Source organism: Salvelinus alpinus, chromosome 15 (assembly GCF_045679555.1).
Source record: "Salvelinus alpinus chromosome 15, SLU_Salpinus.1, whole genome shotgun sequence".
Classification (NCBI taxonomy): Eukaryota; Metazoa; Chordata; class Actinopteri; order Salmoniformes; family Salmonidae; genus Salvelinus; species Salvelinus alpinus.
Window position 1 is genome coordinate 25,494,528 of NC_092100.1, and position 124,932 is coordinate 25,619,459.

At 44.1% G+C, this 124,932-nt stretch overlaps 4 protein-coding genes across 8 annotated transcripts; 3 read left to right on the forward strand and 1 right to left on the reverse strand.

Moving 5' to 3' along the window:
* Positions 1 to 7,678: 7,678 nt before the first annotated feature.
* On the forward strand, positions 7,679 to 54,893 carry LOC139539788 (sphingomyelin phosphodiesterase 3-like). The gene is made up of 8 exons (XM_071343079.1): positions 7,679 to 7,855; positions 38,110 to 39,800; positions 45,568 to 45,643; positions 46,767 to 46,925; positions 47,088 to 47,177; positions 50,486 to 50,549; positions 50,671 to 50,830; positions 51,290 to 54,893. The coding sequence occupies exons 2-8, from the start codon at positions 38,451 to 38,453 to the stop codon at positions 51,389 to 51,391; spliced, it is 2,001 nt and encodes a 666-aa protein (XP_071199180.1). The 5' UTR covers positions 7,679 to 7,855; positions 38,110 to 38,450; the 3' UTR covers positions 51,392 to 54,893.
* Positions 54,894 to 60,768: 5,875 nt separating this feature from the next.
* On the forward strand, positions 60,769 to 62,318 carry LOC139539789 (C-C motif chemokine 4-like). The gene is made up of 3 exons (XM_071343080.1): positions 60,769 to 60,935; positions 61,024 to 61,144; positions 61,717 to 62,318. The coding sequence occupies exons 1-3, from the start codon at positions 60,866 to 60,868 to the stop codon at positions 61,829 to 61,831; spliced, it is 306 nt and encodes a 101-aa protein (XP_071199181.1). The 5' UTR covers positions 60,769 to 60,865; the 3' UTR covers positions 61,832 to 62,318.
* A 2,260-nt stretch (positions 62,319 to 64,578) lies between these two features.
* Positions 64,579 to 99,151, forward strand: LOC139539790 (septin-7-like). Of its 5 annotated transcripts, none has more exons than XM_071343084.1 (14): positions 64,581 to 64,933; positions 71,317 to 71,498; positions 72,603 to 72,702; positions 87,132 to 87,238; positions 89,816 to 89,916; positions 90,074 to 90,208; positions 92,881 to 92,998; positions 93,115 to 93,207; positions 93,374 to 93,470; positions 96,248 to 96,299; positions 96,421 to 96,549; positions 96,832 to 96,967; positions 97,073 to 97,218; positions 97,344 to 99,151. In XM_071343084.1, exons 2-14 carry the CDS (start codon positions 71,475 to 71,477, stop codon positions 97,381 to 97,383), a joined length of 1,278 nt encoding a protein of 425 aa, XP_071199185.1. In that variant the 5' UTR covers positions 64,581 to 64,933; positions 71,317 to 71,474; the 3' UTR covers positions 97,384 to 99,151. The 5 variants fall into 5 exon arrangements, with proteins under 5 accessions (XP_071199183.1, XP_071199185.1, XP_071199186.1 ...); XM_071343085.1 differs by having other exon boundaries at positions 72,606 to 72,702; XM_071343082.1 differs by lacking the exon at positions 71,317 to 71,498 and having other exon boundaries at positions 64,579 to 64,933.
* On the reverse strand, positions 99,147 to 100,143 carry LOC139539792 (C-C motif chemokine 4-like). The gene is made up of 3 exons (XM_071343086.1): positions 100,011 to 100,143; positions 99,687 to 99,807; positions 99,147 to 99,501 (listed from the first exon to the last, which is right to left on the reverse strand). The coding sequence occupies exons 1-3, from the start codon at positions 100,072 to 100,074 to the stop codon at positions 99,369 to 99,371; spliced, it is 318 nt and encodes a 105-aa protein (XP_071199187.1). The 5' UTR covers positions 100,075 to 100,143; the 3' UTR covers positions 99,147 to 99,368.
* Positions 100,144 to 124,932: the final 24,789 nt, after the last annotated feature.

A 124,932-nucleotide genomic window follows, 5' to 3' on the forward strand; every position in this document is an offset into this window, starting at 1 on the left:
TGTTGCCTGAAAAGGATAATAGTGTGCGTTCCTGGCTGCGTACCGTGTCATGGACGTCTCGAGGGCCAACATCAGGGAGAGACACATCAAACAGAGCAACCACTGAACACAGGATATCCGTATTATCTACCTATAGAAAAAAACACACACATACACACACATAGAGTACTGTTACAAAACTTATTATAGTCATATTCAGAAACAGGAATGAAGAAATAGCCATTGCCATATCCTCCCCTTCCAAGACACTGATATTTTGCAGGATTTGAAAGCATAATCAATTAAGAATGAGAGTTCTGAGCCAAGTAAAGGCCAGAGGCAGGAGGAATATTACTGACGATGATATGACAAATATGCAAAAAAATTGCGGAAAAGACAAAGGGGAGAAAATATGTAATATCATCATGAAAATCGGGAAGTATTCAGACTCATTTTGTTACGTTACAGCCTTATTCTGAAATTGATGAAATAATTTTTTCCCTCATGAATCTACACACAATACCCCAAAATGACAAAGGGAAAACAGGTTTTTAGAAATGTTTGCAAATTAATAAAAAAATAAAAACTGAAATACCTTATTTTCATAAATACTCAGACCCTTTGCAATGAGACTCGAAATTGAGCTCAGGTGCATCCTGTTTCCATTGATCATCCTTGAGATGTTTCTACAACTTGATTGGTCCACCTGTGGTAAATTCCATTGATTGAACATGATTTGGAAAGGCACCTGTCTATATAAGGTCCCACAGTTGACAGTCCATGTCAGAGCAAAAAACAATCCATGAGGTCGAAGGAATTGTCCGTAGAGCTCCGAGACAGGGTTGTGTTGAGGCACAGATCTAGGGAAGTGTACCATCAAAAATTCTGCAGCATTGAAGGTCCCAAAGAACACAGTGGCCTCCATCATTCTTAAATGGAAGTAGTTTGGAACCACCAAGACTCTTCCTAGAGCTGACTGCCCGGTCAAACTGAGCAATCGGAGGAGAAGGGCCTTGGTCAGGGAGGTGACCAAGAACCCGATGGTCACTTTACAGAGCTCCAGAGTTCCTCTGTGGAGATGGGAGAACCTTCCAGAAGGACAACCATCTCTAAAGCACTCCACCAATCAGGACTTTATGGTAGAGTGACCAGACGGAAGCCACTCCTCAGTGAAAAGCACATGACAGCCCGCTTGGAGTTAGTCAAAAGGTACCTAAAGACTCTCAGACCATGAGAAACAAGATTCTCTGGTCTGAAGAAACCAAAATGTACCTATTTGGCCTTTATGCCAAGCGTCACGTCTGGAGGAAACCTGGCACTGGCACCATCCCTACGGTGAAGCATGGTGATGGCAGCATCTTGCTGTGTGGATGTTTTTCAACGGCAAGGATAGGGAGTCTATTCAGGATCGAGGGAAAGATGAACGGAGCAAAAGTACAGAGAGATCCTTGATGAAAACCTGCTCCAGAGCACTCAGGACCTTAGACTGTGTACCAAGCTTGTAGCACCATACCCAAGAAGACTCGAGGCTGTAAGCGCTGCCAAAGGTGCTTCACCAAAGTACTGAGTAAAGGGCCTGAATACTTATGTAAATTCTCCCTCTTAAATTGTTTTGTTTAATACATTTCGGGTCCAGATGGTGCACGTTCATTCTCCAAATTCTGTACCTAAGTGTATTTTATATTGGTGTAATTAAACATGATACCGGAGAATGATCCGATATCACTATTTCATGAATTCTTGAATCCAGTAAATTGTTGAGTGCATTTTTGGAAATAATTGTGCCTTTTTTATTACTGCATCTGTCAATCTTATTGAATGTATAATTTAGGTCACCTGCTAAAATCATAGTCCCTGTCTGGATTTGTTCTAAAATAGATTAAATTCTATCTGAACACATCAGAGTTGCCCCTGGTGGGATATACAAGGAAATCAATGTGGATTTTTCACCGTGTAAGGTACAATTCAACATTAGAAAAAGGCCTTGTTGGTCCATGTGCTGGGATATAAGGGAAAATGGGGTTTTGTTATTTATCAGGATGCCTACACCTCTGCTGCTTCTACATCAGGTGGCAGCAAAGGCCTCTCCAACCCAGCTCCTCTTTAAATGTTCAATTTCAATAAAATAAAAAATGTAACTCTTGCAAGAAAACCACATCTGCTGACAATCTCTTTAAGTGTTCAAGAACCATATACTTTTTCTCCCATCATGGAGCCAGTGCACATTCCATGTGATAAGTTGGATTTCTGTCTATCATTGAAGAACCAAGTAAAACATTTTAGCAGACATTACATGTTTGGGCGGTGGGCTTTCCATAAAATGGGAGGATCATAGTATTAATACATAGTTATTGTATACATTACATATATAGAGTGTGTGGGCATTTGAGCAGACATTTAACAAAATGTTTGTTTTACCTTATAAATTAAAGTATAGTGGCTGGTTGTCACGCCCTGACCTTAGAGATCCTTTTTATGTCTCTATTTTGGTTTGGTCAGGGCGTGAGTTGGGGTGGGCATTCTATGTTTTGTTCTACGTTGTCCTTTTCTATGTGTTTGGCCTGGTATGGTTCCCAATCAGAGACAGCTGTCAATCGTTGTCTCTGATTGAGAACCATACTTAGGTAGCCTGTTCCCACCTGTGTTTGTGGGTAGTTGTTTTCTGTGTTGTGTGTTTTCACCATACAGAACTGTTTCGTTTGTTCGTTCGTGCTCTTTGTTATTTTGTTCAGTGTTCAGTTGATTTATTTAAATACATTTATGGACACTTACCACGCTGCATGTTGGTCCGATGATTCCTATTCCTCATCATCAGACGAAGAGGAGAGTCGTTACAGAACTACCCACCAGCAAAGGACCAAGCAGCGTGGAATGGACTCCTGGACATGGGAGGAAATATTGGACAGCAAGGGACCCTGGGCACAGCCGGGAGAGTATCGCCATCCTAAAGAGGAGCTGGAGGCAGCTAGAGCGGAGCGGCGGCACTACGAGGAATTGGCTCGAGGTAACGTGCACGAGAGGCAGCCCCAGAATGTTTTTGGGGGGGAACACGGGGAGATTGGCGGAGTCAGGTAGGAGACCTGAGCCAACTCCCCGTGCTTACCGTGGCGAGAGAGTGACCAGGCAGGCACCGTGTTATGCGGTGAAGCGCACGGTGTCCCCAGTGCGCACGCATAGCCCGGTGCGCTACATCGCAGCTCCTCACATCGGCCGGGCTAGAGTGGGCATCGAGCCAGGAGGGATGATGCCGGCTCAGCGCATCCGGTCTCCAGTGCGTCTCCTCGGCCCGGGGTATACTGCACCAGCCCTACGCACGGTGTCCCCGGTTCGCCAGCACAGCCCAGTGCGGCCTGTTCCAACTCCCCGCACTTGCCGGGCTACAGGGGGTATCCAGCCAGGACGACTTGTGCAGGCTCGTTGCTCGAGACCTCCAGTGCGCCTCCACGGCCCAGTGCATCCGGTGCCTCGGCCAAGGCCTCCTGCATGTCTCCCCAGCCTGGTGAGTTCTGTGCCTGTGCTAAGCCCTAACCCTCCTGCATGTCTCCCCAGCCTGGTGAGTCCTGTGCCTTCTCCCAGAGCCAGGCCTCCTGTGCGTCTTTCCACTCCAGTGATAATCCATGGCAAGAAGCCTCCAGTGATGATCCATGGCACGAAGCCTCCAGAGATGATCCATGGCAAGAAACCTCCAGTGGTGATCCATGGCACGAAGCCTCCAGTGATGATCCATCGCAAGAAGCCTCCAGTGATGATCCATGGCACGAAGCCTCCAGTGATGATCCATGGCAAGAAGCCTCCAGTGATGATCCATGGCACGAAGCATCCAGTGGTGATCCATGGCACGAAGCCTCCAGTGATGATCCATGGCACGAAGCCTCCAGTGATGATCCATGGCACGAAAACTCCAGTGATGATCCATGGCAAGAAGCCTCCAGTGATGATCCATGGCACGAAGCCTCCAGTGATGATCCATGGAACGAAGCCTCCAGTGATGATCCATGACACGAAGCCTCCAGTGATGATCCATGGCACGAAGCCTCCAGTGATGATCCATGGCACGAAGCCTCCAGTGAGGATCCATGGCACGAAACCTCCAGTGAGGAGTTATGGCACGAGGCCTCCAACGAAGGCCGTCAGTCCGGAGCCTCCAGCAACGCCCTCCTCTCCGGAGCAGCCAGAGTCTCCCTCCTGTCCGGAGCAGCCAGAGTCTCCCTCCTGTCCGGAGCAGCCAGAGTCTCCCTCCTGTCCGGAGCAGCCAGAGTCGCCCTCCTGTCCGGAGCTGCCAGAGTCGCCCTCCTGTCCGGAGCTGCCAGAGTCGCCCTCCTGTCCGGAGCTGCCAGAGTCGCCCTCCTGTCCGGAGCTGCCAGAGTCGCCCTCCTGTCCGGAGCTGCCAGAGTCGCCCTCCTGTCCGGAGCTGCCAGAGTCGCCCTCCTGTCCGGGGCCCGCTGCGAGGGTCCCCAGTCCGGGGTCGGCGGCAAGGGTCTCCGCTACAGAGGCGCCACCTAAGTGGGCCAAGACTAATGTGGAGCGGGGTCCACGTCCCGCACCAGAGCCGCCACCGCGGATAGATTCCCACCCAGACCCTCCCCTATAGGTTTAGGTTTTGCGGCCGGAGTGGCTCCTCCGATAGACTGAAATGGGATGAGTGGAGGCCCCACGCACACCTCAGAGAAGTGTCTGATGCTCTCCCAGTCACCCCATCCCAATCCTCCGGACATAGACCCTCTCCATTCTCACCAATAACCACCATTAAAATACATATTTTCCAGATGTCGAAATCAGGTTAATTTTCGGTTCTGATTGGAAGTTGAAAATACGTATTTCCTGGACTTTGAAAATAATTATTTTTCCGGACGTTGAAAATACGTAATTTCTGGATGTTTAAATCAGGTTCATTTTCAGTTCTGAATGAAAGTTGAAAATACGTAATTTATAGACGTCTATGTTTGGACCAAATCAAAACTGGTCCAGACCGGACCAAATCTGAAGTAAACATAGACATCTATGACTGGTTCAGATTTGGTCCGGAATGGTCCAGAGAGGACCGAAAGAACTGGGGTGTAGCCTACAGTGTCGGCCGAAATGTAATTTTCTGAATGTCCATCTATGTGGTAGGCCTAACGTTTGTAAAACACCAACAGCAAAAAAAGACAGCCGAAAAGACATTGGCGTCGGTCCGTGCTGACTGGGGTATAGCTTACAGTGTCAGCCGCAATGGAATCTTATGAATGCTTTGTAAAACAGCCACTTGCATTGGCTTTTTTAGTCCTGATTCCTGTGATCAATTACTTGGATTACTTTTAATCTCTGAATATCAGCTACCCAACTTTACAGGAGTTATCCTGAGCCTATTTGCAATGAGAATCAATGTGTTTACACAGTGGGAAATGTAGAAGTATCTTATTTTTGGCTATGATCAGCTCGTTAAAAATGGATGGATACAAACTTCATACCACTGATCATTACATTTTAGCCCATGGGGTGAAACTCCAGGACAGCAGGACATCAGTAGCCTGATGCTCCATTCCATATTGTCCATTTTACTTTGACATGTCCTGTTTTTAGGATGTGTTTGTTAACATGTCAACACATTTTTTATTTGATTGGGCACCAGGTTAGGCTATTTGGTTGGAGAAATGTGCAGGATGTAAAAAGTGTCTGTCTCATTACATTGTCATACATTTAGGCCACAGAAAAGGCCACATACTCTTTTTACCATAGACATGTTTCACGTTAGATAATTCTTTTACGGAATGTTGGTGGATCGCCGCACCAAGGACAGGGGCACTGGGAATGGAAAAGCAAAATATTTTGTGCCCCTGCCTTTACAGCAGAAGATAGATTAAGTATGTCTATGAATAGGATGAGGGAAAACCAAAAACAGTAACACATGCACTCGACCCACACACATATGCATGAGAATGCAGACTTGGCTACACAACCATACAGTATCTTCTGATGTGAGAAGTGCAGGTTTTCTATATGTTGCATCTTGGTTGCTCAGCAACACTCCCTTTTTGACAGAGCCAGGCAATACTGTCCTATTTAGTTGTCCCAGAAGAGTAGATGCATTTGGACTATCAATCTATAATGCATCTGATTGCCTGTGACAGGAATTAATCATAGAGTCTGTGGGTATGATGAGACTTCTGTTGTTTCCAGCAGAAGAGGAGTGCTATGGCGGGGAGGGGATGGGTAGAGATACACACAATATCTTCAATGTGATTGAAGTATTGTCTAGAAGGTCGAAGGGTGCAGGGAGTGGATGGGGTTGCTAGTACCTGTGGAACGAGCTCAGGGGCATCACTGGTTCCCAGCAGCTCGTGGAAGTCAACTTTGATGGGTTGGGCAGTGAAGTCACTCCTGCTGCCATCTATTTTGGGCTTGAATTTCACTGTGTGGAGATGGACCACACAACCATCCATATTCACAGGCTCTTCATTTACCCTGCAGGAATACCTGCCATGTTATCATTCAAGTAGAAGCTTAGCTAACAGCTTACCTGGTCTCCCAGATCTGTTTGTGCTACCTTGCCACTTCTGCCAATGACCATGTGAATTAGCAACGCATCACAACACAGATCTGTGACCACTGGCTATCATTGTTTCCTACACTGTGTGCTACGAGCTATGTCACTTACCTGCCTGTTGCTGGTAGCCTACAAAAACGTCTCTGTTATGTTATGGTAACCATGGAAACACTGTATTGACCTGTGCTTTCTGGGAATAGAAGTCTTATACATTTTACACCGCAAAAAATATGGTAAAGAATCGAACTAGAATCTCACTGAGAAGTGTCATGCTAGGTTGAAGATGCGATTTTTGAACCTTACATTTTTTACTAGGTTGTGATGGGATCAGATAGCAATAATAGTGTAGTCATGCAACCTCACGTTTGCATTTTTTCTTAATTAAAATAGCACATGTATAAAAGTATAAATGCAATATATTGTAATGACACAGCAGGGAGCAGGTCTCGAACCCTCGACCTTCTAACCCGAGGTCCGGCGCGCTGTGCCGCAAAAGCATGCTCGTGCGGCAGAGTCGATTTCCGCGCATATAAACTCAGGGTCGTTACACTACGCCCACCTTTCAAAGAGCGCGTCCTGGCGCTAGCTTGCGACTCTACGTCTTACAGGAACGCGCTCACCGGCCAAGCACACGCACTGTCGTGGATGCAAGGTCAGGTCACTTCTGACACCAGTGTAATGAAACGGCAGGGAGCAGGTCTCGAACCCTCGACCTTCTAGCCCGAGGTCCGGCGCGCTATCGACTGTGCCGCAAATGCATGCTCGTGCGGCAGAGTCGATTTCCGCGCTTATAATCCCAGGGTCGTTACAATATATTGCCTCATTCAAAACAACTGGGAACTGGAAGCTCGGAAATCTCCGACTTCCGACATCAGTGCGTTCAAGTCAACTGGGAGAAAATGTTTTGGACGGTCATCCAACTCGGAATTCTATGTCGGAAACTCGGGGATCTTTCTAGAGCGCCGACTTTCCAACCAGAAGATCACTGACCTATTTTTGGGGAATTCCTAGTTTTCTTGAAAGCACCATATCATAAAACCAAATTTCTCCAACAAGCACCAAAGTGATCGTCATGAGAAGTAACAAGGGTTGTCTCTTTGCCTTGCGATTGGCTGTGGTCGTTATGAAAGGGAGTGGCATCGAGCCTGTGAGTGATGACGTCAATGGAGCTGTTCATGGAGTGGTGGTGCTGGAAGGAACCTCACGTAGTCCAACAGCTTCTGCGGGCAAGAAGTGGACTGTACCGTGGATTTCAGAGCATCAGAGGTTATTACCACGGTTCACATGGGAAGAATACCGAAGAGAAATAGGGTTCCACCTGTTTGAATAAATCTGCGGGATCTGAAAGAAGTGAGTAGCTATGCTAGATCGCATGGTTTGCAAGGGAGCATTAAAGGGTTGGGTTTAATGAAGATATTGCGTTTTTTTAACATCTTGAGAACGTTGCTCATGTGAATTATCAACCGTTCACAAACGGTCCTGATTGGTTAGGTTACCTCCAGCCTGTAATAGCTTTATGAGTGCTTTTTGTAGCATATTTATTATGCCGCGTCTTTCACCTCAATGCCTACAACGTGGGATGATTTGACTGGTATTTGCATGAGACCCAAAGATCGAATGTTCAAGGCAGATTGTGTGTGTGTGTGTGTGTTAGTGAGAGAGAGAGAGAGAGAGAGAGAGAGAGAGAGAGAGAGAGAGAGAGAGGTTGTTCTTTTACATAGGATAGTCTAGTAAATCAAACCCATGGAAACGAATCTTTTTTATGCGCGCACCGTTTTGTACAGCCTAGCTTACACCCACCTCTCTCTTCTACATGGTTGAGGGGAGGGCTGCCTCAACATGGCAAAATACGCTAGCAGACGCGTTTAGTTTCAGGCGGCTAGGAAAAGTCACTTGGTCCGAGTTTGAAAAATGTACCCTTTAATAAGACGTCATAATAACTGCTTGCTAGGAATTATTAGGCCTATATATCACCACTGTTTGCACAGAATTGCAGCCTATTGAAATAGGCTAGTTTTGTTGACTGGACATGACTACTGATTTAGCCCCTATGTTGCAGATTCAGTGGAAACACAATCTTTGATTTCGGGATGGTGATTTTATTCCAAGGATAGGCGTGGCACAGCTGCTGTGCACAGGCTGCTCTCTTGGTCAGGGCTGACCTGGTGAAAAAGCAACGTGGTCTCAGGGCAATTCGTATTATTCACTAAATGTTTTTACATTTACAATTTTAGTCATTTAGCAGACACTATTTTCTAGGAGCAAGTGCATACATTTTCATACTTTTTTTTGTCATACATAAAGCTGTGACACGCCATTTAGTGTGATATAGTACATTAGGTTACATTATGAATGAAAAAGCAGTCATACAATATCATACGAATTATAGCATGTATAGTATCATAGTATCAGCATGGTCGTACAATAGCGTACAAACTGGATGATGTACCTTATCAGAAATCTATATGTCTTTCTCCGAGATCAGGCTGCTTGTTGCACAAAACAACAAAGGGGAATTCTGTGGAGAATTTATGTAAAAGGTTAGAAGAACTAATGACAAAGGTTAGGATAATTTATGTAGTTAGGTGAAATGGGTTAATTTTAGAATAAGGGTTAGGGGAAGGGTTAGCTAAAATGCAACAGTTGTCCCCGACGCAACTTGAACACGCAACCTTTGGATTCCTAGACGCTACGGAACGTAACTAGACCATTAGTAGGTATCATACGTCTTGGAGATGTTCCGAAATACGTAAAGTATGTTTCGTATGGCTCTGAGGCCAGGTTGGAAAAAGAGTCAGGCAATAAAACTCTTGCTCTCTCGCTCTTTCTTTCTCTGCCTCCCTTCTTGAGGATAGACGCTCAAAGCTGAGTCAAAGCTGACAGGACAAGGGAGGGAGCATGATGATGCTGGTAGCTGACAAGTGTGTCCTGTTATTAAAAGACAACCTGCAACTCGTAAATGCTTGGCTACAAAGGAAGGGGTTGTGTGCTGACTGTCATAAGTGTGTGTTTAGCGTAGCCTATTCTCCTTGTGCAAGGTGAACGTGCCTCAGAAATAGGTTTACACAAGCACCTAACCCCAAAAAGGTAGTCAGACTGTACCCAGTCAACATGTGCTCTTAGCCACAAGGGCCCCAAGTTTAAAGCCAACATGGGTTAAAGAATGGTTTTAAGATGTGTGCCCCAGATAGGATAACCACTTAGGACCCACAACGTTTTGTCTTCAGTGTCCATGTTGGCCCACCAAGGGACCTCAGTGGGCAAATGTGTAATAACTAGGGATGCAAAGGTTCGGAAACTTTCCGGTAAATTTTCAGAATTTTCCCAGGAATTTTCCATGGGAAGTTAAGCTCTGGAATTTGGGGAATTTAACTTAAATTCATCAACAAAGTTAGCTTATAACAGTGAACCTTTTTGTGGGATACACATAAGGCAATTCTAGGTCTTGTGGCATATTTTGGTTAAACTATCCCCAATTCAATGGAATTGCAACCCTCTGCATGCACAGTGCATTCTTCCATGTACAGCTGATTCTCAAGATCTTGCACACTAATGAGATGCTATTGAGCCCACGTTACTACACTGTCTGAGCCAAGGACTACATGCTTTCTGGTAAGTTTTGATTACAATACCGGGTGCGGTGAATATATTTTATATGACATACATGATTTTTTGTTAACTAGTAAATAGTAGCCTACAGCAAAGTGTATTTTAATAATTTCTAACTTGTTAACAATTTCTGCTTGTTAGTTTTTGCTACCATGTGGGTTAGAGCTTGATTGAGCCTACTAACTGAGGAGTGTTAATTCACCTGTTTCCATACATGTTTCATTTTAAAACATTTATCTTACAAAGAAGTTGTTTAATCTAACTGTTTAACTATTTATCTATACATGGTATTGTATTTGCAGGTTTAAAAAAAAAGAATTCTAATCTTTAAAAGGAAAATGCCACGGGCACTATCTGGTGTGTGGAGACATTTCACTGCAGCTAATGTAGAAGGAAAAGCTGTGTACATTTGCAAATACTGTGCCAAATCATATGTGAAGAATGCAACAAAGAAGCAGAATCATCTGGCTAAGTGCATAAAGTTCCGTCAGCGCTCACAACAAGTAACCTCTGCCAAAATTCCCTCTACTTCTATTCGAGGTGAAAATTATGAATCAGACACCTTATCGATAGCAACAGGTCTCGTCCTCCTGGAATCAGAAGTTTTTTTGACTCAGTGGAGGAACGTCAGAGAAATGCTGATGAATGTCTTGCCGAGCTGTGTATGCAACTGGTTCACCACTGATGCTCACAGCCAATGTGTATTGCAAGAGATTTCTGAATGTTCTTCGCCCAGCATACACCCCCCCCCCCCCCCCCAACCATACATGATTTATCTACTCATTTGCTGGATGCAGAGTTCAACAGAGTTCAAGTGAAGGTCAAGCAAATCATAGAGAAAGCAGACTGTATTGCAATCATCTGATGGCTAGTCGAATGTTTGTGGGCAAGGAATAATTAACTACATCATCTCCACCCCTCAACCAGTATTCTACAAGAGCACAGACACAAGGGACAACAGACACACCGGTCTCTACATTGCAGATGAGCTGAAGGCAGTCATCAATGACCTTGGACCACAGAAGGTATTTGCGCTGGTGACAGACAATGCTGCGAACATGAAGGCTGCTTGTTCTAAAGTGGAGGAGTCCTACCCTCACATCACACCCATTGGCTGTGCTGCTCATGCATTGAATCTGCTCCTCAAGGACATCATGGAACTGAAAACAATGGATACACTCTACAAGAGAGCCAAGGAAATGGTTATAGCAGCAATCTACCTCACCAAGCAAAGTGAGAAAATAAGAGCACCACATTGAAGCTGCCCCGCAACACCCATTGGGATGGTGTTGTCATCATGTGTGACAGTCTCCTGGAGGAGAAGGAGTCTCTCCAAGAAATGGCCATATCACAGTCTGCTGATATGGACAGCCCCATCAAGAGGATCCTCCTGGATGATATATTTTGGGAGAGAGTGGTAAGCAGCCTGAAACTCCTGAAACCTATAGCAGTAGCCATTGCACAGATTGAGGGAGACAATGCCATCCTGTCTGATGTTCAGACTCTGATTGCAGATGTAAGAGAAGAAATCCATACTGCCCTGCACACTTCACTGTTGCTCCAAACTGCAGTTCTGAAATACATAAAAAAACATGAAGACTTCTTTCTGCCTGAAGCTCATACACGCCGCAGCGTACATTTTGGACCCCAAGTATGCTGGCAAGAGCATCCTGTCTGGTGCAGAGATCAACAAGGCCTGTGGTGTCATCACTACCGTGTCTCGCCACCTTGGCCTGGATGAGGGCAAGGTTCTTGGCAGTCTGGCGAAGTACACTTCCAAGCAAGAGCTTTGGGATGGAGATGCAATATGGCAGTCATGCCAACATATCTCATAAGCCACCTGGTGGAAGGGACTTTGTGGATCTGAGGCTCTTTCCCCTGTTGCCTCCATCATCCTCCAAATCCCACCAACATCAGCCGCCTCAGAGTGCAACTGGTCCTTGTTTGGGAACACACACACCAAAGCACGCAACAGGCTGACCAATACAAGGGTTGAAAAATTGGTGGCCATCCGGGCAAATTTGAGGATTTTTGAGCCTGACAACGAGCCATCCTCAACAAGGTTGTAAAGTGAGAGTGAAGATGAGGCCTCAGAGTCTGATTTTCAAGAGGTGGACATTGAGGAGGTCCAGGGAGAAGACATGGAAGCCTGAGAGGAAGACAACCAAAGATTTAGTTTCTAGACTATCGTTTTACAGATGCATGTTGAAAACGTTTTTTTGGAGATTCGATGGGGATCATTCAATATTCTCTTTCTTTTGTTGTTCAGTGAAATCATCCCATGTGAAGAGTCAACTCATTTAATTAAAGTTCAATTCGTAACTACATTTACATTTACATTTTACATTTACATTTAAGTCATTTAGCAGACGCTCTTATCCAGAGCGACTTACAAATTGGTGCATTCACCTTATGATATCCAGTGGAACAACCACTTTACAATAGTGCATCTAACTCTTTTAAGGGGGGGGGGGGGTTAGAAGGATTACTTTATCCTATCCTAGGTAAAACTAAATAGTTTTTTATTTAATCATTTGCAATTATGTCTATGATAAGGTAAAAGGTTTATGTTTCTGTCTCCATATGATATGGTAAATATATCCAATGCAAAAAACATCTATATTTAAATGGTATTAATATTAATTTGCATATATTTATGTTAGTTCCCATATATTCCTGTTAATTCCCATATATTTCTGTTAATTCCTACAGAAAGATTCCACCTCTGAATATTCTCCAAAATGTGCAACCCTAGTTATAACCCATATGGGCCCTAGGTTTTAGCCCAGGTGTGTTAAAGAATGATTAACTCTTGGCCCCACATGTAGGATAACCACAAGGTGCACGCACACAAGGTTTTGCCCTCAGCATTCGCATTTGCCCCACATGTTGTTTTCATGTTGGGCTTGATGTGGTTTAAGGTTGGGCTTCATACGTTGCCCTAATGGTTTACCTAAATGGGTTACATCTGGGTAAAGGATGGGTGTGTAGTGAGATCTATAAGGACAATAAGTGATTTTCAGTTGGGCTGACCACCTGAAACAAACCTGAGTTTGTTCTCAGTCTCCATGCAGGCCCTAGATGCTGCTGCCAAAGCAAGCTTTCTTAAGAGATTTAAGAGATGACAAAAACAGTTTTCTTTATACAATAAATACATGTTTATTTATAGCACATGGTCAGATCAAATGCAATGCAGGAACTCTGATTAAAGGGATAGTTCGCTCAAATTACAAATGCAGACATGGTTTCCACACACTGTAAACAATTTTTTTAAATGTGCATGCCAGCAGTGAAGTTCTCAAGATAGAGGACTTTCAGTACAGCAGTGTTCTCCAATCCTGGTCCCAAAGGGGTGCATATTTTTGTTTTTGCCCTAGCACTCACATACCTTATTCAATTCAAAGGATTGATGATGACTTGCTTAGTGGAATCAAGTGTGTGAGCATTAGGAAAAAACTAAACAAGTGGACCACTTTGAGTCCCCAGGACCATTATTGGGAAACACTGCAGTGCAGAGAAAAAATAGTGATGATGATGCAAATTATATGCAATGATCAGTTTGCTCATTTGCATATAATTTGCATCATCATCATCATCATCATCACACTTTTTGCTCTGTACTGAAAGTGCTCTATCTATCTTGAAAACTTGATTGCTAAAAAACACAATTTTGGGGATTGCATTAACAGTGGACTAATGAAGAACATACTACAATACTTTGTTTTTGTAAAACATCCCTTTCAGAGCACCTACCACTCCATTCAGGAAAGCTGTGTTGGGTTACTTTTACTCCATTGCCTCCACATCCTGGACAGTATTCATAGTGTAATCAGCCCCCTCAGGTAGTGTTGCTGTTGCCATGTTACCATTGTCAGGTCCTGACTCTTCTTCATCCATTTCTGAGTCCATCTGCAGATCAGAAATCTCCTCTGCCCTTTTAAGTTTGATTCGGGCCTGTTCATAGGTAGCTGTGAAAAGAAAACATCATTAAGCATTTAGGCTACTGATCTAGTGCAACATTTCGGTCTTTATCCAAGGACTCTAAATGTTAATCTTCACTTGTACCCAGTTGGATTATCCTTTTGGGCCAGACATGGACAAACCCATGTGATCTACAACATGGGTCCCTATGTCTGCATTTACACAGGCAACACAAGTCTGATTATTTTTTCCACTAATTGGTCTTTTGAAAAAGCCATATCTCAGACTAGGCCAATAAAAATAAAAGATTAAGACGGGCCAAAGAACACAGACACTGGACAGAGATATGGCTTTTTCTTTGTAACTCTGCCTAGAAGGCCAGCATCCCGGGGTCGCCTCTTCACTGTAGACGTTGAGACTGGTGTTTTGCGGGTACTATTTAATGAAGCTGCCAGTTGAGGACTTGTGAGGCGTCTGTTTCTCAAACTAGACACTCTAATGTACTTGTCCTCTTGCTCAGTTGTGCACCGGGGCCTACCCACTCTTCTTTCTATTCTCGTTAGAGCCAGTTTGCACTGCTCTGTGAAGGTAGTAGTACACAGTGTTGTACGAGATCTTCAGTTTCTTGGAAAAATTCTCGCATGGAATAGCCTTCATTTCTCAGAACAAGAATAGACTAACGAGTTTCAGAAGAAAGTGCTTTTTTTCTGGCCATTTTGAGGCTGTAATTGAACCCACAAATGCTGATGCTCCAGATACTCAACTAGTCTAAAGAAGGCCAGTTTTATTGCTTCTTTAATCAGGACACAGTTTTCAGCTGTGCTAACATAATTGCAAAGGGGTTTTCTAATGATCAATTAGCCTTTTAAAATGATAAACTTGGATTAGCTAACACAACTTCCCATTGGAACGCAGGAGTGATGGTTGCTGATAATGGGCCTCTGTACGCCTGTGAAGATATTCCATAAAAATTCAGCCGTTTCCAGCTACAATAGTCATTTACAACATTAACAATGTCTACACTGTATTTCTGATAAATTTTATGTTATTTTAATGGACAACAAATGTGCTTTTCTTTAAAAAACAAGGACATTTCTAAGTGACCACAAACTTTTGAACAGTAGTGTATTTTATTTCAGTTAGTGTAGGAGGCAACTTTTCTCATTTCAGTTTTGTTTTGTGTTAGTTTCAGCAAAGACAGTACATTATGAAGATAGGCATTATGAAGATACGCTAACCACTTTAGCGTCTATTGACGATATTATCTTCTGACCGGGGGAGTTTTGTTTAGAGCCCCGACGCATGCTCTAAAAATGACCTCTCATTGCTTGAGGTTCTGTTTTGGAAACATAAGGAACGTATCTTTCATACCAACGAGAAATAAAACAATTCAAAAACGTAAATTACTACACACATTTATATGGTTAGTGTTCCCACACGGCCATATCTCCATGTTACAGCACTTGTTTACAGAAAACAGACGGAAGACAAAAACAAGGTTGGAATGTTGTTATATAAATTCAACAAAATACAATTATTATTTAATTTGACCAACAACAAAGAAAATCTGTTTGCACTGTGGATGTATTTGAATTGAGAAATGCATTCGCAGGCATACCTATAAACACAGCAAAAAAAGAAACATCTCTTTTTCAGGACCCTGTCTTTCAAAGATATTTCGTAAAAATCCAAATAGCTTCACAGATCTTAATTGTAAAGGGTTTTAACACTGTTTCCCATGCTTGTTCAATGAACCATAAACAATTAATGAACATGCACGTGTGGAACGGTCGTTAAGACACTATCAGCTTACAGACGGTAGGCAATTCAGGTCACAGTTATGAAAACTTAGGACACTAAAGAGGCCTTTCTACTGACTCTGAAAAACACCAAAAGAAAGATGCCCAAGGTCCCTGCTCATCTGCGTGAACGTGCCTTAGGCATGCTGCAAAGAGGCATGAGGACTGCAGATGTGGCCAGGGCAATAAATTGCAATGTCTGTACTGTGAGACGCCTAAGACAGCGCTACAGGGAGACAGGACGGACAGCTGATCATCCTCGCAGTGGCAGACCACGGATAACAACAGCTGCACAGGATCGATACATCCGAACCTCACACCTGCGGGACAGATACAGGATGGAAACAACAACTGCCCTAGTTACACCAGGAATGCACAATTCCTCCATCCATGCTCAGACTGTCCGCAATAGGCTGAGGGAGGCTGGACTGAGGGCTTGTAGGCCTGTTGTAAGGCAGGTCCTCACCAGACATCACCGGCAACAACATCGCCTATGGGCACAACCCCACCGTCGCTGGACCATACAGGACTGGCAAAAAGTGCTCTTCGTTGACGAGTCGCGGTTTTGTCTCACCAAGGGTGATGGTCGGATTCGCGTTTATCGTCGAAGGAATGAGCCTGTACTCTGGAGCGGGATCAATTTGGAGGTGGAGGGTCCGTCATGGTCTGGGGGCGGTGTGTCACAGCATCATCGGACTGAGCTTGTTGTCATTGCAGGCAATCTCAACGCTGTGTGTTACAGGGAAGACATCCTCCTCCCTCATGTGGTACCCTTCCTGCAGGCTCATCCTGACATGACCCTCCAGCATGACAATGCCACCAGCCATACTGCTCATTCTGTGCGTGAGTTCCTGCAAGACAGGAATGTCAGTGTTCTGCCATGGCCAGCGAAGAGCCCGGATCTCAATCCCATTGAGCACGTCTGGGATCTGTTGGATCGGAGGGTGAGGGCTAGAGACATTCCCCCCCACCCCCCCAGAAATGTCAGGGAACTTGCAGGTGCCTTGGTGGAAGAGTGGGGTAACATCTCACAGCAAGAACTGGCAAATCTGGTGCAGTCCATGAGGAGAAGATGCACTGCAGTACTTAATGCAGCTGGTGGCCACACCAGATACTGACTGTTACTTTTGATTTTGACCCCCCCCCTCCCCCTTTGCTCAGGGACACATTATTCCATTTCTGTTAGTCACATGTCTGTGAAACTTGTTCAGTTTATGTCTCAGTTGTTGAATCTTGTTATGTTCATACAAATATTTACACATGTTAAGCTGAAAATAAACGCAGTTGACTGTGAGAGGACGTTTCTTTTTTTGCTGAGTTTATATGACACCCACACAACCACACAACACAACTATGTAGAGTTTTCTTATTGCAGGACTTTGTCAGTCTAGCTAGCTAGTTAACATTAGCTATAATGACTCTGCAGCCAGACAGCAACATAAAATACCAAAACCAATTAGCTAACAACACAAGCAAATATTAACTTTAGTCAGTACCACTTACTGGTCGAATCACTCTGTAGATTTCCAGCTCGATTTCCAGCTCCTGTTGTCTTGCCTGGACATACAATTCCTTCAGAAAGTATTCATATCCCTTGACTTATTCAATATTTTGTTGTGTTACAGCCTGAATTAAAAATGGATTAAATATATGTTTTTCTCATTCATCTACACACAATACCCCATAATGACAAAGTGAAAACATGTTTTTAGAAATATTTGCACATTTATTGAAAATGAAATACAGAAATATCTCATTTACTTAAGTATTCACACCCCTGATTCAATACTTTGTAGAAGCACCTTTAGCATCGATTACAACTGTGAGTCTTTCTGGGTACGTCTCTAAGAGCTTTCCACACCTGGATTGTGCAACATTTGCACATTATTCTTTTCAAAATTCTTTAAGCGCTGTCAAATTGGTTGTTGATCATAGCTTGACAACTATTTCAGGTGTTGCTATAGATTTTCAAGTAGATTTAAGTCAGAACTATAACTCAGCCACTCAGGAACATTCATGGTCTTCTTGGTAAGCAGCAGTGTAGATTTGTCTTTGTGTTTTAGGTTATTGTCCTGCTGAAAGGTGAATTCATCTCCCAGTGTGTGGTGGAAAGCAGACTGAACCTGGTTTTCCTCTAGGATTTTGCTTGTGCTTAGCTCCGTTTCTTTTTATCCTGAAAAACTCCCTAGTCTTTAATAATTACAAGCATACCCATAACATGATGCAGCCACCACTATGCTTGAAAATATGGAGAGTGATATTCAGTAATGTGTTGTATTGCATTTGCCCCAAACGTAACACTTTGTATTCAGGACAAAAAGTTAACTGCTTTTCCACATTGTTTGCAATATTACTTTAGTGCCTTGTTGCAAACAGGATGCATGTTTTGGAATATTTGTATTCTGTACAGGCTTCCTTCTTTTCACTCTTTCAATTAGGTTAGTATTGTGGAGTAACTACAATGTTGTTGATCCGTCCTCAGTTTTCTCCTATCACAGCTATTAAACTCTGTAACTGTTTTAAAGTCACCATTGTGAAATCCCTGAGCGGTGTCCTTCCTCTCCGGTAACTGAGTTAGGAAGGACGCCTGTATCTTTGTATTTACTGGCTGTATTGATGCACCATCCAAAGTGTAATTAAAAACTTCACCATGCTCAAAGGGATGTTCAATGTCTGTTTTTTAATTTTACCTGTCTACCAATAGGTGCCCTTCTTTGCAAGGCATTGAAAAACCTCCCTGGTCTTTGTGGTTGAATCTGTGTTGGAAATTCACTACTCGACTGAGGGACCTTAAAAATAATTGTATGTGTGGGGTACAAAGATGAGGTAGTCATATACAATTCATGTTTAACACTATTATTGCACACAGAGTGAGTCCATGCAACTTATTATGTGACTTGTTAAGCACATTTTTACTCCTGAATTGATTTAGGCTTGCCATAACAGAGGTTAACTAATTATTGACTGAAGACATTTCAGCTTTACATTTTTAATTCATTTGTAGAAATTTCGAAAAAAAGAATTCCACTTCCACAAAAATCTCAATTGAATCAATTTTAAATTCAGGCTGTAACACAACAGAATGGGGGGAACTCAAGGGGTGTGAATACTTTCTGTAGGCACTGTATACAATTCCAACGTTTAGTGCCTGAATTTGAAATTCAGTCATATGCCCCTCCCTCCTCAAAATATTGAATGCGCATGCGCCCTTCAAAAGATGTGTGACAGCACCCACTAGCTAGTCTGAGTACCAGTCTCTTTAGCTAACATTCCACTCCTTGCCACTCCTTGTAAAGGCTACATTTCTTTGGCACATGACATGGAGAACAGGGAGTGGATTAACTCAAAGACTAGTACCCAGGCTACCCACTGGTGTCTGTTTAGGCAAAAACGATGTTGAATGGATTTGAATCTGCTAGTTCACTTAGCATATTGGCTGTTTAGTTTTTTTTTAAATTGGTTCTTGAATGGATTTGAATATTCCAGGTCATTCAGCATATTTGCTGAGGAATTTCACAAGCATAATATAATATGGTTTTCTCATGCCTGCCCCAGATGGTATGCCCAACTGTGTCCTATAGACAATCCCTGACAATATTTACATCAGAAAGCCCACTTACAACCCATTTCAAATAGATTCAGTGCCTATTTTGTACCTACGGGTTTGCCTGTTTGTGACCCAAATGGTTAACCTGATTGGGTCACAGTCATTATTCCTGAACAAATAACACCAGATTGCTCACTTTCAACCCATAGAAAATAATTCAGGACCCACACTATAACCCCATATGGGTACCACCTAAGATAACCATTTGGCCCTTGCCCAGTTGAAGTCCATATAAAACCCAGGTGTGGCCCACCTGGATATGTTGGCTGGGTATAGGACAGGATTTGTCTATGATGTGCTTATGAATTAGCATTATTACAGCACAGATGGCCAAATGTGATATACAGTGGGGAGAACAAGTATTTGATACACTGCCGATTTTGCAGGTTTTCCTACTTACAAAGCATGTAGAGGTCTGTAATTTTTATCACAGGTACACTTCAACTGTGAGAGACGGAATCTAAAACAAAAATCCAGAAAATCACATTGTATGATTTTTAAGTAATTAATTTGCATTTTATTGCATGACATAAGTATTTGATACATCAGAAAAGCAGAACTTAATATTTGGTACAGAAACCTTTGTTTGCAATTACAGAGATCATACGTTTCCTGTAGTTCTTGACCAGGTTTGCACACACTGCAGCAGGGATTTTGGCCCACTCCTCCATACAGACCTTCTCCAGATCCTTCAGGTTTCGGGGCTGTCGCTGGGCAATACGGACTTTCAGCTCCCTCCAAAGATTTTCTATTGGGTTCAGGTCTGGAGACTGGCTAGGCCACTCCAGGACCTTGAGATGCTTCTTACGGAGCCACTCCTTAGTTGCCCTGGCTGTGTGTTTCGGGTCGTTGTCATGCTGGAAGACCCAGCCACGACCTATCTTCAATGCTCTTACTGAGGGAAGGAGGTTGTTGGCCAAGATCTCGCGATGCATGGCCCCATCCATCCTCCCCTCAATACGGTGCAGTCGTCCTGTCCCCTTTGCAGAAAAACATCCCCAAAGAATGATGTTTCCACCTCCAAGCTTCACGGTTAGGATGGTGTTCTTGGGGTTGTACTAATCCTTCTTCTTCCTCCAAACACGGCGAGTGGAGTTTAGACCAAAAAGCTCTATTTTTGTCTCATCAGACCACATGACCTTCTCCAATTCCTCCTCTGGATCATCCAGATGGTCATTGGCAAACTTCAGACGGGCCTGGACATGCGCTGGCTTGAGCAGGGGGACCTTGCGTGCGCTGCAGGATTTTAATCCATGACGGCGTAGTGTGTTACTAATGGTTTTCTTTGAGACTGTGGTCCCAGCTCTCTTCAGGTCATTGACCAGGTCCTGCCGTGTAGTTCTGGGCTGATCCCTCACCTTCCTCATGATCATTGATGCCCCACGAGGTGAGATCTTGCATGGAGCCCCAGACCGAGGGTGATTGACCGTCATCTTGAACTTCTTCCATTTTCTAATAATTGCGCCAACAGTTGTTGCCTTCTCACCAAGCTGCTTACCTATTGTCCTGTAGCCCATCCCAGCCTTGTGCAGGTCTACAATTTTATCCCTGATGTCCTTACACAGCTCTCTGGTCTTGGCCATTGTGGAGAGGTTGGAGTCTGTTTGATTGAGTGTGTGGACAGGTGTCTTTTATACAGGTAACGAGTTCAAACAGGTGCAGTTAATACAGGTAATGAGTGGAGAACAGGAGGGCTTCTTAAAGAAAAACTAACAGGTCTGTGAGAGCCGGAATTCTTACTGGTTGGTAGGTGATCAAATACTTATGTCATGCAATAAAATGCGAATTAATTACTTAAAAATCATACAATGTGATTTTCTGGATTTTTGTTTTAGATTCCGTCTCTCACAGTTGAAGTGTACCTATGATAAAAATTACAGACCTCTACATGCTTTGTAAGTAGGAAAACCTGCAAAATCGGCAGTGTATCAAATACTTGTTCTCCCCACTGTATGTGTAAAAGAAAATACAGGCCCATATCTATTCAATATTAAAAGTATAAATTGATCAAGCTGAGTGCCTTGCCATCTGTCTGTTTCCATTCATAGTGCCTGGCTGATGACAGAAAAACATGAATGTCACTGTCGTATTTCTATACAATAGTCTTCAATACATAGGTATTTTTCCTGGTTTTTGTCTGTGCTGCTCCGGATGGGGTGCATGGAGCCCTTAAGTGCTATCAAGTGTGAGGCTGAATACATTGTCACAATTCGGTACAACTAAATGCTCTATCGTTGGGAGTGAGAAATAAGGTTCGTAGAGAATTGTGTATGCTGCCAAGCAGTCGATTTTCTCAGCAAGAGGCTGCACACAGTAATCAAAGGCATTGTCTAACGAATGCTTTTAGCAAAAGAGCAGTGATACGACATTGGTCCAAGTGTGAACCTCTACAGTCGTGGCACCAAAGGTTGTGACTGAACACAATGAGAGGGTGGGGCTCTCTGCCATTCTAGACCTACACAGCTTTCACTTTTTATGACACTGAGCAAGTTGACAAGATTCTCTCTCCCTTTTTCTATCTTTCTATCTGTAGGCCTACTTTCTACCTTCTCCCTTTCATCTAGTACATTCTGAAAATCTGTCTATTTTTTAACTTCATCTCTCCATCACTTTCTCCCTTCTCCTCTCTCATACAACCCTGTCCCTCTCTGTCTGTCTCTATCATCTCCCTTTCCTTGCCATCTGTCTGTTTCCATTCATAGTGCCTGGGTTAGGTTGTCTGCCAGCATGGCCAGTGGTGTGTGGTCCTGTGGGTGTGTTATTATACAAAGTGTGGTGGTCCAAAACACAGCAAAGCTGGCTCAATTTAATCTAACCCATGTCACAGTATTGACATAGCAAACTAAATCCCATAAATAGATCATGTAAAAATGCCTGGCAGAAATACTCCTCTCATTGCCTCCACTTTTCAGCATAAGACATGTTAGCTCGGACAAGCTAATGCAAAAAATATTTTTCAGTTAGATTTGATTGAATACTGAGGTAGAATTCTTCATTGATCCAAGTAGTTACACAATCTCCAAACCTCACTTTAAACACTTACACGGAACCCAAACCGGCTGCGCACGTGCACCTTCGTACGCCATCGTGCATACATTTATTTTGTCCCCCTACACCAAACGCGATCATGACAAGCAGGTTAAAATTTTAAAACAAACTCTGAACCAATTACATTAATTTGGGGAGAGGTCAAAAAGCATTAAACATTTATGGAGATTTAGCTAGTTAGCTTTCACTTGCTAGCTAATTTGTCCTCTTTAGCTAGCTTGCTGTTACTAGCTAATTTGTCCTGGGATATAAACATTGAGTTGTTATTTTACCTGAAATGCACAAGGTCCTCTACTCCGACAATTAATCCACACATAAAACGGTCAACCGAATCGTTTCTAGTCATCTCCTCCTTCCAGGCTTTTTCATTTTTGAACTTATATGGTGATTGGCATCTAAACTTTCATAGTATTACTACACCGACCGGCAACACAGTTTGTCTTTCAATCACCCACGTGGGTATAACCAATGAGGAGATGGCACATGGGTACCTGCTTCTATAAACCAATGAGGAGATGGGAGAGGCAGGACTTGCAGCGCGATCTGCGTCAGAAATAGAAAGGAGTTCTATTTTAGCCCTTGGCAACGCAGACGCTCGTTGGCGCGCACGAGCAGTGTGGGTGCAATAATGTAATAACATAGATTTCTACATTTATTTTGAAACGCTCGCGCACGCGACGCAAGCGGTGTGGTCAGCCTATTAGGCTTAACAAAAAACATAGGATTTACTGAAGTTCTTCTATTAGCTGCACATGACCCCTCTGATTCTATGGCATTTAGAAAAGACTACAGACATCTCGGACGTCATTCAGAGTGAACACTTAAAGCACACACAGGGAAGGAACAACAGCTTACACATTGGAGTTCAATTGATGATCACAGACAGTATATAAGATGTGTGCTCTAAAATTGTATTTCTTCAGATTAAGTCAAAAACAATTGTTCATAGCTCACAGCTTTTAGGGATTTGAAATGTAAGGCCTGAGCTCAGAGAGTTGGAACATTGGACAGAAGTGTAGTGTATGTGTGGAAAATGTCCTGTCATGTCGGTAAGGAAAAAGCCATCCATTCAGAAACATTTAGGGGTTTTGGACTTGGGGATGTTAGAGGTCAGTTTCTGTATAACTTGGTTCTCACTGTATTCAGAAGGATTTTTTTTTAATGGTTTTGCTGGAGGATTTTCATTTGCTAAAAATATCACTCAAACTATTCTAGTAGAGTGGCATGGTGGGATTTACTCAGCAGTGATATACTCAGGTTTACTTATACTAATTGACCTCTAGCACTGACGTGTTTAATCCAGTTCAAAGAATGTGTGTTCATATTATGTGGGAGGGAGGGGCGAGACTTGTCTGGTGTTGGCAGTGTTGTGTGAACAGACTGTGTGAACATGGATAGATTATGTGTCCTCCGCCAGTAGAGAGGAAAATATGACTGACACAAGAGGGGGAGGATTTGAGTTTTGTTCACTTCATCTTTTGTGTGTGTGTTTTAGCTATGTGCACATGTGCATGTGTGTGTGACCACCAGCCCTCAACTAGTCCTGTCTGACTTTGCCGTCCACTCGTCCATGCACTCAGCCACCCACACTGCCAGGCTTGACCCATGCCATCCTCGTGCCATCCTCATATCATCCTCTCTTCTACAAAGCCAGAGCAGAGCTGTGTCATTTGGTGCAGTATGCTGCCAGCTGCTGGTCTGTGTGAGTGTGTAGTTATGGTGCTGTATGGTTGCTCTGGGTGGTGCTGTGGGCTTGGGAGGCCCCCAGATGGTCTGGTGGACCAGCTCTGGTGGAGAGAGGTGTGGGACCTGGGTCTGGGTGGGGCTCCATCTATCCCAACACACCTCCACCCTGCCTAACCTATCAGATTGTCTTTCATTACATAGAGGCCACGCTCTGACCTCAAAAAGCAGGGTGGGCATGTCTTCTGTGTTCTGTACATGCGTGTGTGTGGAGCGGTGGGGTGTCGGTTTAATTAGCCTACTACACTCTGTTGGCATGTACTGTGATTAGAGATGGGGTTTGCTAGGGCGGTGGGACACGTAGCAGACTGCCTGCTGTCTCAGATACACGCAGGCCTAGAGAGCGGCTGTATGAGGGCTGCTGTATTGCATGTAGGACATAGTAGTGCTCTCTTTGGAGTGTGTTTACGGGGTCCTTGAATGTTTATACGTTCTGCTTGATGTACCATAGTGGAAAAGGTACAGACACTAAATGTCTCTCTCTCCATCTATCTCCCTCTTCTATACTGTCTCTCTCTCCTCTCCTAGGGGGTCTACTCACCTTTGTTAGCTGTTGCCTGAACTTTGGGCAGTTTACATGGCAACCTTCACTTCACACTTCAGTGATTAAGTGAACCTGTGATCTATCTCTGTTCTTTCTCCACCTGTGTTTTCTCCTGAGTTTCACCTTTTGTCACTCCTCTCTATATCACTGTAACTGAGTAACTTGTTACCATTTCATAATTTGATGTGTTGATATGGCTATATCCCATTGCTAATGGGATCTTTCAAAAAATGGTAGCTCCTTCGAGTGGCAGTTGGTTTAGTTTGGAAAGACCATAGAAATGGAAAGACGGTCTCTGTGTGCAGCTTTTTTGTGAAAGTTCTTTACAATGACTTACAGTACATCTACAATGCACTGGTTGAACAACCCCAGAAAATATCACACTCTCTCTCAAGTTCCACACCTACTGTATATGACATGGGGCATTTGAGCTGTATTGCCTTCAAACCTGCAGGAATGGTGCAAACGCCACAACATTTTTATTCCGAGGCTGGCTTTCTTTTCGAGGCGTGGCTGGCTTTTAGTCCAACACTGGCTTGCATTCCACACAAATACATATTTGCCCTATGGGTATTATGAATAGAAATGTATTTGTTTTCACTGTATGCAAGTTCTCAGACAGAAACAAACAGTTTTGACATTTCAGATCATGACAAATATTGAACAAATCAATGCGACAACCAATCGATATATGTTTGTAGAAAACCAAGGCAGGGTATGAACTAGTGATGGAATCACTCTCTATTTGTTTGTGTGTGTGTGTTGTGTGCAGATTTGCTATGCTACTGTAACGAATGTGAGAATACATGATGTCTGCCCATATGTCTGCCTGTGAAAGTATTTCAAGGGCAGGGGAGTAGGCTGCATGTTTACAGAAAGAGGAAGCTGGAGTATTTTTTGTGGTACAGTTTGGGCGTGGGGGTTAAAGAATGAGAATGATCAAATCAAATGTTAATTGTCTAACAATGAAATGCTTACTTACAGGCCCTTCACAACAATGCAGAAGACAATAAAAAATGTAATAATAATATTATTTAAAAAATATGGTAACACAAGGAATCAATACACATTGAGTAATGACAACTTGGCTATATACATGGGATAGCATTACCAAGTCAATGTCACGATCGTTGTTGGAAGCATACTCGGACCAAAGCGCAGCATGATCTGGGTTCCACATACCTATTGAAGTGAAACTTTGAACAAGACAAAATAAAGAAACAACGAAACGTGATGTCAATTAAGTGCTCAAAGGCAACAACACAAAAACAAGATCCCACAAAACACAGTGGGGAATGGCTGCCTAAATATGATCCCCAATCAGAGACAACGATAAACAGCTGCCTCTGATTGGGAACCATACCAGGCCAACATAGAAAAAAACAGCCTAGATTACCCACCCTAGTCACATCCCGACCTAACCAACATAGAGAATAAAAAGGCTCTCTATGGTCAGGGCGTGACAGTCAATGTGCATGTGTGTGACGAAATTGAGGTAGATTTAAGCAATAAGGCCCAAGGGGTGTGGTAAATGTCCAATATACCACAGGCTGTTCTTACGCACAACGCAACACGGAGTGCCTGGATACAGTCCTTAGCCGTGGTATATTGGCCATATACCACAACCCCCGAGGTGCCTTATTGCTATTATAGGCTGGTTACCAACATAAGCAGTAAAAATACATGTTTTGTCATACCCGTGGTATACGGTCTGATGTACCATAGTGTCAGCCAATTAGTATTTATGGCTCGAACCACCTCGTTTGTACATATACGTAGGGGTAAGGTGACTAGGCAACAGGATAGATAATAGACAGTAGCAGCAGTGTGTGTGTGTGGCGACAGTGTGCCTGTGTCTACATGTTATGTGTGAGTGAGTGTGTGTAGGCTCAGGGGTGGGTCCAGCTGTGTGGCTGGGGGAGGGGTCAAAGGTCATGAGTCAGGACAGGGAGAGAGGGGAGGTCAGTGTGCAGTAGAGGCACAGCAGAAGGGCTACGTAGCATGTAGTGTAGTGTATGATGGCACATCAGCTCCTTCTTATTGATCCAGCATGATCTAGATTTGAAAGGATATTTAGGGCAGCCGCCCTGTGGCAGTATGAGCCCATATGGGCCACAGCCCCGAGGCATGCTGGGTAATTCTGAATCATCATTGTAATCCCCCATGTGAGTACATGCCAAGCCAAAGAGGCCTCTTTATACATAGGCCAGCTGTAATACTCCACAGCCCTACTGTATGATATTCCAGGATTCACTCTCTCTTTTCCTCGCTTTCTCTCACGCATCCCCTTTTCTTCTTGGTAACCCTTTGTATGGTACATTTCTACTGTATACCTACTCAGTAACACTAACATTAGTTAACCAATTTAGTCATTCTGGATTATTTTGGATTGTTTGTCTTTCTCACTTGCTAACACAAACATACACAAACATAGACCAAGGGAAACGTGAGGAATGATTGTTCCTTACTAAAAAGCAGGTGGCAGGACGGGCTGATTGAATTATAGTGATGATTTCATTGTGGTAATAGTGATGGCATTATCCATTTCCTCTAACAGTATTAAATCCCAAATTACACTCATCCCAGAGCACACAGTCCTGTCTGTAATAGAAAGGGTGATGAATGAAAGAGGGGGAGAGAGGGTGGAGAAACTGAAAAACTTAACAAATGACCCATTCTGACCGTCTTCTACCAGCATAAAGCAACAACTAGTGCTGCTGGGTAAAACGCTTGAGACTATTTGTCCAGACACAACTTAATCTGCCAATGGAAAATCCATCAGTAACAAAACACTAATAGACTGACCCTCATATAATACAATATTCAGAGCATTTGGCAAAATATTCTTATCTGGCCAATACGCTTTCTGGCTTTGGAAAGGCATAATGATGGGTTGTCTAATGAGGCTTTCAAATAACTGGGAGTGATTGTTTTCAGTCCGCTTTTCACATAGGGACTTAGTCAAATAGTAGTAGCCAATCTTATGACATTTAAGAATAAGAAATGCTTATTTATACCACACATGAGGACAGACTAGACAGGGGTCTGTTACAGACAGCTGAGTAACTGCATCAGAGTGTACAGTATGTCTGTCTGTTGGTGTGTAGATTTGAATTACACTTGCATGCTCTACCGCTGTGCCTCAGGCTCAGGGTTATTAGATTGTTTGTTTGTTCTCATTTTAAAAGGTACCTGTATCTGTGACCAGGTGTGTGTGTTTGCCAGTGTGTGTACAATATTTATTGAGCTTTATGTATATTTACAGCAGTGTGTGTGTGTGTGTGTGTGTGTGTGTGTGTGTGTGTGTGTGTGTGTGTGTGTGTGTGTGTGTGTGTGTGTGTGTGTGTGTGTGTGTGTGTGTGTGTGTGTGTGTGTGTGTGTGTGTGTGTGTGTGTGTGTGTTTGATCCAGGGTGCAGTTGTGTTGTGTAAAGATTTAACACAAACGTGTGTGGTAGGAGAATTGGAGGTGGGCAACATTCACCACCAGACGCCGACAGGCAACGCTAGTACAGTTCCTAGGTGCATGTGACAAGGTCACCATGACAACCAAAATCCCTTGAACATGCTCGGAGTGGCATCACTGGCTGGCTCTGGCAGACACTCCTGGTTTGGTTCAGCAGTGAAGGATGAACGGGAGGCAACTTTCAAAGCTTACAGGAAAGAGAAAGAGATCCAGAGAAGTTCCTTCGCTCTGAGAAGAGGGAAACAGCAACTCTCTCAGATCCTACTGGTCTATTTTAGTTCTATGCCCTGAACACAGACATTTGTTCAGCATATACAGTGCTGCCGGTGCCTCTGGTCATTACTCACAATGTAGCAGCAGCATACACTCATACACTTTCCACTATTCGGCACCGTTAATAATGAAACAGAAGGAATCCACCACAGCCAGCTGGATGGGCTACATCCGGTCTCTGTGGTCACTGGATACTTAGCAGTATATCACTCATTTGTCCGCTCTATCACGTATGGACACAAACAGCCACACATACACACATGCACGCACATACAGACACACGCACAGACACACACACAGGCACACACAAACAAACACATTCACCCACTCATGGTAGCAGGTGCTTTGACGTTATCAGTATTGATCCAATGGAGAGGGACATTTGGTAAACAGATCCATGGGGAGTGGTTGAGGCAGGCACCCCAGTCGTTTGTCATGTTCATCCCCATTGTCTGGGAAGCAAACTGGTGAATCTCTCTGAGATTGGTTTTGCTTCAGTTGAGTGTGTATTTTTCAGGCAGGAAGGCCCCTTGGGTCCTTTATGAAAGATGGCAAAGATGATTATCAGAGTCATGTTTAACTCCAAAACAAACACATGGTTGGCTAGCTAGATGAAACAGATACCACCCTGCTCAGCGGGGGATACATCTTACACAATATCGCCGGAGCCTCCTGCAAAACGGAAAGATACAGTATATTCCTAGATTCTCTCCAGTAAACAACAGATAAAAGTTGTTAGTCATGTAAAGACAGTGAAGAGCAGAGCCGACTGCTGAGCTGGCTACTCTGGCAATCAGACAGGAGGGCTCTCTCAGTGTCACTACCTAACAGAGGTCAGGGCATTGGTGTGTGTGTGTGTGTGTGTGTGTGTGTGTGTGTGTGTGTGTGTGTGTGTGTGTGTGTGTGTGTGTGTGTGTGTGTGTGTGTGTGTGTGTGTGTGTGTGTGTGTGTGTGTGTGTGTGTGTGTGTGTGTGTGTGTGTGTGTGTGTGTGTGTGTGTGTGTGTGTGGAATAGAGTTCCAGTAATACTGTGTACCTCCCATAGTCTGTTCTGGACTAGACCTCTTGTGGCTTTTCTTGTGGGGTATGCATGGGTGTCCGAGCTGTGTGCCAGTAGTTTAGACAGACAGCTCGGTGCATTCAACATGTCAATACCTATCATAAATAAAAGTAGTGATGAAGTCAATCTCTCCTCCACTTTCAGCCAGTAGAGATTGACATGCATATTATTAATATTAGCTCTCTGTGTACATCCAAGGGCCAGCCGTGCTGCCCTGTTCTGAGCCAATTGCAATTTTCCAATTGCAAAAGTCCTTTTTGTGGCACCTGACCACACGACTGAACAGTAGTCAAGGTGCAACAAAACTAGGGCCTGTAGGACCTGCCTTGTTGATAGTGTTGTTAAAGAACACCCTCTGTGTTCTGATAGACAAGTAACTCTTTATCCACATTATAGCAGGGGGTGTAAAGCCATAACACATACGTTTTTCCAGCAGTAGACTATGATCGATAATGTCAAAAGCTGCACTGAAGTCCAACAAGACAGCCCCCACAATCATTTTATCATCAATTTCTCTCAGCCAATCATCATTTGTGTCATTTGTGTAAGTGATGTGCTTGTTGAGTGTCCTTCCCTATAAGCATGCTGAAATTCTGTTGTCAATTTGTTTACTGTAAAATAGCATTGTATCTGGTCAAACACAATTTTTTCCAGAAGTTTATTAAGGGTTGGTAACAGGCTGATTGGTCGGCTATTTAAGCCAGTAAAGAGGGCTTTACTATTCTTTGGTAGCGGAATGACTTTAGCTTCCCTCCAGGCCTGAGGGTACACCCTTTCTAGTATGCTTAAATTGAAGATGTGGCAAATAGGAGTGGCAATATCGTCTGCTATTATCCTCAGTAGTTTTCCATCTAGATTGTCAGACCCTGGTGGCTTGTCATTGTTGTCATTGTGTGTGTGTGTGTGTGTGTGTGTGTGTGTGTGTGTGTGTGTGTGTGTGTGTGTGTGTGTGTGTGTGTGTGTGTGTGTGTGTGTGTGTGTGTGTGTGTGTGTGTGTGTGTGTGTGTGTGTGTGTGTGTGTGTGTGTGTGTGTGTGTGTGTACATGCTTATCTGTCTGTGTTTGTACGTGTGCGCATGTGCATGCATGTGCGTTTGCCCACATTAAAAAATACTACAGTTTACTATATAATACTAGAGTACTTACTATAGAATTCTATAGAAAACTGTAGTATACTGTAGAATATTATACTCTACAATGTAGTATTCCTCAATCATGTTTTGTTCTTACTATAGAATTATGTAGTGTAGTGTAGAATACTATAGTAAATAGTACAGCATTATCCACCAAAACACTGTGCAGTAAATACTACAGTAATGTCAGCAAAAACACGACAGCTTTTTAACTAAAGTAATACTACAGTATTTAATTTGCATATACCGTGCCTATTCCCCTCCTCCTTATCCCAACTTGTGCTACCCATAAGTGACAAACCTACATGCCAAGTATAGATCATTTGTTATGTTCCCTATGGGTTATAGAAAAGAGCAGAAGCGCTGAACGATTCGTTCAGACTCCAGTCCGATCTACCTACAGGTTATGGATAATTTGCTCTTTTAGTATTTGTTCAATAGGTTTCCTCAAGGAAAAATACCCTACTTTTATGTCAAAGATAATAAAATAAAAACACTATAGTGAAATACTACAGTAAAGTCTGCAAAAACACTACAGTGAATACTATATAAATATCGTAATACTACAGTATTTTTTCATGTGGGTGTGTCTTGGTGTGTGGTCTTAGTGGCTGCAGAAGCATTACTGGCTTGAGAAGTATTACTGTAAGCACTACTATAAACTGCAGGGTCAGGTAAAGATTTCCATCTCATACTGTGCTTAATCTCTCTGACTATAGCATACTTCACATTGTGTTCTGCCAAGCACAAGTAGTGTGTTCAGGCAGAGGTCATCACATTCAGTCCTGGTCTGGTCATACTGTAGGTACTGTAGGTGCAGCATCCTGCCACGTAGCACCAGGGATGGGCACAGCGGGCTACAGTGGTGCCCTGTCTTCCCTGTCATCAGCAGCAGTAGACCCAGCAGAGCAAACACATCAATAAAATAAAAGATTGTTTCTGACTGCAAAACTCCTCTCTGTGAGTGTTCTTCTGTGTTTGGTTGTGTGACTGTGTATTTATATCTCTAAGAAAACTACAGATGTAGGATCTTAATTTGAGCCAGTTTGCTACAGCAGGAAAATAATCCAGCAGCAACAGGAAATGTGAATTGTTTATGCGGATTATAATAAATTGACATTTTTCATTAAGGCAAATCAAGTCTCAAATTTCAACATGGAAATTACAAACTTTAGAAGCCTTTTTAAAACTCAAATACACATTTCCTACATCTGTAGTGTTTGTGTATGTATGCTTTATGTTTGTGTATGTGCAAATATGTCTATGAAACTAAAAGTATGCATAGGATAGGATATTATACTGTTCATACCAGTGGCTGTTGGTGCTGTTTAAGATTAGGGAGGGACAATTTGTTATGAGCATGGCCTTTTTTCTATTACTGTAAATTGGATGACTGTCATTCATATTCCATTCACCCAGTTCAACATCGATAGGTTTAGGCTACTACATGATAGAAAAATTTGCCCTATACCCATCATGGGGTTGCTAAAACCTAGCCTACAAATTAAACTTCATAACGTAGGTGCACAGGTCGAGAGACAAATTGGAGTAATCAAGGTGACAGTGACACATTCAGTAACGCCTTGCACACTCTTGCCTGCATCTAGCTGATCTGGATGTAATCATTAGTCCAAACAGTTGCAAAACGTTCTGTTCTAAAACAAAGGTTTCTTTTGGACAAATTCAGGTAGGTCCATCTCCGTTTCATTCCGTTTGCTTCCATTTAAGGAAAACAGAATCAGCGGAATGAATACACCCATGATCACCCGCACACACAGTTCACTTTCATAGCAGCCACATACAGCATCGTCACTTTGCTCGTTGTATAATTTATTCTCGTATCAACTTTTGTAATGTTTCCCTATTTGAATTGTTATGAAATTCACTGAGTAGGATGGTCCTCCCCTTCCTCCTATGGTTCATACAGTTTATGCGATGTGTCACTGTGGTTTGCATGTCTGTGTGCCACGTGTATTTGTGGGTTAGATACAGAGATAGCGAGGATGATGGTATGTGTCAGCTCTTGCACAATGCAGTGATATTTTTTCTATCATCCACACTGTTGAGGATTATTATTAGTTGAGTCTGGATAAGACACAGGGTTACTATTTGATAAAACAACTGGTGTTTTACTCTCCACTTGATCCTGCCATCTGTCACCCACCCCTCCGATGCAGAGGTCAGGAGTCAGTCTGCTGCTGTGGGGAATGGGCTCTAGGTTGAAGATGACAAGGTTAAGACAACGTAATACTGTAATTCCATGTGGCAGCGTTCGAAAGTAAACAAATTCATTGGACCAGTGCTGTTGATAACTACTAGTGCTGTTGCTAACTTGCAAAGCTGGTCCCATTTTCGCAAAACGTTATGGGATATTAGAATCCCGTTGTCTTAACCTTTGTCATCATCAACCTAGAATGGGCTGGGGAGATGGATGATGATGAGGACTGGAACCGGTTCTGCACTTTCTCTTCCTCTCCATCTTCCTCTACTCTTCTCTTCACTATATCTCTCCTTTGCTTTCTCTCCATCTCTATCTCTCCTCTCCTCTGCTCTTTATCTCTCCTCTGCTCTTCTCTCTATCTCTCCTCTGCACTTCTCTCTATCTCTCCTGCTTCTGCTTGTGCGTGCAGATTTGCTTTGTCTAATTTCATAAAAAGGTCCAGTGTTGTTGTACTCTGTTTTGATCATCATGACACAGCATTAACACATCACCCTAAACAGTGAGGTGGATTAAGCATATTAGATATGATTAAAATATATTACACTAGCTGATTCAAAGCTGGTAGCCAAAGCACAATCAAAATGATCATTGCTAAAACAGTGCCTATAGAAAGTATTCATGCTTATTCCAAATGTTGTCATGTTACAGACTGAATTCAAAATGGATTCAATATATTTTTCTCACCCATCTACACACAATACCCCAAAATGACAAACTGAAAACATGTTCTTAGACATTTTTGCAAAATGATTGAAAATGAAATACAGAAATATCTAATTTACCGAAGGATTCACACCCCTGAGTCAATACTTTGTAGAAATACCTTAGGCAGCGATTACAGATGTGAGTCTTACAGGGTAAGTCTCTAAGAGCTTTCCACACCTGGATTGTGCAACATTTGTCCACTCTTCTGTTCAGAATTCTTCAAGCGCTGTCAAATTGGTTATTGATCATTGCTAGACAACCATTTTCAGGTCTTGTCATAGATTTTCAAGTAGATTTAAATCAAAACTGTAACTCAGCCACTCAGGAACATTGGTAAGCAACTCCATTGTAGATTTGGCCTTGTGATTTAGGTTATTGTGCTGCTGAAAGATGAAATAATCGCCCAGTGTCTGGTGGTAAGCAGAATGAACCTGGTTTTCTTCTAGGATTTTGCCTCTGCTGAGCTCCATTCCTTTTATTTTTTATCCTGAAAAACTCCCAGTCCTTAACGATTACAAGCATACCCATAACATGATGCAGCCACCACTATGCTTGAAAATATGAAGAATGGTATTCAGTCATTTTTATTGGATTTGCCCCAAACATAACACTTTGTATTCAGGACAAAAATTATATTGCTTTGCCAAGTTTTTTTGCAGTATTACTTTAGTGCCTTGTTGCAAATAGAATGCATGTTTTGGAATATTTGTATTCTGTACAGGCTTCCTTCTTTTCACTCTGTCAATTAGGTTAGTATTGTATTCTGTGTAAGCACATAGGGTTCAGAATTGAGAGCTATCTCTGTGTCATTTGGACATCAAGATACCAATATGATCGATCTGAATGCTATGCAGAGGGAAATTGATGGGAAATTCCTCAGATTGTTGTAAACATGCATATACATCATTATCATCTTGACAAAGTGGCACATACTCTATATTGAAGACAGAATAGTTAACAGTTATTAATGCTTAACTTCAACAAACACTGACAGTTTCATATAGCAAAGAAAATTAGCGTGTCAAGACACAGATGCGTCATGCCCATAGTGGGCACAGGGGCACATGCCCCCTCAGATTTGTCATTTTTTGTATTATTACTACAATATAAATAAAAGTGTAGATTTTTTTTAAACATTTTTGTTTCTCTGTAATATTACTAGCCACCTAGCAATTTTATGAAGTTGACTTTAGCTAGCCCAGATAGGTTCCCAATTTCACAAACTCATAACTAGCTACCAAGAAGTCATTTCAGGCTATCAATCAAGTTCGAGTAGTTAGCTTGTCTAACTATCTGAGCTGGCATGCCTGCTGGCAAGGTTGTTAGACTTTAGAAAATCAAGCAATAATTAAATGTACTGACTAAGATTCAATTGCTTTCAGTCTTTTACCCAGATTTTAGCATCAATGCAGCATTTATTTGTATTTTTATAACCACTAGTCAGGAGGATACAGACAACTCAAGAGGTATGTTAGATTTGCAGACACCTTTTTTACATAGAATTAAGCATAATGATTATGGCTCAAGATTGCAGGAAATTGCTGTTTCAGGTGTTTGAAAAATGCTACATTCTCCAACCCCCTGAGGCCCATGTCAAGACAGCTAAGAAGAGTTCACATTGAAATGGTTCGTCATCGGACCAAAACATATTCCCAGTCGTCCCCACTGCCATTTCAGCCCCGAGGAGAAGGTCACAAACAGCCCCTGGTGGGAGCTGCTGCTGCTGCTGCTGCCTGCACTTCACTCCAACATGGTTGTGGTCATAGGTCCAGAGACGGATGCAGTTAGTGTTCAGCCAGCCTCATCATAGGGCATACTTCTTGTCTAGCAGACAGACACAGGGTCTGCATCCAAAATGGAATGCTATTCCCTGTATAGTGCACTATTCTTGACCAGAGCCCTATGGGCCATTTGAGATGCAGACAGGGGCTGCAGCCCAAACACGTTATTTTTACCCCCTCAGCCCTTGAGGTAGCCACTTTCCCTCGGGGGAATCCCCATCGTAACCGGATGCAGTTTTATTGCCATCTTCAGTGGAGGTTCAATTCACTAACGTTGCCCCGTCTGCCCTTGATTTAGCTCGAGGGAGCGAGTGAACAACTTTGGTCACTTGCGGGGTTGATATGACCCACAATTCAATGCAAACTGTATTCACATGTCAAAATCTGGTGGCTGCGAAGTGTCAAATTTAATCAACAAGGCTGAATTTTGTCCAAAACCAGGTTGTAGGTTTGGAGTTTTGATTTCGAGTGAAGGTTATGTTGTGGAGGGTAGAATCTTGTATATGTCCTTGCGGAAAAATCTATATTTTTGTAAAAACATGCTGGGGAGAAGAAAAAAAATGTCAGAAAAATGTATGAAGCTACCTTGCTAAAATATATATATATAGACATTGATTAGCGTTGGCAAATCGTTAGTTTTTTTTTGTAAATTTAAATTTGCTATCGTAAATGTTAGCAACACCTCCGCCTTTGCGGGATGCACGGGGGATATGGTCACTAGTGTAACCAGGAGGTGAGGCCTCATTTAACACAGTAAATTGATCAGGCTTAAAACTTCTTATGGCTGAAGTCCCGGTAACGGGACCGATATGACAACAGCCAGTCGAAGTGCAGGGCGCCAAATTCAAAAAACAGAAATCTCATAATTAAAATTCCTCAGACATTCATGTGTCTTATATCATTTTAAAGGTAATCTTGTTGTTAATCCCACCAAAGTGTCCGCTTTCAAATAGGCTTTTCAGCGAAAGCACTACAAACGATTATGTTAGGTCACCACAAAACCACAATAAGCATAGCCATTTTTTCCAGCTAAATATAGCTTCACAAAAACCAGAATAGAGATAAAAATTAATCACTAACCTTCGATTATTTTCATCAGATGACACTCATAGGACTTCATGTTACACAATACATGCATGTTTTGTTTGATTAAATTCATATTTATATCAAAAAATCGGAGTTTACATTGAGGCGACTAGATTCACTAAATGCAAAAACATCAAGTGACTTTGCATAGCCCATCGTTTCAACAGAAATACTCATCATAAATATAGATGATAATACAAGTTATACACATTGAATTATAGATATACCTCTCCTTAATGCAACCGCTATGTCAGATTTCAAAAACACTTTACAGAAGAAGAAATGCACGCTATAATCTGAGACGGCGCTCAAAAGTAGCATACCACAGCTGCAAAGATGGCGTCACCATAAACACAAAAATACATGATAAATATTCCATTACCTTTGATGATCTACATCAGAAAGCACACCAGGAATCCCAGGTCCACAATAAATGTTTGTTTTGTTCGAAAAAATCCATTATTTATGTCCAATTGTTAGCGTGCAGTGAGACTCTGCTGTAGAGCTCATCACTCCCCCTAACTGGGAGGGGGCCAGAGACAATTACTCGATGCCGACACATTTTGTAGCTGATTTACAGGCTGAAGCTATGTTGCTGAAGCTAGTCACTTTAATAACTCTACCTACATGTACATCCTACCTCAACTAACCGGTTCCCCCGCACATTGACTCTGTATCGGTACCCCCCTGTATATAGTCTCACTATTGTTATTTTACTGCAGCTCTTTAATTGCTTGTTACTTTTATCTCTTATTCTTATCCGTATTTTTTTGAAACTGCATTGTTGGTTAGGGGCTCGTAAGTAAGCATTTCACTGTAAGCTCTACATCTTGATTTTATTTTATTTGTCCCCGCAGGAGGCCTTTTGACTTTTGGTAGGTCGTCATTGTAAATAAGAATTTATTCTTAACTGACTTGCCTAGTTAAATAAAGGTTAAATAAAAATAAATAAATAAACATCATAATCATTTATACAGTCTTTGTAGCACAGTCTTGCCCCAGGGCCTCTGCCACACACAGTCCAGGTTGTGCTGAATATGGTTTGGTGGCTCTGGGGTTAGGCTAAGGCCAGTGGCCTCAGTGGCCTCCAGTGTTGTTAAACCCTCAACTGTTTCAATGAATGAATTAACAATTCATGATTTATTTATACAGAGTGGATTACTTCCCTTTTTCACTCAACCTCTATTCATATAAGGTTACCCCACTGATTGCCTCCTGTGTCTAAAGATCGTTTACAGCAGTGTTATTTGCTATGAATTCTGCTGATTTATAAACCATGTTTTGTCACTAAAACCAATTGGGGTTTTTGTTGTGTTATAATAAAAACATGTCTCATTTTGACTGTTTCAACACACAGAGACACACCCATGAATCTCTGTTTTGTGGCATGCACACAAGCCTATCAGAAACAATGTATCTGTGAAGCAGTATTTCTAACCATTGGGGGACATTAGTGAAATTAACAAGGCCCATTTTGCTGACCACACATTTTCATCACAGTGAGTCATTGCACAGCTAATTCCCCTTCAATTTATTCTCTCCCTATTTCTCTTATACATTCTCTCTCTCTATCTCTCCCTCTATCCTTCTTTCCTCCATCTTCTATCTGCAGGTTCTGATGCTGAGATAGTAGTGAGATCTACTTCTTCATAGATCCGACTCCCTGATGTCCATGGAACCTTTGTGACTGCAGCATTTAGTTCCACGTCGTCAAAATGATCTCCACCCAGAGATTATAGTTCATCCTTCCTCCATTGGAGGGCCACTGTTAAGAGGGGAGGGGGAGGGTAAAGGAGCCTCCTGTCGTCAAAGAAAGAGCTTCAGAGCGTGCTGGTGAAAGTGAAGGGAACCATGTAGTGTCTTTTTCTCCACTCAGGGGGGAGGGTAGATTTGAGTTTAGTTTTTTCCCCATTGATTTTAGTGTAAAAGTGTTTCATGTGAGCCAGAGAAGAGATGGTCCTCCACACCTCTCCCTACTCTAGTGCCTTCCTACGGTGCCTCAGCAGCCTGTCATGGGGCTTCATCTTCCCCTGCTACTGGCTGCTGGACCGCCTGCTGTCCTCCTGCGTGGCAACCTCTCTGGAGAAGCGTCGGCGCTCCCAGGACCCCTGTTCCTTCGTGACGCTGTATGTGCTGGTGTCCACCCCGCTCTACCTGTTGCTCCTCCTGTCCTCGCTGCCCTTCGCTCTGCTGGGCTTCCTGCTGTGGGCTACCCTGCAGGCGGCCCGCCATCCCTATCTCTACACCCACCGCCGCCCAGACAAGCACCAGGCTGAGCAGGGGGGTGTGGCGTCACTGGCCGACTGGAGACCGCAGGGCCGCAGCTTCTGCTTCGGCAGTTCCAACGTGTGCCTACTGCCAGACTCCCTGGCACGCTTCAACAACCTGTCTGAGACCCAGCGCCGTGCACGCGAGGTGGGCAAGCGCATCCGTAACGGGGCCAGCAGGCCGCAGATCAAGATATACATCGACTCCCCCACCAACACCTCCATCAGCGCCACCTCCTTCAGCAGCCTGGTCACAGGGTTCCGACGGACATCCTCCCTGGGCCAGCGGCCCGACAACACAGCCGAGGCCGAGACCGAACCCGTAACCGACTGCCCAATACACACTGCAGGTTCAGACTGCCCATTACACACCACAGGTCCAAACTGCCCCATACACTCAACAGGGGACCAGGGCTCCTCAGATTGTCCCGTCCATGTAGCTGGTGGAGAGAACACACCAGAGTGCCCCCTTCACACTGCTGGTTCTCAGAACAACTCTGACTGTCCACTGCACACCACAGGGGCCCAGAACTCCCCAGACTGCCCCATGCATGCCTCGGGGGTCCAGATCAGTATCAGTGCCCCAGAGCCAGACCCCCCAGAGGCCGGGACAGGGAATCACCAAAGGGAAGGTGATGCAGAGAGCCTGACAGGGGGGGTGTCTTCTAACAACACCCTGTCCCACCGCACTTCCATGTTCAAGAAGCACACCGGTCGCAAGCGGCGCCAAGGTGACGACGGATTCGACCATGAGATCTCTGCCTTCTTCCCTGCCAACCTGGACTTCCTGTGTCTGCAGGAAGTGTTTGACCACCGGGCCATGTCCAGGCTGAGGCACCAGCTGCACCACTACTTCCCCTACATCCTGAGTGATGTGGGCCGCTACGCCTGGAAGGGCTGCTGCTCCCACTTCAAGTTCCTGAACAGCGGCGTCATGCTGGCCAGCCGCTATCCCATACTGGATGCCCACTACGAGTGCTACCCCAACGGGCAAGGGGAAGACGCCCTTGCAGCCAAAGGAGTCCTCTTTGTCAAGGTGAGGTGTTTTTTCTCTGTCTATCCTAATGATAGCATTGGCAAGTGCTGTAAATAAATCTCTGTCAGTGTGTAAAAGGCTGAAGGAATGATAATAATTAGGCTAGTACTTTTCAACCCGGTGAGTTTTACCAATGTGTTACTGCATCTTATTGGGCCAGACTTTTGGTGAAGGACTTAAATATCCTCCAGGCTGCATCCTCACTTCTGGCTGCTTTTTGAGGTTGGATCTGTTTTCTCTTTTGTTGGACAGATATAGTCAATCTAACTGTCGCAGAAACTCTGTGAACAAAACGAAGTTGAATTATTTAGGCATAGTTCCCTGTACCCTTGGCTTGGGGGGGATTTTGAAATTGAACATCTCTCTTGAAATCCTGGCAGACACCAGGACAAAAATGAATGTATTTTTATTCCTTTTATTCGGTCTCAAATAAAACTGTAGGCCTTAGTTTTCATTTGAGGGTTGCAGATATGTCTACCCTCTTTTCAAAGGGTGGTGTCATTTCAGCAGCTTTTGCTATTCCCATATTTTTGTATTTGATTATAATTAGGTGGGCTGTCTTTTTAAACCATGACAGTATTTCTGAAGTTCTAAAACAAGCAAGGTCTCTTTTTGAATGTTGTAGTGACACTAAAACAGTTTCAAGAACGACATTTGAATTAGCACAGGGCAACAGGAGCTTATTGAGCCTATTTGAGCTTCCTTTTTAAGGATAATCTTCTATTACAGCTGTCTTTGGGCTTTCGAGTTGCTCCAAAACTACAGAGTCGCAACTTTTCCTAAAACATACATTAAAACATACATTTGGCTAGAATGTTAGTCACTCCCATTCCCAGCAGTGAGCTATGGTAGTCTGCTGCCGTAGCAGCACTGTGCCGTGTGCTGTGGGTGACTGACGAGGCACTGTGTGTTGACTTCATTGGGGAGAGTGATGACAGGCAGATCGGAGCAGAGTTTTAGTTTAGTGATCACTAATCTGCGTGGCTGAGGCTGTGTGGCTGGGGCTGTGTGGCTGGGGCTGTGTGGCTGGGGCTGAGGCTGTGTGGCTGGGGCTGTGTGGCTGGGGCTGTGGCTGAGGCTGTGTGGCTGGGGCTGAGGCTGTGTGGCTGGGGCTGGGGCTGGGGCTGGGGCTGTGTGGATGGGGCTGGGGCTGTGTGGATGTGGCTGGGGCTGGGGCTGTGTAGCTGGGGCTGGGGCTGGGGCTGAGGCTGTGTGGCTGTGGCTGGGTCTGGGGCTGTGTGGCTGGGGCTGGGGCTGAGGCTATGTGGCTGGGACTGGGGCTGTGTGGCTGGGGCTGAGGCTGGGGCTGTGTGGCTGGGGCTGAGGCTATGTGGCTGGGACTGGGGCTGTGTGGCTGGGGCTGAGGCTGTGCGGCTGAGAATGGGGCTGTGGCTGTAGCAATGGCTATGTAGGGAATAGGGTGCCATTTGGGATGCATCCCTGGTTCTGGCTGGGCTTCAGGTCCTGCTGGGGCAGCTCAGCCTGAAGGTGGTGATGGATCTAAAATACGCTAGGAGGCTGACAGGCCTGCTAGATACTGTAGGCACCAAGTAGTTCTACCACTCTGACACCCAGGTTTGATACCTGCCCCTGCTTGTCAGGATTTGGCCAGGATTGTTCAGGTTTTTGGTCACTAGATGCCCCCATTGCGCCTTTTTTGAACCTTTTGTTTTTCCCTTGTTCTAATTATTATTTGCACCTGTGTGTCATTTCCTTGTAGGTATTTAATCCCTTTGTGTTCCTCAGTTCTTTGCGCTGTGTTTGTATGTTAGCACCCAGCCCCAGCCATGCTGTGAACATATATTTCTCTTGTTGGATTTTCCAGAGGTTCTCTGGTTTTGTTCTTGTTTATTTTTTATTAGTCTTTTGAGGTTTGTTTTTTCCCTGCTGTTCTTACCACTTTGTGGATTTTCTTTGTATTTTGGAGGATATCCATTTTTTCTCTTGGCTTTACTTTTGACGTTGTGGATTTATATTTTTGCCTGAAGATCTTTTACCTTGATTAAACCACCGTCTCTAGTACTGCTGTGTCTGCCTCATCTTCTGGGTTCTGCCGACTATTAGTGACTGTTTCTCACACCGGGTCCTGACACCTGCTAGCTATTGCTTCAGATAGAGGCAACACCATGTGAGCTTGTTAAGTGCCTCCCTCCCTCCTCCCCAGGGTCATTCTGGGTCACCATCTCACTGTCTCTAGAGCTGTACTATTGACCCCCTAGCTGCAGGGTTCTAATACAGCTTGACCCCACAGACTAGCAGGCTTCAGCAGTAGCAGTGTGTACGTAAAATCACAGAGGAAGCCAAGCCAGTAAAAAAGCCATATTATAACCTATGTTGTGATAATTGCGTTGTTTGCTCTTTAACCATTAGTTCATAAGCCACAGTGATATACAATAAGGCTGAGACAACAAAAAGGCAACAGTCACACAGTGGCGGAATAAATTCAACTACACATACATTTGTTTCATCACAAAACCTGAGAGCAACATCTTTCCGCTGTGTGTGTGTGTGTGTGTGTGTGTGTGTGTGTGTGTGTGTGTGTGTGTGTGTGTGTGTGTGTGTGTGTGTGTGTGTGTGTGTGTGTGTGTGTGTGTGTGTGTGTGTGTGTGTGTGTGTGTGTGTGTGTGTGTGTGTGTGTGTGTGTGTGTTTGTGCTTGAGCAAGTAAAAACATTTTTTTACTCACCCTACTTGTAGACTAGTTGAGCGCCAATACCATCCTCCACTCTCTATGGCTCTGTCATACAGCACACTTTTAGTTTTTGTTGTCATAGGCTACCTAGTTAAAATGCTTGCTAACCTAAATTTCTCGCGTGGGTAACAATGAACCAGCTAAGTTAGCTAGCTAGTTAACCTGAGCCTAAAAGGGCTAGGCCAAATATTGAACTTCAGTCGTCTCAGGCTAGTGGCACAACATTTAATTTATGATTAGATCATAATCGTCATCATAATCATTGACCTGTACAGAGGATTAAGTCAAAACCACATCTAAATCCCCATCTCCATCCATGGTTTAGGAAAGGGCCGATTTAGCAAGCTAGCTACATTTACATTTACATTTAATTCATTTAGCTGACGCTCTTATCCAGAGCGACTTACAATTTGGAAAGTTCATACATATTCATCCAGCTACTGCAGGACATCAAAACAAGCAGGCCAGAAACTAAAATTAAGTTTTGCTTAGGATGTGATTTGATTGTTTTGAAGCCAAATCCAAACTGGCCTCCCTTGGGGGCATTTTGCTGCACCAGGACAACCCACAGTTGAGCTCAGCTCAACACTGATTGGCTAATTAGTTTATAATTTTTTTATCAACCGAGGCCAAATGCTTGCTGGCATCAATCAATCAAATGCTACCTCCGCAACATGTCATACTCTTTTGGTCCAGACAGCATCAAATACATGGACTACACATACTGAGACAGAGGGGTGCTGTGACAAAATATTTTCCCTTGCCATGAATACATGCCACTGGGCTTCAGAAATAATGATGTATCCCAGGGATCTTTCTCTCTAAGCTTGGGAGTCTTGTGACCAAATCAATATTACATGGTAATTTCCTCCAACAGTCTATGGTGTAAGCAGACCTACATGAAGTGAAAGTGGCAGATTTCACTTCCAATACAAAGTGACAGATTCAAACATTACAAAGACATGAGCTCTGCAGGCAAAAGGAAGGAGGGAGGGAAGGAGGGAGGGAGGAAGGGAGGGATATGTGGAGGAGAGTGTGCAGAGATATTAACTTAATTAAAAATGTCTCCCTGAAGAGTGAGCAACCCAGTAATTAAATAATTTGAGTCTCAACAATTAGCCCTCTATTTATTATTTAAAACCACAAAGGACAAGGGTGAAGAAGGTGTGTGTGTGTGTGTGTGTGTGTGTGTGTGTGTGTGTGTGTGTGTGTGTGTGTGTGTGTGTGTGTGTGTGTGTGTGTGTGTGTGTGTGTGTGTGTGTGTGTGTGTGTGTGTGTGTGTGTGTGTGTGTGTGTGTGTGTGTGTGTGTGTGTGTGTGTGTGTGTGTGTGTGTGTGTGTGTGTGTATGTGTGTGCGTGCGTGCGTGCCTGCGTGTGTGCGTGCGTGCATGTTTGTGTGTGGTTTGAATTACAGAGAAAACCTCAAAACAGGGCCAGGCCCACTCAAAGCTCACATCAAATGGAAATAAATTAAATAAATAAACCCATAGCTTCTCCTGTCAGTGCTGAGCTCGAACTCCATTTGTTGATTTAAATCACCTTCCCTCCTGGTAGATAAAGGGCTTTGCTTTTACTCTGCATGTGTCAATGTGAAAGTCTATTTAAGCATTGAACACAGTAATGGTGTACAGTAGAGGTATTGACTCCTCTCTCTAGCCTCCATGATGAGAGAGACAAAGGTCTGGGTGCAGGAGAATTTAAAGTGGGTCACATATCTAGTCCTTTGGAATCACATGGACCTTTTACCCTGCTACTAGTTTAGTCAGTTCCAATTATCATAATCATCATTATAATTTATTTATTTTCTCACACGGCCTACGTAAAACACAAACACACAGCGACACACACACACGTGCACACACATACACATGTAAGCGCGCACACACACACACACACAAGCGGCCCGAGACACATACCCCTGATTCCCTTCATGCCTGATGTCAGTTTCAGAGCACACACTTACCCAAGCATGGATAAGCCTCTGAAATATTCATACACAGGGATACAGTCAGGGAAAGAGAGAGAAGATGAAAGACAGAGAGAGAGAGAGAGAGAGAGAGAGAGAGAGAGAGAGAGAGAGAGAGAGAGAGAGAGAGAGAGAGAGAGAGAGAGAGAGAGAGAGAGAGAGAGAGAGAGAGAGAGAGAGAGAGAGACAATGGGGAACAGGAACACGGGTGAGAGAGTTGGGGAGGCAGCAGCTCCAGCTCTACAGACGGGTCAGGGACAGTACAGTGTGTCAGGTTATGGCTGGACATAGAGTTTACTGCTTCTTAATTGAGTTAATGCTGCAAATCTCTGTGGGGTGGAAATGTCACTGAATTTATTATGTTTGAGGTCTGAAATGTAAAGCTTGCATTTCATATTAAAGTCTAGCTAAGTGGGTTAATGCTTTATTGGTCCTCAGCATTTACTGTGAAGGCCTTGATGGTGAGACCAAGCCAAGAATGCAATTCAGTAATTGGATGACTGCACAGTGACTGAACAGAGAACTTGAATACACTGTAATCAAATCTAATCCAATTTACAATAGCCATGATCACAGAGGAGACCTATTCAGAGATCTCCTCATAAAGGTCTTTAAAGAGACCTTTTCTGATTCTGCGCGAGACTTCAGAACACTGCGTGTTTCCAACCCACACAATCAAATACTCTAATCTACCCCTATACCCTACACCCCTCTGTGTAGTCCACCCATCCCTTACACTCAAGAGCACCAGTCCATCCATTCAGTATCCATTTTTGGCCCAGTCTCACAGACCCAGTGTAATCTGCAGTAAAAGCCTCTCCATTCATTCCAGGCTTATCATAGCCAATTCAGGGCTGTAAATCAAGACAGTGACAGACAGACTGTCTCCACTGAGGGGATTTCAAAGAGGGACAATATCAGAGAAAAGAGTGTTGGAGAGGGGAGACGAGAGGGAGGGAGAAGAGACAGATGGAGAATGAGAGTTTTGGGATTGGGCCAATGACAGAGAAGGTGGTGTAAATGCGATATTAAATGTTTTCTAATTCAATATTCGAACAACTTGTTGACAGAGATATTTAACTTCCTCTTTGTATCTCCCTATTCACTACAGGTGCAGGTAGGCACCTCCCATCAGGAGCAAAGAGTTGTGGGATATCTCACCTGCACGCATCTGCATGCCATTGAAGGTACGTTGAGATAGAACAATACACATTCACAAAGCAATACATTTTGAGCTGCTTTTTTAATTGGATCCTAGCCATAACACTTATTCTCCCTAGTGTCTGAATGGGTCTATTCTGGCTCTGTGGTCTTATGTGAATATCAGAGAGAAATAGGACAAATGTTATAGAATAAGAAAAGGGTGTAAGAGTGATTGTACCTGTGCAGGTGAGTGTGTAAACACAACAGTCGTAGGCAGATGGTTTAAGGTGGTTAGTGTGTAGTAGACTACTCAGCTTTCTACCTCGGTGTATAAGATAAATGGATGCATCAAACCCGCACACATCCTCTGTTCCCATGGCGACAAGCTCAAGCTGTTTTAAGTGTCAGGCCTATTTAAAGCCTCTGGTCTCTGAGCCTAATTTTTTACCAAGACAGATCTCCCTGCTATTTCTGGAGCCTCCCGTGCCTCTGAGAGTCTGCTCACTCAGCTAATTATAGAACTAGGGCTATTTCTAAAGACAACTTAAACATATGGGAGAGAGTACAAGAAAGGCCTTATTATGTTCTGGGTGATGCTGCACACTACAGTATACATCTTTGCAACGGGGCACATTTTTATTGCTGCTTGTTTTTCATGGCCTATTTTTCCCCTCTTACTGCTTGTTCTGTGTACTGTATGTGTGTGTGTGTGTGTGTGTGTGTGTGTGTGTGTGTGTGTGTGTGTGTGTGTGTGTGTGTGTGTGTGTGTGTGTGTGTGTGTGTGTGTGTGTGTGTGTGTGTGTGTGTGTGTGTGTGTGTGTGTACTTGTGTGTGTGTACTTGTGCATTTTTCTTCTGTTAATTTTGGCCTTTGCTGCTTGTGCAGAGGCAACAATTATATTACTGTCTACATTTAGAAAACATGTTTGCATTGTCTTGTTGACACATAAATGATCAGCATTGAATAGACGTCATCCAGGGTTCCTGACAATACCTGCTCTTCCTCCACACAAATATGTTTAGTAGCATGGTCATCCTCGCTGGCTAAGCTAAGCCACTCAATTGTTTTATTTCCATCCCCCCACACCCTCCTCTCTCTCTCTGTCTCTCTCTCTGTCTCTCTCTCTCTGTCTCTCTCTCCCTGTCTCTCTCTCTCTCCATCTCTCAGGAGATGCAGCTGTGCGTTGTGAGCAGTTGGATCTGCTCTTGGCGTGGGGGGCGGAGTTCCGCAAGATGACGTCCCGCCCCTCGGAGGAGAAGGGTCTGGAAGACCAGGTGGCCTTTGATGTTGTCCTCGGCGACCTCAATTTTGACAACTGCTCCTCAGGTAGCTAGCTGTCTGACTGTGTGAAAATCTTCTGTTCTCTAACATCCTGCAGAAATTGTACTTGTGGGTGTTGTACATATAATTTGATGTATCTAGACCAATGTCTGGTGGATCTGGACAGACAAGCATCTCTTTATTTCTCATTGCACCCCTCTATTTCAGAGGATAAACTGGAGCAGCAGCATGCCGTCTTCACCCAGTACAAGGACCCATGTCGCCTGGGGCCAGGGGAGGACAAGCCTTGGGCTCTGGGTGAGTGGATAGAAGTTTGGGCTGGTACTGGAGGGAGTAGGTGTGCTCGTGTCAGGGAACTAGGCTTTGTCTCTTTAGAAAAAGCTTGATTTCCTATAGCAGCCAATCTGGGCACACACTGTGCAGACCAAAAATAAGTACAATATATGCTGGCATAAACCTGGAGAATTATGGTCTGGAACCAAATCTAAAGGAGAGGGAACATTATCTAGGACACAGTGATGTTTGGCAAGTGCTATATGCCGTAAGAGATGGTAGGATGGATGTTGGCATATACCAAGCCAAGTTTATTGTGCACTGGAGCCAATGTGTAGATACATAGGAGTTACAGTCCTTCAGAAAGTATTCCTACCCCTTGACTTATTCCACGTTTTGCAGTGTTACAGCCTGAATTCAAAATTGATTAAAGCAATGTTTTTTCTTACCCATCTACACACACAATACCAGCTAATGACAAAGTGAAAACATGCTTTTGGAAATGTAGCACATGTATTGAAAATGAAATACAGAAATTCTTTGGCTGGTCCAGTCAAGGACTTTCACATTCTTGTTCTGAAGCCATTCCAGCATTGCTTTGGCTGTATGCTTGGGGTCATTGTCCTGTTGGAACATAAATCTTCGCCCCCAGTCTAAGGTTGTTTGCACCCTGAAGCAGGTTCTCATCAAGGATTTGTCTGTTTGGCTTCATTCATTGTTCCCTCTATTCTTATCTGTCTCCCAGTCCCTGCTGATGAAAAGCATCCTAATAGCATGATGCTGTGCCTGGTCTCCTCCAGACATGCCGTTTTGCATTCCGGCTAAAGAGTTTTGTCTCATCAGACCACAGAGTCTTTCACGTGCCTTTTTGCAAACTCCAGGCATGTTTTCATGTGCCTTTCTCTCAGGAGTAGCTTCCGTCTGGCCAGTCTCCCATAAAGCCCAGATTGGTGAAGTGATGTAGAGACTGTTGTCCTTCTGGCAGGTTCTCCAATCTCAGTCAAGGAACTTGGGTTCCAGGTCACCTCTGGTTCCATTGGGTTCTTGGTCACCTCCCTGACCAAGGTCTTTCTTTCCAAGTTGCTCAGTTTGGTTGGACATCCAGCTCTAGGCAGAGTTTGGGGAGTTCCATATTTGTTTTATTTAGCAATGATGGAGACCACTGTGATCTTGGAAACTTTCAACACTCTAGAAATTGTTTTATACCCTTTTATACCCAGATAAACACTACCATTCAAAAGTTTGGGGTCACTTAGAAATGTCCTTGTTTTTTTAAAGAAAAGCAAATTTTCTGCCCATTAAAATAACATACAATTGATCAGAAAAACAGTGTAGACATTGTTAATGTTGTAAATGACTATTGCAGCTGGAAACGGCTTATATTTTATGGAATATCTACATACTAGGTGTAACAGTATAGCTTCCGTCCCTCTCCTCGCCCCAACCAGGGACCCTCTGCACACATCAACCACAGTTACCCATCGCGCCACAAAAGCCATGGCCCTTGCAGAGCAAGGGGAACAACTACTTCTAGGTCTCAGCACGAGTGACGTCACCGATTGAAACACTATTAGTGCGCACCACGCTAACTAGCTAGCCATTTCACATCGGCCACACTCACCCCCCTTTTGACCTCCTCCTTTTCCGCAGCAACCAGTGATCCGGGTCACGGCACCAATGTAACAGTATAGCTTCCGTCCCTCTCCTCGCCCCAACCTGGGCTCGAACCAGGGACCCTCTGCACACACCAACCACAGTCACTCACAAAGCATCGTTACCCATCGCGCCACAAAAGCCACGGCCCTTGCAAATGAAGGGGAACAATTACTTCTAGGTCTCAGAGCGAGTTACGTCACCGATTGAAACACTATTAGCGCGCACCACCGCTAACTAGCTAGCCATTTCACATCGGCCACATAGGCGTACAGAGGCCCATTATCAGCAACCATCACTCCTGCGTTCCAATGGCAAGTTGTGTTAGCTAATCCAAATGTATCATTTTAAAAGGCTAATTGGTCATTAGAAAACCCTTTTGCAATTATGTTAGCACAGCTGAAAACTGTTGTTCTGATTAAAGAAGCAATAAAACTGGCCTTCTTTAGACTAGTTGTGTATCTGGAGCATCAGCATTTGTGGGTTCGATTACAGACTCAAAATGGCCAGAAACAAAGCACTTTCTTCTGAAACTCGTCAGTCTATTCTTGTTCTGAGAAATGAAGGCTATTCCATGCAAGAAATTGCCAAGAAACTGAAGATCTCGTACAACGCTGTGTACTACTCCCTTCACAGAACAGCGCAAACTGTCTCTAACGAGAATAGAAAGAGGAGTGGGAGGCCCCGGTGCACAACTGAGCAAGTGGACAAGTACATTAGAGTGTCTAGTTTGAGAAACAGACGCCTCACAAGTCCTCAACTGGCAGCTTCATTAAATAGTACCCGCAAAACACCAGACTCAACGTCAACAGTGAAGAGGCGACTCCGGGATGCTGGCCTTCTAAGCAGAGTTTCTCTGTCCAGTATCTGTGTTAATTTGCCCATCTTAATATTTTCTTTTTATTGGCCAGTCTGAGATATGGCTTTTTCTTTGCAACTCTGCCTAGAAGGCCAGCATCACAGGGTCGCCTCTTCACTGTTGACGTTGAGACTGGTGTTTTGCAAAAACTTGCAAAAAGTTTAAAAAACATGTTTTCACTTTGTCATTATGGGGTATTGTGCGTAGATGGGTGATAGAAAAAATAAATGTAATCCATTTTGAATTCAGGCTGTAACACAACAAAATGTGAAATAAGTCAAGGGGTATGAATACTTTCTGAAGGCACTGTATGTTAATCACTGTGAGTCACCATGTTCTCCTTCTCTTCTACTGCTCATTTTAACGTTGTCTCACCCAGACTCCTCCATGTGGAAGACTCCATCAGCCTAAGACTAGTTCCTTAGAGCTCCTCATTACTAATACTGCACATTTGATTTCTGGCCTGAGGACCATTCTATAAATGAAAATTGTAGCGGTCTGGGGATTTAAGGTTATTAGAGATCTGTTATGTCACAGAGGAGGAAGATACTGGAGATTTCATTGTTGACTTTTCAAGAAATTATAGAGAAAACAGGTTTCAGAACTATAGATTCTTATGAGCTGCCAACCATTGTCAGTTTATGCAATTGGTCAGGTGAACTCATACCTCCCTGTCAGCTGTGTGTGTGTGTGTGTGTGTGTGTGTGTGTGTGTGTGTGTGTGTGTGTGTGTGTGTGTGTGTGTGTGTGTGTGTGTGTGTGTGTGTGTGTGTGTGTGTGTGTGTGTGTGTGTGTGTGTGTGTGTGTGTGTGTGTGAACAGGTACACTACTGGACACCAGTGGGCTTTATGACGAGGAGGTCAGCTCACCAGAGAGTTTACAAAAGTAAGTAAAACAACGAATATCAACACACACACACACAGGCAGACAATACATATACACTTATTAATATCTGTTGAAATTGTATGGTATTTTTAAGTTGTTTATTGGTTGTTTTTGTTGACAGAGTGATGGAGAATGAGGAGGGGAGGAAGGAATACTTGGTGTTCCCCACCAATAAAAACCAATGTCCTAATCAGAAGGGCAGAAAAATCCCCCTGAAAGGCAATGGGAGGAGGATCGACTACATCCTTTACAGAGAGGAGGTGCAGCAGGACTGGAAAGTGGTACGTAAACCCTGGCTAAAGACCCTGTAGATGCCAAATTGTGATGTAGAAATATGCAAAGAGAGGAGACTGAGCATCAAGACCAGATCAAACAAACTGGGAAAGGAGAGTTAGGGTTAGGTCAATGTTTTCATCAAAGAGGATTAGAAAACCAAATTACTTTATTTGCATAGATTGCAAATCTGTGCAGGACAACATCTCGTACTACTGCTGTAGTTTCTCTCATTATCAATCTTTGCACTGAACTGCCCCCTTGTGATTAAACTTGGCTATGGCAGGAATTATGGTCGACATACATTTTCAGATACACACAGTGGTGCAGAATATTATGATTTAAAATACACTGTGTTGTAATCTAGTATTTTGCTGACTTTATATAATTAATCTGTAATCCCATAATATTGTATCATGAAATTATTATGGTGATGTCATGAACCTTCTCTCTGTCGCCACCTGCAGGACATTGAAGAGTTCAGCTTCATCACCCAGCTAGCCGGCCTCACTGACCACCTGTCTGTGGCCATGCGTCTGGCTGTGTCCACTGGAGAGGAGGAACCTTAGAATGGGGAGGGAAGAGAGAGAGAGAGAATGAAAGGGACTCAGGCCTGAGAAATACAGAGCTTAACAAAGAAAATAAAGATGGATGTAAAGAGGAAGAAAGAGAAGAGCAGATACAGAGGAATCATGTGATCCAGATGGAACCTGATGGAGAGAGAAAGGAGTGGTTGTTGTGTGTGTCAGAGGTCTGGACTGGGCCTAATGTGGACCTGAGAGACTGAGCCAAAGACTTAAACACACAGACAGTTTCAGTTTGACTCACGCACCTACAGGCCACCGTACTGTATCACCTCTGGTCCTCATGGACTATCAGCTCCCTGATGATGGAGTCCCAATGATTGATTTACTATAAATCATTTCCTGTATTTAGGGACTATTTTGTTTTTAGGCCTCATTTATGTCTGACCTTTTTATGTTTTTACCTTTTGGGCTCGGAAGTGTCAAATCTTTGTTCTTTATTTCTATGATAAAAAATGGCAACATGAGACTTCTCTTGACTCATGCAATCTAGAGTGTAGCCTGGCTTTCTATGGCCCTCTGTGTTTCTCTGTTGGTGTTTGTTCCTGTCAATTGAAGGAACCTCAGCAAAAATTACTTTTTTTCTAACTCTTTCTAAAGGTTTCTATGGTCACTGCACCATCTTTGTAGGGAGTTTAAACACCTGCATTTAATACTTTACATTTATAATGGAGGAGTTGTATGAAAACCAACATCTTTGACTGAAAAGGGATGTTTTTGGGGCCACCACTTACAGGCATCTCATGTTTCAGTGGCGGTTGGTTGGTAGGTTGTTTGGCAGAGCTGAGAAGTGAGGAACACCTGATATGATTAGATAAGAGGAACATAGTTAGGAAGGCCTGGGTGGGGAAGTGGGGGGGTTTCTGCATGGAGAGGGGAATGAGGATTTCAGACTTCAATCCCTCGATAAGAGACTGTTTAGGTTGGAAGCCTGGTCTCCAGGGCGATAAGCATGTTCCCTTCACGATACAACCTCAAATACTGCCAATGCAATGTTTCTGCATGAAATTCCACCCTGCCAATACCCACAAACACACACATTACAGACAGACACAGATGGCACTCCTGCCTGCCTCGTTTGTGATCACACCTTTTTACTCTCTCACCTGTTCTAGCAGTATAGTATTGACTCTGTTGCTATTGCTGGCTGTACAAGACGATAAGGGATGTGCCTATGTGTGCAGGGCTGGCTTTGGGATATGTGACGACCCCATGTCCCCCTTTAGCATGGTGCAGTATTTATAAAGCTTATTCCTGGTTGTGGCCACAGCAGAGGCGAATGTTTACACACCTGATTATTCGTTTCTGGTCAGTGAGTAAGCCTGGTCAGTCAGAATATCTCTGTACTTTACTAGCTATGTAAGTATAGTACCATTCAAAAGTTTGGACATACCCACCCATTCAATGGTTTTTCTTTATTTTTACTATTTTCTACATTGTAGAATAATAGTGAAGACTTCAAAACTATTAAATAACACATGAAATCATGTAGTAACCAAAAAAGTGTTAAACAAATCCGAATATATTTTCTATTTTAGATTCTTCAAAGTAGCCATCTTTTCCCTTGATGACAGCCTTGCACAATCTTGGCATTCTCTCAACCAGCTTCATGAGGCAGTCACCTGGAATGCATTTCAACTTACATATGTGCATTGTTAAAAGTTAATTTGTGGAATTTCTTTCCTTCTTAATGCATTTGAGCCAATCAGTTGTGTTGTGACAAGGTAGGGGTGGTATACAGAAGACATCCCTGTTTGGTTGAAGACCAAGTCCATATTATGGCAAGAACAGCTCAAATAAGCAAAGAGAAACGACAGTCCATCATTACTTTAAGACACGAAGGTCTGTCAATCTGGAACATTTCAGTTGTGAAAACCATCAAGTTCTATGATGAAACTGGCTCTCATGAGGACCGCCACAGGAAAGGAAGACCCAGAGTTACCTTTGCTGCAGAGGATAAGTTTATTAGAGTTAACTCCACCTCAGATTGCAGCCCAAATAAATGCTTCACAGAGTTCAAGTAACAGACACATCTCAACATCAACTGTTCAGATGAGCCTGCATGAATCAGGCCTTCATGGTCGAATTGCTGCAAAGAAATCACTACTAAAGGACACCAATAAGAAGAAGAGACTTGCTTGGGCCAAGAAACACGAGCAATGGACATTAGACCGGTGGAAATTTGTCCATTGGTCTGGAGTCCAAATTTGAGATTTTTGGTTCCAACCGCCGTGTCTTTGTGAGACGCAGAGTAGGTGAACGGAAGATCTCTGCATGTGTGGTTCCCACCGTGAAGCATGGAGAAGGAGGTGTGATGGTGTGGGGGTGCTTTGCTGGTGACACTGTCAGTGATTTGTTTAGAAATCAAGGCACACTTAACCAGCATGGCTACCACAGCATTCTGCAGCAATACGCCATCCTGTCTGGTTTGTACTTAGTGGGACTATCATTTGTTTTCCAACAGGACAAAGACCCAACACACCTCCAGGCTGTGTAAGAGCTATTTGACCAAGAAAGAGAGTGATGGGTGCTGCATCAGATGATCGGGCCTCCACAATCACCCGACCTCAACCCAATTGAGATGGTTTGGTATGAGTTGGACCGCAGAGTGAAGGAAAACCAGCCAACAAGTGCTCAGCATATGTGGAAACTCCTTCAAGACTGTTGGAAAAGCATTCCAGATGAAGCTGGTTGAGAGAATGCCAAGTGTGTGCAAAGCTGTCATCAAGGCAAAGGGTGGCTACTTTGAAGAATCTCAAAAATTAAATATATTTTTTATTTGTTTAACACTTTTTTGGTTACTGCATTATTCCATATGTGTTATTTCATAGGTTTGATGTCTTCACTATTATTCTACAATGTAGAAAATAGTAAAAAATAAAGAAAAACCCTTGAATGAGTAGGTGTGTCCAAACTTTTGGCTGGTACTATGTGTACTGTATGTATGCCCACCTGGAGTTTCTACTCATCTACTAACGTTATCACCTGGTTGCTTTTATACTCTCTAAAGCCTCTTTATTATTATCAATATTATTATTATTATTATTTGTAGGGTTTATATTTTTTATCGATCTGCTTGTTTCTTATTTAGAATGCTGCAGTTCCCTGGTTTAGTGCACAAACTCATAGAGATAAAATCCCTGTTGTGCTTGTCTGACTCTCCAGTGCCTCAGCCTCTCTGGGGTTGGGCCTGTGTGAGTCAGGGATTGGGGGTCAAAGGGCAGGCAGGGAGAACTGCTGTAGCTGCATGCAGTGTGTAATGGCTTCTAGTCTCTCCACAGAAAAGGCATCATCTTACTGTTGTTTTGATTTTGTTTTCTATAATAACTGTTACTGATGGGTTTTATTTCATTTTACTGGGAATTCTGCTTTGGTGTAGCCTTTGTGTTCTGAGTGATGTGGCGGGGAATTGTCTTTCTCTTTTTAAGCTTCTTCGACAAACAGCTTATTTTCTTCTGCTTTTAAAAAATTATTTTCCCCCTTTGAATCGCTGGCTCTTTGTGTGTTTATTTGAGTGTGGAGTATATGTCTAAAGTGCTCTCATTCACCAACGGTCATTCTCTGCCAAACCGCCAGTGGAAAACACCAGAGAAACTGTCTTTCTCGCTCTGCATCCTCTGGGACTTAGGGACTGTGTGTGTGTGTGTGTGTGTGTGTGTGTGTGTGTGTGTGTGTGTGTGTGTGTGTGTGTGTGTGTGTGTGTGTGTGTGTGTGTGTGCGTGCGTGCGTGCGTGCGTGCGTGCGTGCGTGCGTGCGTGCGTGCGTGCGTGCGTGCGTGCGTGCGTGCGTGTGTGTGTGTTAGAAAATTCATGGCAGTATCACATTGGGTAATCCAGCATACTACAGCATACCACAGCTCACATCGACCTAGACATTACATGGAACTTCCACCAATCAATCTTTCTCTCAGAGCCAGGATGGAAACAAAATGGCTGTCTGCAGATTCAAGTCATTTCTATGACAGTGGGGGTATACACTGAGTGTATAAAATATTAGGACCACCTGCTCTTTCCATGACATCGACTGACCAGGTGAATTCAGGTGAAAGCTATGTTCCCTTATTGATGTCACTTGTTAAATCCACTTCAATCGGTGTAGATGAAGGGGAGGAGACAGGTTAATGAAGGATTTTTTAGCCTTGAGACAATTGAGACATGGGTTGTGTATATGTGCCATTCAGAGGGTGAATGGGAAAGACAAAAGATTTAAGTGCCTTTGAATGGGGTATGGTAGTAGGTGCCAGGCGCACCAGTTTGAGAACTGCACCACTGCTGGGTTTTTCATGCTCAACAGTTTCCCGTGTGTATCAAGAATGGTCCATTACCCAAAGGACATCCAGCCAACTTGACACAGCTGTGGGAAGCATTGGAGTCAACATGGGCCAGCATCCCTGTGGAACGCTTTTGACACCTTGTGAAGACCATGCCCTGACAAATTGAGGCTGTTCTGAGGGGAAAATGGGTGCACTCAATACTAGGAAGATGTTCCTAATGTTTCTTACAGTCAGAGTATATTCAATGATATTTAATGAGCTTCACTGTCTTTGAAAGCTTGGCGTTACAAAGGGTAATTATGGTTAGCTCTACAGTATATAGGACTATGTAGGACTATCATGAACTTTACTCAGTACCAGGATATTCACCTGGGCGGCAGGTAGCCTAGCGGTTAGTAACGGAAAGGTTGCTAGTTCAAATCCCCAAGCTGACAAGGTGAAGAATCTGTCGATGTGTCCTTCGGTGAGGCAGTTAACCCTAATTGCTGACCCTGGCAGTGACCCACTCTCCGAGGGTGTCTCGGGGGGGATTTGGGATATACAGGTATACAGTACCAGTGAAAAGTTTGGACAAACCTACTCATTCAAGGGTTTTTCTTTATTTTTACTATTTTCTACAATGTAGAATAATAGTGAAGACATCAACACTATGAAATAACACATATGGAATCATGTAGTAACCAAAAAAGTGTTAAACAAATCTAAATATATTTTACATTTCAGTTTCTTCAAAGTAGCCACCCTTTGCCTTGATGACAGCTTTGCACACTCTTGGAATTCTCTCAACCAGCTTCACCTGGAATGCTTTTCCAACAGTCTTGAAGGAGTTCCCACATACTCTGAGCACTTGTTGGCTGGTTTTCCTTCACTCTCCGGTCCAACTCATCTCAAACCATCTCAATTGGGTTGAGGTCGGGTGATTGTGGAGGCCCGGTCATCTGATGCAGCACTCCATCACTCTCCTTCTTGGTCAAATAGCTCTTACACAGCCTGTATGTGTGTTGGGTCATTGTCCTGTTGAAAAACAAATGATAGTCCCACAAAGCGCAAACCAGATGGGATGGCGTATCGCTGCAGAATGCTGTAGTAGCCAAGCTGGTTAAGTGTGCCTTGATTTCTAAATAAATAACATAGTGTGCAGTGTCACCAGCAAAGCACCCCCACGCCATCACACCTCCTCCTCCATGCTTCACGGTCTGAACCACACAAGCGGAGATCTTCCGTCCACCTACTCTGCGTCTCACAAAGTCACGGCGGTTGGAACCAAAAATGTCAAATTTGGACTCATCAGACCAAAGGACAGATTTCCACTGGTCTAATGTTCATTGCTCGTGTTTCTTGGCCCAAGCAAGTCTCTTCTTCTTATTGGTGTCCTTAGAAGTGGTTTCTTTGAAGCAATTCGAGCATGAAGCATTCATGCAGTCTCCTCTGAACAGTTGATGTTGAGATGTGTCTGTTACTTGAACTATGTGAAGCATTTATTTGGGTAGCAATTTCTAAGGCCACTGTAACTCTAATGAACTTATCCTCTGCATCAGAGGTAACTCTTGGTCTTTCTTTCCTGTGGAGGTCCTCATGAGAGCTAGTTTCATCAAAGTGCTTGATGGTTTTTGCAACTGCACTTGAAGAAACGTTCAAAGTTCTTGACATTTTCCGCATTGACTGACCTTCATGTCTTAAAGTAAGGATGGACTGTCATTTCTCTTTTCTTATTTGAGCTGTTCTTGCCATAATATGGACTTGGTATTTTACCAAATAGGGCTATCTTCTGTATACCACCTCTACCTTGTCACAAAACAACTGATTGGCTCAAGCGCAGTAAGAAGGAAAGAAATTCCACAAATTAACTTTTACAAGGCACACCTGCTAACTGAAATGGATTCCAGGTGACCTCCTCATGAAGTTGGTTGAGAGAATGCCAAGAGTGTGCAAAGCTGTCATCAAGGCAAACGGTGGCTACTTTGAAAAATCTCAAATATATTATACATTAACATCTTTTGATTACTACATGATTCCATATGTGTTATTTCATAGTTTTGATGTCTTCACTATTATTCTACAATGTATAAAATAGTAAAAATAAAGAAAAAGCCTTGAATGAGTAGGTGTGTCCAAACTTTTGAATGTTACTGTATATTTGATGATATTTAATTAGCTTCACTTTCTGTGAAAGCTTGGCGTTACATAAGGTAATTGTGGTTAGTTACACAGTATATAGCACTTAGAAAGGAACGAAACCACTTGTGTACCAAAGAAAGAAAAGTGACAAGGAAGTTAAATCTTGTGGGTATTTTCCTCGTATGACATATACTTCTGCTTTTTAATATCAGGGGAGAGGAAAGTTCAATGTTACACTTGAACACTTTGTGAAGAACCACAAATAACTCTTCAGTGGTAGAACACTCCATTGTATGAGCTTTTTTGAAAACTCCAACGATGGGACTCCCTATAAACATAAAGCAAAATAATATATACATAAAGACACAAGACCAAATGTGAGATAAACATTTTGGCATCTTTTCATTTTGGCATCTTTTACCAATCAAGGGTCAACATCCCCAAATAACATTCCTCCAAACTAGTCAATTACACATGCCTTGTAATTTGTATCTAATTTCGAGGTCTAGATTGTTTATTTGAGCTTGATGATATGCCTGGTATGCTGATGAGTTAAGCAAATTGCTTGTCCAGTCAACCATAAACAACAACTCTCATTTATAATGGCAATATTCAATCATGATTACAGTGAATTTGTGCCAACGGCCATGAATCATTCTATACTAAAGACGTTGACATGCATGACTAGAAACACAGTTTAAAAAAAACAGTAATAGTATGACTTTTAATAAAGAGGGGAAATCACCTGCTTGGGTAAAAATGTACATACCAGAATATACTGTATGTCACAGAGCTACATGTATACAGTGCATTTGCAAAGTATTCAGGCCCCTTGACTTTTTCCTTCTTTTTTTACGCTACAGCCTTATACTAAAATTGATCCATATACACACACAATACCCCATTATGACGAAGCAAAAACAGGTTTTAAGACATTTTTGCTAATTTATTAAGAACAAAAAGCAGTAATATCTTATTTACATAAGTATTCAGACCCTTTGCTATGAGACTCAAAATGATGCTCAGGTGCATCCTGTTTCCATTGATCATCCTTGAGATGTTTCTACAACTTGATTGGAGTCCACCTGTGGTAAATTCAATTGATTGGACATGATTTGGAAAGGCACACACATGTCTATATAAGGTCCAACAGTTGACAGTGCATGCCAGAGCAAAAACCAAGCCACGAGGTCGAAAGAATTGTCCCCAGAGCTCAGAGACAGGATTGTGTCGAGGCACAGATCTGGGGAAGGATACCAAATAAATTCTGCAGCATTGAAGGTCCCCAAGAACACAGTGGCCTCCATCATTCTTAAATAGAAGAAGTTTGGAACCACCAAAGACTCTTCCTAGAGCTGGCCACCAAGCCAAACTGAGCAATCGGTGGAGAAGGGCCTTGGTCAGGGAGGTGACCAGGAAACCGATGGTCACTCTGACAGAGCTCAGTAAAAGGCACATGATAGCCCGCTTCGAGTTTGCCAAAAGGCACCTAAAGGACTCTCAAATTACAGAGAGGTCCTTGATGAAAACCTGCTCCAGAGCACTCACTACCTCAGACTGGGGCGAAGGTTCACCTTCCAACAGGACAACGACCCTAAGCACACAGCCAAGACAACGCAGGAGTGGCTTTGGGACAAGTCTCTGAATGTCCTTGAGCGGCCCAACCAGAGCCCGGACATGAACCCGATCGAGCATCTCTGGAGAGACCTGAAAATTGCTGTACAGCGACGCTCCCCATCCAACCTAACAGAGCTTGAGAGGATCTGCAGAGAACAATGGGAGAAACTCCCCAAATACAGGTGTGCCAAGCTTGTAGCGTCATACCCAAGAAGTCTCGAGGCTGTAATCGCTCCCAAATGTGCTTCAACAAAGTACTGAGTAAAGGGTCTGAATACTTATACGTAAATGTGATATTTACATTTATTTATTTTTATAAATTTGCAAAAAATTCTAAAAAACAGTTTTTGCTTTGTCATTATGGGATGTTGTGTTTAGATTGAGGGGGAAAAAACAATTAAATCAATTTTAGAATAAGGCTGTAACGTAACATAATGTGGAAAAAGTCAAAGGGTCTGAATACTTTCTTAATGCACTGTATGTACAGTTGCGCCCAAAATTATTGACCCCCTTGATAAAGATTAACAAAAATTACTGTATAAAATAAATAACAAAATACTGAGCTATTGTATGTCACACAGCTATATGTACAGTATATTATAGACTACGTCCAGTATATCAATCTCATGTACTAAATCACTAAGTACAAACTCTCCTTCTCTAAGTTTCAATAAGTCTAAGAATATTTTTGTTGATGAACTGTCACGCCCTGACCATAGAGAGCCATTGTTTCTCTATGGTATAGTAGGTCAGGGCATGAATAGGGGGTGATCTAGTATTTCTGTCTATGTTGTGTTCTAGTTTTTTTTTTCTATGTTGGTATGTTTCTATGTTCGTATGATTCCCAATTAGAGGCAGCTGGTAATCGTTGTCATATTTAAGCAGTTATTTTTCCCACCTGTGTTTTGTGGGATATTATTTTGTGTTTTGTGCATGTGCACCACTTAGTCACGTTTCGTTGTTTCATTAATGTTTTGTTTTGCTTAGCTTAAGTTTCACTTAGAAATAAAGATGTGGAACTCAACCTCCGCTGCGCCTTGATCCGTCTCTATACACGGTCATGACATGAATAGAACCTAAAAATCCCACATGGGCTTTTCTTCATTATGAATTCACAATCATATGTATACTTCTGATGTAAAACCCAATGCTGAAAAAGAGAAGTGAAATACAGCCACGTCATAGAAAACTCCTGACACTGTCTGATGCATGGGACGACACACACACAAATACACACGACTTAAATGTTTAACAATTAGATGGGGAAACCTGACCGAGACAATCGTTAGGGGGAGACCCTTGTCAGGGTCTCCCCCTAACTCCACCTTTATAGTATAAAGACTGGTCCTCTGTACACCACAACAACGCAGAGAATAAAGCTTGACACCTGAAGTCACAACACTTTACTTCTCATTCACTCTCCACCCTACCTGGACCAACTCTAAGCCAGCATGTTCACCCCTCGTCTTGCTATGCTGTCTGCGCTTGTTCTGGTACTCAGTGCCATCACTTTTACCGAAGGTAAGCGACTGTAACTGTAATGTTTGTATTTTTGAGTGTGTGTGTGTCCCAAACTGACCTATAAGTGTGTGTTCTGTGTGTTGTCTAGGCCTGCGTATGGCAAGCGGACCGAAGAAATGTTGTTTTACCTTTGCTGATCGTCAAATACCCAGAGGTAGAGTGGTGGGTTACACCAAGACCAGCCAGCAGTGCTCCAACCCAGCCATTCTGTGAGTAACCTTACTGTTATTTAGCTGTTACTGTGTGAGAATGGATATGTGGCGATTAGTGCTTGAGAGTGATTTCTAAGTTAGTGTGATCCGAACACTCAAGGTACTGATGTCAAAGAAAAGTGTTATGTTGTAATATTACAGGTGTCAGACAGACAGAGAGCCATTGATTCAATCATGCTGTGACTGGGATAGTTATAGGACTGACAGGGAATGATTGGCATTCGTGGTCCAAATCCTCAAAGAAATCAGTGTAAGAGACCGCTCCACAAAGAGAGAGAGCGAGCTGCTTCTTTTTGTTGACTATCCCTCTGTTGTATAACTCAGAATGTGTTCCTCTTTCCTGTGATCAACTTTCACTACCTCACTTTCACGTCGTCATGCATTTCCCTTTAAAAATGAGAACAAAAGACCTCTGACATCATCATCTAAAACTAGGTTAAAAATCTAACATAGATCTAAAACAGGATGTCATAAGTCATGAGTGAGCCTTGGATGTCTTGCATGTGATTGTCCCTATGCGGTGTTGTTGCTGTTATGCTGTGCTAATAACCCTGTTTTTCTATGTCCAGGTTTAAGACTCAGGCGGGGCGAAAGGTGTGTGCCAGGTCCTCAGACAGATGGGTGAAAGACTATATCAACTTCCTGGACAGCAAGAAGTCTGGGGAGCAGACACCACTCCTGTAACCATGGTGATCGGACCATCAGCTGTGTCAACATCAAAGCAAATCCTTCAGAACCTCTTTTGTACCTCTATTTCACAAGGACATGGCCAGTGATCTGCCTCAGAGAGAGCAGTCATGGCCCTGAGCCAAAACACCACCTGGATCTGGGGAAATAGATAAGCTAGATCTCTATATAACTGTAACACTGTGAGCAGCCTGTATACCTTTCTCTTTAGCATTTGATGCCTGTGATCAAATGACAGAGAATGATTTGACAGAACGATTGTCAATATTTATTTTTTAAATTAAATTCGATACACACATCCGTAAAACACATAATTGTGTAGAATGTGTTGTGCATAGTGATGATTAGATTAAATTAGAGTGTAGTTCCATAGAATGACCTAGGTTATGTTACATTTAAGTATTCTTGATTACTGAATTGCAGGATATAGGCCTATATTCTGTTTTATTGCCTTCAATTCATTAAAATGCATGTAGACAAATCATTTGTTGGTTTCAATGCCTCGCTCTCTGTTTTAATGCTTACCTGATTAAACAAGACTGTAAAATATCTCTAAACCACACTGAGTATTCAGATGCACGCAATTGTGTAAGTGTGTCTAACTGTCTCAGCGTAAAGGACATGAAAGTTTCACTGGCCAGCTCATTCTTGAGCTGATATATTACCTGTAAATGAACTGTAGTGGTGGATTTCTAACTATTGTATCAGTCATAGGCTCATAGTGTGTGTGTGTCATTGCCTCATCCGCACGGCAAGCGGTACTAGAGCGCCAAGTCTAGGTCCAAGAAGCTTCTTAACAGCTTCTACCCCCAAGCCATAAGACCGTAGAACAGCTAATCAAATGGCTACCTGGACTATTTGCATTGACCCCCCCCCCCCCCCACCCACCTACATGTGCATATTACGTAAATTACCTCAACTAACCTGTACCTCCGCACATTGACTTGGTACCGGTACCCCCTGTATATAGCCTCATTACTGTTATTTTATTGTTGCTCATTTATGTTATTATTTTACTTTAGTTTATTTAGTAAACATTTTCTTAACTCTTATTGTTGGTTGAGGACTTGTACGTAAGCATTTCACAGTAAGGTCGACACCTGTTGTATTCAGCTTATGTGACAAATACATTTTGATTTGATTCTAATGCTCTAATGCACAGCCACAAAAGAGCACAACTAGACATACTGGTGTTCTCAAATGACCGTGTGGAATGAACTCATGGTTGTTTCTGGGTTATCCTATTGAGAATATGAATGCAGGAGGCCAGGAGACCACATGTATGCGATATTTGACCTGTGATCAATGCAAATCCAACGGCACGTTTATGAGATGATGGATTGTCTGTCCAAAACCTTCATGAAAGATTCGTAAAAGATTCAAAATAAAAGGCTCGGCTTACCACAATGCAGTTCGTAGACCAACTGAAAAAGAAGATTCCCAGTGTTTGTGATGCTCGTTGTTTGGTGCGACGTAGCCAGGGTGGCGTGAGTGTTGAAAAAGAACAGTCATTGTCTGTTCTTTTGAGTTTTGATCAAATCAAATCAAATTGTATTGGTCACATACACATGTTTAGCAGATGTTTTGTGGGTATAGGGAAATGCAATAACATTGATGTTGAGTCTTTGACTGACAAAGTGATGTTAGTATATATAAGTTATCCTGTATGAGCTTTTGTTCCGTATACATTACATTGTTACAGGTTTTCAAGCTTATGGGCATGTGGCAGCAGTGTGTAGGAGGGAGGTTCCTAGGTGTGAGATGTGTGCAGAAGGGCATGAGACAAAGGAATGTGTAGCATTGGGGAAATCAAATCAAAGTGTATTTGTCACATGCTCCAAATACAACAGGTGTAGACCTTACAGTGAAATGCTTACTTACAGGCTCTAACCAATAGTGCAAATAGTCCAGGTAGCCATTTGATTACCTGTTCAGGAGTCTTATGTCTTGGGGGTAAAAACTGTTGAGAGGCCGTTTTGTCCTAGACTTGGCACTAGTGGTATGTGGTATGTGTTAATTGTAGGGGTGCACATGGGGCTGGGGATCAGAAATGTCCCATGCTAGAGAGGCAGGTACAGGTTTCCAGGGTTAGAGTAGTGCAGAAGTTGTCATATGCTGAGGCATTGAAGAAAGTAGAGGATGATGGGTCAAGGGGGAGGGATCCTGAGAGGAGTGGTGTGAGTAGTACATCTGTACCAGTACAGAGGGATAGGCCAACAAGTGATATATGTTTCAGTAAGATTGGATTTTTAGCATTTATAGCAATGGTTATCAACTGTACTGCAGGGATGGAACGTAAGTCTCCGAAAATTGAGGTTGTGGTGGCAGCTGCAGAGAAGTATTTGGGTGTGAGACTTGACATCAGAAGAGTTACGTGGTGGTGTATTAAGTGGTGGTGTCCCATCCTTTCAGGTTGTTGGAATTGAGATAGGACTAAATAGATTTAAATAGTGGAGTAGGGTGGTGTTATTTTTTATTATAAAAAAATTATATTGTGAGTGTAGTGTTAGATGGTAGGGTATTTGTTTATTTACTTATTTATTTTTTCAAGCGAAGTATAAGGGAGTTGTACTCCAGTCTAGTAGGTGGCGGTAACGCAACATATATTGGATGCCAACCGCCGTTAAACCTCATCGAATAAGAATGCAGTTCTTAGAACCAATAGAATTCGGTAGTCCGTCGAATCTGATGTGACATCACAATTTCAGCTGTCTCTAGCCAATAGGCATATACAGTAGTTCCAAAGGAGGAGACAATCGCCTTTCGAGATTGCAACACGAACATTTCCCCACTTGTGAGAAATGTCAGCGTTATATTCTACTTGTCGTCGTAACCTATGTTGATAGTCTACCACCAACCCAATTTCATTCATTTGGGCCCCTTGAGAGGCACAAGGGTTCTGTTGCTACTAGTAGGCTACATGCAAACGTTGCGTTGCAAGAAGAGGACGGCTCTTTTTTTAAAGCAGTGTCTCTTAACGCTTTTGCGCCGTGTTTTTTAAAACATTTTTATGTCTGATCTATTCGTCTCTAGGGTGGGTGGTGTCACAGTAGTACTACAATGATCGAACGACCAGAATCTGCAGTTGCCAGCATTGCAGTAAGTGTTATTCTTATCAAATCAATTATATTTTCTCTCGTGTGAACTGGACACAAATTTTCATGAATTAATTGAAACCAATACTATGAATGCATCCCATGTTGTCTTATCCAACGTTAAAACTCCATGATCGTCCGAGGCAATAGGAGAAAGAGGAATGTAACCGAAAATGAGGATTTCTTTCATAGCTCTTGGCCTGAGTAGGTTTATTCGACTCCATTCTCCCTTATTCACTGGAAAACCAGCCTCTGGCAACGGAAGACTACGAATGAACGTTCTATTATAGGCCTTGCCTTAGGTTGGAGCATCTCGACTGCTACTCCGCTTTGTTGTACCCATGTACGTTGTGTTATTACGCGTTGTATCCTTGTATTACGCAGCATACATTGTATAGATATTTTGTCTTTATTATAAAGGTAACAATTGTAACCTGCTCTTGCCAAGTGCACCCATCGCTTTAAAACCTGCTCACGCACCGACCGATCAAATTGAATAGTGCCAATGACATCCCACGTCCAGTCGTGGAAAGGAATGGACATGCATGCATAAAAATGCGCGCTTTGGAGAGACTCGCCCTAACATTGCGAATGCACTATGGAATTTCTGAGAAAAGGCTTATGTTTCCAATAATGCTTTTGTTTCCATGCAGATATCCGAAACATCCATAGGCTATATGAATATGACAATGTTGTATTTGCGCACGTGATGAAGGTTATTGGATGTAGTAGAGTCTGATGGTTTCATTCTATAGCGCTCACCAGCTTTGTAGGCCTAAAAAATTAGTTACCTGTTTTTTTTAGCCATTCCTAATGGGGAAAGAATAGGGTTTTGGGATAAATGCTGAAAATAAGGTCTGGGGTTAACACAGGCTTAGGAGCTCTTATACGTTTTGTTCTGAGATATCAGTCAGTTAACATGACCTTTATGAAATATGAAGCCTTTATGTGGGGGGGGTTTAGTACATACATAGTACATGTTTAAAAATTCACAAAAAGTGATGTTTGCTGATGAAGGATATCTCATTAAACAAAACATATACGATCTCCTAAGCCTGTGTTTACCACAAACCTTATTTTCGGCATATATACAACAACTCCATTACATTTCCCTATAGGATTTGTCCAACGAACCATGGTGTAGTTAGCGCCTACAAAGACGCCAGTACTATTTCTCTATAGGCTGTAAGTGGGTCTTGTTCAATCAAAATTTGACTAGGCCTATGTTCAGTTCAATATGCAGAAAAACATAATTTGACAAATTTGCATTGGCAAACAACAGAGAATCAAATGCAGATGTCATCCAGAGGGGGTTAAAGAGCAACACATGGACTTGGACTGCCTCTTATTCTGAACCACAGACACAGCTTTATTCACAGGCCTCAAATCTCTATCTCTCCCTCTTCAAAAGATCACCAATAATTCTAGCTGCTACCCATCTGGTACGTGTAAGTCTGTGATGGTCATGGAATTATGGATGACAATTATTAGTCAGCCAAATGATCATAGTCACCATTTAAATAGCAAAAATATATATATATATTTTTTAATACTAACATTTTCTCCTCTCCTCTGCTCCTGACTGCATGTTTTCTCCTCTCCTCTGCTCCTGACTGCATGTTTTCTCCTCTCCTCTGCTCCTGACTGCATGTTTTCTCCTCTCCTCTGCTCCTGACTGCATGTTTTCTCCTCTCCTCTGCTCCTGACTGCATGTTTTCTCCTCTCCTCTGCTCCTGACTGCATGTTTTCTCCTCTCCTCTGCTCCTGACTGCATGTTTTCTCCTCTCCTCTGCTCCTGACTGCATGTTTTCTCCTCTCCTGACTCCGCTCCTGACTGCAGGGAAGTGGGCATTGCCTAGGCAACCAAAGACTTGTTTGCTACAGTTGAAGTCGGAAGTTTACATACATTTAGGTTGGATTCATTAAAACTCGTTTTTCAACCATTCCACAAATTTCTTGTTAAGAATATATAGTTGTGCCTTTAAACAGCTTGGGAAATTCCCCAAAATAATGTCATGGCTTTAGAAGCTTCTGATAGGCTAATTGACATCATATTGAGTCAATTGGAGGTGTACCTGTGGATGTATTTCAAGGCCTACATTCAAACTCAGTGCCTCTTTGCTTGACATCATGGGAAAATCAAAAGAAATCAGCCAAGACCTCAGAAAAAAATTGTAGACCTCCACAAGTCCGGTTCAGCCTTCGGAGCAATTTCCAAACGCCTGAAGGTACCACGTTCATCTGTACAAACAATAGTAAACACCATGGGACCATGCAGCCGTCATACCGCTCAGGAAGGATACGCGTTTTGTCTCCTAGAGAACAACGTACTTTGGTGCGAAAAGTGCAAATCAATCCCAGAACAACAGCAAAGGACCTTGTGAAAATTCTGAAAGAAACGGGTACAAAAGTATCTATATCCACAGTAAAATGAGTCATATATCGACATAACCTGAAAGGCCGCTCAGCAAGGAAGAAGCCACTGCTCCAAAACCGCCATAAAAAAGCCAGACTACGGTTTGCAACTGCACATGGGGACAAAGATCATACGTTTTGAAGAAATGTCCTCTGGTCTGATGAAACAAAAATAGAACTGTTTGGCCATAATGACCATTTATGTTTGGAGGAAAAAGGGGGAGGCTTGCAAGCTGAAGAACACTATCCCAACCGTGAAGCACTGGGGTGGCAGCATCATGTTGTGGGGGTGCTTTGCTGCAGGAGGGCCTGGTGCACTTCACAAAATAGATGGCATCATGAGGATGGAAAAGTATGTGGATATATTGAAGCAACATCTCAAGACATCAGTCAGGAAGTTAAAGCTTGGTCGCAAATGGGTCTTCCAAATGGACAATGACCCCAAGCATACTTCTAAAGTTGTGGCACAATGGCTTAAGGACAACAAAGTCAAGGTATTGGAGTGGCCATCACAAAGCCCTGACCTCAAGCCTATAGAAAATGTGTGGGCAGAACTGAAAAAGCGTGTGCGAGCAAGGATTCCTACAAACCTGACTCAGTTACACCAGCTCTGTCAGGAGGAATGGGCCAAAATTCACCCAACTAATTGTGGGAAGCTTGTGGAAGGCTACCAGAAATGTTTGACCCAAGTTAAACAATTTAAAGGCAATGCTACCAAATACTAATTGAGTGTATGTATGCTTCTGACCCACTGGGAATGTGATGAAAGAAATAAAAGCTGAAATAATTCTCTCTACTATTATTCTGATATTTCACATTCTTAAAATTAAAGTGGTGATCCTAACTGACCTAAGAGAGGACATTTTTACTAGGATTAAATGTCAGGATTTGTATAAAAAAAAACGGAGTTTAAATGTATTTGGCTAAGGTGTATGTAAACTTCCGACTACAACTGTACATCTATAATTAATGTTCTGTTTAACTGATTCAACAACCTTTTTTTATTATTTGTGGTGTGGTTGTCATGTAACCCCTTTTGGGCTTCCATCCTCACCTGCACACCATTTTTAAAAATGTTTTATTTTTATAAAAAATTACCTAATCTTTTCTTTCACTTTTCTTTGGAGCAAATAATCTGCTTGCAAGGAGCACCAAAATCTCATCACGTTGTTAAATCAAATCTAATTTTATTAGTCACATGCACATGTGTAGACCTTACAGTGAAATGCTTACTTACGAGCCCCTAACCAACGGTGCAGTTTAAAAAAAATACGGATAAGAATACGAGATAAAAGTAACAAGTAATTAAAGCGCTGCAGTAAAAGAACAATATATACAGGGGGGTGCCGGTACAGAGTCAATGTGCGGGGGCACCGGTTAGTTAAGGTAGTATGTACATGTAGGTAGAATTAATTAAAGTGACTATGCATAGATGACAACAGAGAGTGGGAGGGGGGGGGGGGATGCAGAGAGCTCCGGTACCGCTTGCTGTGTGGTAGCAGAGAGAACAGTCTATGACTAGGGTGTCTGGAGTCTTTGACAATTGTTAGGGCCTTCCTCTGACACCGCCTGGTATAGAGGTCCTGGATGGCAGGAAGCTTGGCCCCAGTGATGCACTGGGCCGGATGCACTACCCTCTGTAGTGCCTTGCGGTTGGAGGCCGAGCAGTTGCCATACCAGGCAGTGATGCAACCAGTCAGGATGCTCTCGATGGCACCTGTAGAACCTTTTGAGGATCTGAGGACCCATGCCAAATATTTTCAGTCTCCTGATGGGGAATAGGTTTTGTCGTGCCCTCTTCACGACTATCTTGGTGCGTGAAATCTTATTGCAGATTTGTTGACGGCGAGCCCAAAAAGACAATTCCCGTAGACGTCCCTGTAGAGAAGTCAAAAAAAAATCCATTGAATTATTCAAGTAGAGTTATTGGCTCTGTAAAGCAGGTGGCAACTGCCATGAAACGGCTTATGCGGACGGGAGTATATTACGTTGACAACAACGGTCAGCCATCTTGGATGCTGTCTCCAGTTATTATATACCTCATTGCTTCAGTGAGCTGTTCGTTCCACACAACAACATAAACAGTTATTATATACCTCATTGGTTCAGTGAGCTGTTCGTTCCACACAACAACATAAACAGTTATTATATACCTCATTGCTTCAGTGAGCTGTTCGTTCCACACAACAACATAAACAGTTATTATATACCTCATTGCTTCAGTGAGCTGTTCGTTCCACACAACATAAACAGTTATTATATACCTCATTGCTTCAGTGAGCTGTTTGTTCCACACAACAACATAAACAGTTATAATATACCTCATTGCTTCAGTGAGCTGTTCGTTCCACACAACAACATAAACAGTTATTATATACCTCATTGCTTCAGTGAGCTGTTCGTTCCACACAACAACATAAACAGTTATTATATACCTCATTGCTTCAGTGAGCTGTTTGTTCCACACAACAACATAAACAGTTATAATATACCTCATTGCTTCAGTGAGCTGTTCGTTCCACACAACAACATAAACAGTTATTATATACCTCATTGCTTCAGTGAGCTGTTCGTTCCACACAACAACATAAACAGTTATTATATACCTCATTGCTTCAGTGAGCTGTTCGTTCCACACAACAACATAAACAGTTATTATATACCTCATTGCTTCAGTGAGCTGTTCGTTCCACACAACAACATAAACAGTTATGATGTTTGTTTTATTTTCATGACGGTCTTCCTCTAAAATCATCGGTTACATGATTTATACAGGAATTGTGCCAGCCCTAGAATTTACGTGTTACCCCCAGGTGATGAGAATGCTTAGATGGCACCACAACAACATTATGTAATCCAGCATGGGTAGGGAGCGAGTATGGAAATTGCTTGGGCCATTTAAAATCACTTACTTGCCCGCCGCCTGAACACAGACTGACCTGTAAACAACAGCAAAATATCAATTTCGGAGAGATCTTTATTTTACTATTTTCTACATTGTAGAATAATAGTGAAGACATGAACAATATGAAATAACACATATGGAATCATGTAGTAGCCAAAAGTGTTAAACGAATCAAAATATATTTTATATTTCAGTTTCTTCAAAGTAGCCACCCTTTGCCTTGATGACAGCTTTGCACAGTCTTGGCATTCTCTCAACCAGCTTCATGAGGTAGTCACCTGGAATGCATTTCAATTAAAAGTTAATTTCCTTCCTTAATGTGTTTGAGCCAATCAGTTGTTTTGTGACAAGGTAGAGGTGGTATGCAGAAGATGGCCCTATTTGGTAAAATACCAAGTCCATATTATGGCAAGAACAGCTCAAATAAGGAAAGAGAAACGACAGTCTATCATTACATGAAGGTCAGTCAAGTCTCTTCAAGTGCAGTTGCAAAAACCATCAAGCGCTATGATGAAACTGGCTCTCATGAGGACCCCCACAGGAAAGGAAGACCAAGAGTTACCTCTGATGCAGAGGATAAGTTCCTTCGAATTATCAGCCTCAGAAATTGCAGCCCAAATAAATGCTTCAGAGCTTAAGTAACATACACTTCTCAACATCAACTGTTCAGAGGAGACTGCATAATTCAGGCCTTCATGGTCGAATTGCTTCATAGAAACCACTACTAAATGACACCAATAAGAGGAAGAGACTTGCTTGGGCCAAGAAACACGAGCAATGGACATTAGACCGGTGGAAATCTGTCCTTTGGTCTGATAAGTCCAAATTTTAGATTTTTGTTTCCAACCGTCGTGTCTTTGTGAGACGCAGAGTAGGTGAACGGATGATCTCTGCACGTGTGGTTCCCACAGTGAAGCACCATCTGTGATGGTGTGGGGGTGCTTTGCTGGTGACACGGTCTGATTTATTTAGAATTCAAGGCACAGCATGGCTACCACAGCATTTTGCAGCAATATGCCATCCCATCTGGTTTGTGCTTCGTGAGACTATCATTTGTTTCCCAACAGGACAATGACCCAACACACCTCCACGTTGTGTAAAGGCTATTTGACCAAGAAGGAGAGTGATGGAGTGCTGCATCAGATGACCTGGCCTCCACAATCACCCAACCTCAACCCAATTGAGATGGTTTGGTATGAGTTGGACCGCAGAGTGAAGGAAAAGCATGGTTGTTGGAAAAGCATTCCAGGTGAAGCTGGTTGAGAGAATGCCATGAGTGTGCAAAGGGTGGCTACTTTGAAGAATCTGAAATATAAAATATATTTGGATTTGTTGAATACTTTTTTTGGTTACTACATGATTCCATATGTGTTATTTCATCGTTTTGATGTCTTCACTATTATTCTACAATGTAGAAAATAGTAAAAATAAAGAAAAACCCTTGAATGAGCAGGTGTCAACTTTTGATTGGTACTTTACATATAACTAGGAATAAAGTGACTAGGCAACAGGATAGACTATAAACTTTAACAGCAGCGTATGTGATGAGTCAAAAGAGTAAGTACAAACGGAGTCAATGCAGATAGTCCACGTATATGGCTTGGGGGTAGAAGCTATTCAGGGTCCTGTTGGTTCTAGACTTGGTGCATTGGCACCGCTTGCCATGCGGTAGCAGAGAGAACAGACTATGACTTGGGTGGCTGGACATACCACAAAGTGTTTGCTCTCTTAGCAGCCCTATCGTTTCCTGATTCTGTAGGATAAGTGAGAGGACACATGTTTTCAGGGTGGTAGACAGTGGCCCACTGGGTTGCTGTGTAGGAGTGACTAGTGTGGCCCCTCTCTCTCTCTCTCTACCCAAGTTTTCCATTGGGACACATACGAGGGCCGTTAGCAGGGGTGAGCAGCAATCAATTGTACTTGCCTTGTGTAGCGTGCATGACAACGTGCTGGGAGAGGATGAGATTACAGCAGGCAGAGGGAGAGGGAGGAATGGAGAAATACAGTACTAGAGAGAAGGAGAACACACAACTTGGGAACGCCTTGGCTGTCATCTGGTGCGAGATCCATGGTCTCCATGATGACGTCTCTCAGATGATGGATATGATACAACTGGTAAATAAACAGGGGGAGCAGTTAGACTACCTTACCCATTTTACTCACCTCACCCCCAAAACCCTGTTCCAGTTTTACCCGTCTCCTTCAATGGTGCTTTGTCACTCCCGGCCAGAGAAATTTGAATCTAAAACCAACTCTTTGTCTCCGTGTGAGTGTGTACACACATGCCGTGTACACAATCTCAAGATGTTTGTCCCCCCGGAAGATTCCAGAGTAACTCTGTGTTTTCTTCCAGCAGAGGAATCTGGAGGGGTATGTGGGGTTCGCCAACCTCCCAAACCAGGTGTACAGGAAGTCAGTGAAGAGGGGCTTTGAGTTCACACTAATGGTTGTTGGTGAGTCACTTTGTCTGCTTATTTGTTATGTCTGTCTGTGAAAAAGGAATGTATGCCATTTGAGGTTTAATATTTAATTTGAATGGATTGTGTGGATCGGTGTTTTTTTCCTATGTCTCTGCATGAAATGTCATTGGACATTTGAGTTATGACTGAATGTGTTAATTATTTGTACATCTCTAGATCTCTATACTGGAAAACTTGTGGAATGAAGAATTAGCAAACCACAGAATGTATGAATGAACTTGTTGGAATCTGGTGTCTAAGAAGATAAGATGGGTAGAGAATGTAGGCTTGATGGGTTATACACATTCACAGACACACAATCACTTGTTTATTGAATCATCACTCTGCATGAGGCAATTGATGTCAGGATATACAGTATTCAAATCAAATTTTATTGGTCACATACACATATATTTAGCAGATGTTATTGCTGGTGTAGTGAAATGTTTGTGTTCCTAGCTCCAACAGTGCAGTAGTATCTAAAAAAGATTCACAACAATACACACATCTAAAAGAATGGAATTAAGAAATGTATAAATATTAGATCGAGCAATGTCGGAGTAGCATTGACTAAAATACAGTAGAATAGAATACACTATATACATATTAGATGAGTAAAGCAGTATGTAAACATTATTAAAGTGGCCAGTGATTCCATGTCTATGTATACAGGGCAACAGTCTCTAAGGTGCAGAGTTGAGTAAATGGGTGGTAGCCGGCTAGGGAAGGCTATTTAACAATCTGATGGCCTTGAGATAGAAGCTGTTTTTCAGTCTCACGGACCCAACGTTGATGCACCTGTACTGACCTCGCCTTCTGTATGATAGCGGGGTGAACAGGTAGTTGCTTGGGTAGTTGATGTCCTTGATGATATTTTCGGCCTTCCTGTGACATCTGGTGCTGAAGGTGTCCTGGAGGGCAGGCAGTGTGCCCCCGGTGATGCGTTGGGCAGACCACACCACCCTCTGGAGAGCCCTGCGGTTGCGGGAGGTGCAGTTGCCTTACCAGGCGGTGATACAGCCTGACCGGATGCTCTCCATGATGTTTTAGGGTTAGGGTTTTAGGGGCCAAGCCAAATTTCTTCAGCCTCCTGAGGTTGAAGAGACGCTGTTGCACCTTCTTCACCACACTGTCTGTGTGGGTGGACCATTTCATATCGTCAGTGACGTGATGTGCCGAGGAAATTTAAGCTTTCCTCCTTCTCCACTGTGGTACTGTCGAAGAGCTCCCTCTGCTCTTTCCTGAAGTCCACAATACACTCCTTTGTTTTGTTGATATTGAGGGAGAGGTTATTTTCCTGGCACCACTCTCCCAGGGTCTCGTCATTGTTGGTAATCAGGCCTACTACTGTTGTGTCTAGAGGTCGACCGATTATGATTTTTCAATGCCGATACCGATTATTGGAAGACCAAAAAAGGCCGATACCGATTAAATCGGTCGATTTATAAAAATAAAATATAAAGTTTATGTTTTTTTTTTTTTAATGTTTTTTATATATATATATGTATGTATATGTATGTGTATATGTATATGTATGTGTAATGAAGACAATTACAACAATATTGAATGAAAACTTTTTTTAAACTTAATACATAAATAAAATCAATTTAGTCTCAAATAAATAATGCAAAAACAGTATTGGAGAAGAAAGTAAAAGTGCAATATGTGCCATGTAAAAAAGCTAACGTTTAAGTTCCTTGCTCAGAACATGAGAAATATGAAAGCTGGTGGTTCCTTTTTAACATGAGTCTTCAATATTCCCAGTTAAGAAGTTTTAGGTTGTAGTTATTATAGGACTATTTCTCTCTATACCATTTGTATGTCATATACCTTTGACTATTGGATGTTCTAATAGGCACTTTAGTATAGCCAGCCTAATCTCGGGAGTTGATAGGCTTGAAGTCATAAACAGCGCAATGCTTGAAGCACAGCGAAGAGCTGCTGGCAAACACAGGAAAGTGCTGTTTGAATGAATGCTTACGAGCCTGCTGCTGCCTACCACTGCTCAGTCAGACTGCTCTATCAAATATCAAATCATAGACTTAATTGAAATATAATAAACACACAGAAATACGAGCCGTAGGTCATTAATAAGGTCAAATCCGGAAACTATAATTTCGAAAACAAAACGTTTATTCTTTTAGTGAAATACGGAACCGTTACGTATTTTATCGAATGGGCGGCGACCCTAAGTCTAAATATTGCTGTTACATTGCACAACCTTCAATGTTATGTCATAATTATGTAAAATTCTGGCAAATTAAATGAAATGGTCTTCACACAGTTCGCAATGAGCCAGGCGGCCCAAACTGCTGCATATACCCTGACTTTGTTGCACAGAATGCAAGAGAAGTGACACAATTTCCCTAGTTAAAAGAAATTCATGTTAGCAGGCGATATTAACTAAATATGCAGGTTTTTAAAAAATGTACTTGTGTATTGATTTTAAGAAAGGCATTGATGGTTATGTTTAGGTACACATTGGTGCAACGAAGGTGCTTTTTTTCGCCAATGCGCTTGTTAAATCATCACCCGTTTGGCAAAGTAGGCTGTGATTCGATGATAAATTAACAGGCACCGCATTGATTATATGCAACGTAGGACAAGCTAGATTAACTAGTAATATCATCAACCATGTGTAGTTAACTACTGATTATGTTAAGAGTTTTTTTTTATAAGATACGTTTAATTCTAGCTAGCAACTTACCTTGGCTCCTTGCTGCTCTCGCGGAACAGGTGGTCAGCTTTCCACACAATCTCCTTGTGGAGTGCAATGTAATCGGCCATAATCGGCGTCCAAAAATGCCGATTACCGATTGTTATGAAAACTTGAAATCGTCCCTAATTAATCGGCCATTGCAATTAATCGGTCGATCTCTAGTTGCGTCGTCTGCAAACATGATTGAGTTGGAGGCGTGCGTGGCCACGCAGTCATGGGTGAATACATGAGGGGGCTGATCATACTTCTCTGATGTAAGGACTGCTTTCCATGGGAATCAAGACTGGGTATGTTGGTTTTTGTCTTTTTCATGTATGCCAACTGTACACTTTCTCTCTCTCTCTCTTCCTAACAAGTCACACAGTGTCTCTCTCTCATTCATTCTGTCTCATTCTCTCTCACAGCCAACCAGCATGACATGTCCCACATAAATCTCCCTCTGGTTTGGGTTTCCTGTTTGGTAAAGTGACACTGGGAAAGGGCTGCATGTGCCAGAGGGAGAGTGGCAGCATTCAATATCAACAGGATTGGATTTCAGTTAGGGGCGTGCATCTCTCCTTACAGCACAAATCAATACGCATGTAGATACAGTACAAGTCAAAAGTTTGGGATTCTAGAATGTATAAAATAGTCTAAATAAAGAAACTCTGGAATGAGTAGGTGTGTCCAAACTTTTGACTGGTGCTGTATACGGACTCCGATATGATACTTTTAGTTTGAAACGATTTGGTGCGATTGTATTTGATTAGTGGAACAAATCGATACAATTCGGTTCTATATGATTCGATTCACTAACAATTGTTGTATGAACACTTTCATTTTTACATTCTAAGTTCATATCTGATACTTATGGCGCTCAGGAGCTGAGCTGCAGCTGTCTGAGCTGTTGTAGTGTGAGTTGAGCCATTGGGCAGACTGAGCATCTACCAATATCAGATTACAGGGGGAAAATCCATAACGTATACACCACACAGAACGCACTGAAACTGCCTCTCCAACGCAATGTGTTTTGAAATAAATGTAAACTCGGCAAAAAAAGAAACGTCCCTTCTTCAGGAGCCTTTCTTTCAAAGACAATTCGTAAAAATCCAAATATCTTCATTGTAAAGGGTTTGAACACTGTTTCACATGCTTGTCAATGAACCTTAAACAATTAATGAACATTCACCTGTGGAACGGTCGTTAAGACACTAACAGCTTACAGACGGTAGGCAATTAAGGTCACATTTATGAAAACTTAGGACACTGAAGAGGCCTTTCTACGGACTCTGAAAAACACAAAAAGATACCCAGGGTCCCTGCTTGTCTGTGTGAACGTGCCTTAGGCATGCTGCAAGGAGGCATGAGGACTGCAGATGTGGCCAGTGCAATAAATTGCAATGTCTGTACTGTGAGACGCCGAAGACAGCGCTACAGGGAGACAGGACGGACAGCTGATCGTCCTCGCAGTGGCAGACCACGTGTAACAACAGCTGCACAGGATCGGTACATCCGAACCTCACACCTGCGGGACAGGTACAGGATGGCAACAACAACCGCCCGAGTTACACCAGGAATGCACAATCCCTCCATCAGTGCTCAGACTGTCCGCAATAGGCTGAGAGAGGCTGGACTGAGGGCTTGTAGGCCTGTTGTGAGGCAGGTCCACACCAGACATCACTGGCAACAATGTCGCCTATGGGCACAAACCCACCATCGCTGGACCAGACAGGACTGGCAAAAAGTGCTCTTCACTGACAAGTCGCGGTTTTGTCTCACCAGGGGTGATGGTCGGATTCGCGTTTATCGTCGAAGGAATCAGCTTTACACCGAGGCCTGTGCTCTGGAGTGGGATCGATTTGGAGGTAGAGGGTCCGTCATGGTCTGGGGCGGTGTGTCGCAGCATCATTGGACTGAGCTTGTTGTCATCGCAGGCAATCTCAACGCTGTGCGTTACAAGGAAGACATTCTCCCTCATGTGGTACCCTTCCTGCAGGCTCATCCTGACATGACCCTCCAGCATGACAATACCACCAGCCATACTGTTCGTTCTGTGCGTGAGTTCCTGCAAGACAGGAATGTCAGTGTTCTGCCATGGCCAGCGAAGAGCCCGGATCTCAGATCTGGGACCTGTTGGATCGGAGGGTGAGGGCTAGGGCCATTGGTTTATAGAAGCAGGTACACACGTGCCATCTCCTCATTGGTTATACCCACATGGGTTATAAAAAGACTAACTGTTTTGCCGGTAGTCGTGGTAATACAATGAAAGTTTAGATGCGATCACCATATAATTTAAACGATGAAAAGGCCTGGAAGGAGGAGAGATGACTAGAAAAGATTCGGTTGGCCATTTTATGTGTGGATTAATTGTCGGAGTAGAGATCCTTGTGCATTTCAGGTAAAAGAACAACTCAATGTTTATATCCCAGGGCAAATTAGCTAGCAACAGCAAACTAGCTAAATAGGACAAATTAACGTTAGCTAGCAAGTGCAAGCTAACTAGCTGAATTACCATACATGTTTAATGCTTTTTGACCTGTCCCCAAATTAATGTCATTGGTTCAGAGTTTGTTTTGATATTTTAACCTGCGTGTCGTGATCACGTTTGGTGTGGGGGGGCAAAATAAATGTATGCACGATGGTGCACGCGCGCAGCCGGTTTGGGCAAGGTGTGAGTTCTATTTTAGCCCTTGGTGTCGCAGACGCGAGCAGTGTGGGTGCAATAATTGAATAACATGGATTTCTAAATTTATTTTGCGACGCTCGCGCACGTGACGTGTTCGATCTGGTCAGCATGTAATGCAAAGTGTACACAGTTATCTGACTTGTAGATAAACTTCATACTCCGTTACATGCATAAAATGTTGATAGGCTGAAGAAGAGGACGCATCAATTCAGTCACAACAGATTAGATGTATTTTCAGAATGAGGCAGAAATGAATGAGTAATTTTTTTTTTTTAGTAAACTGGCGATTCATAACGTTTGAATTGGTTTGAATTGGTTTTCTTACGGCTGCATGCATCATTTGGATCTGTTTGGGCTCCCGCGGACCGATGCACTCGCATATTACGCATCGGTCCCCGGTTCAAATGTTTATCTGTGAATCATTACATCTCTACTTTCTGCCTTGTTACATATGGGCCTCTCTTTAATTCTTTCTTTTTGGCTCTAACCACTGCATACCCCAGCTGGGCCAAACGTTACACATACAAAATGTGAAGTGTGGAAGAGAGAACAAGCACAACAGTGTTTGGAACAAAAAGGATGAGAGACACTGAGTATACGAAACATTAAGAACACCTGCTGTTTCCATGACATAAACTAACCAGGTGAAAGCTATGATCCCTTATTGATGTCACTTGTGTCAGTGTAGATGAAGGGGGGGAGACAGGTTAAAGAAGGATTTTTAAGCCATGAGACAGTTGACACATGGATTGTGTATGTGTGCCATTCAGAGGGTGAATGGGCAAGACAAAATATTTAAGTGCCTTTTGAACGGGTTGTGGTAGTAGGAGCCAGGTGCACCAGTTTGTCAAGATCTGCAATGCTGCTTGGTTTTTCACGCTCAATAGTTTCCCGTGTGTATCAAGAATGGTCCACCACCCAAAGGACATGCAGCCAACTTGACACAGCTGTGGGAAGCATTGGAGTGAACATGGACCAGCATCCCTGTGGAATGCTTTTGACACCTTGTAGAGTCCCTGCCCTAACAAATTGAGGCTGTTCTGAGGCCAAAAGGGGTGCAACTCAATATAACACATTTAGACACACACTATTGCGAAACTCTACCTCTATCACTGTGAGAGTGTTATAGAGTGCACTTTCAGGCAAGTAGAGTGAGCTGTAGCTGTGTGAAGATTGGCTGTAATGGAAGCCAGCTGGGTTCACTGTTTTGACAGGCTGGGGCTCTGTTTGGGTCTTGACTGAAAGTGAATCCACTCGCTTGTTAGAGCCCGGTCACTTGGAAGTGTCTCCACTGTTCCACTGTCACTCTGAGACTGATGCCACAGGACTTTGGCTCGGGACAATTTTTTTCCCTCCAAAAATCTGGGACAGATTAAAACCTGTTTCCTGGCTTTTTGGCCAGCTGGCAGTTTCTGTAGCGAACTTTGGAAAGATTGGAGAGATCCGTGCTGCTGTACAAAGCAGGTTATCCAAATCCATGGTATACTGTAGGAACAAAGTGGAGTCTAAACAGCCCACTATAACAACTCACCTCACAAGACCTAAGAATTTACAACCCTGGAAGTGGAGCTTCTCTTTACTCACAGTCAGTGCCTAGCAGTGGATCCCAGTCTGTGTTATCTCCTGTCAGCCATTATGTCTGTGTCTACTTGCCTGCCTGCCTGTCTCCTGGTTGTGTGTAAGCTCTCTGTGTGCGTTCTGATAAGAAGGTCTGACAGGCTTAGCTCTGACTGGCTTGCTTGCTGACCTGGCAGGGGACCCAGGCTTTGGCTGAGTAATCTATGGGATTAACTGTAGTTTTCTTTGTGTAGTTCACTCACCAGTGTTTGTACTGAGGCCTTGGCTTGGCCCACATCTCCTCTACTACCCATTCATCTTCCCCTAGCCTATACCACAGTCCTCCACCATCCCATATTCTATGCCAGTCTATTTTCACCTATTGGTTTCATCCAACTCATCTTTTTACTATCATCTGCTAACCCTTGTTTACTGTTCACTTACAAAAAGGATAGCATTACCTTAGAAGCATAGAACCATGAAAAGAAAGGATGTTTTCAGAAATCGATGTTCCAGGTGAATTGTAAAGGAAATCTCATCACATTACAAGATGACAGAGCCACTAAGAAAATAATCGAGAAATGTATTTCTCAATGATTTATTATGGCCCTTGGCGGTAAGACACAGCAGGATAATGTGTGTGTGTGTGTGATCAGTGGGACTGCTGCTGGGTGTGTGAGGCGCTGCTGCTGTGGAGTGTGCACATGTCCTGTATGACCTCACAAGTGCTGTTTCTGTTTAGACTCAGAGGTTCAAAGTTAAACTTTTATACATTACACTCTCTCCCAAATCTCTGGAAACTGGCTCACATTGTCTATTTTAAGATCAGGTCTTTAGTCAGTGGAATATAGCCAATCTATCTGTAAGGCTACCAGAATATTTCCTATTGGACCCAATACACTTGCTAATCATTTATAACAGTTTGAGGTTATAAAGATTGTGCCCTGTGTCCATCCTTGTGAGTTGCAGATCTTTATCACAATAGAGATGACCTTTGACCCTACTGCAGCCATCCCTTTTCTCCTGAACAATAGAGTTTATCACTACTGAAGTCAGTCCCACTGAAACATCCCTACTCAAATTCTCTCTCTTCCCTTCCCCCTCTTACCCTTTCTTTCCTCTCCCTTCCCCCTCTTTCTCCCTTCTCTTTTTAGTGTGTGTCGGCCAGATGTCTCATTTGACTCCGATTCAAGCCCACATGTCTGTTAGTTAGGGGAGGAGAGCTCTGTGTTTGTCAGTGGTAAAGAGCTACAGGCATACTGACTATAAGCACCAGGAGCCCCTTTCTGTGGGGCGAGGTGAGGAGAGGAGCAAGAGTCTGGCCGGGCACAGGAGGGGCGCTGGGTAAAGGGGCCTGTCAGGATGTCTAGGGCCAGCTGCTGCCCCAGGGGTAATTTTTGGTTGGCCATTAGTATGTTGACAGGAAGAAAGTAGAGATAAAAAGCCAGGAATGTTAATAATCTCCTGGGAAATGTACCCTGTGTGTCCATCTGTATGTCTGTCCCCATAGCCCTTTCAATCAGTCACTCTCTAACTGCTATTACTGTTCTTCAGTACTCTACATCCGTTCCCTCCCTATCTGCATTTTCTCTTCACCTGACTCTTAGTCTCCCTCTGTCCCCCTCACACTGCTCAGTTAATGTTCTCGTAATAAAAGAAAGAGGGGGGAGTGAGAGGGGGGTTCACCCAGCCATCCATCCATGCAGCGCTGGGTCGTCAGGGACAGGGTCTATTTATGGAGAGTGCATTTCCAGAGATCATGCGGACCAGTATTTAATTAACTGAGAGGAAGGCTAATTCATTTGGACTTGCCCTCCGGGGGGGTGAGTGAGGCTATCATTGGTCAAAGCTGTCAGCTAGTTTGGACCACAGAACAGCCGCTGTCACAACTAACTGTATGTGGTATGTCAACTGTTGTTGTACCATGATTTTGACCCCCATGAGTTACCATGAGGTCAGGGGAGGCTGGTGGGAGGCGCTATAGGAGGACAGGCTCATTGTAATGGCTGGAATGGAATAAATGTTTGTTTGATACCATTCCATTTATTCCATTCCAGCCTCTGCATTAGGTTAACGCCGATATCTGGCAAACCAAACTAGTGTGCTCGCTTGAAAAATGAGAAAATAGTACTGTTTGAGACACCATAGCCAGTATACACTTCCTCAAAATAGTCAGAATTCATCTAAGATAACTCAATAAATCTGTCATTAATTTTGACGTTTTTGCCGAGGAGATTTTAGTCGTGCAATTTTACATCCAACTAAAATGTTTGGTGCAGTATTTTTCATTTAAAAAATGTGCATGAAACAAGTCGTTTCTTATTCAATGACAACAGACTTTATTGAAGAATCCCTACTGTTGACCGATCACCGACGAAGAGGTGTAGACTTCGGCCCCGAACTACGGCTTGCCTCCAGAAAAGATATTGTGTGCCCGAACAGCCCAAAAAAAACTTGCCGAAGTCCAAAATGTCGTCGTAATATCTGCACGAACTCCACCAAACAGTTGCGGAAGCCTTTATAAGTGGAGTACACTGCAGAGGACATTGGTTGTAATTTGGCATGCATCCTCTTTGGAGCAGTTCTATTCGATGTTTGGTTAGTGCCCTGTGTTGTGGCTGGGCTGTTGTGGCTCTGTTGCTGCTTTTCCACTGAAACAGTGTTCCACTAGTGTATACACCATTATGTTATACTAGGGAAGTTGTTTCCATAGCTAGGCCTGACAGTGAGCAGAATCAACAACCTCTGCATAATCAAAACAGTTGCTTTGTGAAAAGGCGTTCAAGTTCACAGTTAGCCATTGTTATGTAAATTCAAGCTGAAAAGTACCAGTGGCCTGGCTTTGGCCCCAACTGAGAGCAGGTTCGCCGGAGCCATGGCCCAGAGAGAGACTGATGCCGGCCCGCGATATAGAAACAGAAAAGCCTTTTGGGTAAAACACCATGGTAACTCCCAGCCGTGTCCTCAGAGCATGCGCAGACCAGCTGGCTGGTGTGTTTACGGACATATTCAATCAATCCTTAGCCCAGTCTGCTGTTCCCACATGCTTCAAGAGGGCCACCATTGTTCCTGTTCCCAAGAAAGCTAAGGTAACTGAGCTAAACGACTACCGCCCCGTAGCACTCACTTCCGTCATCATGAAGTGCTTTGAGAGACTAGTCAAGGACCATATCACCTCCACCCTACCGGACACCCTAGACCCACTCCAATTTGCTTACCAACCCAATAGGTCCACAGACGACGCAATCGCAACCACACTGCACACTGCCCTAACCCATCTGGACAAGAGGAATACCTATGTGAGAATGCTGTTCATCGACTACAGCTCAGCATTCAACACCATAGTACCCTCCAAACTCGTCATCAAGCTCGAGACCCTGGGCCTCGACCCCGCCCTGTGCAACTGGGTCCTGGACTTCCTGACGGGCCGCCCCCAGGTGGTGAGGGTAGGTAACAACATCTCCACCCCGCTGATCCTCAACACTGGGGCCCCACAAGGGTGCGTTCTGAGCCCTCTCCTGTACTCCCTGTTCACCCACGACTGCGTGGCCATGCACGCCTCCAACTCAATCATCAAGTTTGCGGACGACACTACAGTGGTAGGCTTGATTACCAACAACGACGAGACGGCCTACAGGGAGGAGGTGAGGGCCCTCGGAGTGTGGTGTCAGGAAAATAACCTCACACTCAACGTCAACAAAACAAAGGAGATGATTGTGGACTTCAGGAAACAGCAGAGGGAGCTCCCCCCTATCCACATCGACGGGTCAGTAGTGGAGAAGGTGGAAAGTTTTAAGTTCCTCGGTGTACACATCACGGACAAACTGAATTGGTCCACCCACACAGACAGCGTTGTGAAGAAGGCGCAGCAGCGCCTCTTCAACCTCAGGAGGCTGAAGAAATTCGGCTTGTCACCAAAAGCACTCACAAACTTCTACAGATGCACAATCGAGAGCATCCTGTCGGGCTGTATCACCGCCTGGTACGGCAACTGCTCCGCACACAACCGTAAGGCTCTCCAGAGGGTAGTGAGGTCGGCAGAACGCATCACCCGGGGCAAACTACCTGCCCTCCAGGACACCTACACCACCCGATGTCACAGGAAGGCCATAAAGATCATCAAGGACAACAACCACCCAAGCCACTACCTGTTCACCCCGCTATCATCCAGAAGGCGAGGTCAGTACAGGTGCATCCAAGCAGGGACCGAGAGACTGAAAAACAGCTTCTATCTCAAGGCCATCAGACTGTTAAACAGCCACCACTAACATTTAGCGGCCGCTGCCAACAAACTGACTCAGCTCCAGCCACCTTAAAAATGGGAATTGATGGAAATTATGTAAAAATGTACCACCAGCCACTTTAAACAATGCCACCTAATATAATGTTTACATACCCTACATTACACATCTCTTATGTATATGTATATACTGTACTCTATATCATCTACTGCATCTTGCCATCTTATGTAATACATGGACCACTAGCCACTTTAAACTATGCCACTTTATGTTTACATACCCTACAGTACTCATCTCATAGGTATATACCGTACTCTATACCATCTACTGCACCTTGCCTATGCCGTCTGTACCATCACTCATTCATATATCTTTATGTACATATTCTTTATCCCTTTACACTTGCGTGTATAAGGTAGTAGTTGCGGAATTGTTAGGTTAGATTACTTGTTGTTATTACTGCATTGTCGGAACTAGAAGCACAAGCATTTCGCTACACTCGCATTAACATCTGCTAACCATGTGTATGTGACTAATAAATTTGATTTGATTTGATTTGAATGGAAATGCTCCATTTAAATGAGGCCCTTCCATACAGCTGAGGTGGAGTATTTGGGGAGATGGGGGTGTAATTAATCTGGGACAGCAGCATGAGGGGGGTGGAGGGAAGATGAAGTAGGGGTTGATTTTTAGATGGTCGGAAATGATTCAAGTTCTTTTTGGTAATAATAGGCCTACAGAGTCAAGAAAAAGTATGTGAACCCTTTGGAATTTCCTGGATTTCTGCATAAATTGGTCATCAAATTTGATCTGATCTTCATCTAAGTCACAACAATAGACAAACATAGTGTGCTTAAACTAATAACACACAAATTATTGTATTTTTCTTGTCTATATTGAATACCTACTTTTTCCAACCTACACTGTGAATGTTTAAATTCTGAACCCTTAGGCTAATGACTTCTCCAAAAGCTAATTGGAGTCAGGAGTCAGCTAACCTGGAGTCTAATCAATAAGATGAGATTGGAGATGTTGGTTAGAGCTGCCTTGCTCACAAAATGTGAGTTTTCTATTCACAAGAAGCATTGCCTGAAGAGATCTCATAAGATTTAAGATTAAGAATTGTTGGCTTGCATAAAGCTGGAAAGTGTTACAAAAGTATCTCTAAAAGCCTTGATGTTCATCAGTCCACGGTAAGACAAATTGTCTATAAATTGAGAAAGTTCAGCACTGTTGCTACTCTCCCTAGGAGTAGCCGTCCTGCAAAGATGACTGCAAGAGCACAGCACAGAATGCTCAATGAGGTTAAGAAGAATCCTAGTGTCAGCTAAAGACTTACATAAATCTCTGGAACATGCTAACATCTCTGTTGACGAGTCTACAATGCATACAACACTAAAGAATGGTTTTCATGGGAGGAGAACACGGAGGAAGCCACTGCCGTCCCAAAAAAACATTGCTGCAAGTCTGAAGTTTGCAAAAGTGCACCTGGATAAAGGATAATAGATATATTATTTCTCCACGTATCAGTGTTTGGTTATTCATTTGCATTTCTCACCAACATCAGCAAGCGGTCACACTCACCCTCAAACTAACAAAGGATGAGGAGGCTCTAGGCTAGTGACCAGAGTTGAAAGCTCTTCAGCTGCATTTTTATGCCAGGATTCCAATCGAGTTAATATTGCATTTCTAAAAGAGTTTATTTTTAAAAATTTAAGTATCCTGTATTTTTATATATATTTTTCTAATCCAGTGAACTCTGATCCTAATTCTGTTCTCCGCGGTGTCTAATTAAACCCAAAACGCAGGTGAATGTCCCAGGACCGACTCAGAACAGGGTCTCTCTCTATCTAGGTGTTATAGATCCATGCTGCATGCATGAGAGGCAGAGAGAAACAGATGATCCCCAATACCAGATTTCAAGGCCACAGAGAGGGGAGGGTGACTGGCTGTGTGTGACTGGCTTCCATTAGAATGCCTTTGTAACTGCTATCAGGCTCCAGGGCATGTCATCTGCAGGCACTCTGTCTTCTCTGCTTTAGCTGCACACTCCTGACCCTCCATTCCCCTCAGAGAGATGTAGGAGATGCACTTACGTCCCACCCCCCTTCTGGTTTGAGAGGGTGACCACCTCCAGCATGGGCCAGGTACTGGGATATGTCAATTTACCCAGCAGTGACAGTATGTCTGTTACCTCCTGGTTAAACAGTGTGTTTAAAGAGCCAGGGATTCTGTAATCTAGTGCTGTTTGTCAGCGTCTTGGTGTGGAGGAACCGCCCAGAGTCTGCACCTCAAAGAGCGGGTCTGTGTGAAGGTTAAGAGAAACACTGGAATCTGAGGATTTCACAACTGTTCAGAACAACCTGACAATTATCCGGGATTCAGTCATCATCATTTGTGGTGATTTGGTTGTAAATGTAGTATTGTATGCAGAGATGAACACATACAACCCCACTCATCTAAACAGTCAGTCATTATCAGGCAGTCTTGATGGAAGAGAGAGGGCCCCATGAACCTCCCCTCAAGTTTGTTTTATGTTGTGCTGTTACGATTTTCAATAAGTGATCCCCTTAACCCCAAGAACATGTCTTGGAGCAGTAGTATGGGTTGACTTGTGGTGGGGTGCCCCCTGCTGGGACCATGGTGGTAGTGCTGCTGTTGCTCAGCTGCTAGTGGGTTGGTCCTGCTGGAGCATGCCAGGCAACCTTCCCTTTACCCTACTCCCTGAGCACCGGAGCAGTCGCTCCCCAGCACAGTTTGCCAGATGCCCACTCATTAATCACTGTAACATGTAAGTGGGAGATGTGTGTGTGTGATCTGTAAACTAATGGGTCATATAGTCAAACCGACAACATGCTGAATGATTCTAATGTCAGGGTGGGAAGCAAGGGGAAGGAACATTGGGAAGAGAGAAAGGGAGAGATATGTTTTATTCCCTCGGACTACAAGCCTATTCTCTGGCAGATGCACTTTTGACCTTTCCCAGTGAGACACGGAATCAGCTTTGTATATCCTGTGCTGCAGTTCTTTGGGACAGAGATGACCTTCAAACCTTAGACTGTGACTGTGTCACTACAGGGTGTGTATGATGTTAGTAAGTGTGTTGAAGTGTATGCATAGGCAAATGAAGGCTAACTGCTGAAACATGTTGGTTTGACCTATGTTATTTTAGCTATGGTGTTGGTGGATTACATGGATTGACAATGTAACTGATGTCTGATCTCCTTAACTCCTCCCATAGGGGAGTCTGGATTGGGGAAATCCACGCTCATCAACTCCCTCTTCCTGACTGACCTGTACTCCAAGGATTACCCAGGGCCATCCCTACGGATCAAGAAGACTGTTCAGGTAGCCCACATCCCTCTCTCCTCGACCTCTCACCCCTGACCTAACCTACCTCTCGTCCATGTTTGTCTCGGGACTGGGACTACTCCCAAAAACCCTCCATTCTCTCTCTAGCTGGTTCCAAATCTCCCTGGGCTCAATCCTCCCCCCTCACCTCTCTAACCATCCCCCATCACCAAACACATGTGGAAATTCAACACAACCAAAGGCCAGAGATCACACAGCAAACAAACCCAATTACCACTGGATGGTTACGGTGGCCAGGTCAGAGGCAACGCACCCAGAGAACCAGCAGGTGAAGAAGCTGCATCTGGAGGACCAGGGGAGGGGAGGGAGGGGTGTAGGCTAGTTATGGGTGTTTGGGGAGGTTTGTGTGGTCTCGATTTAGAATGGGGACAAGGAGGAGAGGGGGAGAAGTTGGACTCAGGCGTGCTGGTTCCTCTTGGTGCCTGAAGGGGTCAGTAGGAGGTTAGGAATGTTCCCATGAAACTCAACACCCAGTGGTGACTTTCCCACCAAACACTAGACTGCCATCTGAAGCATCCTGTAATAACCTCCTGTCTTTATGACACATATGCAAAGGCACACACACACACACAGGGGTGGTGCTTGATATTTGGGTTCATACTGAGAGCACTGATGTGTTGGAGTTAGTAACCATGGCAGGCACGTGCACAGATCGGGGTCTACCTGTTCAGAGCACCTACCCCTTTGCCCTACCACTCGCCAAGTGCCCTTTGTGGGTGGTGACATTTTTTGTCTTTCGTTCTGAATCCAAGGCAAGTCGCCTTGACGTCGTCAAGTTCGCCACCCCCCGGCCGTTGGTTGGTTGCGCCTGTTGGTCTGCCCTGTATGGAGCTCGCACGCCCCCAGTATCCAAACACTCATGGCTTGAGATGCAGTCACCGGTCGAGTGTGTGTAGCTACCTAGTTTAAATATCAACAGTACTGCCACAGCAGCTGCAGCATAACATTTTATTAACACTTCATTTTCATGATCAACAGTACTGGGTCTGGTTGGCTGATGGCCTACCCACAGTAGAGAGAGGCAGAGAGACCTAGGGAGGAGCAGCTGCATCCACGACCCTCCGACCCAACTCATCCCTTCTTCAGTCAGGAGTTGCATGTGTGTGTCAGGGCAGCAGCAACACAGCTAGTCTAGACTCTAGCCAACCACCATACGCTAAAATAACCCACACAAGCCACTAGCCGGCCATATATCATGAGTTAGAAGATTATTAATAACATATTATGAAGTTATTTAAGAGCACTGAAGATAAATCTCAATCAGAAAGAAAAAGCTAGCTATAACTAGGGGCTCCCGAGTGGCGCATCGGTCTAAGGCACTGCATCTCAGTGAAAGGGGTGTCACTACAGTACCTGGTTCGAATCCAGCCTGTATCACATCTGGCCGTGATTGGGAGTCCCATAGGGCGGCGCACAATTGGCCCAGCGTCGTCCGGGGTAGGCCGTCATTGTAAGAGCACTTAAAACTTGCCTGGTTAAATAAAAAAAGTATTTACAAAAAACTATAGCAGATTTACATCAATGATCAGCTGATAGACCACTCTTTACCGATGTCAATCATGTCTTTAGGAGGCACTAACTAGCTTGCTTACAATTTGAGATCAGTGAGTGTGTTGCCCTTTTTTCATTTTGAGCCCCTCCCCCCTGAATGATCTGTGCGTGGTCCTGAGCCATGGTAAGTCACAATCTCCTGAAATTAGAATCGCAGTCAAAAGGCTGCTCCAAAAAATGTGTTTGTGAGCGAATGTTTAACTTCACTTTTGAATGTAGACAGAAATAAGCTGTTTTGCACATTTGTTGAGGCCTGAGATTCCTGGTTGTGTCTCAGGGGTCCCTGTGGTTCCTGCTGATGTGTTTGATTCTCCATTGAGGAGTGTCCAATGTTTAGGAATGGAGCTGTTTGCGTCGGCCAGATCCACAGTGTAAATGTGGAGGGGTAGACTTGGGGCAAGTGAGCTGTGTGATGTGGCCGCTGAGGGGTAGAAACGGGAACAGTATTTACATTCCAATCAATCTCTTAACAATCTCTTATGTTTGTCAAATGGTCACATTCTGTCTACTCAGATTTCACTGAACTGATGGGTGTGTATTTTGGGGGGTTTTCTTCCTTTGTTTTTCATTCACTGAAGTTGATTTTTAAGCAGATATGCAGACACACACACACACACACACACACACAAAGTCAAACACTTACAAAAGTGTTTTGAGTGCTTGATATATGCCCAGCTTGAAGGAAAAAAATGGTATGTGTTTAGAGAGACTGAAAGGGATCAACCCAAAATAACTACCCTTGTGAAACGAAAGTATGCAGCCAAACAGAGAGCCGCTGAAACTAACAGCAGCAGGGAGAAAATGATATATTAGTCTCCTAAACTGTGAGAAGAAAAAATCTACCAACACCATATCACTGAGTCCTAGCTTCCACTGATCCAGAACCACCCCCTGGGGACAACGTGATGACGCTATTGATGAACTATAGTGTGTGGAGGCGCTGAGGAATAACATGGGAACTATGGAGTGCTGTTTTAGAGAAACTGTGTTGCTGTTTTACAGGTGGAGCAGTCCAAGGTTCTGGTGAAGGAAGGGGGTGTCCAACTCACACTCACAATCGTCGATACACCAGGGTTCGGAGATGCAGTGGATAATAGTAACTGGTGAGTATTGGGAGTAATTGTGAGCATGTATGAATGACATAGTTTGTATGTTGTGTAGGAGTGTGAATATATGCTCTCTGAATCAAGGAGAGCCTACATGTAGAGTAAACAACATTTTCCTATTTTCTCTCTCTGTCCTTAATCATCCCCCTCTCAGCTGGCAGCCTGTCATTAACTACATTGACAGTAAGTGTGAGGACTTCCTGAATGCGGAGTCCCGGGTGAACCGAAGACTGATGCCAGACAACCGGGTTCACTGCTGCCTGTACTTCATTGCCCCCTCTGGCCACGGGTGAGTACTGACACTGACAGGCCTTATAAGCCATGATGTTATTGCTTCTATATGCTTTTGATCGTGTGCCTTTGTCATTATCTATGCATCTCTGCCTGCCTATGTGTGAGGCCGAACGTGAACATGAGTGGATTGGAGTGTAGGCGTAGCCATGAGTTCACATGTGAGTGGGAAGCGAGAGAGAGATGTAGGCTGCCAACGTTGTGACCCACAAGGTTGCATAACACCCACTAGACTGAGCGTGCTCTGTGGAAGATGTGATGGGAGCGTTCTCACCATCACTGAGCCAGCTAATCAGGAGGAAGCAGCTCGCTGAGGAGCCCCTGAGCTCAGAATCTCTGGGAACGGGAGGTTTTAGTTTCAGCCTAGAAAATCGCCTCAATAGCAACTCAGCTAGGCCCACAATTTGTATCATAGCACACCCTATCCAACCTCACGCTTTTTAACAAACCATGGTTGCTGTAATTATTAGCAGCCATAAGGAGTAGGGACACATGGTTGCTGTAATTATTAGCAGCCATAAGGAGTAGGGACACATGGTTGCTGTAATTATTAGCAGCCATAAGGAGTAGGGACACATGGTTGCTGTAATTATATGCAGCCATAAGGAGTAGGGACACATGGTTGCTGTAATTATTAGCAGCCATAAGGAGTAGGGACACATGGTTGCTGTAATTATTAGCAGCCATAAGGAGTAGGGACACATGGTTGCTGTAATTATTAGCAGCCATAAGGAGTAGGGACACATGGTTGCTGTAATTATTAGCAGCCATAAGGAGTAGGGACACATGGTTGCTGTAATTATTAGCTGCCATAAGGAGTAGGGACACATGGTTGCTGTAATTATTAGCAGCCATAAGGAGTAGGGACACATGGTTGCTGTAATTATATGCAGCCATAAGGAGTAGGGACACATGGTTGCTGTAATTATTAGCAGCCAGAAGGAGTAGGGACACATGGTTGCTGTAATTATATGCAGCCAGAAGGAGTAGGGACACATGGTTGCTGTAATTATTAGCAGCCAGAAGGAGTAGGGACACATGGTTGCTGTAATTATTAGCAGCCATAAGGAGTAGGGACACATGGTTGCTGTAATTATATGCAGCCATAAGGAGTAGGGACACATGGTTGCTGTAATTATTAGCAGCCATAAGGAGTAGGGACACATGGTTGCTGTAATTATTAGCAGCCATAAGGAGTAGGGACACATGGTTGCTGTAATTATTAGCAGCCATAAGGAGTAGGGACACATGGTTGCTGTAATTATTAGCAGCCATAAGGAGTAGGGACACATGGTTGCTGTAATTATTAGCAGCCATAAGGAGTAGGGACACATGGTTGCTGTAATTATTAGCAGCCATAAGGAGTAGGGACACATGGTTGCTGTAATTATTAGCAGCCATAAGGAGTAGGGACACATGGTTGCTGTAATTATTAGCAGCCATAAGGAGTAGGGACACATGGTTGCTGTAATTATATGCAGCCATAAGGAGTAGGGACACATGGTTGCTGTAATTATATGCAGCCATAAGGAGTAGGGACACATGGTTGCTGTAATTATATGCAGCCATAAGGAGTAGGGACACATGGTTCCTGTAATTATATGCAGCCATAAGGAGTAGGGACACATGGTTGCTGTAATTATATGCAGCCATAAGGAGTAGGGACACATGGTTGCTGTAATTATATGCAGCCATAAGGAGTAGGGACACATGGTTGCTGTAATTACATGCAGCCATAAGGAGTAGGGACACATGGTTGCTGTAATTATATAAGATCCTGAAATTCTTAGAGAAAATGTCAGTTAGACCCACACATGGTGATGTATTAAGAGATCAGAGGTCATGTCAGCCCTTGCCTCTGACCCCCCTGCTCCTGATAATGTGGAGACAAATTCAGAACATGACATTTAATCTTTGTCAGGTCTGTCTCTCTCCCCACACTTCATAAGCCTCCTTTATTCCTGTGACCTGTAAACAGCTGGTCTATTGCTCTGTATCTCTACATTCATGGAATACTCAGCACCCCCCCACCCACCCTTACTGCTCTGCCCCCTCCAGGCCTTCCCTCCGGTCCCTGGACAGAACTCACTCTCTCAGGCCTCTGAGAAGAATAGCCCCTTTGTCCACCTACTCCCTCACCAGCCAGAGTGAGAACAAAGAGAATCCCTCATGAGCCCACCATGACATAATTATTAGTGGTCGCTAACTGTAAAAAAGAAAATACAGAAAAATAAGTCAGTCACTGTTTCTTTGATTCCTTTGTACCCCCACTGTGTTTTCATGCCGGTGACCCTCTACCGGTGACATAATGAACTGCATCAGTTTGAGCATAAAGTCTACTTATGGTGTTCGTGATATGTCGGAAACTCAAACATTTCCAATTTGCTAACCTAGGCGGAAGAGTCGGATCCTGAGTTTCCCAATTGGGAGGTATCAAAATCAACCAAAATGAAGCTCTACGCAAATAACTTGCGTTACCTTTAACTCTGAGGTTCTGAATTTCCGACATGGCGTGAATGCGGCATAACTGCAGAGAATTATTCAGGACTGTCACATCAAAGCATAGATCAGCCTTCCCTGCTTGCCTGTGTTTTTCTGACTGAATGACTGTATGATTGTGCAACAACAAACTCAGAATATATTTTTTTCAATGCGTGAATTCCCCTTTAGGCTGAAGCCCCTGGACATTGAGTTTATGAAGCGTCTCCATGACAAGGTCAACGTGATCCCTCTCATCGCCAAGGCAGACACCCTGACACCTGAGGAATGCCACCTATTCAAGAAACAGGTATGGGTGTGTGGTGTGGGTGTGTAGTAATTATTTGTGTTAGCACAAACACATTGTGTGTACCGGTATGTGTGTGGAAATAACTCATGTCATTTTTACCTTCAACTCATCCTCAGATCATGAAGGAAATCCAAGAACACAAGATCCAGATCTATGAGTTTCCTGACACAGAGGACGATGAGGACAGCAAGCTCATCCGGAAGATCAAGGTAGTGTGCAAAGAGAGTGAGAGAGACGGATAGTCAACCTGTATCAGTTCACACTAGTCCCTATCTGCCCTTGTTTATCCCTGTCAGTTTGGTTATCTAATATATTGTGGATACTGTACAGGCTCACTGATTAACTGACGCTGGTCCCTCTGTCCCTGTGTGGCAGGAGCGGATGCCTCTGGCAGTGGTTGGCAGCAATGTGGTGATCGAAGTAAATGGCAAGAAGGTCAGAGGTCGTCAGTACCCCTGGGGCGTGGCAGAAGGTAGGTTCAGCATGTTCCGGCCTGGGTTCTCTGTTCTCTGGCTGAGATGAGACGAGATATTGGCATGCTGTTGTTGAGGGTTGTACTGAAGAAAGCTCTTTATTAATGTCACTCACTGTGCCATGCTTGAGGACGGAGTACAGGAGTGTGGAGATCCAGTGTAGGGAAGCTGCATGGTCTTCCAGGACCCCCCCCCCCCCCCCCCACACCAGCGGATAGTGTGTCTTACAGGGATTCTGGAAAAGGGGGACAGGGATCTAATAGGATATCATGGTCCCCCTGACAGTAAACACTGTACTGTACTGTACCACCCACTGACATCAGAGAGAAAGACTGTCACCCTGTTTTTTTTTCATCATTGGCCACGATGATCGTTGTTGTTCTCCACTTGATTTTCTTTTGTTTTAGTCCCCTAAAAGACAATTTTTTTCATTTTCAAGTGTTGCTCTGTGGTTGACCGTTTATCAGTCTTTCACTTTTTCATTCTTTCTTTTCTCTTTTTCCTTTCCATCTATTCTTTTCCATGACTGACAGAGGGCATTTTTGGTAAACAAAACCATCTCTCACTTTTTCTACTACTCTCCCTCAGGCCTTCCTCCCCTCTTCGCCTTTATGTTGCTGTGACATTCGGTTGATGGTCAGTGGTCATGGAGAAAACGAATGGCTGTTCAGTGCTGACGCTGCTCCTAGAATAAAGCAAAATCACCCTCTAACTTATGTTTATAGGTGCCTAATTATCTTAATATAAAAAGTCATACATTTTCCAAAACTCTGAGCCACCTTTATCTATTTTAGTCATCATTTGGCCACTCATGAACACTCATACAATTATAGACATGTTAAGAGATAAAGGCGCATTTGCACAAACTTATTGTATACATAATGTCAATGTATACACATTTTGCATGCATGCTCTACAAACATTCGCTCACGTATGTAGCTACACACTCTTGCTCTAAATCCTGGTGTCATGATGCTGTTTGCTGGCACTCCATACCTGTAGTTGCACTCTGTGTCCACAGGGGGTCGATCACACTAGTATACTGAACAAAAACATAAACTCAACATGCAAGTTCAAAGATTTTACTGAGTTACAGTTCATAGAATGAAATCAGTCAATTTAAATTAGGCCCTAATCTATGCATTTCACATGACTGGGCAGGGGAGCAGCCATGGGTGGGCCTGGGAGGGCGTAGGGCGCTTAGGAGCCAGGCCCAGCCAATCACAATTCGTTTTCCTCTCCACAAGGGCTTTATTACAGACAGAAATACTACTCAGCACCCCTATCCCCCTCAGACGATCCGGCAGGTGAAGATGACTCCCGAGTGGCGCAGCGGTCTAAGGCACTGCATCTCAGTGCAAGAGGCTTCACTACAGTCTCTGGTTCGAATCCAGGCTGTTTCATATCCGGCTGTGATTGGGAGTCCCATAGAGGGCAGTGCACAATTGGCCCAGCGTCGTCTGGGTTTGGCTGGGGTAGGCCGTCATTGTAAATGAGAATTTGTTCTTAACTGACTTGTGTAGTTAAATAAAGGTACAAAAAATAAATAAAAAGATGCCGGATGTGGAGGTTCTGTGCTGACGTGGTTACAAGTGGTTTGCAGTGTGAGGCCGGTTGGATATCGGCCGGCGATATTTCTGTTGTTTTAACGTCAGAGCACTGAAAACAGTGAGGGTGCAACAACCATTCAGTCCAGCATACATCAGGAGTTTTCAGCCAATCGGCCGAGGGTGTATCTTTCCATCAGAGCTACAACCCTGCTTTGTTGTGTCCCTATCACCCTGTGAACTCAACCCTCATCCACTCCCGTCCCATCACTGAGGCTGGCCTGCCCTGCCAGCCATCATACCCCCTCATGTAACCCCTGGTTCAGTAGACAGTCAGGGTGGACAGACACTGGTTATGGGGGTCACCTGGGCAGGACCTGGGCTCCTGTGTGCCCTTCCCTCCCTCTGTCAGAAGTCACTCAGGTAGGTGACATCCGGGGATTGTTTGGCAGATGGGGCTCTATGCATGCACCTCATCATGGTAAGGTGTCCTCCTCCTGAGATCCACAGCTGACAGCGGGATGCATATTAGGTTTAGCCCTAGAGGAGGTGGGGCCTGGGGAGAGGAGCCATGTTTTGATCAGGAAAGAGGAGGAATCCACATCCTCAGCAGCAGCACAGCGTCTCTGCAATCCTTTTCCAGAATCCCATGTGATCTTCTAACCGTGTGTTTGTCTGAGCAGAGAGACTGTATGGCCATCTAATCAACTGAAATGAATGGCTTAGGGCAGTAGTCTGTCTGATTGGTGAGATGTTTGTCTATCTGACTGTTGTTGTTTACTCCATGTATACTACTGAATGTCTGTCTGAACAGTGGTCAAGTGAGATGTCCTGTCTCTGTGTTAGCAAGCAGTGATAGGTTTGACTGTCTGTGTGTAAACTAAACAATGTGTCTGCTCAGTGAACAGTCTGACTGACTGAGCATGGCTCATGAATTTGTGGGTTGACTGTGTCTGTCTGTGTTTGACTACCTAACTGTCTCATCAGCTAATAGGCTGTGATTTAGATTGTACACTTGACTAGCTGAGTGACCCAGTGCTTTTTGGCTCCAGAAGTAGAGATTGTCCCGTTTGATCCGAGAGCCCTTTGTGATGTCGTTAGACACCAATTATTATTGGGAACTCTTGGAAGTGGTGTGTATTCTACCAGTAGACACAGTAATGATGGCTGGCCGTGTGATGAGATTCATCTCAAAAGGTCTCTGACATCTCTCTCTCTTCCTGTTTCAGTGGAGAACGGGGAGCACTGTGACTTTACTGTGTTACGGAACATGCTGATCAGGTGAGAGACAGAGGATGCATGTCAAAGTGATTTATACCGCAGCATTTACAGTATGTACAGTGATATTGTTATAATTAGTGATATCGTTATTTGAGATAACATTACCAATTCCCTCCTGTAGGACCCATATGCAAGATCTGAAGGATGTGACCAACAATGTCCACTATGAGAACTACCGCAGCAGGAAGCTTGCTGCCGTCACCTGCAATGGAGGAGTGGACACCAGCAAGACCAAGAACCAAATGACCAGGTAGGAGAGAGACCCTAATCATCAGAGGAAATACCACAGATCTGATATGTTGAATAGTATTCAGACCGTAATAATCTCAATGATGTTAAAAGAACAAATAGCAATATCATTAATTTGCTATGAAGCTTATTTCATAGATTAACCTTTGGTTTGATACTTTAAGTAAGGTATTGTCATACTGTCGTTAAGTGACAGTTGACAAGACTGTATTAGATGTGATTCATGAATCACTGGTCACTGTTAGTGATGCTTGTTGTCTGGTCTCTCACCTTTGACCTGTAGGAGCCCCCTGGCCCAGATGGAGGAGGAGCGGAGGGAACATGTCATGAAGATGAAGAAGATGGAGACTGAGATGGAGCAGGTGTTTGAGATGAAAGTCAAGGAGAAGAAACAGAAACTGAAGGACTCTGAGGCCGAGGTGTGTGTGTGTGTGTCTGTGTGTGCCAATGGGGACAGGAGAGGTAGAGGGAGTGTTTGTCCGTGTGGGGGTGTATTTGTGTCTTAAGTTTTTGCCACTTCTCAGCTGGAGCGACGCCACGAGCAGATGAAAAAGAACTTGGAGGCTCAGTATAAGGAACTGGAGGAGAAGAAGCGCCACCATGAGGAAGAGAAGTCAAACTGGGAGGCACAGCAACGTATACTGGAGCAGCAGAAACTTGAGGCTTCTAAGTAAGTGGCTGACACATTTACTCATCCTAGCTCTTTTTCTCTCAGACAAACATATAGTATGTTATCTATTTCTCAATGCAATGCTGAAATGTGAAATCTCCCTTTCCCTTCGTCTCTTTTTACAGGACCATGGAAAAGAACAAAAAGAAAGGAAAAATCTTTTAAGAGTTGAACCTATTCCTCCTTATGAAAAATTACAAACTTGTTTTTACATCCTTTTAGATTGTCACACGATCTGTAACCCGCAAACCACACCACACACACACACATATTGTACTATAGTAGACATTCCATACCAACATTCCAAATGTATGTTTCTCTTGCAGTACATGTCAGACATGGACCTCACACATCACTAACTCACTCTCATACAGTACATACAACAACACACCCCAATTACACACACACACACACACACACAGCCACATCGCTCTCTTGGAGTCTCTGCCAAAACCTTAACCTTTTATGTGGGAATGCATGTGAAAGTCTATGCCTATTCTTGACATGGAGGAAATGATGTCCCTCTGATCTTTGGAGTTTTACACATGGCAGGCACCATGCATAGTCATCCTTTACACAAGTGTACTACAGACTTGTTTTCTAGATGCTGCTCTGGCCACTTAACTCGCCTGTTTCTTCCAGCAGAGGCAGCTCAAGTCTTAGACTATTCACAAGCACACTCCATTGTGACATGTGTAAACACATAATCATATACAGTCTGAAATTCCCAGAACACCTGGTACATGTGCATGTTAAACACCACACTTGGGAGTGTGTGTACAGGGGGGGGACAATGTAGGTGGTCATTAAGGGTTTGAGTCAGGTCGGAGAGTACAAGAAAAAAGGAAAATAATTGTGTGGAATGATAATAGTGAAAAGCCAAGACCAGATGAATAAGCCAGGTTCAGGAAAAAGATGACCTATCTCAAATGTGTGTGTGCGCGCGCGTCTGTGTATAACTGTAAACGATGTGTTTGAGGTCCTAGATAATGCCTGATAATGCAATCAGAACCATGCCTCCGATTTTTACTAATAGAACACACATAACGTTACCAGGAACATTGTCAGTGTCATAGCAACATTCTGGATACTGAAGTAGATAATCATGTCCCTATTATATAGATGATATTACACAAATTGCATGGGTGTCTAAAACAATGATAACCGTGACTATGTTTTATTATGTGAAGTGATGGATTTTGTGGAAGCCCTGAACCTAAAGCCCTATCTATCCCTTGTCCTCTCTCTCCCTGACTCGTCCTCTGTTCTAAAGACTGTGCTGAAAGCTCTATATGCATGGGTTTGTCCCAAACGCATGGTGAGACTAACACTAAGCCACACTGTGTGACACCTCAAAACCCTTACCTCTCTGAGGATCGTCAAGTTTTATTTTAATATATAATGTATGGTTGGAGAACTAAGATTTCTTAAACCCAGTAGGATCATTACAGTAAGTGGTTCATAAGACAATATTTTAGCCTAGTCTTGATTTTACAAACCTGTAGAATCTTAACAGATGCATCGAAGACATGCAAAAGGGACAGACGCGTACAACACACATCTAATATCTAACCCCTGTACTTCTTCTCTGGTTCACATTCATAATGGAAATGACTAAATTGTTATATCATTCACAACTGAACACAAACTCAAAATCCCTGTGAATTAACAGAAGACAACCTTTGACCCAACCTATACTGGTCAGTAAAAGGCTCAGTTGAGCGAAGTTCTGAAACAAACGTTTTCTAAATAGTACTTTAACCAATCCCTTATCCTAGAAACCCCATAAAAGGTAGTCATAACTTTAGGATTTTTCTTTTGTATTGTTTTTTTTTATATGTACACTGTTTTCAGCTTTATTCGGTTCTTCCTTTTATCATCTGTTCTCTATCTAACTGTACATTATTATATTAAAGATGAGACTTATGTTTAAGTCAAATGTTCTCATTTTATTTAAGCAGTGGATTCTCACATACAGTATTCACATACACAGAAACATGTGTGTATATCCTAACACTCCTTTCCCAATTCCATATGTTGCAAAATAGTAATTGCTGCATTCTAAGTGATAAACATGTCACTTAGAATGCATTGCTTGCATGTTGATGACGGAATAGTCTTGTGAGGTTTGAGTCATGATGAGGAGGCTATCAAGGATGACTGGAACCCTCAATGCCGCTACTTGTGGCCACAGCTGCTGGCTGCTTGACCCGGTTGAAGGCTTTCTGTACCCACGGCACACTTGACTGGAAGCAAATCACTCTGCCCTCAACAGTTTTGACCCTGTCGTAGAGGGATAATGGTACAAAGGAGAAATATCAGGCGGGTTCTGTTGCTTGTATGATTGTTGCAAGTCAGTGAAAGTCACCAGTTCTTCTGTCTTCCATAACTGAGACAATGCTAGGGCCTCAAACTAAGCAGTTGTCCTTTTGGACTGTGGCATCAGAGGAAGAGGAACAAACACTTACACAAATGCTGGTCGGGGGCATCCACTGTGAGTCTTCTGGATGGATTCGATCTTCTTGGGGGGCACTTTCATTGTGGAGAAGCTGAAACAGCAACTGTCAGGTGATGACTCCAGTCCAAGAGCTGTGGGGGAATAAGATGTCAATTAGAACATCCTTTGATTACTATTTCCTAGCATAAGACATAAGGCAACCGACCCAAGATAAGTATGACAAGCTCTTTACAGGTATATAATCAAAATCATGAAAGGAGTCACCTAGCCAAGTTATAAAAGGGCATATAAGCACACATTGGTTACAATCCTCATGAAAACTAAATGAACTTACGGATAGCATAGGACTGGGATACTGTCAGCAGCAATAACCCAAGAGCCAAGCAGGTAGTCTTCATGATGATTTGAGATGTGTCGAAAGTCTGGCTTTTGACCTGTCTTTGTTTTGGTTCCTTTGTAGTCTGAGTCCATAATGGTTGCATCTCCTCATATAAATACTGTCGAAGATGTATGATGGAACTTCCAGAGTTATATTAATATTTCCTAGACGATGTCCAATTTCCATACACCCCCATAGCCTGCCAAGCACTACAATATCTATCATCTTTATATTCTATTTCCTTGTCACTTCCTTTTTGAAAGGCAGGGGCCTGTAAACAGGCGATGAAGATAAGATTAAATGCAGTGCCACCACAGTGCTTGCAAATGATCTCTAGCAACCAATTGTCACCGGAAAGTGAATGACGAATCATCACAAAAAGTGGATGAAGCAGGAAAGGGTCACACTGTATCAGCTATTTGAAGCTGTGCCATCATCAAACAACATTACTTTAACAGTCTTCGAAGAATCTGAACATTCTGTTGTCCTCTTGCATTATTTAGTTGTAATAGGTAAAAAAAATGACTATATACAATTACGATCACCACAAGCCTTAATAACAAACAATATTGAGATGTACAGTGCATTCGGAAAGTATTCAGATCCCTTGACTTCTTCCACATTTTGTTACATTACAACCTTATTCTAAAATGGATTCAATAGTTTTTCCCCCTCAATCTACACACAATACCCCATAATTACAAAGCAACAGCAGGTTTTTTTACATTTTTGGAACAAACAAAATAAATTACTGAAATATCACATTTACATAAGTATTCAGACCCTTTACTCAGTACTTTGTTGAAGCACCTTTGGCAGCAATTACAGCCTCGAGTCTTCGTGGGTATGATACTACAAGGTTGGCATGCCTGTATTTGGGGAGTTTCTCGCATTCTTTTCTGTAGATCCTCTCAAGCTCTGTCAGGTTGGAAGGGGAGTGTCGCTGCACAGAAATGTTTAGGTCTCTCCAGAGATGTTCGATCGGGTTCATGTCCGGGCTCTGGCTGGGCCACTCAAGGACATTCAGATACTTGTCGAAGCCACTCCTGTGTTGTCTTGACTATGTGCTTAGGGTTGTTGTTCTGTTGGAAGGTGAACCTTTGCCCCAGTCCGAGGTCCTGAGCGCTCAGAAGCAGGTTTTCATCAAGGATCTCTCTGTACTTTGCTCCGTTCATCTTTCCCTCAAACCTGACTAGTCTCCCACTTCCTGCTACTGAAAAACATCCCCACAGCATGACGCTGCCACCACCATGCTTCACCGTAGGGATGGTGCCAGGTTTCCTCCAGAAGTGACGCTTGGAATTCAGGCCAAAGTCTTGGTATCATCAGAACAGAGAATATTGTTTCTCATGATCTGAGAGTCTTCAGGTGCCTTTTGGCAAACTCCAAGCGGGCTGTCATGTGCCTTTTTACTGAGGAGTGGCTTCCGTCTGGCCACACTACCATAAAGGCTTGATTGGTGGAGTGCTGCAGAGATGGTTGTCCTTCTGGAAGGTTCTCCCATCTCCACAGAGGAACTCTGGAGCTCTGTCAGAGTGACCATCGGGTTCTTGGTCACCTCCCTGACCAAAGCCCTTCTCCCCCGATTGCTCAGTTTGGCCTGGCGGCCAGCTCTAGGAAGAGTCTTGGTGGTTCCAAACTTCAACCATTTAAGAATGATGGAGGCCACTGTGTTGTTGGGGACCTTCAATGCTGCAGAAATGTTTTGGTACCCATTCCCAGATCTGTGCGTCGATACAATCCTGTCTCGGAGCTCTACGGAGAATTCCTTCGACCTCATGATCTGGTATTTGGTCTGACGTGGACTGTCAACTGTGTGACCTTATATAGCCAGGTGTGTGCCTTTCCACATCATGTCCAATCAATTGAATTTACCACAGGTGGACTCCAAGTTGTAGAAATATCTCAAGGATGATCCATGGAAACAGGATGCACCTGAGCTCAATTTTGAGTCTCAAAGCAAAGTGTCTAAATACTTATGTAAATAAGGTATTTCTGTTTTTTATTTGTAATGAAGTGCAACAAAAATCTAAAAACTGTTTTTGCTTTATTATGGGGTATTGTGTGTAGATTGATGAGAAAAATATATTTAATCTATTTTAGATTAAGGCTGTAACGTAACAAAATGTGGAAAAAGTAAAGGGGTCTGAATACTTTCCGAATGCACTGTATATATGCATGCTAGGTCTACTGTATGACAATTTTCATTTGGTCAAATGACACCCATGACATCAGGAAACCCCCAAGCATTTTATATTTAAGGTCATTTTTTTTCAAATGGGTGTGAAAAGGAAGTGTTGGGGAAGCTACTCTGAAAATATAGTTATATACAGTGCATTCGGAAAGTACTCAGACCCCTGACTTTTTCCACATTTTGTTATGTTTCAGCCATATTCTAAAATGTATTAAATCATATTTTTTTCTCATCCATATACACACAATACCCCATAATGACAAAGGGAAAACAGGTTTTTTGAAATGTTTGCAAATTTATGAAAAAATAAAAATATTTAGACCCTTTGCTATGAAACTCAAAATTGAGCTCAGGTGCATTCTGTTTCCATTGATCATCCTTTAGATGTTTCTACAACTTGATTGAAGACCCCCTGTGGTAAATTCAATTGATTGGATATGATTTGGAAAGGCACACGCCTGTCTATATAAGGTCCCACAGTTGACAGTACATGTCAGAGCAAAAACCATGCCATGAGGTCGAAGCAATTGTCCTTAGAGCTTAGAGACAGGGTTGTGTCGAGGCACAGATCTGGGGAAGGGTACCAAAAACAATTCTGCAGCATTAAAGGTACCCATGAAGACAGTGCCCTCCATCATTCTTAAATGGTTGAAGTTTGGAACCACCAAGACTCTTCCTAGAGCTGGCCGCCAGGCCAAACTGAGCAATCGGGGGAGAAGGGCCTTGGTCAGGGAGGTGACCAAGAACCCGATGGTCACTCTGACAGAGCTCCAGAGTTCCAGAAGGACAACCATCTCTGCAGCACTCCACCAATCAGGCCTTTATGGTAGTGTGGCCAGACGGAAGCCACTCCTCAGTAAAAGGCACATGTCAACCCGCTTGGAGTTTTCCATGAGAAACAAGATTCTTTGGTCTGATGAAACCAAGATTGAACTCTTTGGCCTGAATGCCAAGCATCACGTTTGGAGGAAAACTGGCACCATCCCTAAGGTGAAGCATGGTTGTAGCATGATGCTGTGGGGATTATTGGTCCATCATTATTGGACCAATGGTGATTATTGGACAAACTGAATTGGTCCACCCACACAGACAGCGTTGTGAAGAAGGTGCAGCAGCGCCTCTTCAACCTCAGGAGGCTGAAGAAATTCGGCTTGTCACCAAAAGCACTCACAAACTTCTACAGATGCACAATCGAGAGCATCCTGTCGGGCTGTATCGCCGCCTGGTACGGAAACTGCTCCGCCCACAACCGTAAGGCTCTCCAGAGGGTAGTGAGGTCTGCACAACGCATCACTGGGGGCAAACTACCTGCCCTCCAGGACACCTACACCCGATGTCACAGGAAGGCCATAAAGATCATCAAGGACAACAACCACCCGAGCCACTGCCTGTTCACCCCGCTATCATCCAGAAGGCGAGGTCAGTACAGGTGCATCAAAGCAGGGACCGAGAGACTGAAAAACAGCTTCTATCTCAAGGCCATCAGACTGTTAAACAGCCACCACTAACATTGAGTGGCTGCTGCCAACATACTGACTCAACTCCAGCTCACTTTAATGATGGGAATTGATCAAAAATGTATCACTAGCCACTTTAAACAATGCCACTTAATATAATGTATATGTATATACTGTACTCTATATCATCTACTGCATCTTGCCATCTTTATGTAATACATGTATCACTAGCCACTTTAAACTATGCCACTTTTATGTTTACATACCCTACATTACTCATCTCATATGTATATACTGTACTCGATACCATCTACTGCATCTTGCCTATGCCGTTCTGTACCATCACTTATTCATATATCGTTAAGTACATATTCTTTATCCCTTTACACTTGTGTGTATAAGGTAGTAGTTGTGGAACTGTTAGGTTAGATTACTTGTTGGTTATTACTGCATTGTCAGAACTAGAAGCACAAGCATTTCGCTACACTCGCATTAACATCTGCTAACCGTGTGTATGTGACAAATAAAATTTGATTTGATTATTTTCAGCGGCAGGGACTGGGCGACTAGTCATGGTTGAAGGTAAGATGACCGGAGCAAAGTACAGAGAAATCCTTGATGAAAACCTGCTCCAGAGCGCTCAGGACCTCGGACTGGGGTGAAGGTTCACCCCCCCAACAGGACAAGAAAGGAGTGGCTTCGGGACAAGTCCCCGAATGTCTTTGAATGGTCCAGCCTGATCCCGGACTTGAACCCGATCGAACATCTCTGGAGAGAGCTGAAAATAGCTGTGCACTGACGCACCCCATCTAACCTGACGGAGCTTGAGAGGATCTGCAGAGAAGAATGGGAGAAACTCCCCAAATACAGGTGTGCCAAGCTTGTACCATCATACCCAAGAAGACACGAGGCAGGAATCACTGCCAAAGGTGCTTCAACAAAGTACTGAGTAGTACTTTCTGAATGCACTGTATATATAGCTACCAATTACTTCACACTGGAAGAAGTTAAGCTACACTTAAGCTAGCCCTACAAAAAAATATAGTTTACTCAACTAAACTTACTTTGAAAAAGTAGTTCACTACCTCCAAACTACTTTGTGAAAAATTATATGTAAATCTGAAATGTAAAATACTATAAAATGTAATAACAGAATGTGTAATTTATCCTATTAAACACACAATGTTTCAAGTGATACTTAGTAAGATATGTAGTGTGTAGTTCCAGTAGTTAGCTACACCGCAACATGGCAAAAAAGTAATTAACTACTGAAAATACTATCTATATTTGAATTTAGTTAAACTACCACCAAGCTACTGCAAAATGTTGTTAAATTACTAGTTGAACTACATATAGTTCACTACTCCCCAACACTGTGAAAATGTCAGTGTAGGACGCTGTTGCAGAAGTCTGTGGTGTGGAGCTGCCTGTGACAAGTGGAGATTGTACAGACAACAGATCTTATCAGATATTTTTTACACACATACATACGGTAGCGTTTTCATATCAGGCTGACTCCCACACACTTGCAACCCCTCATTTTCAACCCTCACAAATTTCCACCGACAGTTAATCATTGGTATTCTGCAATAATGCTAATGAGATTACTTCAGACCTCGCATGTATGTTCAATCAATGTTAAATGAATGTAGAATGTGTTTGGGATTTGTTGTCCCCCACAATTAAATCAGGGAGGGGACTGTGGATCTGTCTCCGTCCATACACGGTCTCATTCTTATTTTAGTCAAATCTGATATCTCAGCCGGCACTGGCCCGATTTTGAAGACACTTGTGTGAATGATGGTCTTGCCATAGAGATCCGGCATTTACTAAATTACACTGATTGGCCAGATGGTGGAGGTATAACAAGAGATTGAAAAAGCTAACATTGAAAGGTCACACCCCTCACCCCGTTTGACCTAAAGTATGAATCAGTCAAGGATATTCGTATTGTAACACAATTTGGTACACGTTGCAAATACTGTCAAGACTCAACATATGCAAGAACATTTGTATCGACCACACGATGGCGCTTTAACGGGCACATGTTTATATCTTGATTTGTATTTGTATTTGTATTTATTATGGATCCCCATTAGCTGCTGCCAAAGCAGCAGCTACTCTTCCTGAGGTCCAGCCAAATTAAGGCAGTTTATACAATTTTAAAAACATTACAATACATTCACAACACACTGTGTGCCCTCAGGCCCCTACTCCACCACTACCACATATATACAATACAAAATCCATGTGTACGTGTGTGTGTATGCTAGCGTGTGTATGTCTGTGCCTATGTTTGTATAGCTTCACAGTCCCCGCTGTTCCATAAGGTGTTTTTTTTTAATCTGTTTTTTTAAATCAAATTTTACTGCTTGCATGAGTTACTTGATGTGGAATAGAGTTCCCTGTAGTCATGGCTCTATGTAGTACTGTGCGCCTTCCATAGTCTGTTTTGGACTTGGGGACTGTGAAGAGATCTCTTCTGGCATGTCTTGTGGGGTATGCATGGGTGTCCGAGCTGTGCCCCAGTAGTTCAAACAGACAACACGACTGAACAGTAGTCCAGCTGCGATAAAACTAGAGCCTGTAGGACCAGCCTTGTTGACAGTATTGTCAAGAAGGCAGAGAGCGGTGCTGTCATGGACAAACTCCCCATCTTAGCTACTGTTGTATCAATATGTTTTGACCATGACAGTTTACAATCCAGGGTAACTCCAAGCAGTTTAGTCACCTCAACTTGTTCAATTTCCACATTATTTATTACAAGATTTAGTTGAAGTTTAGGGTTTAGTGAATGATTTGTCCCAAATACAATGCTTTTAGTTTGAGAAATATTTAGGATGAACCTTTTCCTTGCCACCCACTCTGAAACTAACTGCAACTCTTTGTTGATGTGTTGCAGTCATTTCAGTCGCTGTCGTAGCTGACATGTGTAGTGTTGCGTTATCAACATACATAGACACGCTGGCTTTCCTCAAAGCCAGTAGCATTAGTAAAGATTGAAAAAGTAATGGGCCTAGACAGCTGCCTTGGGGAATTCCTGATTCTACCTGGATTATGTTGGAAACGCTTCCATTAAAGAACACCCTCTGTGTTCTGTTAGACAGGTAACTCTTTATCCACAATATAGCAGGCGGTGTAAAGCCATAACACATACATTTTACCAGCAGCAGACTATGATTGATAATGTCAAAAGCCACACTGAAGTCTAACAAAACAGCCGCCACAATCTTTTTATCATCAATTTCTCTCAGCCAATCATCAGTCATTTGTGTAAGTGCAGTGCTTGTTGAATGTCCTCTTTAAGCATGCTGAAAGTTTGTTGTCAATTTGTTGACTGTAAAATAGCATTGTGTCTGGTCAAACACCATTTTTTCCAAAAGTTTACGAAGGGTCGGTAACAGGCTGATTGGTCGGCTATTTAAGCCTGTAAAGGGGGCTTTACTATTCTTGATTCTTGGGTAGCGAAATTATTTTATCTTCTCTCCAAGCCTAGGGGCACACACATTCTAGTAGGCTTAAATTGAAAATATGGCAAATAGGAGTGGCAATATCGGATGCTAATATCCTCCATAATTTTCCATCCAAGTTGTCAGACTCCGGTGGCTTGTCATTGTTGATAGACAACAATAATTGTTTTGCCTCTTCCACACTAACTTTACGGAATTTAAAATGACAATGCTTGTCTTTCATAATTTGGTCAGATATACTTGGATGTGTAGTGTCAGCATTTGTTGCTGGCATATCATGCCTAAATTTGCTAATCTTGCCAATGAAGAAATCATTAAAGTAGTTGGCAATATCAGTTGGTTTTGTGATGAATGAGCCATCTGATTCAATGAATGATGAGCTGAGTTTGCCTTTTTTCCCAGAATATAATTTAAGGTGCTCCAAAGCTTTTCACTATCATTCTTTATTTCATTTATCTTTGTTTCATAGTGTAGTTTCTTCTTCTTTTTAAGTTTGCCAATTGGTTGTGCAGCCAGACTTATCTGCCATTCCTTTTGCCCCATCTGTCACGTCCTGACCATAGTTATGTGTTTTGCTTGTTTTAGTGTTGGTCAGGACGTGAGCTGGGTGGGCATTCTATGTTGTGTGTCTAGTTTGTCTGTTTCTGTGTTCGGCCTAATATGGTTCTCAATCAGAGGCAGCTGTCTATCGTTGTCCCTGATTGAGAATCATATATAGGTGGCTTGTTTTGTGTTGGGATTTTGTGGGTGGTTGTTTCCTGTGTCAGTGTTTCCTGTGTCAGTGGCTATCAACAACAAGGCAACTCCTATGACTAATTGGGAATGGGACGCAAGCGTAGGATTGATCACCCTGTCGCTGGCCGCCTTTGGGGAGGGTGTATAGTGTGAAAGGCCGAAACACCCTAGGAACCAAAGGTACACTACTGACGATGCGCTCCCCAAATTTCACCAGTCTCACTGTTCATGAACTCTTGGAAGTGCTTGCACAAAGGATAGTAACATCTCATCCTGTGTTCTTGGAATCTGAATATCTGGACTAGTCCAGTGACTGCTGAGAAAGATCAGCTGACAACAGGGGAAAGTCCTTGTGGCGGCACGGAGAGACGGCTGACAGGAGGGAATAGACCCCACTGGGACAGTCATGGGGTAGCTTCCCATTTCTGTAGTTTCCCATGCTTCGCAGTATGTTGGAAACACCCGCTTTTAGCTACAGAAAGTCAATATACGAGAATACCCCTAGAGTCTGCGAGAGCGGGGGCGGAAGATGACTCATTGGCTGACAACATGGTAACGACTGGACCGGAAACGACTACGAGTAATGAGAGCACAGCACAAGAGAACACCACAGCAACTGTCACAAGTTCCGCTGCAACAGCGGGCCACAAAGAGATGCAGGTATGTGTCTGTGGTTGGAGGAAAGTTACATCACACCATGGGTTGAGGATCCACCAGGGGAAGAAGGGCTGTTTGGGTAAAGAGAGACAGAGGCCTCGCATTGATCACTTTCTGCGAAAGCGATCAAATCAGTCGAATGAAGCACAGCAACTGGACGCAAACCATAGTTTGCAGTGCATCAGTACCACTGTCATGGAGGACGTAAACTCAAGCACCGAAGTAACAACTGAGGTGGAACCAACAACAGGAGTGGAACTCACCCAGCCTCCCAGACCTGCAGTCGAGAGGAGACTACCAGGGCACAGACCGTATGTGAAGTGGCCTGGCGCCAGTGACAAGAAGTTGTGGGAAGCAGTGAATACTGACCTTACCTTGACCCTCGAGAAACTTCGAGGCACAGTGGAGAAGAAGTTGGAGAGGATGGGGGACATCATCTATGAGTACGGGGCAGAAAGCTTTGGAGTGCAAGAGGCAAAAGGCGGGAGAAAGGTTCCAACCCCACCAGTTTCCAGGAGGCAACAAGAAATCAAGCGCCTCGTTCAAGAAAGGAGACAGCTTAAGAAACAGTGGAAGAAGGCCTCGGAAGTGGAAAAGGAGGGCATAGAGGCACTTCAGGCTGACATTAAAACCCGGTTGGAATCCCTCCGTAGAGCAGAGAACCTACGACAACGCAGAAGGAAGAAAGAACAAACTAGAACTCGATTCTATAAAGATCCCTTCAAGTTCCTTAAAAGTCTCTTCACGAAGGAAAAAAGTGGAGCTCTAAAAACAACAAAGAAAGACCTAGAGGAGCACCTGATAACAACAAACTTTGACTCAAAGCGACATGAACATCTGGCCATCCCATCAGATATCCCACCCATTGAACCCCCGGAACATCATATTGAGACCAGCCCTCCGACATGGAAAGAGGTGGAAAACACAGTTCGACGGGCAAGAACAGCATCAGCCCCGGGGCCAAATGGAGTCCCGTACAAAGTGTATAAGAACGCACCAGACGTCCTGAGGGTCCTCTGGAGGCTTATGAGAACAGCTTGGCAAAAGAAGATAATACCCAAAGTGTGGCGTAGGGCAGGCGGGGTCCTGATCCCTAAGGAGAAGGATGCAGTGAACATCAGCCAATTCCGCCCAATCTCCTTACTGAATGTCGAGGGTAAAATCTTCTTTAGGGTCATTGCCCAGAGGATGTCCGAGTACCTGCAAAGGAATGCGTACGTCGATACATCTGTACAGAAGGCAGGAATATCAGGGTTCTCTGGCTGCTTGGAACACTCCAGCATGATCTGGCACCAGATCCAAATGGCCAAGGTGGAAAAAAGAGACCTCCATGTAGTCTTCCTCGACCTCGCCAATGCATTTGGCTCTGTGCCCCATGAACTCCTGTGGTCTGCCTTCAGATTTTTCCACATACCGGACACCATCACAATGCTGGTGAAGTCGTACTTCCAGGATCTGCAGTTCTGCTTCACCACCTCAGAGTTCACCACCTCATGGCAGTGCCTGAATGTAGGTATAATGGCGGGATGTACCATTTCTCCGTTGGCATTCATAATGGCAATGGAGGTTATCATCAGATCCTCAAAATGGGTTGCTGGTGGACAGCGAGTCGACTCTGGTTTCCGCCTCCCTCCACTCAGAGCCTACATGGACGACATTACAACATTGACCACCACTGTCCCATGCACCAGGAGACTGCTCAGAAAACTCGAGGAGAACATCAGCTGGGCCCGTATGAAGATTAAACCATCCAAGTCACGCAGCATCTCGATTGTGAAGGGAGTACTCTCTGACCTGAAATTCTTCATCGGAGATGACCAAATCCCAACAGTGTCTGAGCAGCCGGTAAAAAGCCTTGGAAGGTGGTATGATGCAAGCCTGAAGGACAAAGACCAGGTGCAACAGCTGCGCAAAGACATCAGTAGTAGCCTACAGTCCATCGACAACACCCAGCTACCTGGAAAGTTAAAGGCCTGGTGTCTGCAGTTTGGTCTCCTACCCCGGGTGTTGTGGCCCCTAGCAGTGTATGAGGTTCCAATCTCAACAGTGGAGAAGATGGAAAGAGGAGTCACAGGCTACTTAAAGAAGTGGCTCGGAGTTCCACGATGCCTTACCACCATAGGCCTCTATGGAGATGGTGTCCTCAAGCTGCCCCTCACCAGTCTAACAGAGGAATTCAAGTGTGCAAAAACCAGGCTCCAGATGACACTGAATGAATCTCGAGACCCAGTGGTGAGCAACAACGCGCCGACCTTGGCAACTGGGCGCAAATGGAGGCCAGGAAAAGCAGTCCAGGAGGCAACAGCAGCCCTCAGACATGCTGACATTGTGGGTCATGTTCAGCAAGGGAGAGGAGGCCTTGGGCTAACTAGCCGTGCTGCTTGGAGTAAGGCCACTGCACCAGAGCGGCGGAAGATGGTAGTGCAGGAAGTACGCCATCAGGAGGAGGCTGCAAGGTGGGCCAAGGCAGTCTCTCTTGCCAAACAGGGACAGTGGACTCGATGGGACAGTGTGGAGAAGAGGAAGATCAGCTGGAAGGATCTGTGGGCCATGGAAGCGAGGCGGTTGAGCTTTTCCATCAGAGCAACATATGATGTCCTTCCAACACCAGTTAATCTTCACCAATGGTATGGTGAAGATCCGGACTGTGCCCTCTGTTCCATGCCAGCCAACCTCAGGCACATTCTCACAGGGTGTAAAACAAGCCTCACCCAAGGACGCTACACTTGGCGTCACAACCAAGTCCTTAAAAACCTTGCGTCCGCCCTGGAGGACAAGCGAGCTGCCACCAACTCCCTACCACCCTCAGCAGCATCACACCCCTTACGGACGACCTTTGTCCGCGAAGGGGCTAAACCACCGAAGAGCGGCTCTACACCATTAGAGCGAGACCAGCTGCGCTTGGCCCGCGACTGGAAAATGCTAGCTGACATTGGCCGGCAACTTGTGTTTCCTCCGGAGATCGCAACCACCACCCTAAGACCTGACATGGTGCTCTGGTCCCATTCGCTCAAGAAGGTCTTCATCATTGAGCTCACAGTACCCTGGGAGGACTCAGTAGATGAGGCTTATGAGCGAAAACATCTGCGCTATGCCGATCTAGCTGCCGAAGCACGGCATCATGGCTGGAACACAGAAGTCCGACCAGTGGAGGTGGGCTGCAGAGGTTTTGTGGCAACATCTACAACCAGACTGCTTAGAGACCTGGGAATTAAGGGCCAGAGCCAGCGTTCGGCAATCAAAGCTGTATCAGAGGCGGCAGAAGGCAGCAGTCAATGGCTCTGGATGAAGAGGAAAGACCCCAGCTGGGCCCCGAAATGAGAGGGCCAGGAGGTATGCAGTCAACAATGCTTGACTCAGGGAGGAAGACGCCCCTGCCATGCATAGTCCCATGGGATGTTGGCTATCAACAACAAGGCAACTCCTATGACTAATTGGGAATGGGACGCAAGCGTAGGATTGATCACCCTGTCGCTGGCCGCCTTTGGGGAGGGTGTATAGTGTGAAAGGCCGAAACACCCTAGGAGCCAAAGGTACACTACTGACGATGCGCTCCCCAAATTTCACCAGTCTCACTGTTCATGAACTCTTGGAAGTGCTTGCACAAAGGATAGTAACATCTCATCCTGTGTTCTTGGAATCATTTGTGCCACACGGGACTGTTACGGTTAGTTTGTTTGTTAGTTTGTATTGTGTCTTGTTTTCGTGTATATTAAATCATGGAAACTTACCACGCTGCACATTGGTCCTCCGATCCTTCTCGCCTCTCCTCGTCCGAGGAGGAGGAAGAGCTAGACTGCCGTTACAGAACCACCCACCAAACTCGGACCAAGCAGCGTGGCTACGGGCAGCAGCAGCAGCAGCGGCCCACTACACAGGACTCCTGGACATGGGAGGAAATTCTGGAGGGAAAAGGACACTGGGCTCACATTGGAGAATATCGCCGCTCTCGTGAAGAGATGGAGGCAGCTAAATCCCAGGAGCGGTGGTATGAGGAGGCAGCACGGAAGCGTGGCTGGAAGCCCGAGAAGAAATCCCAAAAATTTCTTGGGGGGGGGGGGGGGGGGGCTAAAGGGTAGTGTGGCGAAGTCAGGTAGGAGACCTGCGCCCACTTACCATGCTTACCGTGGAGAGCGGGAGTACGGACAGACACCGTGTTATGCGGAAGAGCGCACGGTGTCTCCTGTACGTGTGCTTAGCCCGGTGCGGAACATTCCAGCTCCACGTATCGGCCGGGCTAGAGTGAGCATTGAGCCAGGTGCCATGAAGCCGGCTCAACGCGTCTGGTCTCCAGTGCGTCTCCTCGGGCCGGCATACATGGCACCAGCCTTACGCATGGTGTCCCCGGTTCGCAAACACAGCCCAGTGCGGGTTATTCCACCTCCCCGCACTGGTCGGGCTACGGGGAGCATTCAACCAGGTAAGGTTGGGCAGGCTCGGTGCTCAAGGGAGCCAGTACGCCTGCACGGTCCGGTATATCCGGCGCCACCTTCCCGCCCCAGCCCAGTACCACCAGTGCCTACACCACGCACCAGGCTTCCAGTGCGTCTTCAGAGCCCTGTTCCTCCTCCACGCACTCTCCCTGTGGTGCGTGTCTCCAGCCCAGTACCTCCAGTTCCGGCACCACGCACCAAGCCTCCTGTGCGTCTCCAGAGCCCTGTACGCACTGTTCCTTCTCCCCGCACTCGCCCTGAGGTGCGTGCCCTCAGCCCGGTACCACCAGTGCCGGTACCACGCACCAGGCCTATAGTGCGCCTCGAGAGTCCAGTGTGCCCTATTCCTGCTCCCCGCACTAGCCTTGAGGTGCGTGTCTCCAGTCCAGTACCTCCAGTTCCGGCACCACGCACCAGGCCTACTGTGCGCCTCAGCAGGTCAGAGTCGGCCGTCTGCCCAACGCCGCCTGCACTGCTCGTCTGCCCAGCGCCGTCTGAGCTGCCTGCCTGCCCAGCGCCATCTGAGCCATCCGTCTGCCCAGCGCCATCTGAGCCATCCGTCTGCCCAGCGCCATCTGAGCCATCCGTCTGCCCAGCGCCGTCTGAGCCGCCCGTCTGTCCCGAGCCGTTAGAGCCTCCCGCCAATCAGGAGCCGCCAGAGCCGCCCGCCAGTCAGGAGCCGCCAGAGCCGCCCGCCAGTCAGGAGCCGCCAGAGCCGCCCGCCAGTCAGGAGCCGCCAGAGCCGCCCGCCAGTCAGGAGCCGCCAGAGCCGCCCGCCAGTCAGGAGCCGCCAGAGCCGCCCGCCAGTCAGGAGCCGCCAGAGCCGCCCGCCAGTCAGGAGCCGCCAGAGCCGCCCGCCAGTCAGGAGCCGCCAGAGCCGCCCGCCAGTCAGGAGCCGCCAGAGCCGCCCGCCAGTCAGGAGCCGCCAGAGCCGCCCGCCAGTCAGGAGCCGCCAGAGCCGCCCGCCAGTCAGGAGCCGCCAGAGCCGCCCGCCAGTCAGGAGCCGCCAGAGCCGCCCGCCAGTCAGGAGCCGCCAGAGCCGCCCGCCAGTCAGGAGCCGCCAGAGCCGCCCGCCAGTCATGAGCTGCCCGCCAGTCATGAGCTACCTCTGTCCTGAGCTGTCTCCTCTATCTAGGGGGGACCTTTGTGAAGGTTCCTAGACCAGGGTCGGGGGCGAGGGTCGCCACTCAAAGGACGCTAAGGAGGGGGACAAAGACAATGGTGGTGTCCTCAGTGGTGTCCTCGTCCTGCGCCGGAGCCGCCACCGCGGACAGATGCCCACCCAGACCCTCCCCTTGAGTTTTAGGGGTGCGTTCGGAGTCTGCACCTCAGGAGGGGGGTACTGTCACGTCCTGACGATAGTTATGTGTTTTGCTTGTTTTAGTGTTGGTCAGGACGTGAGCTGGGTGGGCATTCTATGTTGTGTGTCTAGTTTGTCTGTTTCTGTGTTCGGCCTAATATGGTTCTCAATCAGAGGCAGCTGTCTATCGTTGTCCCTGATTGAGAATCATATATAGGTGGCTTGTTTTGTGTTGGGATTTTGTGGGTGGTTGTTTCCTGTGTCAGTGTTTGTGCCACACGGGACTGTTACGGTTAGTTTGTTTGTTAGTTTGTATTGTGTCTTGTTTTCGTGTATATTAAATCATGGAAACTTACCACGCTGCACATTGGTCCTCCGATCCTTCTCGCCTCTCCTCGTCCGAGGAGGAGGAAGAGCTAGACTGCCGTTACACCATCACTCTCAACCATACAATTGTTTAATTCCTCATCAATCCATAGGTATCTAACAGTTTTCACAGTCATTTTCTTAATGGGTGCATGCTTTTTAGCAACTGGAATAAGCAATTTCATAAATGTGTCAAATGCAGTATCTGTTTGCTCCTCATTACACACCACGGACCAACAGATATTCTTTACATCAATAACATAGGAATTACTACAAAACTTCTTGCATGACCTCTTATACACTATATTAGGCCCAGCCTTTGGAACTTTGGTTTTCCTAGATATGGCTACTTATATTGTGATCACTACATCCAATGGATCTGGATACTGCTTTCAAGCTAATTTCTGCAGCATTAGTAAAGATGTGATCAATACATGTTGATGATTTCATAATTGTGCTGTTTGTAACTACCCTAGGTTGACTGATAACCTGAACCAGGTTGGAGGCACTGGTTACAGTTTGAAGCTTTTTCTTGAGTGGGCAGCTTGATGAAAGCCATTCAATATTTAAATCACGAGAAAATATACCTCTCTGTTGATATCACATATATTATCAAGCATTTCACACATGTTATCCAGATACTGACTGTTAGCACTTGGTGGTCTATAGCAGCTTCCCACCAGAATGGGCTTTAGGTGAGGCAGATGAACCTGTAGCCATATTACTTCAATAGTATTTAACATGAGATCCTCTCTAATCTTTACAGGAATATGGTTCTGAATATAAACAGCAACACCTCCACCATTGGCATTTCTATATTTTCTGTAAATGTTATTACCTTGTATTGCTACCACTGTATCATCAAAGGTATAATCTAAGTGAGTTTCAGAGATAGTCAGAATCTGCTACTAGCAAATTATTGATTTCATGAACCTGGTTTCTTAAGCTACATAAGTTAACGTGGGCTATTTTGATCACTTTTCTTCTGGGAAGTTTACTTACTTTTATTGCTTTACTGGGAAGCTTAGCAGCAGTAGACATGCTCATGTTCTTCATGTTAGCGCAGGGTGAGCTGCACACTGGACTTCCTCCTAGGGCACACCGGCTTGGTGCTAACAGTATAAATCTGGTTCATAGGCACATGATTACTGCATACAATAGCTGTAGGATCAGCAGAGGCATTCAGGACAGTTAGAGGGACATAAATTAGGTTACTCACATTGTGTCTACCAACACCCCTGGTGTAATATACATTTGCTGAAGCATTAGGACAACTCTGCATCACAATGGTAGGGATTAGCTGAGCTGGGCTTGGGTCATTGATAAGTCATTGTCTCAATGCAGCCTTATAGTGCTGTGAAAGGATACAGGATCCCATATGATTTGGGTGGATGCCAAATGTGTACACCGAGGAACTTAAAACTTTCCACCTTCTCCACTACTGTCCCGTCGATGTGGATAGGGGGGTGCTCCCTCTGCTGTTTCCTGAAGTCCACAATCATCTCCTTTGTTTTGTTGACGTTGAGTGTGAGGTTATTTTCCTGACACCACACTCCGAGGGCCCTCACCTCCTCCCTGTAGGCCGTCTCGTCGTTGTTGGTAATCAAGCCTACCACTGTAGTGTCATCCGCAAACTTGATGATTGAGTTGGAGGCGTGCATGGCCACGCAGTCGTGGGTGAACAGGGAGTACAGGAGAGGGCTCAGAACGCACCCTTGTGGGGCCCCAGTGTTGAGGATCAGCGGGGTGGAGATGTTGTTACCTACCCTCACCACCTGGGGGCGGCCCGTCAGGAAGTCCAGGACCCAGTTGCACAGGGCGGGGTCGAGACCCAGGGTCTCGAGCTTGATGACGAGTTTGGAGGGTACTATGGTGTTAAATGCTGAGCTGTAGTCGATGAACAGCATTCTCACATAGGTATTCCTCTTGTCCAGATGGGTTAGGGCAGTGTGCAGTGTGGTTGCGATTGCGTCGTCTGTGGACCTATTGGGTCGGTAAGCAAATTGGAGTGGGTCTAGGGTGTCCGGTAGGGTGGAGGTGATATGGTCCTTGACTAGTCTCTCAAAGCACTTCATGATGACGGAAGTGAGTGCTACGGGGCGGTAGTCGTTTAGCTCAGTTACCTTAGCTTTCTTGGGAACAGGAACAACATGTGTAAACATTTGTATGAACATAAAAAGATTCAACAACTGAGACATAAACTGGACATGTGACTAACAGAAATGGAATAATGTGTCCCTCAACAAAGGGGGGTTCAAAATCAAAAGTAACAGTCAGTATCTGGTGTGGCCACCAGCTGTATTGAGTACTGGATTGCATCTCCTCATGGACTGCACCAGATTTGCCAGTTCTTGCTGTGAGATGTTACCCCACTCTTCCTCCAAGGCACCTGCAAGTTCCTGGACATTTCTGGGGGGAATGGCCCTAGCCCTCACCCTCTGATCCAACAGGTCCCAGACGTGCTCAGTGGGATTGAGATCCGACACTGACATTCCTGTCTTGCAGGAACTCACGCACAGAACGAGCAGTATGGCTGGTGGCATTGTCATGCTGGAGGGTCATGTCAGGATGAGCCTGCAGGAAGGGTACCACATGAGGGAGGAGGATGTCTTCCCTGTAACGCACAGCATTGAGATTGCCTGCAATGACAACAAGCTCAGTCCGATGATGCTGTGACACACCGCCCCAGACCATGACGGACCCTCCACCTCCAAATCGATCATGCTCCAGAGTACAGGCCTCGGTGTAACTCATTCCTTCGACGATAAACGTGAACCCGACCCTCACCCCTGGTGAGACAAAACTGCGACTCGTCAGTGAAGAGCACTTTTTGCCAGTCCTGTCTGGTCCAGTCGACGGTGGGTTTGAGCCCATAGGCGACGTTGTTGCCGGTGATGTCTGAGGACCTGCCTTACAACAGGCCTACAAGCCCTCAGTCCAGCCTCTGTCAGCCTATTGCGGACAGTCTGAGCCCTGATGGAGGGATTGTGCGTTTCTGGTGTAACTCGGGCAGTTGTTGTTGCCATCCTGTACCTGTCCCGCAGGTGTGATGTTCGGATGTACCGATCCTGTGCAGATGTTGTTACACGTGGTCTGCCACTGCGAGAACGATCAGCTGTCCATCCTGTCTCCCTGTAGCGCTGTCTTAGGTGTCTCACAGTACGGACATTGCAATTTATTGCCCTGGCCACATCTGCAGTCCTCATGCCTCCTTGCAGCATGCCTAAGGCACGTTCGCTCAGATAAGCAGGGACCCTGTGCATCTATTCTTTGGTGTTTTTCAGAGTCAGTAGAAAGGCCTCTTCAGTGTCCTAAGTTTTCATAACTGTGACCTTAATTGCCTACCGTCTGTAAGCTGTTAGTGTCTTAATTAGCAACCGTTCCACAGGTGCATGTTCATTAATTGTTTGTGGTTCATTGAACAAGCATGGGAAACGGTGTTTAAACCCTTTACAATGAAGATCTGTGAAGTTATTTGGATTTTTACAAATTATCTTTGAAAGACAGGGTCCTGAAAAAGGGATGTTTATATAGCCCAATAATGGACAAAAGGAGCCTTACTCCTTATAGCTCAAGGACCTTACATGTTCTTTTTAAAGGCAAACTGGCTCTGGCAGCCAAAATGGCCAAACACTCCATCTAAACGTGAATCAATTCTCAAATGCGGTATGGTTCTGAAAACATAAATCCCTCTATTTTAATATCACTTCAAAATTTCACAAATGCAAAGTACACAGTTACTGTACAGTGTTTTAATAGTTGCAGTATTTTTCAGTGACAACATGTTTGTGTCGTCCGACTTCCAGATTTACACACAGGTGTTCGGAGATGCACATAGCTAATTTGCACAGGTGTCCACTCTGTTTTCTGTCTGTTTTCCTGTAAACAAGGACTGTAACATGAAAAATATGGCTGTGTGGGAACCCTGACCCTATAAAGGTGTATCAATTTAACCTTTTGTTCTTTGAAGATTATTTCTCGCCGGTATGAAAGAAAAGGTCCTTGTGCTTCAAAAACCGTACCGCAAGCAATGCATGTTAATGTTCAGACCAAGCGTTGGGAGTCTTATAAAACTTTCCTGTACAGAAAACGCCTTCTTCCAATAACTTATGTAATGGAACTGAGAGTCATCATGATACTAGCGATATCCTTGTATTATAGCCTCTTTATTGATATTCATTGTGTTTCTATTTTTATTTAGAACATTTTTTTGTGCTTTTTAACTGCATTGTTTGGAAAGGGCTCGTTAAGTAAGCATTTCACGGTAAAGTCTACACCTGTTGTATTTGGAGCATGTGACCAAGTTTGATTTGATAACTCTCCCTCCTAAAATAACCTACTTGCAATACTTAGATCTGTAGTCATTGAGAAACAGTGACCAACGGTGGTTGTTTTGTTTGTAGGAGGGCCTCTACTGGCTCCGAGATGCCTCTCTGATCCAGGGTCTGGGGTACCATCCATTATAATCCAGGAAAGGTTCAAAGAGCACATTCTTATTGGTGAGTAATCTTACACATTCACCTTTTAATGCTTCTTTACACAGTGTGCCACACTCACTTGCCAATGTAAAGACTGCATCATTATCAGTCATTAAATGTGAGGGAGAACACTTGTCTGCTCTGAGGTTGTTGTATGATAGGAGCATCTGGTCTGTTTTTCAGGTGAGGCAGAATTCAGCTCACGGATGGAGCGGTTTAACGCCCCCACCACCCGTCCGGCCAGCCCTCTGCCAGGAAACTGGTGCCCCCGTACCCTCTCCAACGCCGTTACCAACTTACAGCTTAAACTTTAGGACAATGAAACATCCAGCTCCAAACAAGCCTCCTGCATACGCCAGGTCTGTGCCACACACACACACACACACTCCAGGCAGTGAAGTAAGATTTTCAATGTGGTTTGTGTGCTCACCAACTCTCTTGAGAACAGCAGGAGCTTATCTAGAGGTATGCAATGCTGAAATGTTGATATTACACAATTGTTAAGATTCCTGGGAAGTGTCTGTCTAAAGGCTTCTATTTGTCTGACCAATCAGGAAAGGGAGGGGGAGCTGCGACTCTTAAGGGCCCAGACAATCGCAGAGAATGTCTTTCTAAAGCAAAGATTCTCTGATTCCTCACTGACTGAGGTAAGTTTGGTGTTACCCTCCCCTTGTGTCTGGTAATAGAATATTGTTCTTAAGGGTTATGTTTGTGGCTCTTTGGTTGAGCTCAAGTACTCGCTTCTTGATAGAACAATGGTATTTGTTGTGAGATCATTAGAGGGCGACCCCAACCTTCTCCTCATCCTCCCCTCGGATGATGGTTGGCTATAGCAGGAGACTGCAGTGGCCACCGTTCCAACCATGGAATGTGAGTTTACATATATGGACATTGGACTGGGTGTAACCGGTTCTGCAGAGAAACCGGGGTGTCTCAATGTCACAGGTGTCACTGACCATCATTGTCCTCTTCAAAGTCATGTGAATGGTAATCGGGTTTAGGGTTCACCTGGTCCTTCACATAGTGGCACAGTACCTTTTGTAATATGTCTATTACAAAAGGCTGCATAGATGTGTGCTTGAGAGGAACAAAGGTGCTTGCTTGTATTTTGGCCTGAGCTATGGGTGAAGGACGGCAGCTTTACCGAGACTTCTGTCACTGCTAAGATCCATGGAGTGGAGGCTCCGATCCAAGACATTGGTAAGACACTGCAAGAGGAGAAGTCACTGTATTACAGATGAAGAGCTTGGAGGTAGACACTTTAACGGTATATGTTGAGAAAAATCTAACTGTTCCTGTTAGTCAATCTGAGTTTTGTGCAAATGTCAGTGTAGAATAGGGGTGTGAGATTGATTATACAACAGGTGATGAGAGCCTCAGTTTACAACATGGATGTCCTACCACAAGAGGTGGAGGAGACGCATGACAGAGGAGGCGGAGTGCACTCTGGACATTTGTCAGGGGAATGCTCTGCCAGATAAACGACATGAGGCAGCAGAGGGTCCTTTAGTGAATGCGCAGGACAAGGCAGAGTCTTCTGCTAGCAACAAGCAGGAGGAAAGAGGTTCAGTCCTTAGTGAGAAGCATAGGGGTGTGAAGTTCTATATAGGTGAGCAGTTGGATGATGACTCCCATTCCCTTTTAGATGATAAGCAAATGTCAATGGAGTCAGGAGGAGGTAGGGTCCACGATAGAGGAAGCGAAGGGGATGATGAGGTCCCCACTAGAGGAGGAGAAGGAAATGAGGTGTTCTGTAGTTGAAGAGATGGGGTACTTTGTAGGTGAGGAGCAGATGGACGTGGGGTCCCCACTAGAGAAGGTTGGGTTGCCATTATGTCAGGAGCAAGAGGAGATGGAATCTTCTGGAGTTGAAGAACAAGGGAAGCCAGAAAGTCTTGTAGATGAGGTCCAGGGTGTGGCGTCTGCTGAAGGTGAAGACCAGGGGAGGGGGGTTCTGTTTTGGGTCATAAGCAAGGGTTGACCACAAACTCATCAGACAGGGAACAGGAAGACTCTGAGCTGCATAGAGATGAGGAACAGACTTGTGAACTGCAGTCAAGGCAAGAAAGCTAAAGAAAGTCACCTTTACCCTGGAGCCAGAACTTATCAATGACTAGGCCCTGTGTGAGCTGGACTCCTCATCTAGCTGGAGAAGAGAGAGTATGTCAGGTGAGACAAATGTGGTCTAGGGCTGTTGGCACAAGTTGGTGAGGTGATAAATAAACAATTTGGGTTTCTTACAGTGATTTTAGAAAGTATTCATACCCCTTGACTTATTCCACATTATGTTGTTACAGCCTGAATTCAAAATGGATTAAATATTATTTTTTTTCCTCGAACCCATCTACACACACACTACTCCATAATGACAAAGTGAAAATATGTTTAGTCATTTTTGCACATGATTGAAAATTAAATACAGAAATATATAATTTACATAAATATTCACACCCCTGAATCAATACTTTGTAGAAGCACCTTTGGCAGTGATTACAGCTGTGAGTGTTTCTGGGAAAGTCTCTAAGAGCTTTCCACACCTGGATTGTGTAACAGTATATTCAAAATTCTTCATGCTCTGTCAAATTGGTTCTTAATTAATCATTGCTAAACAATAATTTTCAGGTCTTGCCATAGATTTCTAAACAGATTTAAGTCCAAACTAACTCAGCCACTCAGGAACATTCACTGTCTTAGTAGTAAGCAACTCCAGTGTAGATTTGTGTTTTAGGTTATTGTCCTGCTGAAAGCTGAATTAATCTCCCAGTGTCTGTTGGAAAGCAGAGTGAACCAGGTTTTCCTCTATGATTTTTGCCATTCGTTTCTTTTTCATCCTGAAAAACTCCCCAGTCCAAACCGATTACAAGCATACCAATAACATGATGCACTGTGTGTGTGTGTGGTACTCAGTAATGGCTTGTATTGGATTTGCCTCAAACAAAACACGTTGTATTCAGAACAAAGTTAATTGCTTTGCCACATTTTGTGCAGTATTACTTTAGTGCCTTGTTGCAAACAGGATGCATGTTTTGGAATATTTGTATTCTGTACAGGCTTCCTTTTCACTATGTCAATTAGGTTAGTATTGTGGAGTAACTACAATGTTGTTGATCCATCCTCAGTTTTCTCTTATCACAGCCATTAAACTCTTAACTGTTTTAGTCACCATTGGTCTCATGGTGAAATCTGAGCAGTTTCCTTCCTCTCCAGCAACTGAGTTCGAAAGGAGGCCTGTGTGTATTGATACACCATCCAAAGCGTAATTAATAACTTCACCATGCTCAAAGGGATATTCGATGTCTGCTTTTTTAATTTTTGCCCATCTACCAATAGGTGCTCTTGTGAGGCATTGGAAAACCTCTCAGGTCTTTGGTTGAATCTGTGTTTGAAATTAATTTCTTGACTGAGGGACCTTACAATTATCTGTATGTGTGGGGTACAGAGATGAGGTAGTCATTCAAAAACGTTAAACACTATCGCAAACTTGTTAAGCACATGTTTAGGCTTGCCATAAAAGGGGTTGAATACCTATTGACTCAAGACATTTTAGCTTTAAATTTGTTAATTTGTAATCATGTTGAAAAATCATAATTCCACTTTGAGATTAAGGGGTATTGTGAGTAGGCCAGTGACACACAATCTCAATTGAATCCATTTTAAATTCAGTCTGCCTGTAACAACAAAATGTGGAGAAAGTCTAGGGGTGTGAATACTGTCTGAAGGCACTGTACATGCAGTCACTTACACACCTGGGTTATAAAGATACTGGTCATATTTTACTGTCTGCAGTGCACTCCATTCTAAACAATCAGTTCAATGGGTCACTGCCACCACCTCACACCCCTATCATTATTTTTTTACACTGAACAACCAAATGATGAGCCATTTGAAATATTGGAAGTTGGAAAACCAGGTCCCAGACATACTACAGCAGTAGTTTGTTTGAATGTTAACTTACTGCATATGGGGATTTATCCACAGAGGCTGAGCTGAGCTCTCAAGATGAAAGCAACACTGCTGAGATGATTGACCTGATGTTTAAGGACATGCTGGAGGCTGCTGCCCAGGGAAGGGAGGAGGAGGGCTCTGAGGATTACGACAGTGGCATAGCCACAGTGTTGCGCAGAAAGGAGAAAACGGACACAGAGTTGGACAAGGAGAACGCTGAGGAAGGTGAAGACCTGGAAGAGACCAGGGAACTGGACTCCAGTGCAGTTGAGCTGCTGACACTCCCACCCAGCTGCATCCTCTCTCCTCTCAGCAGGTCTGTGGAAGCTGTGGTCACTCCAATGGTAAGGCTCTGCAGACAGACAGAGGGCGATAGGGTCACCTTGTTCAATTTGATTCTGAAAGTGTTGCCTTGCAGTTTCAAAGCTTTGAGTGTTTTACACTTCCAAATTGACATCTAAGTGTTTTAATAACCCTGCAGAGACTTGCAGCTAGTCAGCCAGCCACCCCACCATCCCTACCTCTGACTCCTGAAGAGCTGACCACTCCCCCTGCCGACAGTGCCCCTCTTTACGGGTGAGTCATGTCCTCTACACCAGGGTTTCCAAAACTCTGTCCTGACCCCCCCCCCCCCCCCCCAGGGTACACGTTTTGGTTTTTGCCTTAGCACTACACAGCTGATTCAAATAATCAAAGCTTGATGGTGAGTTGGTTATTATGGTGTAAAAAAACTAAACGGGGGGGGAATCAGCTAACATGAGTGAAATTGGAAAAATGTATTGACTATGAAAATCTTTCAAAAGATATGATTGGCAGCCACCCGAGTAGGGCAGTGGTCTAAGTCACTACAGATTCGGGTTCAGTCACGGGCTGTGTCGCAGCCGGCTGTGACAGGGAGACCCATGAGGCGGTGCACAATTGGCCTGGCGTTGTCCGGGTTAGGGGAGGGTTTGGCCGGTCGGGAAGTCCTTGTCCCATCGCGCTCTAGTGACTCCTGTGGAGAGACGGGCGCTTGCACGCTGACACGGTTGCCAGTTGTACGGTGTTTCCTCTGGAGCATTGGTGCGGCTGGCTTCCGGGTTAAGCGAGCAGTCCGGGTTAAGCGAGCAGTGTGTCGAGAAGCAGTGTGGCTTGGCGGGGTCGTGTTTCGGAGGACGCGTGGGTCTCGACCTTCGCCTCTCCTTAGTCCGTACGGGAGTTGCAGTGATGGGACAAGACTGTAACTACCAATTGACTATCAAGAAATTTGGGTAAAAAGTACAACAACAAAAAATTATTGGCTTGTGATTTCTACCTGTGACTGATGACCCCAATGTGTTTTGTCATTGATTGATTGACAGCATCGATGCCTACCGTACATTGAGGCAGAGCACCAAGCCAGCAATTCAGAGTGTAACCCCAGGGTTGCAGAGGCGTGCAGCTGAGGAGTCCCGCCCCCAGCAAACTGTCAACACCAAGGACAGGATCATGGTCTGTAGTACAACTTGGAGCGGTTGAGTCTATTGTGTCTCCTGTGTCATGGAGCGTGACTACCAGTGTAGCATATCATCCAAAACGTTCCTTTATGTGAAGGCATTGACAAATGTACCACATGGATAACATAACTATGCCTCTGACACTGTAAATAAATATTATTTAAATGATTATGGCTGGGTGGAGTGAATATCCTGTCCTGCTGTGATTGGTCAGGTTCTGAATGAGGAGGCTGCCAAGCTGCAGACGGTCATCAATCAGACGTTGCAGGCCCTGAGCTGCTGCACTGATGAGGACAACGGCAGGGGTTCCCTGGAGGAGGCCGAGGATGAGAAACTACTGCTCATCTCCTGTGAGTCGCCGCTGGTC

Bases quoted from the DNA above. Each gene is read 5' to 3' on its own strand.
- LOC139539788 (XM_071343079.1), top strand. From the start codon at position 38,451: ATGGTCCTCCACACCTCTCCCTACTCTAGTGCCTTCCTACGGTGCCTC. The intron at 45,644-46,766 runs GTACGTTGAGAT...TCCATCTCTCAG, and splicing joins GCATCTGCATGCCATTGAAG to GAGATGCAGCTGTGCGTTGT. The intron at 47,178-50,485 runs GTGAGTGGATAG...GTGTGTGAACAG, and splicing joins GGACAAGCCTTGGGCTCTGG to GTACACTACTGGACACCAGT.
- LOC139539789 (XM_071343080.1), top strand. From the start codon at position 60,866: ATGTTCACCCCTCGTCTTGCTATGCTGTCTGCGCTTGTTCTGGTACTC. The intron at 60,936-61,023 runs GTAAGCGACTGT...TGTGTTGTCTAG, and splicing joins TGCCATCACTTTTACCGAAG to GCCTGCGTATGGCAAGCGGA. The intron at 61,145-61,716 runs GTGAGTAACCTT...TTCTATGTCCAG, and splicing joins TGCTCCAACCCAGCCATTCT to GTTTAAGACTCAGGCGGGGC.
- LOC139539790 (XM_071343081.1), top strand. From the start codon at position 72,188: ATGACAACGTGCTGGGAGAGGATGAGATTACAGCAGGCAGAGGGAGAG. The intron at 87,239-89,815 runs GTAGCCCACATC...GCTGTTTTACAG, and splicing joins GGATCAAGAAGACTGTTCAG to GTGGAGCAGTCCAAGGTTCT. The intron at 93,471-96,247 runs GTAGGTTCAGCA...TTCCTGTTTCAG, and splicing joins CCCCTGGGGCGTGGCAGAAG to TGGAGAACGGGGAGCACTGT.
- LOC139539792 (XM_071343086.1), bottom strand. From the start codon at position 100,074: ATGAAGACTACCTGCTTGGCTCTTGGGTTATTGCTGCTGACAGTATCC. The intron at 99,808-100,010 runs GTAAGTTCATTT...ATTCCCCCACAG, and splicing joins ATCCCAGTCCTATGCTATCC to CTCTTGGACTGGAGTCATCA. The intron at 99,502-99,686 runs GTAAGTGTTTGT...CCTCTACGACAG, and splicing joins TGCCCCCGACCAGCATTTGT to GGTCAAAACTGTTGAGGGCA.